At 43.4% G+C, this 144,179-nt stretch overlaps 8 protein-coding genes and 1 long non-coding RNA gene across 12 annotated transcripts in view; 4 read left to right on the forward strand and 5 right to left on the reverse strand.

Annotated features, from left to right (window-relative positions):
• The window catches only part of LOC121699844 (PDZ domain-containing protein 7-like), a 15,582-nt gene extending 14,391 nt beyond the window's left edge, over window positions 1-1,191 (forward strand). The window contains exon 17 of the mRNA XM_042082314.1: window positions 273-1,191. Coding sequence (XP_041938248.1) covers window positions 273-416 — 144 coding nt within the window. The 3' untranslated portion in view covers window positions 417-1,191. The remainder of the gene's footprint in view (window positions 1-272) is intronic.
• A 1,249-nt stretch (window positions 1,192-2,440) lies between these two features.
• Window positions 2,441-39,844, reverse strand: lzts2b (leucine zipper, putative tumor suppressor 2b). 2 transcript variants are annotated; one of them, XM_042082359.1, is made up of 7 exons: window positions 39,507-39,844; window positions 20,537-20,651; window positions 8,171-8,683; window positions 7,219-7,890; window positions 6,421-6,690; window positions 3,702-4,035; window positions 2,441-3,141 (listed from the first exon to the last, which is right to left on the reverse strand). In XM_042082359.1, the coding sequence occupies exons 3-7, from the start codon at window positions 8,651-8,653 to the stop codon at window positions 2,798-2,800; spliced, it is 2,103 nt and encodes a 700-aa protein (XP_041938293.1). In that variant the 5' UTR covers window positions 8,654-8,683; window positions 20,537-20,651; window positions 39,507-39,844; the 3' UTR covers window positions 2,441-2,797. The 2 variants fall into 2 exon arrangements, with proteins under 2 accessions (XP_041938293.1, XP_041938295.1); XM_042082361.1 differs by lacking the exons at window positions 20,537-20,651; window positions 39,507-39,844 and adding an exon at window positions 15,872-16,197.
• Window positions 13,569-33,274, forward strand: LOC121699912. The gene is made up of 3 exons (XR_006027071.1): window positions 13,569-13,581; window positions 32,113-32,115; window positions 33,174-33,274. It is a non-coding gene; the product is annotated as an uncharacterized LOC121699912 (long non-coding RNA).
• Window positions 39,845-48,467: 8,623 nt separating the features above from the next.
• Window positions 48,468-56,983, reverse strand: twnk (twinkle mtDNA helicase). The gene is made up of 6 exons (XM_042082332.1): window positions 56,759-56,983; window positions 51,785-53,170; window positions 50,850-51,090; window positions 50,404-50,511; window positions 49,940-50,081; window positions 48,468-49,543 (listed from the first exon to the last, which is right to left on the reverse strand). The coding sequence occupies exons 2-6, from the start codon at window positions 53,148-53,150 to the stop codon at window positions 49,169-49,171; spliced, it is 2,232 nt and encodes a 743-aa protein (XP_041938266.1). The 5' UTR covers window positions 53,151-53,170; window positions 56,759-56,983; the 3' UTR covers window positions 48,468-49,168.
• A 44-nt stretch (window positions 56,984-57,027) lies between these two features.
• On the forward strand, window positions 57,028-59,647 carry mrpl43 (mitochondrial ribosomal protein L43). The gene is made up of 3 exons (XM_042082457.1): window positions 57,028-57,289; window positions 57,584-57,690; window positions 59,000-59,647. Exons 1-3 carry the CDS (start codon window positions 57,159-57,161, stop codon window positions 59,218-59,220), a joined length of 459 nt encoding a protein of 152 aa, XP_041938391.1. The 5' UTR covers window positions 57,028-57,158; the 3' UTR covers window positions 59,221-59,647.
• Window positions 59,648-59,650: 3 nt separating this feature from the next.
• dydc2 (DPY30 domain containing 2) lies at window positions 59,651-66,256 on the reverse strand. 2 transcript variants are annotated; one of them, XM_042082408.1, is made up of 9 exons: window positions 65,701-66,256; window positions 65,113-65,241; window positions 64,824-64,916; window positions 64,391-64,546; window positions 63,499-63,648; window positions 63,133-63,246; window positions 61,077-61,283; window positions 60,131-60,340; window positions 59,651-59,759 (listed from the first exon to the last, which is right to left on the reverse strand). In XM_042082408.1, exons 1-9 carry the CDS (start codon window positions 65,845-65,847, stop codon window positions 59,742-59,744), a joined length of 1,224 nt encoding a protein of 407 aa, XP_041938342.1. In that variant the 5' UTR covers window positions 65,848-66,256; the 3' UTR covers window positions 59,651-59,741. The 2 variants fall into 2 exon arrangements, with proteins under 2 accessions (XP_041938342.1, XP_041938343.1); XM_042082409.1 differs by lacking the exons at window positions 63,133-63,246; window positions 63,499-63,648 and having other exon boundaries at window positions 65,701-66,242.
• A 5,062-nt stretch (window positions 66,257-71,318) lies between these two features.
• On the forward strand, window positions 71,319-79,616 carry LOC121699876 (S-adenosylmethionine synthase-like). 2 transcript variants are annotated; one of them, XM_042082410.1, is made up of 9 exons: window positions 71,319-71,581; window positions 73,228-73,318; window positions 74,457-74,579; window positions 74,793-74,905; window positions 75,126-75,269; window positions 77,240-77,458; window positions 78,115-78,297; window positions 78,958-79,091; window positions 79,432-79,616. In XM_042082410.1, exons 1-9 carry the CDS (start codon window positions 71,504-71,506, stop codon window positions 79,532-79,534), a joined length of 1,188 nt encoding a protein of 395 aa, XP_041938344.1. In that variant the 5' UTR covers window positions 71,319-71,503; the 3' UTR covers window positions 79,535-79,616. The 2 variants fall into 2 exon arrangements, with proteins under 2 accessions (XP_041938344.1, XP_041938345.1); XM_042082411.1 differs by having other exon boundaries at window positions 71,320-71,581; window positions 73,241-73,318.
• Window positions 79,617-85,792: 6,176 nt separating this feature from the next.
• On the reverse strand, window positions 85,793-103,022 carry LOC121699893 (transmembrane protein 150A-like). The gene is made up of 8 exons (XM_042082440.1): window positions 102,494-103,022; window positions 101,905-102,114; window positions 99,435-99,482; window positions 97,057-97,143; window positions 95,433-95,500; window positions 92,347-92,474; window positions 87,832-88,009; window positions 85,793-86,423 (listed from the first exon to the last, which is right to left on the reverse strand). The coding sequence occupies exons 2-8, from the start codon at window positions 101,967-101,969 to the stop codon at window positions 86,158-86,160; spliced, it is 840 nt and encodes a 279-aa protein (XP_041938374.1). The 5' UTR covers window positions 101,970-102,114; window positions 102,494-103,022; the 3' UTR covers window positions 85,793-86,157.
• Window positions 103,023-108,954: 5,932 nt separating this feature from the next.
• LOC121699894 (elongation of very long chain fatty acids protein 6-like) lies at window positions 108,955-131,195 on the reverse strand. The gene is made up of 4 exons (XM_042082441.1): window positions 130,840-131,195; window positions 123,016-123,147; window positions 114,184-114,335; window positions 108,955-113,587 (listed from the first exon to the last, which is right to left on the reverse strand). The coding sequence occupies exons 1-4, from the start codon at window positions 130,929-130,931 to the stop codon at window positions 113,154-113,156; spliced, it is 810 nt and encodes a 269-aa protein (XP_041938375.1). The 5' UTR covers window positions 130,932-131,195; the 3' UTR covers window positions 108,955-113,153.
• Between the last annotated feature and the right edge of the window lie 12,984 nt (window positions 131,196-144,179).

Below are 144,179 nucleotides of genomic sequence, written 5' to 3' on the forward strand. Positions count from 1 at the left end.
ACCTCTCTGTGTTTGTGTGTACTGCTCTCACACCCCTCCCTGCCTTCCCTCCAGGCTGGCTATTAGCTAGTGTCAGTGTGTGTATGGTTGTGCGCTCGTCTACATGTATGTGTGTGTGTGGGTGCGCGCTCGTATATGTGTGTGTGTGCTTGTGTACGCGCTCCTGTATGTGTATATGTGTGTGTGTGTGCGCGCTTGTGTATGCGCTCCTGTATGTATGTGTGTGCGTGTTCGTAGTACTGCTCTCACACCCCTCCCTGCCTCCCCTCCAGGCTGGCTATGAGCTGGTGTCGGTGGACGGCGTGTCCCTGGCCGGGGTGACCCATCAGCAGGCAGTGGACATCATCCGCCAGGCCTTCAGCCACAAGGCCAAGGACCCCATGGAGCTCATGGTCAAAGTCCCCAAGGGTCCCTGAGCCGCAGCCTGGGACAGGCACACACACACCACCCACCCGCTGGGCTCTCCACCCACCTGGACCAGCAGGCTGACGGGCCAGACCAGAACAGACCGCAGACCGTAGTAGGGGACTCTGGCCGTAGGAGCTAAATGGAGGAAGGCCCCACAGGGAAACAGTACCATTGGCTGGCTAGCAAATGGCAGGTTGGCCCTCTAGAAACAGAGAGAGGGAGAGAGAGATTTGGAGAAACTGAGATAAGCATTTTCCAATATCTCAAAGGCAGTGAATATGGATCTGAAGACGTTGTAGCTCCTTTGTTGACTATGTTGTGTATGGTGAAGATGGTGCAGCTGTGTGGGACTGCAGTGCACACTGAGCTTTAGGGGTTCGGAGACCAGAGGCTACTGAAAGCTACTGACGAGGGGGGGGGGGGGGGTGGATACTACTTTTTTGTATCGGTCAGTATATCATGTGAACTTGCCAGGATAATGGATTCAGTGTGAAAAATAACTAAGTAATATTAAGGAAAAAGGTTCAAAGTTGGAGAATCGCTCGTAGGACTGTGCTTAAGCATTCCTACAATGGCAAACACAGTGCTCTTTTTTTACACGCAGAAGCCATTTTAAATGCAGTATGCACATATTAGCCTAATGCCATTCTTTCTCTTCACACAGGTCAAAAGGTGAGAGAGGGAGGAGGGGAGAGAAAGTTACAAAACATTATATTCCTGCACGTATTATCCATGCGTCTGCATGTTTTGATTAAAATGAACTTTGCAGTCGTAGTTGTATTTATGCCATGTTTTTTCTTTTTTTATTAAACAAAAATTTGGTTGGTAGAAGAAATTTACAACATGAAAAATATACATTATAATGACTTCGTACAAATACTGTGAATAAAAAATTATAATATAAAGCCATGAATCACATTCACGCGCAAAAGAATTAAACAAAAACAACGGGGGGGGAAAAAACAACAAACAAAAAACAGATCCTTAGAACAGTAGCTGTGACAATGCCTTGGTCTATTCACAGTGACTACCCTATCTCTATGTACAATATTCATTAAAGAAATCTAGTATATTTTCATAAACATTTATTTATATATTTACTTTTTCATAAGGTGTAAATATACACATTCTCATTGTCATTAGCAACAGAAGAGATAGCCATTAGACGTTCCCATGCTAACAGTCATTAGGGAACAGAAACAAGTCTTGGTTGCTTTGGGGTCAAAACGGACCAACTTAAAGATGACTAAAACAGGTATATCTAATTCCTGAAATCATTTAAAAAGAACAGTTCAACAAATTATACCTTTTCCAAAATGAGAAAATAACGATTAACACATGCAATACACATGTTTGAGAGGACGCCATTTCTCGTCTAAGTCGACAAAAAAAAATTCCCGAAATCAAGTCTTATTTCTGTTTAACAACTTGCTGCTTTGGTGACAGAGGAACACTACTGAAAGCTTAGCTAGTAGACTGTCATCCATAAACGGAACATTATTTGCCTATCATCATACAGTATATCAAACCAAAGGATACAGAGCAGTGTTATTCATGCCCATGTCATCCTACCCAAGGCAGAGAATACGTTTTCATTGTTAGCAAGGCATCACACTCTTCATTGGTAAGTTAATGGTCTTCACAACCGGACTGTATGCAGGAAGACTTTGCTGAATCCTTGGTAATGCACTGTGACATAGGCATCTCTTTATCATCAGGAGGACCTTCATTTAAATAAAAAAAAGAAAATCCTTGGCGATCAAAAAAAGCTTTAACCACTCATACATTGCATGTTTGTTTTTCTTCACTATGTGCGTGTTTCTGTGTGGGGAAAAACTTTGTGCAGTTGTATGTGAGACACTAACAGCTAATGTTTATGAGCATACAGCTGTTAAACCTCGGAAACACCACTAGGCCTAGTCCTAGACTAACTGCCGCCGTCTCTGTAAAGTACTGTTACTATTAGTGTGTAGTCCTAAACCTGGTTGGTCTATGACTGTGAAACTAGTTCAAAAAGTAGTAAAGTGCAGAGGATTGTGTAGCTATTTATGGCAAACCAAAACTGAGCTCTCTTGCAGCATTTGTTTCAGGCAAATAACAGTTCCAAAATGGCTGCCATGCCATTGGTCCTTTTCTGCATTCCTGATGCTACACCTCATAGTAGTTAGACCCTGTTGGTCAACAGGACAGAACCAGACGACTACGAGAGGGGGGTGGTGAGTGAGTGTGTGAAAGAAAGTGAGACAGAACCTGTGTATGTTTATGTTTGTGTGTGTGTGTGTGTGTATGTGTGTGCGCGTAGGGAACAGAGTAAAGTGATGCAACCTCTAGAGAAAGTAGTGTTAAGGAGGTCGCAGGAAGACAAAGTCAGATAAGACCGCTGCGGCGTTCAAATCTCAGTCGCCGTGACGTCATCAAAGTTGATCTCGTTGCCGCTGCCCCCGTCATCCTCGTCGTCCAGCTCGCGCGACTCCAGCTCCATGTGGAGGTCGCGCAGGGCGCCCTCTAGCTGTCGGTTGCGGCGGTACATCTGCACGTAGTTCTGCTGCAGCTGCTTCTGGTAGCGGATGACCTTCTCCTTCTCCTCCTCCCAGCTGCGCCGCTCCTCCTCGAAGGCCGACACCTGCTTCGCCTGCCGCTGGCGCTCGGACACGAGCTCTTCGCGCAGGCACTCGCTCTCCTGCTGCTGATGCCACGCCTCCCCAGAGGCCCCAGCTACTGCCCCTGCTGCCACTGTTGTTTATGAAATATCACAAACAACAACAAAACAGCAATCAGTTAGTGCTGCAACTTTCCAACACAAATCAACAACATGCAATATTATTGATGTCATAATTCTTTGACAATGTATGTGACGTAATGATGTGATACATATTCTTGTGTTTCTTTCATTTAGAGTGTGAGCCACATTACTATGTTACACATTTACCACATTATCACACTTATGTGACTACGGGATTCCCCAATTTGTGGGGTCTGTTTGAGTCTAATTCAACATGGGAAAGAAACAACATTTCCATCTCCATAATTTCTATAGCCTTGCAAAATTATCGACCAATGTCTGCTTCCCTTAGAACCAGAGAAATATAGCCATCATGAAACATCCAGTGAGTTATCATCTATAAAGGTATGGGGCAATTTTTGGAGCAATGTTGCTTCCCTGTTTATTGCAGTTTGGGCACATTCCTACAGATATTAGACATTTTCTTTCAAACTATAATTATCAGTTGGCAAACTGTCACGATCATGTAATCAACACGTAGAACCGGTTATCCGCCTGAAGTCCTTCTCACCTCCTGCCGCTCGTCGCGCCTCCTCCTCGGCCTCCTGCTGCGCCTCCTTGAGGGAGGCCAGCTCCTCATCGAGCCGCGCCACTTTCTGCCGGAGCAGCTCGGCCTCACTCTTGCGCCGCTGCAGCTCGTTCTCGCACACCTCCAGCTCCAGCTGCCGCGTGCGGGCCGACGCCAGCGCCTCCTGGAGCTGCACCTGGCCGGCCTCGCGGTCCGCCCGTGTCTCCCGCAGCTGCCCGCGCAGGGTCATCACCTCGCCCACGCGCTGGGCCAGCTCCGCCTGCAGGTCCTTCAGCTGCTGCTTCAGCAGAGAGATCTCCCCCGACTTCTGACATACCTACAGGTGCAGAGGTGAAGAGGACAGAGGGGTTCAACATTTTCTCACACACCTACAGGTACAGAGGCAGCTGGTACCTGTAGGTGAGGTTGATAAACACCTTTCCAGAGGTTGATAAACACCTTTCTAGAGGTTGATAAAAAACCTTTCTATTGAACCAATAGTATCACAGTATCACTGCCCCTTAAAAAACATGATCGAGGGGCACTGCCCATGGGTTCGAGTCCAACCGGTAAATTCCCGATCCAGCCCCTTCTCTCCCCCACACTTCTTTCCTCTCTTCTCCTTCCTATCGAATTAAAAGCATGATCACATGAGACTTTTAGGTCCACATGTGCTACATCCTCTGATTAAAAGGAGCCAGACAGACCATATACCATGAAGTCCCTACCTCTGCTTCATATTTTAACAGCACACAATCTTCATTTTTGTTATGACCAGGAGGCACTGTTAGAGGTCATAAAGTGAGTGAGTGGAGAAACGAGCAGGATGGAGAGAATGAGTGCAGAAAAAGACGGGTACAAAGAGTTTGATAGCAGACAGAGATACCGCCACCAGAGACACAAAGACATACACACACACACACTATCCATCATCCATAAACAGCCCAGAGGCTCGGGGGTGTGTAGCTAGCTACCCAGATACTATCTGTGGCGCGAGTCTGGCCTGGCCCTGGCTCTGATGTGGCCCAGATCCGGCTATCTGGGTGAGGCCAAGATATCAAACAGGGCCCAGGAAGTAATTTGCACGGGTAATAGTGGAAATCTGGGCCAAGGATTGCATGAGGTTTGTGCCTTAAGCAGAGCAGCCTGCTTTTCAGGATTCCTTCCCACAGAGAGAATGGAAGAGAGAAAGAGAATGATCTCGTTATCTGGTTAGACAACACAGAATTCCTGGTGTGCAGTCGCTCCGCCGCACTGTAAACATTCCTAGCCTTTAATTACACCGACGCATCACAGTCAGCGCTAATCCATCATCTACAGGTAGAACTGTTTATATGAAGACGTATTAGCCCTGCCTTAAAGGAACACGACAACTTTTTGGAAAATAACCTCATTTGTTGTCTACACCAGAGTTAGATAAGAGGATACATGCCCCCCTCTTCTCTGTTTGACACTGTTGGCCTAGCTTAGCATAATTCACTATAAGTGGGCTGTTCCAGTTAGCCTATAGCTAGCCTAACGGGAGAGTACATGGCTAAGAGACAAGCCTGGGTAAGTTAACTCATAGTAAGTGGTAAAACTTTTGGCTTTGTTTTTCTAAGTGTATGAAACAATTAGGAAGTTTTCCTCTGGTAAAACCAAATACTTCAAATACACCTCAAGGTATCTCAGTCGACACTAGCCCATAGTCTACAGGTAGAAGTGTTTATATAAAGACACACTTTGTAGTTATCAGTGTCCTAGTTTCCTGCAGAGGGCACAGCCGCCGCAGGGGTGTGACGCACGCATATGTGTGTGTGAGTGTCGCGTCAACTGTGGGTAAAAAACAGCCTCTTTCACCTGTCAACATCTGTACTGGGCGAACAGAGAGCAAACAACCTGTCTGCCATGGAATGTGGACTAATAAACTCAAAAGTGTTGTGAATGCACCTTGTACCAAAGAATGCACCTTGATAAACTCCTCTCTCTGTACAGCTTCTACATCTGCTAAAACATCTAAAAGCACCAGAAGCAGCTATAACTTCTTTAAGATTGAGCCTGAAAGAAACAAAACACACTACAGAACTAAAACAGAAGAAATACCAATGCCTTTCTAAGGTTAGATTTCATTCAAGTAAGAGTGACATTAGGCAAATTTTTTTCCAAGTTAACTTTGCCTTTCTGCTTGCATACGGTATGTATGTGGGTTTTACAAAAAGACACTGTGCGTACACTGTAGTGGTGAAGGAACACAAGCTCTATTCTGTGTGCAGGTACATCTGTGTCAAACATTTGGAGAGCGTACTACAGTCCTGAGTTGCGTAAACTGTATGAATACTAAAGATGGCGCCATTCACATTCCAGATGGTGCCATAAATTCACATTCAAAATACTGACAAACTACATGGTAAGGCAGCATTAAACATAAGCATTCCCATGTCTCCTCAAGCATTCCCATCACCTGGCCTTGGCATGGCTACAACAGACTTTAATTTGACCTTTAACCTTTGGTCCCTCGTGTACTCCCCTCCCGGAGCTTAAAGCAAGAAAATATCTGACACAGCCTGGCTCACACCAACATTCCAGCACAGCGCCTGAGAACTTCAAGCCCCGTCCTCCTCCTGCTCACCTCAGGGAGGAGGTCCAGCATGAAAAACAAGTGCTCCAAGACACGCTCCTTTCACAATAAACTGCTTTGTTTTTCATTTGACCTTTGACCTCCCCCTCTCATGCTCCTCCTCACCTCCCACTTGGTCTCTTCGAGACGCGGCCCCAGCTGGGTCTTCTCCCGCTCGTATTTGGCGCAGCGCTCCTCCAGTTGCTCCCGCTCCTGCAGGAGGTGCCCGAAGTCCTCCTGCAGCTTCTTCTTCTCCGTCTGCAGCTGGAAGACCTGCAGCTGCAGCAGCTGCTGGGAGCGCTGGGCCTTCTGCGAGGCCTGCTGCATGCGCGACGCGCAGCTCTGGCGCAGCTCCTCCATCTCCAGCTCACAACGCTTCTGCTTCTCCTCATACACCTGCAGGGGGGCAGCAAAATCGGCGAGACACATCAGTCAGGATTTTGGAGGGTGCTCACTTCTGCCCACGTTGTCACAAAACAAGCCAATTAGGTGCAACATCACTGGTGGACACAAATATTATCTATGTGGGTTGTTGGATGAGCTGACAATTTTCTGTTAGGAGGATCAGCCATTCCACATGGATGGTATAATTTGTCATCAGTAATGTGGCAGATAATTGGCTTGTTTGTTAAAATGACATGGGTGCTTGGTGGGACAGACATTATATAGATGGTCAACAACAATCTACAGATTTTCAGATTATAAACAAACTACGTGTTGAAATGCTGTAAACTACAATTTATGGTTAAGGTTAAATTCATACAATGGCAATTTTTGATATATAGCACAAATACGTCTGTGCTAGAGAAATAACTAAATGGTAAAACATTTAATTATATTTCTACGTTTTCCTTGATCATATAAGAAATTTATTTTGATCATAAATTGGCATGTGTTGGGGTAGATGTTGTGGTGGTGTCCGACCTGGCATATGGCCACCTCGTTCTCGTCCAGGTTTTCCCGGAGCTCCTGCAGCTCCAGGTCTCTCTCCCTCAGCTTGTCCTCCAGGTCCCTGACCAGCTGCTCGTATGCCTCGGCCTGGGAAGGCGACCGGCCACAGGAGCCACAATCCGTTAGGGGCACCCCCCCACCTCCTCCGCCACCACCACCACCACTACGCACCCCCATGCCCGTCAGGGAGCCCGTGCTCTTGCTGGACGAGGAGCGGCCGCTGTCCGAGCTCGTGTGGCCGTGGCTTATGGGGGGTGGGGGTGGCGGCGGTGGCATCGATGTCAGCTTGACTGGGTCGGACATGGGTGCCCCGGAGACGTCGCTTTGACCAGGGCTGTAGGCGCCACCACCACCGGCGCTGTTGTAGGTGGGGAGGCTTGAAAGCGAGTTCCGCCCGGAGTCGGACAGCGAGAGGGAGCACGACTGGCTCATGAGGCCGTTCCGGCTGCCGCTGTAGGAGCTGCGCCGCTCCGAACAAACTGCAGAGGGCGCCAGCTCGCTCGGGCCTGGTGCCAGAAGGTTCAGGTTGCCCTGGCTGTTCGAGAGAGCGCCCCCTAGCCTTGGGGAGAGGTACTGCATGTTGCTGCGGCTCTTGGGCACAACGGGTTTAAAGGCAGTGGGTCTGATGATGGCCTTCTCAATGTTCTGGGACCAAAAGAAAAAGAAAAAAAAATCAGATGAAAACAAACTTACAGCAACAAATTAAAAGTGTCTAGAAAAATCTGGAATTTGGCTTTATAATACAAAGAAAGAATAATAAAAATGTACAAACAAATCATGAATGAAGGCATTTTTTAATTAATGAACAAGGTATGCAATTAATTAAAAGTAACACCTTGAGTTAAAGTACTATTCCTAATCGATTCCTACAAAGGTCCCTCAACTTCACCCACACAGACACAACTAAATGCCCTTCTCCTCTCACCCTTTCTAGTTTCCCAGACACGGGTACGAGTCGAGGAGGAGCTCCGTCACTCCCGCTCCTGGCCGGCCTCCCCATCACTTCCTCCATGTCACTTCCTGGGCTGGGCGGTGCGGGCGCAACGTGCCTCTCCTCCCAGTCCTCGCCGGGGAAGTCGTCGCTCAGGTAAGTCCGGTGCCGATGCGTCTGTCCCGCCGCCACCAGCGGCTGCCTCTTCCCGGCCGCGCCACTGCTCACACCCAGTAGAGGCTCATGGGTAATGTCCTGAGGGTGGTAGCGTCCTGTGGCGGTGTGCGTGGGTCGACGGTGCCGGACGCTGACCCCAGTGACCTCGGGCCCGGGGCGGGAGGGGAAGGCGGTGCGGCTAGCGATGAGGCTGCTGACGGAGCCCATAGTAGTGCCGTTGGTGTCAGGTGGAGGGGGCGAGGGGGCAGTCACGGGGCGGCGGTCACTGGGTGCAGCAGGCGGGGGCTGCACCAGCGCCATGACGATGGCTCAATGGGGCCTCCACAAGCTCTACGGGAAGGACAGGAGATAAGTCAGAATAAAAACAAACAAATAAATACCCCCCCCCCCCCCCCAAATAAACAATCAGTGGACTGCAGAACAGGCATGGGTGGTACAGTCATGGTGCCTTAGGAGACTTCCCCTCACACTGCCACACCCAACACGCACACAAAGTTAACACTAATTGCTTAATTGTTGTGGTTCAATGTTTGGCACTGGCAGCTTTTCTTGATTGGTATTCATCATGTGCATAAAAATTTCCCCCTCAAATCCATTTGCATATGCAACAAAGTTACCAGTTAGGGTGCCTTACCCTTGACCTGCGTGTTCACCCCCTATGGGGTCCATCTCAATGAGGACATGGCCACAGCTAGGCCCCACTCTACAACACCTCATTAGCCAACTCAGGCCAACAGATGTTTTTCAAGAACTTTTTATGGTACGCATGAACATTCTTCCTCTCCTTCTCTCACATTCTCAGTCACACACACACACACACACACGGACTGATAAATGGGGGCTTGTTAAGGCTAAACTAAACTAAACTTGCTCCTTTTTTGGGACAGAACAGTGGCCTGAAAAAGAACAGAGCTGACCCAGATGTATAAAATGATGGTGGTGTTTTACGGTGAGTGAGTAATCATAACTGCAGTTTGTTGAAAGCCCTCGGTATATCTGTCTACCCAAGAAGCATTTTTAGCATTCAGCCAGTGTTATACCCAGTAAGATGGCCATTGTGTGGCAATAAGTCTGTAGAGACCATGTAAACACTGTTCTGTTGTGTTTGCTTTAGGAGGGGTTTTTTTTTTCACTTATAGAAGTTTCTTCTATAAACTCCATTGATCATCAGAAATGACAAACACAACTGTCAGCTAATTGATGGCGTCTGGTTTTGGCAAAACTATGGAGAACTTATGCTCTCAACACTGCTCTCAAAGTGATGACATCACTTAGCGTGGGCCACTAAATCCTGCCTGCTACAAGGGCTGAAAGGTGTTATAACAGTAAATAATGGCAGCCTGCATACTGCTCCGGTGACAAGTTTCTGTTTCTGTTGTGGTACTCAGACTTTAAGGGATGACATCATCAGCAAGCAGCTGTTCCTTCTGCTGAGTCACTTTCATGATGTCACAATGGCAGGTGTTCTAAATCCACCAGACACTGTTCCAACATGTTTGTGATGTAACAAAGTTCCAAATTGCAGGTGTGCAGGTGTGCACCAGAGCCATGTAGGTAGAGAGATGGCTCTCTACATGGCTCTGGTACGCACAAAATGAACACCTTGGTGACCATGTCACAGCTTCTGTTTTTATTTGTTTGTTGTGATTTGTTCACTAGACAACAACTGACTGATGTTACCGGCCATTATGATGCAGATGTTCTAGAATCAGTGGCTCTAGTCAGAGGAGGTATCTAAGTTACATCTCAGCTATCTCCATCATGAACATTAGCATAGGGTGGGAAAACAGATGGTAACAGATCAGATAACTGATAAATCAAATCAGGCCATTAAAATGCACATACAGGTTAAAAAGGAGGGTTCAGAAGCTTTCTCTCCCTCACACACATACACACTCACACACACACACACACACACACACACACACAATGTTGGCCTGCATAGAGCAAAAGCTTAAGCATCTCAATCAGCCACCTAATTTATACCAGGCAGACTGGCACCAACAGAGCTTGGCGCACGCACACACGCACACACACACACACACACACACACACACACACCGAGAGACACACACATATGCTGTATTTGTTGGTGCCAAGCCTCACCATGCCAAGAGAGGTGCTGTCCTCAAAATTATGTCATTAATCCCACTTTAATTATCACAGAGTAATGAGCCAATGACCCAATCTCAGATGCTGCCAAAATAAAGAGAAGCTATAAAAATACAGTCTACTATGGACTAGGTCCACTCACACACACACACACACACACACACACACAAAAACAAAGCTCTAACATGAACACATTTCAGAGAGAGCTTAAATAAGACTGGCAGAGGAGATTATCCACACCTTGATGAAATGTTACAGTATGAGTGTGTGTGTGTGTGTGTGTGTGTGTGTGATGTGTATGTACTTGTGTACATACATGTGAGAGTGTGTAGTGTGCAGGTTTACCTATAAACAACAAAGGTGTGTATGTGTGTCCATTAGGGGTGCATAATTATCACAATTGCAATCGCAATATGAACCAAAACAAGGAACATTACCTAATCGTAAAAGCTACAAATAATGATGCACAGTTAATTTGGTCACATTTATGACTTTTGTATTCATGTCATCCTCCTTGACTGTGCCACTTCTGATTGGTGAGCTTCACAGTCGGTCGGGGGGTGCTGTGCTTCTTACGCACTGGGCGTGCTCACCAATCAGGGGTGGCACAAATTAAAGAGACATTTGGAATATTTAACCGAATCAATTCTTTCACTTTCAAAAATCATATCGCAAATCCCAATCAGCCATATCTGTCAGAGTAAATCGCAATTACATGTAGATATTTTCCCCAAATCGTGCAGCCCTAGTGTCCATACAGTAGTACATGAGTGGGTGTGTGTATTTAGATGGGATCAGCCATACTGCATTTCCCATCAACACAAATGGATCTGGGAACGTGTTTAATCCACTTAAACATGTTTTAAGAATAACATGAGCATGACATGTCATTAAAACGACTGGCCCAATTTGCCCTTGCTTCACATTACAGGCATTAGTGCACGCTCACACACAGAGTTCCTGTATTTCCTTTGTCTGAGTCAGGCTTTCAGCCTCCTCACTGGCATCCATTAGGAATCACTGGCCAGCAGTCTCTGGGCATGCTGTGGCCACCAGCCAACTGTAAGTACCACAAGTAGACAATGGAAGCTTCAGACTCAATGGAAATTTCTGGAAACAAACACTCCTGAAAAAACCCGTTCCATGAGGAGCCTTTAGCATTTTTTTAAAGTGCACAATGACTCTAGTATACTCCAATTGACTGGGCAGTGAGATGCTCAGATGTCATTAGAATGTCCAACAACATGCTCTAAGAGCTGATGCAACAACCAAACTCAAACTCCCAAGTGCAGAAGTGCGTATAAATTTGCAAATATAGGCAAATGTTTGCATACGTTTGCAAACGGATTTCTGTTTGCCTTGAGCTCTCGGTGAACGTTTGCAAACACTCGCAAACAGTTTGAGAAGGTCGCACTCCGCGAACATACAATGGAGCTGGCCGTCAGCTGAATGAAGTGTTACCGTTGCAATGGAATGTTTACACCAAATCGATCAAATTTAACTGTTCAGAGAAAACATTCAAATTACGAGTTTCGTCGCACATTTCGTGATATGTGAATCACAACAGTAAAGTAAAGTGACTGGGGTTGGTTTTTAGCAAACACTTTTATACAATGCAACACTGACTCACAACCACGTTACATTTTTACAAAACTTATTCCCAAAAGATTTAAAGGATTTTTAGATGTTCTAATGCTTACAATCCCAACACAGAACCCTTTAAAGGCCAAACAGGAACACCCAAAAAGGTTCTGAAAGGTCTCTAATAAAACATTTCATAAGATAGTTTTCAGTCAAGTGTCCGGGAGATTATCTAAACACAAGACCACAAGTCTTTCTCTGAGAGAGCCTGGCAAGCTCACTTCTCCCTGTCTGGCATTCAGTCCAGTTTGTGGAGGGGAGAATCCAGACAGGAATTCCAGTTTGTGGAGCGGAGAATCCAGACAGGAATTCCAGAGGACCTTCCAGATTGTCTGTCAAGCGTGAGCTGATGGGATGGCAGGCAGAGGGGTATGTGCTCTCTGTGTGTGGGAAAGTTATGCGTGCATGTTATGTGTGTGTGTGTGTGTGTGTGTGTGTGTGTGTGTGTGTGTGTGTGTGTGTGTGTGTAGCAGAGGTAATCAGTGATGGGTGGGGTTCACATACTCTTCCAGCGCCCTCCACATACACTCCTCTTACCCCTCACATGCACGCAAAAACAAAGGCTAAGTGTAAGGCTACACACACACACACACACACACACACCTTGACAACCTCACTCTAGCTCCCCCATCACACACTCTCTCTCTCACGTGCACACACACACACCACAACGACATTACCTCACCTCTGCTCATAATTCACTCTGTGCTCTGATCCCATTCCAAGCCTGAATACCACCCCCTCGCTCTCCCTATTGGCATTTTGAATTTGAATACATTTTTGGTGCAATTATAAATGTCAGAGAGTAGTCCATAAAAGAATGGTAAGGTAAGGTAACTTTAATGTCCCCGAGGGGCAATTGCTTTTAACAGCCAGCAGTACCAACAAATATGCCATACAACATCCTACAAGACATACACATCAAAACATTTAAGACACATACAGTATCGAGACAAATAACATTTAAGACATATACAGAGACAAATAAATAAACAAGGTAATCTTAAAAGTATAAATAGTAATTTAAAACTAATATGGTGAATCTCTCTCTCTCTCTCTCTCTCTCTCTCTTTCGTGTTCTTCCTGTTTATACTGCTGAAGAGAGACTCACTCAGGATGTCTGCTTAGCCACTAATAAGCCTGAGAACCATTTCATGGGTCAAGGCCGTCTGGGACCAGCAGAACCATCTCCTGGGTAAAGGACGTCTGGGTCCAGCAAAACAATCTCCTGAGTCAAGGCCTTCTGGACCCAACAGAACCATCTCCTGGGTCAAGGTCAGATCCAGTTTGTCAGATCCATTATCCAGAGAGTTCCCAGCCACACACCAACAGAACACAGCAGGGAATACTCTAAAGCTTACAGCCAAAGTGATCCTGAATATACACTCACTCACACACATACACATACACACACGCAGGCACCACTCAAGGGATCCTGAGCACATACACATGCACACAGACACTCACAATGAAATGTCAAACCTAGGATCTCTCACACACACACACACACTCACACAAGCACAATGTTTAACTCTAAAACTAAAGAGAACAGGTCCGTACCCAGCCATTCGGAGGCTGCACTGTTGCATCAGTGAGGTATTTCACAGGACAGCAGCAGCTAGCAGGAGCGCTAACCTTTCACAAGCGTGTCACACAATGTCAAGTGGTAGCTCATACCATAACACTGCCTCAAACAACAATGCTGTCTTTATCATGTGCCTAGTGCACACAGAGACTAGCAACCACATAGCTATTTATGAGTCTCTAACTAAATACAGTAACAGTATATAAGCACTTTCTCTACACAGTTGGCCATTTCAGCTCACTGACACAACATTGTGCACGCACACACACACGCGCACACACACACACACACACACACACACACACACACACACACACACAAAACCAGGTACAGGGAGGAGAAACGGCTAATTACCTGAAGCTGAACAGTATTTTTGTATCTACATGGGGGGAACAAAACAAACACTCTCAAGTGCTGTGTACACAGACAGACACAAACATGTTCACACAGTAAGCCCCTCTCATGTAAACTAACAGTAGTCAGTCACTGCTGTGCAGCAGGCATGTCGTCGTCACACAGCCCCCCTTTGAGAAGAGAGGAACTTTAACAGCAATGCAAAATCCCACACACACACACATAAACGAACACACACACTACGCCAGCTGAAATACAACAGCAGACCATATCTAGTAGTCTGTGTCTATGTTTGTCATTAAGTAATGCCTTTTAGTAAATCTCTCACATGTAAGCTAACAGTAGTCGCCACACATCCCCACTTTGAAAGGAGAGTAATTTCTCTTGATGCAAAGTCATACACACACATACATTCACACTCCCTCTCACACACACACACACACACAAACACACACAGTGAGAGTCAGAGAAGCAAACACGTTCACACACAGTAAATCCCGCATGTGTAAAGTAACAGTAGTCGTCACACAGTCCTGCTTTGAGAGGAGAAGAACATTTGCATCGATGCTACACTAAATCCCCTCTTTGTGCAGGCGGTGGCTTCAGGGCCGCTAACGGCTAACAGTGACCATCACAGCACAGGGAGGCAGTGCTGGGGCTAAAAATACACCCTCCGGCAGCAGCACCAAGACAGCCTGGAGCACACCCAGCACAGACTGGCTCTGTGTCCCAGTCAGGTGGCCCCGAGCCTGGGCCCGACCACAGCAACACCTCCCTCCCTCATCCAGAGGAGAACTGGGGAGAAGGGGGAGAGACAACCAGAGGCAGCCAGGGAGAAAGCGTGGCTGGAAATCCCCCTCTTACACACACACACACACACACACACTCCCCCACTCACTCTCTCTGACACTTAACCCCCACATTTCTCTCCCGCATTCTCCTTTTTGTTCTGTCATTCTCTCTGTCTAGGTCTCATTCTTTCCTGTGGCGCGTTCGCTCATTCTCTTTCTGTTACTCTCTCTCTCTCTCTCTCTCTCTTTCTCTATCTTTCTATCTCTCTCTCCTATGTTCTATGCAACCCATCCATCATTCCCTTTTTCTGACTCTTATTCTTTTACTTTCCCAGCACACTTTCTACATGTCACTCTTTCTTCACCTCACTCCATTCAAAAGCTTGATTTGCATGCCTGCCATATTGCCAAAGCATGAAATGCAGTTTTTAATAACCCCGCGCCTCTCTCTCTCTCACACACACACACACACACACACACTCTCTACTTTAAGAGTATCTAAATATAGTGGAGCTGGTCAAGCAGTTCTGGTCCTCTGAGAGTGAAACTGGCACTTTTTTAATTGTCATTAGAACAGATTGGATCATTGAGCTTTTCCTCAAGGCCTCTTGGTCCCTCTCCATCACACACACGGGCACGCATGCACGCACACACACACAGGCACACAACACACACACACACAACACATACACACACACAGACGCACAAGACACGCACAACACACACAAACACACACACTTCTTCATATCTAAACCACTGTTGAGCATTCAAAGAAAGGGGGGGAAAGGCATGCAAGTAAAAATAAAAAGGGTGGGTGCACTTTTCAAACCTTTCAAACTTGGAATCAAACATGTACTTCTGAAAAGCAAACTTATCTAAGTGGTTTGGCAACAAACTGCAGTGCAGAACATGTAAGACTCTTACAACTCTAGCAAACTTTACAGTTTCTAGTTTCTCTATAAACTTTTACATCCCCCCCCCCACACACACACACACAGAAACAAGACAGTCCCCCACATGGCGAAGCTCACATACCCCTGCGTGACCCCGGCATAGTTGCTCCGCTGCGTTGGCCTCTCTTGTCCGTTTGTGTGTGTGCGTGCGTGTGTGTGTGTGTGTGTGCAGGCCGTGATCCCCTCTGCCTGATCGCACAACACCCCTTTCCTCTTCTCCTTTCTCTTCTCCTCTTCTTTGTGATCCCTTTGTCTGTCTGGGATCCCCTTATCCTGTATCCTGCACTCCTCCAACCAAAAACAGAGTGTTTGCTCCCTCGCTCGCTGGCACGTCTCTCTCTCTCTCTCTCTATCTCTCTCTGTGTGTGTGTGTATCCACTTCCCTTCCACAGCTTACCACTGGACTCACACACACACAGCGTGAATGAAAGACAAACTCCTCCCATCCCTCTCTTGTTACCGCCCTCTCCTCCTCTCCTCTCTCTCTCTATCTCCCTCTCTCTCTCTCTCTGCTTACCGCCCTCTCCTCCTCTCTCTCTCTCTATCTCCCTCTCTCTCTCTCTGCTTACCTCCCTCTCCTCCTCTCCTCTCTCTCTATCTCCCTCTCTCTGCTTACCTCCCTCTCCTCCTCTCCTCTCTCTATCTCCCTCTCTCTCTCTCTGCTTACCTCCCTCTCCTCCTCTCTCTCTCTCTCTCCCTCTCTCTCTCTCTCTGCTTACCTCCCTCTCCTCTCTCTCTCGATCTCCCTCTCTCTCCCTCTCTCTGCTTACCTCCTTCTCCTCTCTCTCTCTCTCTCCCTCTCTCTCTCTCTCTCTGCATCTCCCTCTCTCTCTCTGCTTACCTCCCTCTCCTCTCTCTCTCTATCTCCCTCTCTCTCTCTCTCTGCTTACCTCCCTCTCCTCCTCTCCTCTCTCTCTCTATCTCCCTCTCTCTCTCTCTCTCTCTGCTTACCTCCCTCTCCAACCTTCCCTCTCTCTGTTCCACCCTCCTTGTTTCCCTAACCACCCCCCCCCCCCCCACCCCATTCCTCTCTTCTCTTCTTCTCACTGCACTCACCAGCCAAGCCCCCTAACTCTTTCCTAGTCAGTCCTCAAACACACACACACACACACACACACACACACACACACACACACACACACACACATCAACTTCTTGGTGTTCATATGACACACAGTCTGGGCCTCCACATCATGGTGGACTGAGCTGACACACACACACACCGGCTGAAATAGGATACACCTTCAGCAGCCAGGTTACACAACACCAAAGGAATGTACCACAGGCCGTTAGTCATTGTTACACACACACACACACACCTCTAGTCAACTGATCTAGCCAAAGCCACCACAGAGTCATCAAGTAACTGCCATATAACTTCACAAAACTAATAGCCATGCCTGGTAGTCTAGAATGTCTGTGGTAGTCATTAGTTAATGGCTCTGGCTGTGTGCAGCCAGACGACACATTAACTGAGAGAGCAACCTGGGTCACATCCATATAATCATATTAACAAACAAACACTGTTTGCAGCTACAGTGTGTGTGTGTATGTGTATGTGTATGTGTGTGTAGGCCTACCCATACTTCCTTTTTCCGAACATTCACACATAACACACACACACAGACACTTCCTGTTAATAACCCACACACATCCAAACACACAGTATATGCTTCCTTTTTGCACACAATGAGACAAACACACACACGCCTGCACACACACAACAAAGTCCTCCCTTCCTTCCAGCAGCACATCCAGAACACTCTCCAATCATCAGTGTCCATCTGGCCGAGAGAAAAACAAGTTTTCATAGCCACCAGTACGTGAAGTGAGAGAGAAAGAGAGAGTGAAAAGAGAGAGAGAGAGAGAGAGAGAGAGAGAGAGAGAGAGAGAGAGAGAGAGAGAGAGAGAGAGAGAAAGAGAGAGAGGGGCCAGGGCAGCCATCGCCACGGCAGCAGAAGGCATCAAGCGGCACTGGGCACTGCTGGAAAGTAGGCTAGCCTAAAGTAGGCTGCAGCACACTTTCACAACCTCAGCCTCAAACACACACACGCACACACACACACACACACAACTGGGTCACACTGGCCGGGGTTAATTCTGTCCTTCAGGTGATGCTGTGTGGGGTGGGTGGGTAGAGTGATCGGGGGGCGGCGCACGCACACACACACACACCCACTAAATACAGGCATTTGATCCTTTAAGACACATTCCAAATACATTCAATAAGTACACATGAAAACACATACAAAGACACACAAATGTATCCAACAAACACACACAGAACAGCCCGACCATTAACATTTCATCAACAAGTAGCCACACACACACACACGGGGGTGCACTCAACTTCTCACATACACTGGAACCTCACAAACAAGAGCGAGCATGAGAGAGAGAGTGTGGAAGAGTGAGAAGCCCATCATGAATACTTTAGGGCAGAGGGCAGACACAGGTACATCAGACATGGTCACATCCTGTCAGCCTCCATATGCGACAGAACAGGACAGTACTTGACGGTGTTTTAGAAAAGTTGTCTACTGTCCTTACTACTGGCCCTCTCTTCCTCAACTCAGGTAAGACTTGACAGAGACAGCTGGGAGGCTGCATAGCCTGAAGTCCCTTTTTTCGGAGTGTTCCTTTGATGCAGACATTCAATCCTGACGTAAAACGCAAGAATGACAACAGAATGTTCAAAAGTTTCAAATCCCTGACACATCCGATGAGGTCACAATGCTGTGACGCATAACTAACCAATCATTTATGTCCGACAAAAGCCCTTCGACCCCTTGCGCAGGCCATCACTAGGCCAGCTACTCCTTTCTTGGCCTTGTAGCATAAAGACCTCCAAAGCAAACTCACATAATTGAGTTTCAGACTACTTTCTTCAGAAGTACAGGCAGAGCAATAAGGCTGGCTTGGGCAAAGCTACTTAAAGGATACCAGACGCCCAGTAGATCTTGAGTAACATTTTAGCTCATATTGCATTGATACAAAGACGCTAATAGAAGTTAATGTGATTTTGGCACATCAGGGAAAGAGCTCAATGACAGCTGAGAATGGACTGCCACTGATGGCAGACCAAAAGCACTACGATGAGGGCACCAACATTTCAAAGGCATTGATTTCTACTGAGGCATACCTGATAGCATTTGACTGATTAGGCAACACAGTGATGGATTTGCAGCAGATCAGAGCCAGATCAAAGCCAGATCAGAGCCAGATCAGAGCCAGATCAGTCATGGGCATATTATCAGTGAGAGCAAACGGGAGACAGATCACTCAGATCAAGACCAGATTAAGGCCAAGGGCTGACCAAGGGCAGATCACGACCTGCCTGTGGTAGAGTGAGCTACACACACACATACACATACACACACACACACACACACACACACACACACACACAGCAGAACAGTGGTAGAGTGATTCACACACATATGCACACGCACACACTGCTCACCATGCTTCATGCCCCACATGTTCTCCAGCACTGGACGCTGCCCAGCAGCACTCATCAATCACGGGGAGAGGCTGGGCCCTGGGCCACTGGTGGGACCCACTCTCCTGATCCCGCTCCATTTCTCTCTCCCTCTCTCACACACACACACACACACACACACACACACGCCCAGAGCTAAGGCAGAGCCCAGTCATCCATCAGTGTTCAGCAGACCTAGAGAGGAGATACAAGACACCACACACACACACGCATGCGCGCACGCACACACACACACACTCTAAATATCCTACACACACACATAACTCTTTTCTGCACAGACGCACTCTACTTCACACACAAACACACTCCAAGCACCTCACAACTACCTCAACGATCCTCAACCAGTGCTCACGTGAGAGCAGAGGAGACAAGCAGATGTGAGCAGACTCGGGATCCTGTTCTCAGAGACAACATCAAAGCACAGACTAACTCTTCAGACTTTGTAGATGACAACCGAGACTGCAAGACCGCTGCTTTTTTCAGTTGATGATAATATCTTTATGATAAACTGAGAGTGAATAGATAGATACTGGTACTTTATTTATCCTGAAAGAAATTTAGGACAGGAGAGTAGCGCCTTAAACTTCTTTACGACACATGGGACACTGGTGATAAATGCTTTAGGGAGTTGCCATAATACCCCCTTCATGGAGAGAAACCAGTCAAGCGCATCACAAATCACCACAGCACAAAGCAACGATCACCCCGCTTCGCTGGTTTTGCTTTCAGGGGAAGGGAAGTAACGTTGACCTCCTATCTGCTTAGCAGCCAGCGGAGCCGCACTGAGCCGAGCCGTGTCCAATTTCAGAACGTAAACACAGAACTCGGAGCAGCTGGGAGCGCCATGGCAACCAGGCCCCCATCACGGAACCTTCCGGTAATCTGAGCGCACCGTCGCCAGCACAGGCAGGCAACAAAAACGAGAGAGCAGGAAAGCCTCGCTAGCTCTATATGTTCCCAAGCTGAGTATGGTGCTTCAATACACATCCATCCTCCCTCATCTCCAACTTAAGTCATATAGGGCAGAGGGGAGATGAGCGCTAGCGGACCTCTCAGTGTCACAAGAAAAGAAGAAACTACAGATATCCTTAAATCACTTCATAAGTTTTATAAGTAACTTAAATGTTTTGCCACTATTCTGGTCTGACAAAGCCAAGGCAGACCGACCATTAGCTAATACATTGATCCTTCCAGTCAGTTCTAATCTGTGCTTGGGAAAGGGGACTTTACTGAGAGCCGACTGACCTCTCACTGGCAGTGGTTGTCTCCTGGAGGCCTGAGCGAAGCAGGGGGAGCGGGTAGGCGGTGCATGCCAGGAGCCCACTACCTGGGCTAGGGAATGGGGACAGGTCCTCTCGGGCTGTGGAGAGAGGAAAACAGAGACGGATGGATAAAGACATGGGTCCACATGTATAATGTATGCGCACGCACGCACGCACGCACGCACGCACGCACGCACGCACGCACGCAAGTAGACACCAATTAGCAACAAACCATTCTGAAATAAGCCTGAGAAATGTACTAACTCATTGAAAATAAAAGAATGTTCCTCAACATACCCAGGGGGCAAAGGGGGTTTAGGAGACATGGGCTACTGTAAAAGGTTGTCATATAAAAATGAAATCTATGATGTCTGAGGATCACAACCTGGGTGGACAACCCGGTCAACAAGCTGCTGGAAACTTGCAATTAGGGTCAAAACAATGCTACCTCAAATTCTGCTTTAACTCCCCGGAATCACCCAATCATGCTAAAAAGGTTTAATTATATCCATGAATCCTGGGCCATATCTCCCTGATACTTTATGCTAGAAACAAACTGAGCACACCTTTCAAAAGAGTGGCTAATAATAATGCCTCTTAATTCATAGGTATACAAAGATACAGTATATAGGCTATATATAAATATTTAAAGAACATTCCATTGTATTCGGTAGCATTCTTTTCCCTTTGTTGCTGTTAAAATAAACAAAATACCATGTGAAGTTAACTTTTACAGATGAAATAATATTTTGATCATTTCACTAACCAGACTTCAGACCCATTAACACATTTAGAGGGAATTCAATTTCAAGCCTATGATTGCCTATCAAGTCAAACAAGATCTAAGAAAGGTTTACTGTTAATCTGTTAACTGATGTGAATTGTAGTACAGCTCTGTTTCTATATATGTACAGTAGGCCTACATAGTTTGCGTATTTATGCAAGATCTGTTATTTGTATTATAATGTCTAGTATTTCTAATATTCTTTCACAAGTGGGATAGCTTTATTTATTCTATCACGGGTCTATTAGGCGGGTTATTCTGGAGTTCAATCCAGGTGTTTGGAGTGTAAGATAGACAACTAAATGTTGAAAGACTAAAACACACAGGAGTCATGTGTGGAGTAGTTTTTAAAAAAAAAAAAAAATACTGATTAAAACAGTTACATTAAGCAGCAATTTGTAAAACAACAAAAAAAAAAAAAAACAATTAATGAAACAGGCAAACAGGTTACAATTCAGGGTGATAACTAATTTCTGTAATAATGTTTATACAATTTGTTTAGCTGTTTTCAGAGTCACTGCTGCTGTCGCTGCTCTCTAGTGTTTCAGCAGATAGATAGATAGATAGATAGATAGATAGATAGATAGATAGATAGTTCATTGATCCCCAGGGGAAATTCAAGGTCTCAGTAGCTAGCATACAGACATCACACACACATTCACTAACAGCAGAAAAAAGTAATTAATGGTATATAATATTAAAAAAAACAACTAAGCAATAAGGACAGTAGAAGATAAAGAATATACTAAATATACTAAAATACAAATTATACTAACAGTTAATCTAAATCAATTCTAAAAACAGTATCCACATAGTGGGTGATTAATCAACAGGCGCTTGCAATGACTGAGGCAGGGACTGAGCCTGTGATTCTCTGTGCATAGTAAGGTATGGTAAGGTTCTCTGTGTGAGTGAGTGTCATGGTGATGGTGCAAATGAGTAAATCCAACAGTGCAACAGTGCAAGAATAAAGTCTAGAGACCAGCATAAAATAAGTATGGACATATCAGCGAGTAGGCTAGGTAATATAAAAAACTATAGAAAAAAACTATAGCATCTAGATAGATAGATAGATAGATTTAGATATTAAGATAGATTTAGATATTCTATATTAAGAAAAGGTACAAGTGTGGCCACAATTTGGTTGTGGCATGGAGGGAGGGGTTATGCATATGTGCTAATATAGCACGCAAACAGTGAGGCAGTAAGACAGTGGTAAAAAGTGGCTAGTGGACAGACAGTATCCAAACATGGAGGGGGTGGAGAGGCAGACTATGCGGAGAAGTCTCTCTCCTCTTCCTTTAGGTGAAGCATTGAACAGTTCAATGGCACTGGGGACAAATGACTTCCTTGTCTGTTTGTTGTGCAAGGCAGTGAGCGAAGTCTCCAGCTGATCAGGCTCTTCTGCTTCTGCAAGTGCTGTGGAGTGGATGACAACTCATTGTCCAAGATGTTGATCAGTTTGTTCAGGGTCCTTTTGTCAGATATTGGAGTGATGCACTCCAGTTCAGCTCCCACTACAGAGCCAGCTTTCCTTACCAGCCTGTCAAGCCGCCCCGCATCCTTCTTCTTTGTGCTTCCTCCCTAGCATACCACTGCATAGAAGAGGACGCTGGCAACAACAGACTGGTAGAACATCCTGAGGAGCTTGCTGCACACATTGAAGGACCGCAGCCTCCTCAGGAAGTACAGCCTGCTCTGCCCTTTCTTGTAGAGTGTGTCCGTGTTGGCTGACCAGTCCAGTTTATTGTCCAGGTGGAGACCCAGATACTTGTAGGTGCTTACCACCTCCACATTGACCCCATCAATGGAGACTGGTAGCAGAGTGGGCTTAGACCTGCGTCAGAAAACTTCTGTATGTGGCATGACTGTGTTGGAGCAGAAGTCAGATGTGTACAGGGTGAACAGGACTGGTCAGGTAATCTTTAATCCAGGTTACCAGGTGAGCATCCACACCCATCTGAAATAGCTTGTTGAGGGGTTGGATGGTGTTAAAAGCACTTGAGAAATCAAGTGATGTCTTGATGTTTTTCACAGTGTTGGAACTTGTCCGAGGCGTAGACTCAAGTTAAAGATGTGCTTCAGTGGCTTCCCCAGTTCAGCAGCACAGGCCTTGAGTAGCCTTGGACACAGTCAGTCAGGCCTTCTTGGGGCAAAGTTTCTTTAGTTGAACTCTTACTTGATCTGCTGTGATGATGGGGGGTGTGGGGAGGGGGAGGGGTGCATCTGGGATCTGTGTGTCTGATTGCTGTTGACTGAAGTCATTGTCACCTCATTGTTCGTGATCGCTATGTGGGGGAGGGGTGCAATATCCACTGATGGTGGGGGTACGATAGCCTGTGATGGTGGAGGTGAGTGTTGCACTGGTATTGAGGGGGTGTGGGGGTGCATGGGGGCTGGGGAATGACCACCTCCTTGATGTCCCTGTCAAGGCTGCCAGAGTCGTGGACACCTCAACAGGCACAGGCAAGGAGGCGTGAGGTGATAGTGGCTTAGGTCGTTGGGTGTCACCGGGATGCAGAGCTTGGGAGGCTGGGAGGTGGGGGTAGGGCAGGCACGCAAACAAGAGCAGTGCCTGATTCTGCAGGGGGTGGTGGACAGACCACTGCCATTGGAGCTGGAGCAGGGCAGTCAAACCTGTTGTAGAAGTGGTTCAGCTGGTTCGCCCTGTCCAGGTCCCCCTCAACAGAGCTGCTGCTCTTCTTCAGGCCAGTGATAGTCTACCGTCCCATACCTCCTTCATGTTGTTTTCCTGCAACTTCGGTTCCACCTTCCTTCAGTATCCTACAGCATTTGCTTGCCAACCCCTGGCAAAGGCATCCTATGTAGCATGGAAATGCCCTCTTTGCACAGGAGCAGCTCTTCTGACAACCCTTAACACAACCACATGATATTGCCATGGCCATTGACACAGGCCAGGCAGGCTGTGTAGATGGAATTGAAAATGCTTGGCCCTCATCCAGAGACCATCCAAAATTTCTGATTTTTTACTGCCCAAGCGATTCATCATTATTATAGTGTTAATATTAATAGCAACTTGAAATACAACCCCAAAACAGAAAAAGTTGGGACGTTGTGCAAAACGCAAATAAAAACTAAATGTGATATGCTTTCCATTCCATTATGCACCTAATTTGACAAATCTGAACTGCAGACAGGCCATTTTAGCACCTGGACTCTTCCTCTATGGAGAAATACTATTTAAATATGTGCAGAATTCATTTGGGCATTGTTTTCCTGAAATATCTTCAGGTCTTCTCTAGAATAGATATTGCCTGGATGGCAGTATATGTTGCTCAAAACCTGTATACATCTTTCAGAATTGATTGTGCTTTGTCAAATGTGCAAGATGCCCATGCTGTAGGCACTAATGCTCCTCCACACCGTCATAGATGTTGGGTTTCGAACTGAGCACTAAAACAAGTTGGATAGGTTGGATACATGGATAGGCCCTCTCCTCTTTAGCCCAGATGAGTTCATGATTTCCAAAAACAATGGCAAATGTTAATTGGTCTAACCACAGGACCTTTTTCCATGTTACCTCAGTTCATTTTAAACAAGCTCAGGCCCAGATAAGACGGTGGTATTTTCTGTATTGTGTCTCAATACAATTTTGGTTGTTAGAATTTTGGCTGCAGTTTTTGAATTGAGTATCAAACTGTGCACATAGACAATGGTTATCAGAGGTTGTCCTGAGCCCATACAATGACAGGTGTGGAAACAGGTCTGGTGTTGATGCAGTGCCATCTGAGGTCCAGAAGACCACGACCATCCAATGTGTTTTTCAGCTCCTTCCCTTGTCCTGTAGATGATGGACCCCCCAAATACAAGAGGATACACAATTTCATCTTAAGAAGCATTAAAATGGCATTGTTTCATCATTTGTGTACACGTTTACACAGAATGATGAATACCCTTACATCTTTACTTCTAAGAGACCCTGCTGGGATGCTCTTTTTCATACCCAATCATGTTGCCAGTTACCCTAATTAGTTTTGAAACATTCCTCCTTTTGTTTTCTTTATCATTACACACTTTTTCCAGCATTTTGTTATCCCTGTCCCAACTTTCTTTGAAACATGTTGCTGGTATCAAATTCAAAATTAACATATATTTTCCATGAAATAGTCAAATTTGTCATTTTCAACATTTGATATGCTGTGTGTCCTTTTTTCAAGTAAATATGAGTTTAAGAGATTTGCAGATTATTACATTCTGTTTTTATTCACATTTTACACAACGTCCCAACGTTCACATTTTACACAACGTCCCAACGTCTGTTTTGGGGTTGTAATTGTTTTATAATTCAATTGTTTTATAATTCAAACTGACAAGTAACTGTTAAAAACAGCACTCACTGATGCACTTATTCTTACTGTACTCTAATGTTTTTAAATTCTCCTAAAATTGTTGAGAACTGCTCTAAAACTTAAACTGTTTACTATGTTGTTAGTCGCTTTGGCTAAAAAGCGTCAGCCAAATGTAATGTAATGTAATGTAATGTAAAATGAAAACTGAAAAAACATGAAATTTCTCAACCTTGATTTCGCCAGCTTCTCGATATTTTATCGCTGCCAATGTCTTTGCAGTCCACAGCAGCAATAAGTGGTTATTTATTGCCTTTTAGTGGTGAAATGAAAATCCAAGTAGCCTAGCCTATTTTACATGGGATTTCCAACAATACAGGAAGTAGCGTTAACATAATCGTGCACCACTGCAGAAGAAGACGTTGTGTTTTTGATGTGTTTGTGGACTAAGTTTGTGCACAGTAAAAGTGCAAGGATACAAAGACAGAACCGACTGATATCTTATTCATGGACTGTTTTACAAGATCACCTTTTCGGTAAGTAGCCTAGTATACGTAAAACTATTTGATCAATCAAAACTATTTTCTTTGCAGCAGGCTAAGCTAGAACTAGTGCTAGTGGAGAAACATGGATAATTAGCAACAGAAGTTCAAAGTATTTCAATGTAACGTTACATGATCACAACTTTATTTCATACTGCTTGTACAATCAAGATATCGTTTGAAAGCTGTATTCCCGTTGTGTTGGTAGGGCTGTAGATTTCACAACTAAAATGATATATAGCAGAGATATGAAAGCAGTTATGGATGATTGCATTTGATCGCGGCTGCTAGCTGCCTGATAGGGAACCGCAAAGAGCTTCAAAAGCGCATTTTTTTGCGGGGGGACATGCATACTTTGAACACATCCTACAAGTTTCCAGCAGCTTGTTGACCGGGTTGTCCACCCAGGTTGTGATCCTCAGACATCATAGATTTCATTTTTATATGAAAACCTTTTACAGCAGCCCATGTCTGCTTTCGTAAAAAACGGGTGTTTTGCCCCCTGGGTAACAATGCAATATTCTAAAATTACAGATTAAGTTAGATGAGGTCAGATATTCTTTAGAATGCTTATTTTACAACATTCTAATTAGTTTTGTCAGTATTTGCTGAAGGATAATGCATAAAAACAACCCTCATTTAACATATTTCCACCAACTGGATTTTAATGGACTTTTACTATGGTGTTTAGATCATCAATTGAAATATAAAAATGTGAAAATAAATTCTGTTGCAATTAGTTTTGGGTCAGACCTTACTTTGCCTGGACTAAGAGTTGCTGAGCTCCCTGGGGCCAAATAGTTTAAAGTAGTGGCGCCACAATAACAAAATTTTGACTTTGATATAATACCATGCCTACAGTAAGTATCTCGATACCAATACGGAAACGACCCTTACCAAAATTAAATGTTTGAGGCAGATTTGCAGCAAACTTGTGGGTGATTTGTGGGAAACAAATGAGTTCACTAGAAAATATTGCCAGAAGTCTGCCAATGTTGGCCGCTAAAGGCAAACTTCCAGCAAAGTTCTGGCAACAATGAGAAGTTTGCTACTAGTGGCAAATGTGTTCGCCAGTGATATGCCACCACACTTAGCCAAACTTCAAGTGAACTTTTGGTGAAAACCTAATTTGCATATGACCTTGCTGCAAATTTGCTGTAACCTTGCCAAAAAGTTAACTGCAACGGTTTGCCAGAAACCTAATTTGCATTTGAAAATATAACCTTGCCGCAAATTTGTGACAACTGTTCACCAGAAACATGAAATTTCTGTAAGAGGATACCACAACAAAACCAACATCCGTAATATAAGTAATAGATTAGACCTCAACAAAAGAACATGGAACTGCATGGAAATGTCTGAGTATCGCAATACCTCCCTAGAGAGATCGGGGTCTCTCTGCATTCCCAGTGCTTCTTCCACAGACGGAAAACCTGATACTTCATATTACAGTACCAGAGAAGTGAGGTAGTGAGACTACAGTCAAAGGAGTTGAGTAGTTTCCTGCACAAGAATGTAAGTGGCTGCTTTGGTACTGTGGATCACAGAGATAGACCTCAGGATTGATGCTGGCTCTGGCACTGGAATGTCTGAGGAGTCTGGTGGTCTGTGACATTCCATTCCAGAACCAACAGCAAGGAATAATACTGCCCTCTGCTGGACACAAAGTCATGATGCAGCCTCCCTATGCGTGGACAGTGACGTCGGATCCATCCTTCAGTCACATCGCTTTCACGGTAGAGTCAAGAGAAATTATTCTTGACCTACAATACTGAAAAAGCAAAGTTGGGCAATGTCCATATCATCATTTCTGTCTAAATCATCATTCACTTTTTTGTGTTTTCTGAAAAACCTGAAAAAAATGACTTATTCCATTATTTTAGGAAGGTGACGATATGCAACTTTTTACCTCTTGTGTCTCTGACATAGGTGCTTTCTGGGATTTCGTCCTATTTATTCATGGAATTTCATGTAAACAATATGTTGTTTACTGTTTACAAAACATTCAAATTAATGTATATTGCACTCTCCTATACATCAATGTAAAACACTAACTCAAGATCACACAAAGAGTAAATTAGAATTTTAATATGCACAATATGTAACCCTTTTTTTAAATCATTATTTCACTGAGCAACTCTGCGTCTACAACTTTACGCTACTCAGAACCGGGTCACCCTCTCGGCGGCTGCACGTGATCCCACATCCACCCCCACGTGACGGGGCCCGTGTTTGTGTGGAGTGGAGTGGTGATCTATGGCCCATATACTCCCACAACTACTATTCCTCCTGCTTAACCCCATCTATTGTCTTCAGTGCCCCACATGGGAGTCCGATCCCCACATCCCCACCCCTCTCCTCTCCTCTCCTCTCCTCCCCTCCCCTCCCCTCTCCTCTCCTCTCCTCTCCTCTCCTCTCCTCTGGTAGTCTGCTCCCGACATGCATTTCTTTTGTTCTCACCCTAACTGAATTAGGTTCACATTTTGCAGCAGAAAGACACGCTGTACTTTACTGTACTGCTGATGGCTCACTCGCTCGCTGGTGCCTTTTCTGCTTTTAGAAGTGGGTCACAATGTCTCTTCTCTCTCACTCTCTCTCCCGCTCTCTCTCTCTCTTGCTCGTACTCACACTCACACACACACACACACACACACACACACACACACACACACACACACACACATGTGCAAACACGCAATGCATGATCTCGGCCCCACACAAACACAGAAGTACACACACACACACACACACACACAAACCACAAAGACACCTACATAGGACAGGCAAACACACACACACACACACACACGCATACACACCATCCCCTTGAAGAAGAGATGGCTGTTGGGGTGCCTCTCCCTAGCTCATCCTAACTGCCACACACCCATCCCAGAAGACAGACCTGCAGATAACCCCCTACCCCACCCATCCCATAATACACCACCACCCACTAGCCCAGTCTTCCACCTGTCTAAGTAAACAAACAGTCTGGGATATACCTTTAACCCCACGGAAATGACACTGTCATCAAACGCCTGCAGTCAGTCAAACATTCTTTACATTTACTGACAAAAAAATCTCTGACTAATACAATCCCTCTCGTCTATCTGCAAATATGAATTAGGTATTTGCTGTATATTCAGTCATGTAGATGCTTTTGCTTTTATCCAAAGTGTATCAGAGTACCTCCATTTGATCAGTATTGAGTGTTTTTCCTGGGCAGGGGGGCTGTAAGGGGGAGGGGTGGAACAATTCCAAGGGCCCTGCACTGACAAGGGGCTCTAGAACATAACAACCACCATTGTTATTACTGAAGGGGCCCTATACTACATGTTTTTAATAAGAGCCCAACACTTCTAGAATACAGAATGCAGAATGCCCCCCCCCCCCCCCGCCCCCTTCTGCTTAGAAAAGCAGGTAAACAAGCTATCTGATCTGCCTATCGAACTTTCTGTCTGGATCATCATTCAATAGCCATAAATGCTGCAGATATGAGTTAGCGAGAGCTGAAAGTCCACATGCAGCATGGGAGACATCAGACAACATAAATGGATTCAGTGCCTGTCATGTTTACTTACAGCCTTGTGTTATCTCAACTGAGGTTCATAGGACAGCCACTCAGCTCATCCCCATCATCGCAGAACACAGATAGGATAGTGCGTTCATGTGGCTGGGAAGTGGGAAGGTCCCCACTTTGGAACTCCATACTTCCGAACTGAAAGCGTTCACTTGACAACAGCAAACGGGCCACGTTGCTAATGTTCATAGGCTAGTTAGCCAGAAGAGTAACATCACGTAGTTACTCAAAGGTACTCTGGGAAGTACTGTTCAATATCACAATCCCTGCGCTTATGAGTATAACATAAACAAACAAGGAAGTGACTTATTTGGGCATGGAACAAGTCCATTTTTTGTCTTTCACTATGTTGAGTGACGTCAAAACATTCTCCTGGGGGCTTTCTCGAAGCTCCCGCTTCAAAGCCCAGTTCCCAGTTCAGGTGTGACGTACCCCCCCTAAACGATAGAATTCTCCCACTTCCCTGGTGCTCATGAATGCACCAGGAGCCCTCACCTGGCCCAAAACCAGCAGAATCTTGAGGCACGAACACTGTTTAGCAGTATAGCACAAATGACACACAGACCATAATAATGTAAGTGCAGCCATCACAGTAAATCTGCTTGGGCTCGATCATGTTAATGTTCATGTGTGTGTAGGACTCTGTGCTGTGGTGTTAAAGGGGTGATCATGTAGATAGTGTGTGTAGGACTCTGTGCTGTGGTGTTAAAGGGGTGATCATGTAGATAGTGTGTGTAGGACTCTGTGCTGTGGTGCTATAGGAGTAATCGTGTTTCAGTGGTGTCACAGGAGTGAGAAGAGCATTAGAGGAGATAAGGCTGCTTGCATGTGCCTGCTATTTATAGCCTAGCGTCGGGAGTAAAGGGTCAAAAATGAAGCTCTCTTTCAATGTCCTCACTCTCTCTTTCTATTCTCTCATTTTATTCCTGTTTCTACCACTCTCTCATTCTATTTCTGTTTCCATCCTATTTTTCTTTCATTCCTGTTTTTTCTGGCCTCAACTCCTCAACTCTCCATCTCTGTCCCAAACTGTTTCTCTCTTCCTTTCTCGTCTCTCACTCTCTTCCTGTCTCGACAACTTTCTGTTTATTTTCAGCCCCCCCCCCCCCCCCTCTTCTCCCTCCTGTCTCATATTCTCTCCATCCCACTGTCTCAGACTCTCACTCTTCCCCTCTGTCCCAAGCACACTCTCACTCTCTGCTTTCACTCTTTCTCGTTTCCTTTTGACTGATTATGATGGAAACTTACAAGAGGTCATCTCTCTCTCTCTCTCTCTCTCTCTCTCTCTCTCTCTCTCTCTCTCTCTCTCACATTCTGCGCCCCTGTGGTTTGTGTTCAGCAGCTCTGACTGCTGTTATTGTGCGGCATGGGCACACATACATTAACCATGAGGGTCCGACAGGGCACCGCTGAATGAAGGGATTCTCTCAGACAGACAAAAGCACTTCAGAGACACCAGGACCCCTGAGGGAGTCGCTCTGTGCCACCACTACGCTCTGCAGGACACTACACAACACAGACAGGATCACATGCATGCTATCTGACTTGCCACAGGTGGAGATGTGTGTGTGTGTGTACTGGTAAGAACATAAGAGACGGTAATAGATTTACAATACTATTGTAGTACTATACTATACAAACTTGTGTGTATGTGTACTGGTAAGAACATAAAAGAGACGGTAATAGATTTACAATACTATTGTAGTACTATACTATACAAACTTGTGTGTGTGTGTACTGGTAAGAACATAAAAGAGACGGTAATAGATTTACAACACTGCTATACTATACTATACAAACTTACAGAATGTTTCTGTGGTTTTGTGCCTTTGTCTGTGTACGTGTGTGTGTGTGTGAGAGAGAGAGAGTAAATGTGTGTGTGTGTCACTTCCCAAGGGTCTTTATTTGCTTATGTACACACATTCATTTATCACTGGCTTTGACAGCGACCACATAGAGTAGAGGAGAGAGAAAGAGAGAGAGAGAGAGAGAGAGAGAGCGAGAGAGAGAGAGAGTTCCTTATGCATCCTAATTTTAGGCAGGTGGCACAGGCCAGTCCAAGGACAAGCCCCAGCAGACCTGCCTGGAGCAGGGCTGAGCACAGCTGAGCGCCTCCCTGCCGCGAGCAGCCAAACTGGGCCTTCTTCAGTCCAAATGCAACCTCCTGCTCCTTTGAACTACCACTTTAGGGACAGCATCAGGCACCAGGCACTGCCATGCCAGTGGGTGGGGGAGGCATTGGATGCAGAGGGGGTGAGGGCACCCCAGGGTTAAGGGCAAGAAAAGGGCAGGATGTGCTGCAGAGATAAAAGGGGAGCTGCAAAGCATGCTGGGATGTGAGTGACAGAGATGGTGATGGGGGGGGGTATTAAAGAGGAGAGGATGGGGAGAGAAGAGGCCAAGCAGAGCACTTATTATAAGATGAGGGCTTACAGTATAGTGTGACAGTTACATCACTCTGGGTCAGGAAGTGCTCTTGTGTCCTCTTCAAACAGTAATAGAGCTACAGCAGTTAGAGAGAGTTAAAGACAAAGTCACTGAGGTATGGATGGATGGATGGATTTCCAACTGATCCGCTTCAGTTCAATTTCAAAAGAGTCCTAAAAGTGTGTATGTGTGGGAGTGTGTGTGGGTGCGTGCATGAGTGCGGTCGTCCGTCCGTCTGTGTGTGTGTGTACACACAGACCACTGTCAAAACACAGACACAGGAAGAGCCGTCTAAAACCAAGGAATTATGGGTAATCATTTACAAAACTGCATATTACCCAAAAATCCCATCTCCCTATTCATGGCCCCCACCCCTCACCACCTCTATGTGACCTTAACTTGGTGCGTTTTGAACAGCGGTGTACATGATTGCTATGGGTCTGAGACACTGGATCAGAGATAAGCTCGTATAGACCACTTCCCCAAGCAAAGGAGAAGTCTCCCTCCCAGTACTAAGCCATGGGGATAATGGCTCTAAATTGGTTGGCTCACAGGGTGTGAGACAGAGAGAAAAAAACAACTGGTGCGGTGGTAAAACAAGTGAGGGGTTTGACAGTGTGTTTATATGTGTGAGAAATAGGACACAGGATGTGCTACAACAGAGCCTTCATTTGCCATCTTTTTCTATTCTCCACTTGTCTAGACTCTCTCTGTCTCTCACACACTTTCTGTCCTTCCTTTATTTTCCTATATCTGTCTGTGTAAAGGACTACAGCATATTTTTCATCCTGCTGATATTCTCATATAAATACTTTAAGTGTATTTGCCATCAGCTATTTCTCTCTCCAATTCTTTCTCTGTCTGTCTGTCTCTCTCTCTCTCTCCTTTGTCCCCCTCTCTGTATGACCAGAGATGGCTGCCGTACCATTTCTTTTCATTCGTTTTTATATAGCCTATCTGATATATCCATAAAGTGACTTAAGGGTCATTCCAAGTGAAAACAGCCAAAATCGGGGTATCATGTACATGGTACCTCTCAGATTTTGCTGAAAAGTGGTGAAAATATGCCTTATGTTACCAAACGAGGGAATCTGAGGTGTCATGTACATGGGTGGCTGAGTTGGCGTGGAATGACCCTTAATAGTGTGCTGTCTACTAAGACCCCCTGGGCCAGGTTACTGTATACATGACAAGACCAGGAGTGTCTCTTAAGAAAGTGTCTCTAGAAAATCACAACTGCTCAGTTTTGCACATGTTTAGTATTGTCTAATACTATCAGTGGCAGCCATATCTTCACAGTTTTGAGGTGAAAGATGCTTTATGCAAGCTCCCCACTACTTGATCATTGGTCAGCCTGGAAAGTGGATGGTGGATTCCTTACGAATCGTAGCAAAATGCTGAGCTGGAGAGATGTTTACTATCTTAAGTCAAACCAGCAGAAACCAGGAAGATGGTAAGCCAAGGTGAACAATGTGAGATCTATGGCATAATTTAAATACTTAATCTTTTTCCACTTGTGTTGTGAAAGTACAAATATTCTATAATAATGATAATAATGTCCTTTGTGTCAGTGGTCTGTCGTGGTTAGTCGGCAGCTGTGCTCGAACAGTGTGTAATGAGAGAGCATAATTTTGCCATTGTGAATTCTCTATCCAAGACCATCCAACCAGTCCCTCCAGTCTTCTACACTGCCACGTGACCCACACACACAGTACAAAAATTCCCTGTACAGACACACCCCTACCCACTCAAGAGACCCTTTTGAACTCACACGTGCTGGCACACAAACACACACACAGTTGGCAGGAAATTAGGTAATCAAACAGCAGTCGGAGCGTGAAGGTAAACACACTCCCAACACACTCCTCCTCACACAAACACACACACACACACACACACACACACACACCACTTCCTGATTCCAGCCAAGGAGGTCTGACTGCAGTGATTATTTATGGGAAAATGGGCAAAGGAAAGGACTCATGGGCACTGAATGGCATGTGTGCCCAGTGGATTAAGCACCCCACACAATCAGTGCCCTTCACCCAGGCCAGGCAGACAGAGTGAGTGGGCAACGCGAGACAGACCACAACAGGCCGTCTGCATGCCTGGAAACACGTCTCCACTAGGATTGAGAGTGTGTGTGGAGAATCAGCCAAAGGCAAATGTCAACCACCTCCACAAGTTCACAAGACAGATGGACAGGACAGACAGGACAGACATTACAAACTAGACACACAGAGATATGGACAGACCAGACACAGAGACATGCAGAAAGACAAACTGAAACTAGACACACATACATATAGACCACAGAGACACACAGACAGACAGAGCCCTCACCATTTATCACAAAACCCATTCAGCAGAGACAAAGAAGGTTCTGGAGACCCTGGAGATTTTTCCAGCACGCACTGAACAGACGGCAGGCAGAGCGTGAAGCGAAGCCTGCTGCTGTGGAGACGAGGAAAAGCAGGCTGCCAACTCCAGCTGCCTCGCGAGGGCTGAACACTCTCCAGGTTAACAAACACTCGTGCTCATCCACACACCAATCAGCAGGAAATGAATTGTACATTTTGATTGGCTTAAAGATGAGCGGTGAAACTGTTATTGTTTAAAGGAAAGGTCCAAAATGTTTCAGAGAAACTGACAGAAGCATTACTGAAATGCCAACAAGTGGTCGTGTTACATAGGCTAACTGCCCCTCGATGTTTAACACACACCTTTATGGATCAAGTCTTGCTTAGTTATTTAACGCACTGGGCTGTCCTTCGTCCAAAGCCACGTACAAGTCAAGGGCAGGTGTTCATTTCATCAGTTTATGTTCTCTTCCATAGGAACTCTGCCCAAAACCTTGTCCTTGCTAGTGCCTTGCTTTCCCGTTTGAGCTATAGAGTACATTCCATCTCAGATGGGCATATTCACCACCTCTCAGGGACAAGCTCCATCTCAATCCAGTCCAAATCTGACCCACACATGCTCCAACATCAGCTGCTTTCTTTTGACAAACACAACAGACTAGTCTTGGCCTACACAAGTGTGCATGTTGCTTAAGAGTATTTTCTGGGGAACATACAGTGTAGATTACAGGTTACAGGGAAAAAGTACTTATATTTTATATTATTCTTTACTTATACTGCCGACGTCTACTGATTGCAGTGCTGGTAAAGTCTGCTTTGTGTAATGTTGAAGCAGCATTCTGCACCGCACTGTACAAAAACAAGCATCTGCGGTAACTATTAGCAATGTGTGATAACTGGAGTTGATACCATTGACCTGGGTGTCGTTAGCACTTTGCTCAACCCACACACAACTACAAGAACACACTGTTTTGGGCTGGGTGGATGATGAGATCTTCAGAGTACCGTTTTAAGTTTTATCAACGCTATATTTACACCATTTTATCAACGCTATATTTACACCATTTACACATTGCAAGTGATTTAGACTTTAAACTGGCTGAATGTAAACATTACGCAGCTGCATAGCACGTCACCTCTCAGATCAGAATATTATTCCCGCCATGGACATGTTGAACAGATGGACTAATCAGGATTTGGCAAACCTCGGTAGGGGCGGGGTGGGGTGGGGTTGGTCATTAATACAGCCACTGTTTGGGGATGAATTATAATATCTCTGTAATCTGCAGGCTCAGCTAACCCTCTCCTTGGCGGTTTGCACCCATATGTTTCCCATCCAGCTTTGGTAATTCACTTTGGTAAGAACTATACGCCCACACACAAAATCCAGGTGGCATTCAAGAGTCATTTTAGGAACGACAACACAGTAGAGGCCAGCCAGGAAACTATTCCACTCTCTGAGCAAAAAGCCTTGGGTCGCTCATGAAGATGTCCACCTCAGCCTTATGTTGACAGAAATAAACGTCTACTTGAAACACACAGAAGAGATCAAAATCAGAATCAGAGAGATGGAGGATGTGGGGAGTGAGACTGTCACCACAACCAAGTAAAATGTCTCCCACCATTCAAGGGGACAATGTCAATATTAGCATTCTGTTGAAATAAATAAACGTTTAGCAGTCGCGCACTCTCTTCCTCAGCGCTGGTCAGTGCTATTCCTGCAGTCCAACCTCTCTGATAAACGACGATTCCCCCCGTTCTGACACCGCCTGACATAATGCTGTCATAAGAACATGAAATAAGAGACTAGAAGGCCATAACTCTACACAAGCAACGACCCTCTATCTCAACTCAGGCCGCAAACTGGTATGATATGATATGAAGAGGGGAAAGTGGTTCAGTGTGATTGTCAGGTTCTGTTTGGTTCTAGACTAAACAGAGTGAGGGGAACTGTACGGTTGGGACACGGAACCGGACAGACATGATAAACGGAGATGTACTGTAACTTCCTGCAGAACTGAATTAAAAGGTCTATGCGCAAACAAGACAAAAAGAAAGTGCTTTGTCTTTATTTTTTTACCTAGACCTTATCTTTGATTTATCCTATAAACAGACGGAGAGAGTGTTCCAGTATGTGCTGACTGCTGAGTCTCCATTTCCTTTGTTTGACGAACGTCTCCCACCTAACTGCTTGCTGTTCCAAACAACAGAACAGAGTCCTCTATTTGTGGGTGTGTGTGAGAGAGAGAGAGAGAGAGAGAGAGAGAGAGAGAGAGAGAGAGAAAGAAAGAAAGAAAGAAAGAAAGAAAGAAAGAAAGAAAGAGAGGGAGAGAGAGAAAGAAAGAAAGAGAGTGGGGGTAGCTTAGCCTAGCCGCCAATTACTGAAGAACAACAAACACAGAGGTTGGCTCCATGACTCAGGCACAGACAGCCAAAGCTTCCAGGAAGGAAAAAAAAATATGCGATATAAATAGAGAGACATTTCCCTCAGAGGAGCTGACAAAAATATTAGCAGGTAACAGAAATTAAAACAGGCAGAGTTCAGTGTCCTTCTGTTTCAAATGCGTCCCACCTAGTCTCCACAGAAATGCTCCTTTGACTTTTTTTTCTGCTTTTTCTAAAGTCTGTCCTGACAGGGAGGCTGGCCTTCTGACCTCTTCAAAACAGGAAGGACTTCTCTTATGGTTACAGTTTCTCTCAAGGGACGTACAACCCCACCCCACACTCCTCCTCCTCCTCCTAGCCTCCTCCAGTAGCACAAAGTGTACAATATACACAAAGAAAAGTATGCGTGGAACAGGGCTGAGAAATAATCTGCCGAGTCAGCAATCTGGACAGTCTACAGATGGGTCCCAACGCAGGTGAGGTAGTTCTCACTCACTCTCTCTCACACACACACACACACACACACACACAAGGCTTGTGCAAAATTCCAGAATTGAATTGAAACTGGCTCTTAAATTCCAATTAAATTCTTGAATTTCACTTGCATTTCAATTGAGGTAGCAAACATGAAACAGAATGTGAATTGTGCACAACCCTGACACACACACACACACACACATAGTAACCAAACATCACAAGCTAACTAAAGAGAAACATGAAGACATGCAAAATACACACATACTGTACAATTTAAAGCACACATAGACAGAGTGACACACCCACATATTTACACACTAAGAAACACACACACACACACACACACACACACACACACACACAGAGTCTAAACGCCATAAAGCTTCAGTATGATTGATAATGCGCTTGCTGAAATGGAGCACTACATCAAAAAGCCACAGCGCAGATTTGGCAGGCCTGATGGTGGGAGTGTTTTTTCCTTGAGGTCTTGGAGCAGAAGAATGCTTTCTTCACAGTGTTGGAGAGGAGACATTCAAAGCATGCAGGACGAGTGCAGCCTGTGAACTTATGCAGATCATCTCCCGGGGGCCAGGGGCCCTTTCTGCTGCGTTCAGGCTAATTGAGGAGGTGCTGTCTGATACTCACGCTTCAAACTCACGCTACACAATGATGGGCATCTAGAAGAGCCACGACAGCAAGAAAGTTTTATTCTGATGAATGAAGGACGAGTCAACAAGATGGGTGTGTGTCTGCGTGTCACTATGTGTGTGTGTGTGTGTGTGTGTGTGTGTGTGTGTGCGCGCGCGCGTGTGCGGGTGTGTGTGTGTGTGCGTGTGTATGCGTGAGTGAGCAAGTGAGTAAGTGAGAGAGGTAAGGGGAGGAAGAGAGCTTGTGTGTGTGTGTGTGTGTGTATATATATATATATATGAGACAGTTCTTTACAAATACATTCCTTGGAACAACTCCTTTCTGTTCTCGAGGGGAATGTGGTTTTGGTCTCTCCAACTCCAGACTAGACAGAACATCAGCATCAGTGTTGAAGCCCCATTATTAAAGCGGAACACAGTTCTGTCCTGTCCTGTTCTGTTCCGTTCGCTCTGTTCTAAGTGGCTGGTTCTGTCCCTCCCCAGTGCAGCTGGCTGTGCTCGCCTTGCAGGCATCGCTGGCCCCAGATCTCACGCAGGGGAAGTAGGGAATGAGGGCGGGTGGAGGCAACGAACAAACGCAGAGAATTATTTTCCCTCCAGTCCGTGCCCCACTGTACACCCCCGAAATATCTCCTCCAGGGCTCAAGGGGCACCTAGATCATGTGATTAATGACACACACACACGCGCGCACACACACACACACACACACACACACACACACACACAAGCAAAAAGCACAGACAAGACAAGCACCACACACACACACACACACAATCACACGTGCACATACACATCCACACCATCACAGTTTACTCAGAACCTACTGGATTTGTGGTTATAAGAACCACAGTCATGAAGGTAACAGCTGGCAGTCAAATCAAAAGGACAGTGCTTATCACAAGGATTTGAGAGTTGGACCATATTCAAGTCTTCCCACACAAGGATTTTGAAGTGTTTCATACTTTCAGAACTAACACTATAATGGTGTACATGATAGACCCCATTTCATTTGATTGAGTAGGCCTACTGAGTCTTCCTAGGATAGAGGTTAACTGTCTGGAAAACCGCAAGCTGCACAATAAAATGCAAAATCAAATCAAAGCATGATTATATCATTGCTCTGATCTGATGTCTTTAAATTAGTATGAGCAGTTCTTTCCAGTGATTCACAAACAGAATAAGTTTTGCATTGGAGGAAGTCCCGGGTTAATGGCAAACTCTCACACAAAGAAGACTCTTGTTTTGGGTTCGCTCTCCTGTGCGGTGTACATGGCTTTGAGTTAATATTCCGTTAGGAGCTAGAGTGACATGTTTGAAACGCGACTGACATGCCCAAATCACGAGACAAGTGTTGTTGTCTCACAATGTCGCCCCTGTTCAAACGAACGACGTTAATTACCAACGATATTCACAAAACCGTGTCGTTCGTAGCCGTCATCAACTTACCGTAGTAGTAGGACTGGATCTTGTTTCGCAGGATGTAGAGAATTTCCGACTTTGAGATCGCTCAGTCTCGCCGCTGTCTTTCGAGATAGTCCATAAGTTAGGCTACATGTTTTTCTGTACTTTCCCAAAACAAAACCAGTCGATTTCAAATAATTGCGCACGAACTCCTGAGAAGCTTGCTATAGCCTACAGATGCTTGAAAGACTGCTTCCCCTGTTTTACACACACATAAACACAGGCACAGGCGCACATGCACATGCACTCACATACTACTCCTCGCCGTGATTTGGACGAGCGGAACTGTCTGGAGGGTGCGCTCGCGCTCTCCAACTCACATGACGCAGTCCCTATCCCCACGTCGGTCGACCGTGGTTTCGGCGTGGACAACACGACCCGCCCACATGGCGCGACAGCTTACTAGCCCCTTCCCGGGAGAACCTCCATCCCCACCCCCGCCTCCGCCTCATTTATGAATTCTACATAAATATCCAACCACCAATCTGTTGAGAGATTAAATGGCGAGCCGGAGAACGCGTTTGAATTACTTTAGTACACTCTTATAATGAATGTATTAGAAACAACACAAACTGTGTTGTCCCTATCTGGACATAGAGCTGGACAAGTTGTGTTATTTTCAACACATTTGTTTCAAGAGTAGAGTGTAAGTGGAAGGGTTCTTTTGTCAGTGGAAGTCTAAGTTACTTTGGAGTTGTTCTTTTTTCCTGTCTGCTAGTCCAGTGCCTTCTAGTTCAGATATATATATATATATAGGAAGGAAAGAAAACAGAAACTTTAGAAGAAAAAAGAATCATGCTCTTGGTTGTGTAATAATAAAATGCTTGTGCAGAGCAAACAGAGTGCTGTGATGTGCAATAATTGTCCTCTTTTGCAGTTAGGGGGTTAATTTGGCACGTTGCTCTTTAGCATTAATTTGCATGTTAAGAGGACACATCATTCCTGAAATACTCTAAACTTTTGTTGTTGCTGCTTTTGCTGCCGCTAAGGCATTTGTTTCAGAAGCAAAGTGTTGGCTCACAGGAAGCCTTGTATCAATCTTCACACTTCTTCTAAGGAATGCATTTGAAATTGTGGAAGGTGACACAAAGACTGGTGCCACCATTTAAAAACTCAACAAAACATTGTAGAGTGTGGTCTGTAACACACAGTCACAATACAGTAAATAAATATCAGCATTGTTTTGCGTTACTTCCATAGAGGATGTTATTGCATAGATATTAAATAGTCCAAGTGTATCAATAACCAAACCATCAATGATTCAAGTGCCATCCTCTATCTTGGCTTTTACAATAAGTGATTGTTACTGTGTCTTATCAGGCAGCTCTGAGTCTATTACAGCTTTCCTTGTCTGTGGTAAATGTTGAGGAATTTGCCATTAGAGATCTTGCCGTCAGTCCCCGACCCAGTAAATGCCTCCATTAACATGCCTGAGAAATAGAGCTGATGATCTGATGAGGACCCATGTGAGCTTGGCTGGAGTTTTGCTCAGGGTAGGGCAGAATTACTTAGATGTCAAGCAACAACTATGACTAAAATAGGAGACATTTCAATGTGGAACGATCATTTTTACATATGTCTGTCTGGTTATCAGTAAAATGCAGGCACACTACTGTTTTGTCCAGACCACAGTCAAATATGTGAATAAAAATGCCACAGTCGAATATGAGAAGAGTACTTTTTGGGTAAAGACTAGTGGAGAGTGATTGTGGAGTTGTTTTGGTCCTCTCTTGGATTTGCAGTGCTATATATGAGTCATAAGACAAACTTCCAGACAGGGTTTCCCTCTCCAATCTACTTAATGAAGGGCTAAGTCCATGCCAGTCTGAATAGGGCTAAAATGCATGGCTGAGCATAGCTTCCTTTTCTCTCTCTCTCTCTCTCTCTCTCTCACACACACACACACACACACACACACACACACACACACACTGACACACACACACACACACACACACACACACCCAAACAACCCACATAAACAAACACATTATCTTATCTTGGAAAACCCCACTGTAAGAACACACACTCATGCAAGTAAAATTACAGAGAGAGAGAGAGAGAGAGAGAGAGAGAGAGACATGAACAAATGGGTGGTAGGGTTAGGCTAACCCTGTAAACTGTTGATTTTAATGTTAATGTTCATGCAATGTGTATTGATGTCATTATCACTTTGGACAAAAGTGTCAAGAACCACACACGCACACACACACACACACACACACACACACACACACACACACACACACACACACACATATATTTAATCACAAGGCAGTCCACAGCCCTACACACATACGATGCTAATTGCAGTGCTGCCAGCCCCCCCCCCCCCCCCACACACACACACACAACCGATACAAACACCTCAGAGCCTCTCTGTGACAGACCAGGCCGGCCTGAGAGTTTAAAATGGCCATTTGAGACACACACACACACACACACACACACACCGCAAAGCCTCTCTCTGATGAACCATCCAAGGCTGAACTTCTGTCTGGTTTGACAGGGCACTCGGTCCATTTCTTTTCTTTCTGCTCTTCAAAGCACATTCTACATCCACCACTTCATCCCCCGCTTCCCGGAGCCCTCCCCAATCAGCTCACAAGTCGTCTACCGGGAACCAAAAACATCTAAGCTCTGTCTTTGTCTGTCTGTCTCTCTGCCTCTCTTTCTCCAACTCATTCTCTCTTTTTCTGTCTCTCTGGCTCATTCTCTCTCTCCCACCCTCTTTCTATTTATCTCTCTGATTCTTTCTTTCTTTCTCTCTCTTTCCCTCTCTCTCTCTCTCTTTCTATCTTTTTGCTGACTCATCCACTCACACACAAGGCCGCTCTCCTGGACTTGTCAAATCATTTGTGCTCTATTGTGTCTGAGCTTTCGGAGGAATCCAAACTCCACGAGACTCGCTGCTTTTTTGTGTCTCCAGTGCACAATGTGCCTTTTCACACTCCGCAAACCTGTAACACAAGCTCTTCCTCTCACCGCTGCGTGTGGTGGAGGTGTCAAACTCCGGTGTGTGTCAGAGAGTACGAAAGTCCTGCCACGTTTTTCTTTACCTGTCCACTTCACACAGGCTGTTGACTTCACTAATTACCTCATCTGTCGGGCAGAAGAATTGAGCAAATTATAATCAGCTTTAGTGAACGGTTGGAGGAAATCTGTGGTAGGACTTTGACTTTCTGAAGCCAGAGCCTTCCACCTGTGGCCGACACCACCGTATGTTTGGTGCTAATGGCCCGCGTTGGCAGCGGAACAGAAATTCAGTGTGCTGCGAGAGCCATGTTAAGTGGTCAGAGATGTTCAAATCTCTGCAATCTTAGCCGTTTGCCAATTGTCCAAAAAAATAACAGCTAACAGAACCTTATGGGGAGACGTGCTAAAACCAGTTAACCGTTACATTTTCTTTTCACCCAAAGATTGGAATCTACCCTTTTCAGAAGTTCAGTTCAGTTTCAGAAGTAATAGCTGTGACATGGAACAGCAGAACTGAGCCAGTGTTGCTAATAAGGCAACAAGCGGCAGAACAACCTGCTGTTCAGTCACACATAACTGCACCTCAAAGCCCTCTCTTTCTCACACGCACACACACACACACACACACACACACACACACACACAAACACACACACACACACACACACACAAACACACTTTCTTTCTCTATCTCTCACACACAATTCTCTCTCTTTCCCTCACACACACACACACACAAACACACATAAGCATTCTCTATCTCTCTCTTTCTACCTCTCTTTCTCATAATGTCTCTGTCTTCACTGACAATACAAACAAACACACACACACACACACACACACACACACACTTCTCAGTCCCCCGCTTTGTCTTTCCAACACACACACACAAGTTCTCTCTCTCTCTCTCTCTTTCTCTCCACTGATACTGTACTCACGGCAGCAGGTGTTTTCACAGAGGGCTGCGGTGACACAGAACCAGTTTTTAGACCAAGATAAACAGTATTAAAGTAACACTATATGTGGAGGACAGAGCGTTGTACAAACACTACAGAACAAGGCCCTCACCCAGAGAGTAGGCTCAGGACTCTAGGAATCAATAGACCTTTTACACATTTACACACTGAACTTATAGTGATAATATCACAATGCCAGATAAGGCCTACAGACATGATTATGTGACAATTTGAGACGAATTGAGAGGGAAGTCAGAGATACCCGGTGTGTAAATGTGAATTTGCTCAGCGAGTGACTCTGGCGATGAGTAATGATGCTAATTACCTATGCCCATGAAGCCGAGCTGCACCAATCACATCGGTGTATCTGATATAGGTGGGCCAGAGGCGAGCTAAACAGATGACGATAGCGTTGCAACGTCGATGTCCGGAAACATTGGTCGTAGTGTTATCCAATTGCGTCGACGTCTGGAATCAGTCAGGAAACATTGGTCATAGTGTTAACCAATTGCGTGCAGAGATATTTTCAAATGCATGCTTGGTGCCGCCCCTCGAGTTGGGCCATTTTCATTACTCGTAGCCAGTTTTGGATTGGGTCTGGTCCTCCAGGCTAAGTCAGAGATACACTACTCATAAAAAGTTAGGGATATCTGGCTTTCGAGTGAAATTTAATGTTTCAGTACAGAAACTACTGAAACGTTGAACAGTTGGACATGTGCATTCAAAAGTTTAAAGGGCACATTAAGTTATAGTGGATATAGTTTTTTATAGTGGTGTTTACTGTAAAGTTATAGTTTCAAGCCGAATATTCCTGACTTTTTGTGAGTAGTGTATGTCTAATCTCAAACATCTGACTGTCACTGATGCTTTTGATGCAGTCTGCTCTGCCTGAATGGAGAGTCTGTTCACATGGCATGAGACCAGACGCCTGCACCATTGGGCAAGATTTGCAGAGCAGCTAGTTAAACATGCTACAGCCTGGGGAAGGGGGAGATTTGTTTGTGTGTGTGTGTGTGTGTGTGTGTGTGTGTGTGTGTGTGTGTGTGTGTGTGTGTGTGTGTGTGTGTGTGTGTGAGGGGGGTAATGTATGGTACTATAATCATATCCAGAGTGTGCGATAAAACATGATTATAGCGCCATAGTAAAGAGGGTCTAATGGAGCAGCAGTGGTGCTAACCCAGTCAGCAGATGAGTGCAGAGAGTGTATGTGGGTGTTTGTGAGTGTATGTGTGTGAGCGCCCAGAGAGAGGAACAGAGGAATATTTTTATATGAATAGAATGTCATTGAATTTGACAGAAAAGATACACTACTACTACTACACACACACACACACACACACACACACACATACACGGACACTGAACAGAATGGACTCGAAAAGGCCCACTGGGCAGTGATTTACAAACCATAAGTACTAGTAAAGGACTCGGAGGAGACACAGACATCGCTGGCGCCGTGCAGGCTAGACCTAGCTGACAACAGTTGGCAGGTCAAGTGTGCCTGTGCCCGATCATATCTGGGTATTCTGTAACAGTTAAAGAGAAGGAACGGCCGCACAGATTTTAATGCTCTCAAAGAGTTTTATGTTTATTCTTTATTTTAGAGCCCCATCGATATGGGATTTTAAAGACCGACACCGATTTCAATATTTGAGGATTTCAGAGACCGATAACTTAAATATATTGGCTAATATTCATTTTTAACAAACACAGTGTTAACCCCCCTCCACCCAATATTTAGCATATTGAAAACTATGATATGATCAAGGTGAGACATACTGTGTTTAAATAAGCCAAACTACTAGCCTAATGAAAGGCTTTTATACAATAAATAAATATAATCAGATAAAGATAAAGATAATCAGATCTATGTTCTTTGATAACCTCACACCACTACCACAATAGCTTATAGGTTTTTTCAGTAGGTTTTTGGTGCTCATCTTACATATCAATAATAAGCTGTACATTTACAATGTGTGCTAGTTTGTGTGTGAGTGTTTGTCTGTGTGTATATAGTGTGTGTGCCTGTGTGTATCTGTGTGTGTCAGAGTTGTTATCTTTGACGTTTTTTATTAGTTATTATTCTTATTTAGCCTCTCTGTTTGGTTTTAGTTAGTTTTACAAGTACAAATGAGGGGAGGTGTGCCAGCACTGTTTTGCAGTAGCAGCATAATTCTACATATTGTTCAGGCTACCTTTTAAGAAAGTAGCCAAATGATCAAATTAATGAATATTGATTACCTGTAGATATATATTTAGAAAATACCCGTATTTCTATGTGTTTTGCGGTTGTAATTGTGGTCCCTCAGTTAACACTCTCAAAAAGCCTTCAGTGTCTTGAGCTCTTACTGGAGCTTTATGTAGCTCGGTGCTGAGGCAGTGTCGAGCCACATAGCTTAGGGAGGAGTGTCGGGCAACAATAGGAAGTGCATTGAGAAAAAAGTTTCTGTGTTGCCTCATCAAAGGTGAGAAAAGAGCAGGATACGGGCTACTCTCCAGTGCCCTCGAGTGCCTCTTGCTTAGTGCATTCAGCAGCTTGTTAGGAGTATCACAGTGTGTGTGTGTGTGTGTGTGTGTGTGTGTGTGTGTGTGTGTGTGTGTGTGTGTGTTTGTTTGTGTGTGTGAGGTGCATTGAACACGGTTGAATGCAGACATTCTCAGTTCACCTCAAACATCTGTTTAGTGTACTGGCCACTCACACTAATTAGCACTAATTAATTTTTCCAGTTTATTTAAACATTATTTGTGTTCTTATGCAGAATGTATCAATTAATATGTAAATGATTTTTCTTTTTAGAATCATGCACTGAAAAAAAGTTTTAGTTTCCTCACTATCATGCTTAAATTACAAAAATGTTTTGGCAACTGCAAGGTAAAGGAACATTTACTTCCAGAGCTGACATCAGATGATTTCACAGGAAGTATGGATTGCAGAGCAACATTCCGCTTTGGAATGTTGTGGAAGAAATAAGGTAAGAAGAATCTGCAGTAGCTCACACCACTCTGTCTGGTTGCTCCTCCATAGATGATTACATTAGATTAGATTCAACTGTATATTATGTCAACTAGGTGTATTTTGTTATCTAAAATACCATGGAAAACAGGACGAGGAAGCACTTACCTATCTTGATCTTCAAAAAACTGCAAAACCTCTAAAGCAAACAATGGCTGTTGTCTTGGTTACACAGTACACTGGAATAACCTGACAGATCAAACATTGGAGTCAAAGATTCTATAGTTAATCAACCGTCTCTGGTGGAGTGGTGTTTGATTAGGGTACTTTCCTTGATAACAGCTGCAACAGTGAGTCTAGAACAGATATGATGAGGATCATTAGTGGAGTACAGCATCCACTGCCACATGGGAATATTTCTAAATATGTTCTTGTTGAGTGCTCTTTAAACACCAGTCGACCCTGCTGTGATATAAGGAATCTGCAGTTTCCTGTTATCCTTGTTCACATTTCAAAAGGGAGGTTAGTCAACACAGTCATAAAGATTAGGAAAATATGAACGGTTCTCTTCTCTTCGTTCTTTTAAACGTTTATTCAACAACAACAACAACAAAAACAGAAACTCAATCAGTCAACCCAGAGCCAGTCTGTTCTTTTCAGTCAGTTCATCCCCTGAGTTCAAATATAAGCAGACTAAGTGAGCTGTATCCCTTGCCCTCATGTCAACCCTTGTTTGTGCTGTGCCCTGTGTTGTATTATAAACACGTCTGACGCAGGCACTGTTGCCTGATATAGCTGAGCAGATGTAAACGGCGTAAACAGAAGGTTGTGTGCACAGGTGATGAGCACACCTGGGGTCAAGAGCTGTGGAAGCCATAGCCAGAGGCACAGAACCCAGAGGAAATACTTGTGTCAGCGTACATGTTCCACTATAAAATTGTGCTTTGTTACATTGTCTGTCTCATTTACATCATATAACTTGTACTGTAAATAATATCTACATTGTCTTTACATTTCCTTTATTGTATCATCTATTTTGTACATTGTCTATTGTGTGTCTAAAACTTGGTTAGATAAGCTGTTTTTTGTTTTTCTGTGTTTTTGTGCATTGGACATTAATCCCCTTTTTGAAGGAAAAGAAATAAATGTTTCTGTCTCACCTGTTAGTTTAGGTTTCACACCTCTATTATTTTAGTCAGTTACTGAGTCAGTGTTTACACTTCTGGCTTTGTTGTTGGTTTATGATGGCCACATGATCATCATGATCAAGAGCCACACCTGTGTGTGTTCATGGTGGTACGGAACCAAACTGTAGTGTAGTAGTGTAGAATATAGCGAGCAGTGGGAATCTTATTGAGATGATCCTCATTTCTTCCACAAATGTAGAGAGCAGCACATATGTCCCAAACACAGGTGCTGGCTGGCTGGCTGGCCAGATTTTGTTTCTTATCAATAAACATATAAACAATAAATATGTATTAAATACTGTATCTTTTCACAGCATGCTTGATATGTTTAGAACATTTTTAATGTGCATGAAACGGTCCTATTTTTCAATGGCCACAGAGGGCCCTCTAGTGGTCATAATATTGTAATGCTCTTGTAGAAGCCACAAGTTATACCCCTTTCCATTAATTGTTTATTTAACGTTTGTGTGTGGGTATGAGACGGTAAACGTTTATTAAGCCTCTGGCGACCTACAATCCAAAAAAAAAAAAAAAAACGGAAATGCTTCCGTCTCATCTGTCAACCTCCATTGTTTTGGATAGATAAAAGTTTTTTTTTATTCCACCATGTATGGGCGTGGTCAGCTTATCAAGCTCCACACCTCTCTGTCTATAGTGGACCAATGTTACTGGACCAGACTGTAAATGATGCATTGGTGTAGAAAGCAGAGGAGGAATCTGCCAAGTTGCTCTATCTCGCTCTGTCTGTACTGGGCCATAATTCTCACACAGCACATCCACACCCTAAACAGGTGCTGCAGCAAGTTAAGGCCACTTGAGACAACTTTCAATATGAATTATATTCATACAGTATAAAGTAAACAATAACCACATATTCAGAGAATAATAAGTATTTATTAACAGCGTAAAAAAATACAGTAACGGACATGGTTGCAAGTACCTTAACTCCCCTAACTTCTCCAGTATGGTTGTGCCCTCAGGTACTTTACATATGGTACAGTCATATGGCTGACAGTGAACAGTGTATCAGGAGACCTTTGACAGTAGAGGCAGCAGAACTTTCCAGAACTCCTTCACCGGGCACTGGTTGTTAAACTCTGTCTGCAAGTCCTTTAAGGTGGGTCCTCTTTATTATAACTTCATTATGCTCCTGTGAACACTGTTAGTAGAAAGACACACGCTGGCCTTGGTAATATTCAGCACCGAAAGGCAACATGATTATGGTTACAGTCTTTGGGTTCCATAGCTTATAAGCGCTTCTTCTCCATCAACCCTTCTAGGGTCAAACATTAACACTGTACTTCATCAAGAATCCATCCTAGAAAGACCTATTTTAGCTATGACATGTAAAAAAACACAGCAGCTTCTTAGGTCCGGTCATACTTAGCTCCAAGTATGCTCTGTCAGTCTGTCAGTGAATGAAACCGTAAAGATTTGAGAAATTCGTTCCTATCCGGTATTGCTTGGGGTTCCATCTCTTCCATCAGCAACACTTTACCCTTTCTTTATCACCATCCATTGTTCTCTCTTTCTTTTCTTTCCTTTTTTCATCCCTTCCTCAAGTTCCTGCTGTGTCTACAGGTCCTTCCCCTCCCCCTTTGGGCTGGTCTTGCCTGACGCCTGCGCCCCCTTCACAGTTTTGGCTGTTCTAGGGGCTTTGGCGGGTTTCTCTATTTTCTCCCCTTTCTCCTTCTTCCCCACCTCCTTCGACATCTCCACTTCTCCTCCCTCTACACCTCCCTCCTCCGTCTTCTCCAGTTTGACCTTGCGGAGCTTGTGCTTGCCCTTGAGCGGGGTGGCGAAGGTCAGCGAGCCCTTGTTGAACTCCAGGGGGAAGATGCCCACATCTCCGTCGAAGCGGTTCTTGGCCACCTGCAGGGAGCGTCGGCCGGGGCAGGTCACCAGCTTCTTCTCCTGCAGGATCAGCACATTATCTGCCTCCTGGCTGGCCTGGGGATGGATGGACAGCAGCACACAAGGGACAAACTTAGTCAGACATTCACCCTTACACAGAAACTGTCCTGTTATGCAAACATCAACATCACAGTCACTTTTATACAAAAATGTACTGCTATGAAAAAATCCCCTTAATAGTGATACGGACTAACAATGTTATACAAATACTAAATTGGCTGTGATGTATTTTCAAGGAACTCACCACAGATGTAAAATAGAATAAACAAAATAGATGAATGACCTTAGAACCTGTTTATTAGTCTTATTAGTGTTAATGTTATGTATGATATTCTTAAAAACAACAAGAAATGAATACTGGTGATTGAATCTTGCGCTCTCATGACCCGTGTCTACTGTACACAACGCATGACCCTGGTGACCTTGTCTGACCTTGGCAGTGCCGAAGATGGAGGCCGTCTGCAGCTCCTTGTCATCCTCCTCCTTCCTCGGGTGGATGATGAGGGTCACATGACAGCTGCTGTGGGTGGCAAACTTTCGGAAGGCTCCGATGATGTGGTCCTGCACTGCAAACCTGTTAAAAGGCACCACATCAATTGCTTCAATTCAATTCAATTGCGTTTTGGTTTATTTGACAGGCCATCGATGCCTTGGTTTCCTGTATCCTGTGTTATTAATGTAGAAGTAGGTGCAAACGTCCACAGTTTATGTGTGATTCCCTGTATCCTGTGTAGTGAACGTGGAAGTGCTTCTTCTGATGCTAGTATGCTTCCTGTATCCTGTGCTTCAATAGCAGAAGTGCTTTTCCTAATAGATGTTGTAGTGAATGTGGAAGTGTTTGTCCTAGTGTTAGTGTGTGTCCCTGTATCTTGTGCTGTAAGGGTGAATCTGCATACTTGTCCACGCTGAGGTTCTCCTGGCCCATCATGAACTGCAGGTTGTCGATGACCACGTGACTGATGTCGTACAGGTACACAGCATGCTGCATGGTGTCCAGCACCACTCTGAGGACACACAACAGCAGACAGCCATTTCGTTACACGCAGTCTTATCCAAAACGATTTACAATATACAGCTTTATCACTGTGTCGGTTATGGACAGCAAAAGGCCAAAACCCTTAGGTGCCTTACACCTGTCACTAGTATGTCTCTTTTACAATTTTGCAAATTTTTGCTTTTATTTGACAGGACAATGGAGGTTTGACAGGAAGTACGACTCGGTGGGTGCATTTTGTCTATCATCAGTGTCTATCATGCTGGATATCCCTGGAAATAGTTCACACAATGTAGCTCAGTGGTCTCCGTCTTCGTCTGATTGGCTGCTCTGGTTGTTAGGACTTACTTCAAGCTCTGCTGTCCATGGAAGGTCATGAAGTAGAGCGGCAGCTCCTCGAAGCGGTCAGCCCAGGCGTCGTACTGCTCCAGGTTGTCCTCCAGTCGCTGCATGGAAAACTGGGTCAGCATGATCTTGGCCAGCCGCACGTTGTTGATCTCGAAGCTGCCCCACAGCGTGTTCACACCATTCATGCACAGGTCCAGGGCATACTCGCTGATGAAGGTGGTCTTACCACTGCCGGTTGGCCCTGAAAACAAACACACACACACACACACACACACACACACAATCTCAAAACCTTCCTTCTTATAACACATATCTGTTGTTTTTCATTAGTTCTTGCTTTTGTGAGTCTGTACAGTTTCTTAAATTAGATAATGGCACTTGACAAATGAATAAAGTGTCAACGTGGCACTTTTTGAGGTATATACACTTATCATGAAAGTAGCTTTAGTATGCTTTTCAGATTCATTTTGATGATCATGTGAAAGACAGAGATAAACACATGTACTGTATCATTCCAACAGCCACCCAGGATATGCACTATTTATTTCTCTGTTCTGGAAAGAAAGAAAAAGTTTCACCCACAACCTTGCTGACCATATCGCCTATAGACATCAGCATGTTAGTAAGTTTCTATCAGTGGCAATAAGACTATGGATGGTGTTTGTATGTATTTCATGCCTTTTAGGTAGTTAGTTCACTAGGTTCACACTAAAATTGGCATAGTGCTGCTTTAAGAGAAAGTGTAGAAGAGTCAAACGGAACACAGAGGTAACAAAGCATGTGAGCAGCGCACTGTATGAAAAAAAAATTCAAACTTCAAACACCAACAGTCTGGGTTCCAATATGGAGAATGTACAAACAGCCAGCACCCCACATGTTACATACCATGATACAGAATCCATGTTTGAAAGGTACACCTGTGCTGCTGGACTTACCTGTGAAGACTGTGAGCTCGCCCTTGCGATGGCCCTTCAAGATCTTTGTGAGGTCGGGGAAGCGCGTCCACTTGACCCCGGCGACCTGTTCGGTGTTGGACAGCTCGCCGTACACGTCGTCCCTCAGCTGTTTGAAGGAGACAATGGACTTGTGTGCGGCGGGGATGGACGACTTGACGATGCGGCCCAGGTTGCGTCCCTGCGCCAGCGCCTCGGCTGCGCTGGGCTGCTGGTTGCCGGGCCGCACCAGCGAGCAGCGCTTGAGGCCCAGCTTGCGCGAGAAGACCTTGGAGGCCTCCCAGGAGCGCATGTCGCCGCCCAGCCACAGCGTGACACGCCGGAACTGCTCCAGGTAGGGAAGCAGCGCCGGGGGCAGGCAGGACACGCCGCGGGGCAGTGCCAGCGACGGCAGGCCCGTTGCCTGGCTCACCGCCATACTGTCCGCCTCGCGGCCGGTCAGCACCACCTCGGAGTCCTTGCGGCCGACAAGGGGGAGTCCAAACAGGTTGTGGTAGCTCGAGGGCCGCGGCACGGTGGCTTCGGTGTAGACCACCTGCCCGGCAGCGTCGGTTCCTGCCGAGAGGAGCTTGACGCCCCGAAGCCCCGAGTCGCGTCCACCAAACCAGGGGAACACCAGGCTCTTGGTGGGCTTGAAGAAGCGGACGTTGAAGCGCTTCAAGGTGGCGTTAGTCAGCTTCCCCATGCCAAACATTGTCTTGGCCAGCTGCGCGTCCTCTTCATGGAGGTCCGAGAATGGCACGGCGCTCGACCAGATCCTCTGCACCTCCCTCAGCTCCATCTCCCTCTCCTCCTGCTCCTCTAGACTGGCGGGGTACCCCAGAAGCACGTTGGGGTTCATCGACGTCTGACCCTCCTTCTGCATCACCTCCAAACAGTCCTGGAGGTCCTCCCAGCTCCCCTCCACCCCAGTCTCCATACACAGGAACTGGCCTGTGGTCTTGTCAATGAAGATGGAGAAGCTGTCTTTGCTTAGTGTGCCAGAGCCCCCTGGTGGCTGCTCGCAGAAAATACTAGGGGCATGCAGACAGCTATAGCCGTCATGAAACGGGACGTCTTTGGAACGGAGGTAATGTTTGATGTCCGTCACCGTGACAGGACCGAGTGGGATGTCCAAGGTGGACTTGGTGTCTTTCTTGAAGGTGCGGCACAGATTTAGTGAAACTGACCAGCGCTTGGTGGCGTAGCACAGCCGTGGAACAGCGAAGGCCTGCGTCTGAGAGTGCCATGGAGGCTGCCGGCTTAACGGAAACGTGGTCAGGCATCGTTGAGGGGCGTGTCTGGACGAGCAGCCACCTGCCACCCGCAGGAGACAGGCTGCCCTCCGTAGACACAAGGTCGTCCACATGAGCTGCTATTTCAAGACATCTGAGTGAAGAAAAATAAAGGAAAACATGACAGGAGCACTGTACAAATATTCAATTAACTTACAGTTAAGCCCAGAACTATTCTCCCAACCCATGGGAAATTTTGATTTAATGCTTTCTTATTGGAGTTAACAGACATTGATTTTTTGTTAGTTAGTTTGTGTTTCATCTCGTACTTAAGTAATTTCTAGGCAAAGCAAACCTTCTTGTCAAATAAAAATGCAGTAGAAAATGTGCCATAGGTATGTATGAATAATGTTGGGCTCATCTGCAAATCAATGTTCCTGTGAAACCTGTAGTCAAGAGATCTATTTCAACGGCTAGGAAAGATAATGTTTAGCTATTCCTATTCTTGATTTGTAACATGACTTTGAAAAGTGCACATACAGGAGCCATTGCCTACCTACCTGAACTCTTACAAAAAATAACTATTAGAATCGTATAGTATTTGGGGACAAAATATTCTAGTAGTCTTATAGGGTCATTCCACGTCAATTCAACCAGGGCCCACGCACTTAGGTCTCAAAAAATTCTGAAAAAATGACCAGGTGTACCTATGTTACCTAGGAGACACACTGTAAAATTACTCTTATTTAAGATCAATACTTTCCAAGATACAGCTGGTTTTACAGGGGGAGGGGGTGTCGATTTTGTTCGGCCTCTTTTTTTGTCAAAGTTCACAAGCCCACAGTGCAAGAACTAAACCATGTAGGAGGCTCAAATTTTGCATGCTGGTACATAAATAGGAATAGTATGTAGCAAAATTGTCACGTTTGGTCTGGATAATCCTGCATGGTCATAGCTGTCCCTCAAAGTTGATACAAATTTTATTGGAGTTTTTGGCTGGGCTCTGTTTAAGCCTTCAGAAGACATATTTGTACTCAACATAGGCTCTTGATTTATTTTCCTTACTGAGATAAGTAGAAAAACTCTCACAAAAAACAATGAACAGATAATAAATCATTTCAGGGTCTGAACAGCAGACCTTACAAGTCTAAAAAATCATTTTGGTTCTCATTTTCAGAGCACCTAAACACCTTGTGGGAATATACAAAGATTTTTTAAATATTTTTTTCTTTATTCTCCATGATCTTTTCTTTTTAACACCAATTTGACTTGTCTTATGCAAATCTTTCCTTTTCACTATCTACCCTGAACATGGGCAAAATGCACCATTGACATCAATATGTTTTGTATAGAGCTACTACAGGTTACTCTATACAACCACAGGTGGCAGTGTGGTGACTGTATATAAAACATATTGATGTCAATGGGGCATTTTGCCCATGTTCAGGGTGGAAAATAAAAAAGAAAGATTTGCATAAGACAAATTGGTGTTTTCAAAAAGAAGGGATCATGGAGAATAAAGAAAAACCTATTTAAAAAATCTTTGTATATTCCCACAAGGTGTTTGGGTGCTCTGAAAATGATAACCAAAATTATTTTTCAGACTTGTGAGGTCTGCTGTTCAGACCCTGAAGGGATTTATTTTCTGTTCATTGTGTGAGAGTGTTTCTACTTATCTCAGTAAGAAAAATAAATCAAGAGCCTATGTTGAGTAAAAATATGTCTTCTGAAGGCTTAAACAGAGCCCAGCCAAAAACTCCAATAAAATTTCTATCAACTTTGAGGGATGGCTATGACCATGCAGGATTATACAGACCAAACGTGACGATTTTGCTACATACTATCCCTATTTATGTACCAGCATGCACAATTTGAGCCTCCTACATGGTTTAGTTCTTGCGCTGTGGGCTTGTGAACAAAAAAAAAGAGGCCGAGCAAAATCGACACCCCCTCCCCCTATAAAACTGGCTGTATCTTGGAAAGTATTGATCTTACATAAGAGTAATTTTACAGTGTGTCTCCTGGGTAACATAAGTACACCTGGTAATTTTTTCAGAATTTTTTGAGACCTAAGTGCGTGGGCCCTGGTTGAACTGACGTGGAATGACCCTATAGGAATTAATGCTATAGATATTACAGGAATCTTATAGTACTTTGGGACATACTATAAGACTACAGGAACACTATTGAGAGTAACAATATTGTATTACAGATCATATCATACACAACTATAGAAATATTATAATAGTATCCTGTAGTTCTTTTTCATAAGGGTCATTCCATGTGAAAACAGCCAATATCGGGGTATCATGTACATGACACCTCTCAGATTTTGCTAAAAAGCGGTGAATATATGCCTTATGTTACCAAACAAAGGAATCTTAAGTTTCAGGTCAATATCTCAAACCGTTTGCCTGTGGCGTCCATTTGAATTTCTGGTGCCACGGCCCTAATTGACACATTGGAATTTCACATTTCATCTTTTGCCATTTTTGGAAGCCCATAACGTCTGTTCTAATAGTGGTAGAGGGCTGGAAACTGGTATGGTAGTTCATTGTAGCCTGTATGGTAGTTCATTGTAGCCATCACTGAGCATAATACTAAGTTATTTCCACTATTTTCATGCTTTATCATCACTAGATTCTCCCTGATCTACATTCCAGACTTCTGGAAACAATGTCCAAAATAGTGCATTATGAAGAATAAAAATCATATTATGGAGCTTCATAGTCAAAATGTTTATTTCATTAAAAGAAAGAACAAATATGTAAATGTATCTGGTATAAATCCCATTAGGATCATCAAGTGCCCACATGGTCATTTGGGGGTCCAAATATGGGGTTCCAAAAGAGTCACCTCTGCCGGAGAGGGTTTTTGGACCCCCATAAAAACCCCACCAGTGGTACCATACCCTTCAAATTCATTTTGGCAAGAGCAAGGTTCCCACATATAACACATAATCCTGTTTAGAATAAATATGATCATTAATTGTAGTGCTAGGGCCACCCAAAAAGTGAAAAATCACACATGCCGTCAACATTTTTTAGGACTTTGGTGACCCACCTCTCACCCAAACAGTAAGGAATGTTGATTCTGCCTCCAGAATTGTGTAGTACAGGCTACAATTAACTACCACACCAGAGGGTTTCCAGCCCTCTACCACTATTAGAACAGACGTTATGGGCTTCCAAAAATGGCAAAAGATGAAAAACTCCAATGTGTCAATTAGGGCCGTGGCACCCAAAATTCAAATGGACGCCACAGGCAAACAGTTTGAGATATTGACCTGAAACTTCAGATTCCTTTGTTTGGTAACATAAGGCATTTATTCACCGCTTTTCAGCCAAATCTGAGAGGTGTCATGTACATGGGTGTCTGAGTTGGCAACAGAATGTTGGTCACATGAATCCCAAAAGGCCTACGTGCAGTTATTAGGGGGACGTCAGACACACTAACCCCTCTCCAAATTACGTTTGAAAACATAAAACAGGCAAACAATTTTGGATACAATATACAAATAGACTTGGGTTAAATTAAATTAAATGAGCTGAATGTGATGAAATAGTGACCTCAGTTTGAACCCGTTGTACGCTAATACGACACAGAGAAGATTCAGTCTGAAGCTGTTGACGTTACCAAACATGCCGCCTCGATCATAAGAATGGGTAAATGCAACGAACAAAATAGTGTGCACATTCTAGTTCCGTTCTGTTCTAAAGACACAAGCAAATACTGTACAAACCTGCATAGTGTGTAGCACTTTTTTCAGGGGGTCGCAAGCCCGCTCGCATGCTTGACATTGAGTGCTTCCCAAATGTGTCCGTGTCAAACACAATTCTGTTTTACAAACACAATTCTGCTTTTAGCCACACGATGAATATGTTAGATTAATGCTATGATAAAATGTTACATGTACTAATTAAGTGAAATACTGACTTTAAATATATGTCTGCTCGTTCACTAATCGAAAAGCAGGATTTAAAATTAATATAGCGAGTGCCTGTGTTTCTGACCGGTGAAAATTACCGACGCACACACGTCTGCATGTTCAGGTCGTGAATGTGAAGATGCCCTTGTAGCATTGTTAAGGGTTTCGTTTTAGCCTTCAATAACCGTATAATTTAGTAGCTGTTTACAGTACAATGACTGCAAGAGGTACATCAAGTCGCTTTCTGCAGAGTGTGCTTCAGAATGGTGTTGGTCGATATGTTTGTCAGCTGAAGCGCATATCTCTCATCTTCTCCAAAAATGCACAAAGTTCACTGGGAGCAAGGTAGTCTTGTTTTTTTGCTGGCTATACTATCACTGAAAGTCTTCAGTGTTGCAGATAATGTTGCTGCTTCATAATATTATCCTTAGCGTAATTATTTGTGACAATTTCATGTTATCAATTTCGAAGAGTGGGCCTTAAGTGTTACGAGTCAGGCAGTGCAGTCGACATTAGGCATAACATCAACAACTTATACTAACTGAATTGGTGGAAATGTTACCGAAAGCGCAACATAGGCCTAACGTTACTGTTTAAGGCAAGCGGTAAGCGTTTAACATTCTCTCGACTTTTCCGCAGAAATTTCATCGAGGAGGGTGTGGTGGATTACGCCAAGAAGAACCCTGGAACTGTTGTGTACATTTCCCCGGAGCCCTGTAGAATACCCAGACTAGTTGCGGAGTACCGTGAGTATGGCGGGATCTGATCTAGTAGGCCTACACAATTAAAAAGTGAAGGGAATTATAACACAAACTTTTCATCAAACCTTCAAAAGCATAAGTCTGTTATTCAGTGAATTGTGTTTCTTAAGCCTTCTATACGACGGAGTATTAGGGCCACACATGAAGGAAGAAATATTTTTGCCATGACGACATTAAACTCGACATTTCGAGAATAAAGTTGAAATATCATGTCGACATTAAACTCAACATTTTGAGAATAAAGTTAGTTTGGAGAGAGAAGGACCGTTCGGGACGATTGAAAGGGAGGACGAATTATTCCAGTTTTCTTCGACTGCAACAATGATCAGACATAGGCCTATATCATGTGAACAAAACATTAACCTCCGTTGCTCAGCCAAATACTTTCCTGTAGGTCCTTATCACGGAGTTACAGGCGATAAATGCGATGGTCAAAAGTAGCCTAAACGTCATTAGCGTTTTTTTTATTTATTGTAGGCCTATTATTAAAGAGTGTTTTTTTTTATCTAAAGGTTCAACTTCATGCTTATGCACTAGACTAGGCATAGGCTACTAGGCGCTCTCCCCAATCCTAGAATTTCACATTGCTTGTTTGTAATGGATGCAAAACAGCCTATTGCTGAATGTCTAGGGACGAATGAAGCTGTCCTCCTCCCGACCACCCCATGTACTAGTAGCCTACATGCGCACATATGCACACACAGTGCATAAATAAAGTGTACATGCACACATATTCCCTCACGGGATCAAAATAGTATATATGCTTAGGCTATACCTGTGTTTATAGCCTCCTATGTTTATTGCAGGTGAGACATGGAAAAGCAGTTTTAGAGAAATTAGTTATGGAGAGTGACAGCCTGGTTCATGAAGGGCAGTTAATTGAATGTGCGGTGGCCTTACCCACGTAAAACAGAGTGAAATAGCATTTTGTATAGAAACATATCATTGGATACATGTATTATTCTAGCTATATACTAAACGGCATAGTGCATGGTACTTCCAACCGCGAGATACAGCACTTTACGATGACGGCAATGAGTAGTTAACAGAAAGACGCAATCTATCTGAAAGTCGACACGTCGAGATTAAAGTCGACATTACATTTCAACTTTATTCTCGAAATGTCGAGTTTAATGTCGACATGGTGACTTTAAAGTCAACATGTCGAGTTTAATCTCGCCATGGCAAAAATATTTTTTTTCTTCATGTGTGGCCCTAATACTCCGTCGTACTTCTACGATGGTGTCAAATCATTATGTCTGAGCATATTGTTTCTTTCATGTTGTCTGCATAGTCAATGGTAACGTGAGGGAGGAGAAAATCACTGGAAAAACATCTCAGGAGATTTCCGACCTGGTGACCAAGCTGACCAACCAGTCAGGACTGGACATCATCCGCATCCGGAAGCCATACCACACCGACTCCCCCAGCATCCAAGGCCAGTGGCATCCCTTCACCAACCGACCCCCATCTGTTGGGCCTATCAGACCCCCAGGCAAGGAGGCCAGTACATGATCAGAGGACAGTTGATGGATGATGTGAATGCGGTGATCAAGTGCACTACTGACACCAGCCTCATGTGGAAGCTGTTGTCAGTGTCGTCCACTGCACTGAGTGAACTTTGTGCTTTCTGCAAACCTATCAGTTTGTGTGCATTATGTACACTGTGCACACAAGGTGTGCATGGACTCCAGGGGAATGTGTGAACATTTCTGAGCCAACAGAGGAGATGTGATCATCTTGTTTTCTTGCAAAGAAAGAGCTGTGTATGTTTGTTTCAACATGCAGTAAAAAGTACTAATATATATTTTTTTTTCTCTAATTGATTACCGTGTTTGTAAAAGCAGCTATGCAGATTCAAAACTAGATGACAGATGATGTACCACATTTTTCAAACAATAAACGTATGTGTTCATATAGCAGAAATAACACATTAAGTCAATACTCAAACCAATAATATGTTTAATGGGGTTTGATAGTTGGGCGCATGATGAACCAAAATGTCTTTTTAAAAGGGTAATCCCGACATGCTCACTTTAGCTGTTGTCTTCTTCCTGAAAAAGAAAGGGGAAAAAGTCAGCAAATTCAACATTATACACATAAATCATTATACACAATTTTTACACAAAAAATACACTATTTTTACAGTTGCCTAATTACATCTACCAAGTAGGTTAGGTTTTCAGTTCAGATTGTATGTTTGCAGGATTATGCAAAAATGAACAGGCCAATAATCCTGAAACTTAGTGGGGAGCAAAGCGGCACGAATTGGTTCAAATATCTAATTGTGATTTTTCTGGCCGATTGCTTTAAGTTGGGTCACCTGAACTGAACTAGAACACCTTTGCCCTCATCTCCAATATGAAGTGCACAGCATTAAACATGAACCCTGAACTTCTTCACTTCAGTTCTCGTAGAACATCACCTTCTGCTCGTCCTCTTTGACCTCTGTGTGCTGATCGCTGTGTGGGTCTCTCTTGGGCTCTTCTCGAGCACGACTCGCTGGTCTTTCAGGTGGTTCTGATTTCCCTGGCTCTTCAGACGGTTCTTTCTCTGGTTCCTCAGACGCCTCAGGTCCTGCTTTTGCTAGTTCCTCTGCTGGGTTCAGGTCGCTGTAATCAGGTTGAGGCAACTCCTGCCGAGAAAGTTTAGCTGAGATGAAACTCTTGTGTGCACATCAATGGCAGATCATGTCCTGTCTGACTCTCCGGCTGCCTATTTCAGCGTGTTCTCTCCCTCACTGACAGAACTGGAGAGTCTCTCTCTACCCTGATTGTAGCGTGATGATCGGTGAGATCTGATCGGAGCGTGTTCTTTCTCTCACTGGCAGAACTGATGAATCTCCCTCCGCCCTGGCTGTATAGTATAAGACTATAAGGTCTGACTGTTTGGAATTCATGATCGTCTTTCAAGATGTCTCGTGTCCATTGTTTCCCCTCTTTTATATTCTCTTCTTTACACTCTCTCTTTTTAAGATGTATGTCATTATTACCTGTTTATTTTTACCTCTCTTTTTCTATTTTTAATGTATTCTGTCTGCCATCATTTTCAGTTAACTCTTTCTGCCCTTTGTCTTCAAAATAACTGCCTCTGAGATTCTGCATCGGTTTTTTGCTTTTTTTTCTGTCAGTTCTCATCTTTTGAATTTCATGTAGTCTTTTTTTTTCTTCTGTTGTCTTCTTTCTCATGCCTTTTCATCCCTCCCTCTGTAGAAACATTAGTCTTCCCCTCACACTCTCCTGTTACCTCTGCCCTTCTACAGTCTGCATTTAGTTGAATCTTTTCACCACAATAGAGGAGACTGTATTTGGCAGAGTGGAGCCATGAGACCGAGAACACGACAACAGAAGACATTAATACGGCGGCATCACCTCCTCAGACTGCTGTTGTGACCGCTCCAGTGACTCGGTCTGTTTCTGTGGCTCTCCGGTCTCTGTCTTCTCCGACTGAGATAGCCGCCCGTCTCCAGGGAGACACTGGTCAGCCTCATGGGCGTCCGGGCCAGCCTCTGTGTCTCCCCTCTGTTCCCCCTTATTGCTATCTAGAGCTCCACCCGGAACAGCGTCACCCAATTTCAGCTGAAAAGCGAAAAGTTAAGTCAGAAGTCAGTCACTGTTTTGACTGTTGTTCCCTGGCTGTAGCTCTTAGGTTCACCTCTGTGCTCCTTCTCAATACTGTCTGAAACACTGAAGTACACAATATTGGGAACACAGTCATCTTTCCTCATCATGATCATGTATGTCTGATCCTGCTGTGGTTGTTTTAGGGAAAGCTATCTCCTCATGGTTATGGCTAATCACGTTCATCCTCTCTGAACTGCACTGGTCCTTGGTTTCCTTATTACACAGGAGCTGTTTCCATGTTTTGCTGCAGGACTGTTTCTGGTCTGACTCCTTTGACTGACTGTTTTTATCAGCTGTTTATTTGTCTAAGCATCTAATACCCATCTTGCTAAATATTTCAGCCTTAACATTTCTACAACCTGGATTCTCTTTAGCCTCTGCTGAACCCTCATCTTGAAGTCGTGCTGAGGGGCCTGTGCATCCTGTGCAAAAGCCCCCCCTTGTGGAGGTTTAGTTAATGACAGCGAGGGTTTTGAGTTTTTTCAGTTGTCACACTGTTGGGGAGTTTTAGAGGAAATCTGTTTCTTGGGGTGAGTTTTTGTCTCGGCTTGCTCCTGCCGAGCAGGACCCTCTGCAGGTCTCTGACCATCAGCATCAGTGCCAGCACTCTGCTTTGTACTGAGGTCAGTACCACTATGATTATGATTATCAGGTTATGATTTGCCTCAAGCAAGCAATCTCAATGCCTCAAGCAGTCATCCAGTTGAAGCAGGCTATCTTACACACAAAATAACGCATGCTATTTTACCCACACACAACACACAGGCTATTTTACACAAACAATATCAGACACAGAAGGCCTTTCAGACTGATATTTCTTCTGCCTGCCAGATTTACAAAAGGCAGCACTGCAAAGATCTAAAACATAATTTCATCTGACCCTAATCAACCCCCAGGGCCCAGAAATATGTCAAAACACCAGTGATTTAAAAATGACAGCAATCATGTCATATCAAGCACCACACACAGTCAAACCCACAGCATGCTTTTCAATCAGCGTGCACACTGCCCTAACAAACACCAACAAACACCCAACAGTTAGGTTAGTGTGCATGTCAATAGGTGTTTGTTGGATGGAGTTACTTGTTCGATTCGTTTGATATGTCCAAAAGTTAATCCTTTCAGTTACTGTCTGGGCAGTGTGGAGTTGGCAGTTGGTTTTCTGAACATTCTGAGTAGACTGTAACCAACAACTGGCAACTTTAAAATGTTGGATTTTGTTGGGCATTTGTTGGCGGCTCAACTTTCACCTTGTCCTCGGAACCCTCAACGGCACCCTCGTCTACAGTATCTGTGGTGGCAGTTGTGCTGTCTAGCTCTGAGCTGGGTATAGGCTGTGCTCTGCTCTACTCGAGTCAGGTATGGCTCATTTTTTTCCCTCATCTTCTCAGTGACTCAGTCACATATGTCTTCTTCTGAATCAGATAAGCTGTATTTCTTCTGTACCTAACTCGGGTAAGGTTAATTTCTTCTCTGTGTCAGGCATGGCTAACTACTGAGTCAGGTAAGTCATATTTCTACTATACTTCTGAATGGGATAAACTGTATTCTTCCTCTCTCTAAATCAGGTACACTTCATTTCTTCTGAGTCTGGCATGCCTGGCTTCTTCTTGACCTCTGAATTAAGTAAGTCTTGTTTCTTCTCTACTTCTGAATCGTATAAGTTGTTTTCTTTCTTGTTGAGATTAGTCTACCTTTATGTTTATTCCTGTCAAAATGCTCAAACTAATGTCTGAACTGATGTTCTTATGTGCCTTCACATCTGACTGTAGCTTTGAATGACCTTGCTACTTCAAAGCATCACCTTCTCTGCCTGTTGTTCTGGTGGCTGAGACTCAGTTGGCTGAGGAGAGATGTTCTGTGTCTCATTCTTGGCCTCTGACTGTGAAGTGTTCGGTGCATCAGGTGTTTCTGTTATCTAGTGGAGATTCATAGAAAAAGGGGCCCATTTGAAGGAAAACAGCAAAGAAACCAGTAAAATTCATGCACATCTGCACAGCAATCTTATTTATCTGTTCTTTCAAGCAGTCCTAACAAGGTCCCTTTCATCAGATACAGTTAAAACATTTTATACTTCATTATCTCCATTATCATTTCCCCTGGAAAACTCAATAACATCATGATCACACTTATGGACCTCCCTGCCAGATAAGTTATCTGTGTCTCTGACCGTGATTGCCGCTGAATGGTTTTCTTCCTGGACCAAGTCAGTGGCCTCCCGGGCCATCTCACTAGGAGTCTGACCAGCAGTGTGTGTTTTTGTTTCTGACGCCTCTGGTTCCGGTTCTGTGAGGTTTTGGGTGGGTTCCCCTGAAGCCACCTGGTACAGATTTCACAGGAAATGTAAACAAATGACTCCATGTCTTCCCCATGTCAGGGCAGAAGGAATGGGAGGGGAAGCGAGAGTCTAATGAACTGTCACTAGAGTCACCACTACCACAACAACACAAAAACAGCAACCACCACAACAGTGCACTCGGCTTCATGCTGAGAAACCCAAATCCATAAAGCTGATTTTGGTCTCAGGCCAGATTCCGTTGAACTGGAATTATTGAATTCAAACTATTTTCTTGTGCAGTTTGTTCAGCTTCATGACGAGTAAAAGACCTAGCAATCAACGTTCCAGGTCCAGACAACTGGATTTCTTGCATGTTAGAAATGTTTCTTGTCTGTGTTGCAGGGTGAGCAGTCGAAGATTTAGTGTGAGCACAGAAGTGTTTGATGTATTTGAATCCCAACACAGAATACAAGGCGGCATGACAAAATCACCATGGCTACACCACAAACACTACCACCAAGGAAATGGGAAGACTAAACTACACAGCATCACTATCACAGCCACAAACAGGCAGACAGATGCTTCAGCATAGCACCACAGCACACTGAACACCTTGTCTCCTGTGCCGACATCCAAAACAAAGGAACAAAAGACAAGGACGTTAGCCATGACAACCACACCGCACACACACACAAACCACCGCCACCATGACCACCATCACCACCACAACGGAGATGCTTTGACGGAGGCCTCCTCAACCGATCAAAGCATCTTCAAACAGGACCTTGTCTCCAGTTGCGGCATCCAAAGCACTGCTTCCACTTTCCTCGGATGGCTCTGTTGCGATTTGAGAGGTGAGGTTGGCTGTTGCTCCGGGCATCTGTGCCGCATCACTTCCTGTGTCAGTGTCTGTGCTTGTTTCAGGGGGTGGGGGAGTTTCCTGTGGAATATGTCACTTTGAAAGGGAAGGCTCAATCCAAAAGCCCTGATAGATGGTATGACTAAAGACATGGAAATCATTACATCAATCAGTGTGCGGTTTATATGATCATTGGCTAGGCTGGAATAGAGTACTCTTTGTCTGAACAAACATTCACACATTATTTTCTTTTATGCACACACACACTGTAACTGTGGTCTTCTGACTGACACCATACACAAACACACACTGTAATTGTGATTTGCTTAATGACCTCACACACACACACAATGCATACTTGATCCTCCTTCACTGCCTCCAGTTTGGGTGGGTTGGACTTCTTTGGTCGCTCCTGCAGAGTTGATAGAGGTGTAGAGTCTGCTTCCTCCTCCTTCTCAAGACAATAACAACACATTGTAAACTGATTCAGTCATACACACACTCATATGCAGCAGTGGTCATAGGGCAATTCCAGTTGGCTTGGAGTAGGTAACACTCACAGGTGAGGGAATGAGTACCAAGTATAGTCAATCAATCCTTAGTGCAAAACCTAGTAATCAATAGCATTCACACACACAGACACACACCACTTCTGCTTTGGGCCCCTCCTGCGCCTCTCGGAGTTTGTCCTCCTCCTCCTTAAGTAGTTTCTGATGCATGGCCTCGTCCCTAGCTCTGGCCTGCTCCTTCTCCAGCTCTGCCAGGTAGGCACTCATCTAATGGAAACACAAAGGCAACAGTAGTCAATATCATGCCTAAACAGTTCTGGTGTGTGTGTGTGTTTGTGTGAGAGAGATAGAGACTTTAGCAAAAGGTGTTTCATGAGTAAAATAGTAGCTAGACTATTATTCACTGGTAAATCTATAATACAAGTTCAAAGAAAAGGATGATGTCACAGCACTTAGTTTAAAATGTATATCTAGGCTTAGCTGCCTGTAGTACTGGCCTACAACAAATCTGAAAACATAGAAGCTGAGACCTACATGTAGGCATACATTTAACTTATATCGGACATGGTCTACATTTGCATAAATATCTAAAATACTGAAACGTTAGGCTGTCTCAAGTATCGATACTGTAGCTATCAATACGACGGTAAAGTTAGCCTACACAGACAAGTGCAACATGTAAAATACAAAGCCATTACACTTGCAATGCATTATCGACACACTCACCTTCTCCTCGTAATCGAGATTTTCTTTGTATTTGTAAATCCATTGCGCCAGATACTCAATGGGGTCCAAGGGTCTTTGCACAGCAACTTCAGCCAAGCCCTCGGTCAGACATTTCCCCAGACGCGTTTTCAAATACTCCGAATCCATTGTTAAACTTGCGGGCTTAAACTAAAATAAAATATGATAGTTCTAGTTCTAAAAAGGTCACTATATATTTTGTGCAGAAGTTATTACAGGCCTATGCCTTAACACCTGATTTGTGTGGATGAAATACATGCGTCTGTGAGTAACAAATATTACCACGGTAACGGTGTCGCACAGTTCACCGTCCCGTCCTCAGCGTCCGTGATAGACAGTTCCTCAGGGCAAAACTGCACGCTCCACTCTTTAATTTCCACTAAGGTGGCGCTAAATAAAGCGAAACTATATTTGGTATCGTTGGAATCGTAATTTTGTGTAGATTATGAATTTAATGTGCCTACAGTATCAATCCTTCCCGGGGAAAAGATAAAGACGTATGAATAGAACATGATCATGAGCGGGGGCAGGCCTGGTTAGTGCTTCGGACTTGACCCAGTTCGAACCCTGACCAGTAGGAACGGCTGAAGTACCCTTGAGCAAGGCACCTAACCCCTCACTGCTTCCCGAGCGCCACTGTAGCAGGCAGCTCACTGCGTCGGGATTAGTGTGTCTTCACCTCACTGTGTGTTCACTGCATGCTCAGTGTGTTTCACTAATTCACGGATTTGGGATAAATGCAGAGACCAAATTTCCACATTATATACTTTTACATTCGGCCAAAATCATGTGTTACCACATTTTTATATATTTATCTTGCAAACCGGTTAACCATTGGTCATTCACTTACTATAAGGTCCCTGGCTGAGGATTGGCTAAGTATTCAAAGCAATGGGGTCAAAGGTCAAGGTCACATGGGGTTGAAGAGTGAAAATACAGTATTTGGACAATACCTCTAAAACTGATTGATGGATCTCCATTATATATGACAACTGCCCACCATAAATGATATAGCCTAGTATGAACTGATGAGATGCTCAGGGTCATGGGGTCAAAGGAAGTCAAAATAAATCCATTGCGTATAATGGTTGCATATAAAGGTTGATTGGGATCAATGTGTTCAATATCTTCTGTGAATATTGAAGTGTAATTCTAGCGCAACTGTTAAGGCATCGGGGAGTAAGGTTTACTGCTAACGTTCTAGCACCCAGCTATGCTAGCTGGCATCTATTACATCAGCACCATAGTGCCTAAGCCAGTCAAACTCTGTACTAGTTTGATCAACGAGTTATAGCTCTCGAAGGGCTTCTCAATTGGTTTTCATGCCGAAAAAGACCCTTGTGGTAATTAATATCAGTCAGCAGACTAGCTGTCAGAGCAAAGGGTAGATAAACACCAGCTAGAGTATTGCTGCATTCATTGTGAGTCAGCAGATCATTGTAAATTAGAAGACTAGCTGTCAGTGCAAAGGGTAGATGATCACCAGCTAGACCATATGTATAAGGAAGGGGAAATAATAATATATGGCCGAGGAAGGGTAACGAAGATACCAGACAGACCAGGTAGGCCTATGGCCTATAAGGAGACCATTTCCTCAAGAAATGGTCAGAATGAAATTGGGAGTAAAACACATTGGGAAGTACTGGAAAACTTACACTGTAGTAAGATACAACAACACATGTTTAATGTATTGACAGGAAATAGTTTCCACCATTATAATGGGCTCAGCTCAATTCTGATTGGCTGAGCGGCATTTTAGGGGTCTCAAGGAGGGGGCGCTTCTCGAGCACCAAGAAGCATAAAAGGCAGATTCAGATCAGATCTCATCGGGATAGCTGCTGGTACTCATCATCCTACTACCTGCAGTTCATTCTAGACATTGGGCTGTATTCTCACTGCAATACGGCGAATAAAAGATGAACAGTCTTTAGGCATCCTCTGTCTTCGTGGTGTCCTTTTGGGTTTTTTAAAAAGTGCAGTAGAAAAGGGGTTTAGTAGATTAAGTGGCAAGGGCTGCATAAGAAAGGTGGGGGAGGATTGGGATTGGGCGGGGGGCACCAACAAGGAGCACCCAAGAGCAACAGGGGCAAGGAAAAACTCCCTTACTAAGGAAGAAACCAGATCCACGGCTCAAGGGGCTAACCCAACTGCCAGGGGTCTTGGTGTGTGTGTTGGGGGGATGACAGGGGAGATGGGATAGTGTGCTGTGTATGTGGGGAGAGGGCAGTGTGCAATATGTGTGTTGGAGAAGCTTCCTCATGAGACAATGTGCTGTGTATTGGGGGGGGGGTATGTGAGTGATGACAGTGAAGATGTGTCTGTGGGCGGGAGGGGAGTGGAGCAGTGACTGTGTGTGTGTGTGTGTGTGTGTGTGTCTGTGTGTAGTGTGTGTGTGGGTAGGTGGGGGGCAGTGTGCTGTAAGTATGTAGAGGATGTGTGTTGGAGAAGATCCTGAAGACAATGTGTAGAGGAGGCTTGCTGTAGCAAGTAGTGTGCTGTATGTATGTGAGGTGATGACAGTGATGATCTATAATCTTATTCAGTTTTATCATTATCACTAGTATTATTTTTTGTCATTTATATTTTGTTTTATTACTGTTTTTATTTTATTTTATTTCTGTGAGCACCTTGGGTCAATTGCATTGCTATATAAATAAATGTGATTTGACTTGACTTTGGCAGCAATCATTTTTAATAGATTTTGTTTTTTAAATCAGTTCAGTGGATAGTGGAAAAGCTTATTCAGTTTTAGTTTCTTCTGGGATTTTTTTTCCCAGGTAAAAACGTTGCAGCTAAAGTAGTTAGAGCTGAAGAAATAGCAAAAGTGGAAAAGATGTAGACTAGGAGGTTCAATTATTTGTAAATGTGCATCATGTGAATACCCTATGTAATATCCATTCACTGCTCTTAACTCTCACTGCTGCTTAAATTAAAGTATTGAGTTTCCTCTGATGAGGACCATCATTTGGGAGATTTGGATGAATGAAAGTAGCAACCTGGCAACGGTGGGACTACATTTTTTTTTTTTTAAATCCAGTACACCCAATACACAAACTCCTGACCTGAACATTTTGTTGTGGTTGTAAGACATGCCTATTTTAAGGTGTGAGTTTTGAAGCCAATGAAACTGGATATTGGAAGAGAACCGCCGCTGGCCGGCTCAGTTTGGAATGCTCTGCGAATCGATAGACACCTTCCACGCCCCACAGCTGTTGGAACTGCTACGGAACTGCTGGAGGAGAGATAGTAGCTTGCTGTACCCAGGGTTGGGTCAGATTACTTTGAAATGTAATCCATTACTGACTACAAATTACATGGCAATTTTTGTAATCAGTAACGTAATCAGTTGGATTACCAAAAACATGTAACGTAATCTGATTACTTTAGGATTACTTTTAGAATTACTTCAATAAAGTAAAAGTAAAAGTAAAAAGTAAAAGACACCACTACACTGAATTGATGAAAGAATTCTCATTCTATTTTTCTCTTTATTATTTTATTGCATCTAAGACATTCTTTGCTCTGAGTAAAGCATTCCTGTGTGAATGAACTGATCTTTTCCTCCAAAAGTATTACCATTTACTTTGAGGTCACCAGGTCCCATTGTCTGAAAAACACCCAAAACTAATACATTTCTATAGCTATTCTCCACTTTGGGGGTGGTGTTTTGGTGGTTCAAATTTTCACCCCATCCAAAAATTGATCACTTAGTCATCATGGATGTGATCATGGATCACAATTCTCCAAACATGCACAACTCAGCTTAACCTTTATAAGGGCACACCTGGACAATGAATTTAGCTTTCACTGGATTTTTTTGACCCAGGGACATGGCCTGAGATCGGAATAAAAAAGGAAGCATTAAACCCAAATGACACCATGTCCATTTCAATTGTGGGGGTGAGAAAATGATTCCTTTGGGATGTTTTTCAACCAGGGGACCTGGTGACTTTCTCAAAGTAAACGGTAACACTAAAACAAGAGGCTACATTGAGATTAGGAGGAAAAGATCAGGCAGTGTGCCGAGAGACCTGCCCCAATAGTAAATAAGTTAGTAAGTATAGATACTCTTTTGATCCCGTGAGGGAAATTTGGTCTTCCAATCCGTGATTTAGTGAAGCACACAGAGCACACAGTGAACACACAGTGAGATGAAGCACACAATGAGCACACAGTGAGGTGAAGCACACACCAACCCGGAGCAGTGAGCTGTCTGCTACAGTGGCGCTCGGGGATCAGTGAGGGGTTAGGTGCCTTACTCAAGGGCACTTCAGCCGTGGATGTGGGCATGGGAGAGCAGTGCTCAACCACTTCCCCCGCCCACATTTTTTCTACTGCTTGGGGATCAAACCGGCAAGCCCAAAGCTTGTCAAATTAAAAGATAGCTAGGCTATCATAAAAAAGTTGCATTGTTTGCATGATAAAATGTAATCAGGTAATCCCCAACAATGTAACTGTAATCTGATTACACATTTTTTTTATTGTAATCTGGGCTGATTATAGTTACTTGATTTTTGTAATCCAGATTACATGTAATCAGTTACTACCCAACCCTCGCTGTACCATCCGCCACTAGCAGTAGGTTAGGCACTTACCTATATGGCAGTGTAGCTGGGACTGACACACTTTCTCTGCTCAAAGGACTTAAATTCATGAACAGCATTGCACTGTGCAAACCATGATCCTCATGAGATAGTGCATAGCAAAAAAGGCTTTACTGCTGCTATTAGTATAACTAATTAGCTAATAGTAACAGGTGAATTATGTTATGTAATAGTTTAAGTTGTAAGTTTTTTATTGAAGTGAATTCGTTACACATTAATACACATTAATAGGCCTATAACCACACACACATGCACGCACACACACAAACAAATAAAAAAGACAGCAGAGACTAAATAAGCCTAAACTAAGGATATGGTCACCTCATGGAGAATAGTGTCTACTAAGCACTATTTGAGGCTTTGAGGTGTAAAAGCACTGAACCCACTCTGTCCAGGCTTAAGAATCACATTGGTCTGACCTGCCAAAGCCCCCCTGGCTTTAAAGTACCTCTTGGCCTTGGTTGTGAACTTTGACCTTGTTCAGTCTGGTGCCTAACTGGAATGTCAGCAGCCTTGAAAAGCATCTGGCTGAAAGCTTTGGCCCCTTTAAGCAGTTTTAAAGGGCTCAAAGGGGACCAGTGGACTCCTTTGTTTTGGTGCACAAGTTGTCAGTGTGAGTATTTGGGGTGTGAACAAGTGCATGTCCACGAATAGCAATGTGGCAATTGAAATGATAGAAATGTTGCTGGTGCAAATGATCTTACATCTCTGAGATACATGGACGGGACATGGAAGGCACCCCCTCTGAAAACTGTGATCCTCCCTCTCTTCCCAGCTTGTGAGTGGTGTGCTGAATGCCTGGCCCCTTCCCCCCTGGTGTGTGTGTGTGTGTGTGTGTGTGTGTGTGTGTGTGTGTGTGTGTGCGTGTGTGTGTGTGTGTGTGTGTGTGTGTGTGTGTTTTCTTTTGCCTTATATAACAGTGTGTTGTGGACTGAGATGATTAGACTGCATTTCAAGTGGTGAGTCTCTCTCTCTCTCTCTCTCTCTCGTCCACTCTCTCATTTAACTTCTCCCATTCATACTCATGTTCTCTCTTTCTGCTTGAAACGCCAAGGGAAGCACACATTAGATTATAGGCACAGCAACATCAGCAGTTTCAGAGTTTTATCTTTTAGCTGTTGTTTATCTTTGATTTTAGAAGGATTTCCCCCCACATATATTGCATTAAAAATACAAGATGAATGGTCAAGCGGATGATCTCAACAACTCTCATGGAGATTTCATGTTCACGTCGGAGTCAGTCGGAGAGGGCCATCCAGGTAAGAGTGCTCACACCTGCGCACCTGGTACATTTAAATACTGCCTGCTTTGCACATTAAATTTCTTCTGCAGATTCTGCCTCTAAGAACTCAGTCATGTAAATGTTTTACTTTATCAAAACCTTTCTGTCTTTCGTTTTGTTTTTCCATTCAACAATTGCAATTTTGTTTTTTTGTTTATTGTCATGTTAATATAGTTGAAGTTAAGATGTTTTCATTTAGGTGTAAAGATATGCGACATGTGCTCCAGTTCCCGTCTGTATGTGATTGCAGGACTTTAATCTTATCTTTGATCTGTTTAGCTCACCTCCATGTGTGAGCTATTTATTGATAGCAAAATACCATGTGTAGTTGAAGTTAAGATGTTTTCATTTAGGTGTAAAGATATGCGACATGTGCACCAGTTCCCGTCTGTATGTGATTGCAGGACTTTAATCTTATCTTTGATCTGTTTAGCTCACCTCCACCTAAATAGCTCACGTGTGAGCTATTTATTGATAGCAAAATACCATGTGTACAGTCGCCGTGTCTCCTAGTATAGTTTCCCAGCCCCTGACCTGCTGTGCATGTGCCAGTGTGCTACCCCACTGTTTGGCTCAGTTACAGACAGATTCACTACAGCAACACAGTTTGTAAATAACCGTTCACCGCACACCCTAACCACTGCTTATGAAGACACATCCTCTCTCTCTCTCTCTCTCTCTCTCTCTCTCTCTCTCTCTCTCTCTCTCTCTCTCTCTCTCTCTTTCTCTCTCTCTTTCTCTCACTCTTACTACTACTACTAGGTCAGTTGAAAATATCTTTTCTGAGGACACCACTCTCTGGTCTGACCATAAGAGGCTCTGGAAAATATTGCATGAGAACCTGGTGACATCACACTAACTTGAAATGTTTACAGAGCTTACCATCTCAAATGACATCTTAAAGAATGCTTAATGTAAAGAGGGCTAAACAATTTTAGGCTTATAACGCATGGACTTTTTTAACGTTTATGTTAATGTTTGTCTGTTTAACATCCATTGAAGGAGCATTATTCCTGAAATGCACCAAATTGATACATTCTCTGTGTTTACGTCCTGAGGTGCTGCTTATCTTACAGACGTTTTCACTTCACTATGGATCATAATCTTATATAACAAAATATTCAATAGCATTTAGGGTGCGTTTGCGTCCTGTGTTTTTTGGATTCCAGAGGGATCCTGATTTGAATCTGGCCCTGGGGCTAAAACTGTGGTGCACTAGTGAACTTCCTCTAGGAAATGAAAGCACTCTCCTACAAAGGCATAGACTCTCAAAGTCCTTCACGTGTTGTAGGGGACTCATATCATCACTACTGCCACCCACTGTAATATGCTAAAAAGATGCATTAGGCCTATAGAAAGTAGATGTAGTGTGCTGATATCATGGTGTAAAAGCTTTATACATTTTTGTGGGATTTCAGACCCGGAGCTCAAAATTCCACAGAAAACACCTCTGGTGGATAGTGGGATATTATATTTTCATTTTTCAAATCATCATCAAAATGACTTTGAGTTTGAAAATGTTTTAACAGCTGGTATAACAGCTACATATATTGCAAAATTATGCTGCTTCATGTTGCTTTATCACGGATAAGTGTTGAATAAACTCCTGTTGCTAACATGGAGATTGTGTATCCAGATAAGATCTGTGACCAAATCAGTGATGCTGTGTTGGATGCTCACTTGAAGCAGGACCCTGATGCCAAGGTGGCCTGTGGTAAGATTTTTAGGTTTATGTTATAAGTATAAGTATATATACTTTTTTGATCCCCGATGGAAATTTGGTCTCTGCATTTAACCCAATCGGTGAATTAGTGAAACACAAACAGCACACAGTGAACACACAGTGAGGTGAAGCACACACTAATCCCGGCGCAGTGAGCTGCCTGATACAACGGCGGCGCTCGGGGAGCAGTGAGGGGTTAGGTGCCTTGCTCAAGGGCACTTCAGCCGCAGCCCACTGGTCGGGGCTCAAACCGGCAACCCTCTGGTTATAAGTCCAGAGTGCTAACCAGTTGGCCACGGCTGCCCCAGTAATGCAGACACTTCTCTCCAATATAATATATTTTTATGGTATTTATCAAAGGCATTACACATATTTAATAGTTTTTATAATATCTTACTCAAAAGTAAGCACAAAACACTGAGCACTTATACTATTTCATATAGCATACGGTCTTACTTATATAACACATGTTATACAGTCTTACTTCATATACATTATTTTATATTACTAATGTCTCACTCATTCCATATTACATGCATTAAGCAATCTTACTGAGGCCTACATCACATTGCATGTGTTACACAGACAGCCTTACTTCATATCACATGTGTTGTACACAGGGCTGTAGTGGAGGCTAAACGTAAGTAAACACAGTTTATCCACCTCTGGAATTTCAGAAATAGAGTTTAACCTCCTCTTATTAGAGTTTGTCCACCATTCAAAAGTGTTTATTCACTAATTGAAATTTTTAACATTCAAAAATCACACTTTGTTATCCACATTCACAATATGTACACTTTTCAACACTCTAGGAACATTTAATACCACTGGTACTGTTATAAACATTGGACAATCCTCCACCATCATTAAACATGTTCTGAATGCCGTTTTAAAAAATCTGATACCGCATGGTGCAGTCCACTTTACCGTGATCACAGAATTCATAGTTTACCCACCTCTTATTTTACCACTACACCCCTGGTTACACAGTCTCAGTCATTTTTATGTAAAATGCATCATACAGTAGTACTTAGGCCTACTTCATATTAAATGCATTATATAGTCAGAGCTACTTCCATATTACTGTTGTACTGACAGTCCTAGTGAGGCTTGGGTTTGCTTCCTGCAGAAACGGTGTGTAAGACAGGCATGGTGCTTCTCTGTGGCGAGATCACCTCACGGGCCAACGTAGACTATCAGCAGGTGGTGAGAAACACCATCAAGCACATCGGCTACGACAACTCAGACAAAGGTGTGTGTGTGTGTGTGTGTGTGTGTGTGTGTGTGTGTGTGTGTGTGTTTTTGTTTTTACAAATTTTTAGAAATAGGTAATGAAAATTAGTATAATTAAAAATTATGATAATTTATCGATCTATGTGATATCCCTTATCTGAAGCAGTGTAAGTAGGCCTACAGCAGTCATTATGCAAAAAATGACCTTGACAGCGATAATGTTTGGTCGTAGGGTTTGACTACAAGACATGTAACATCCTTGTGGCCCTGGAGCAACAGTCTCCGGACATTGCCCAGGGAGTCCACATTGACCGCATCGAGGAGGACATTGGTGCAGGAGACCAGGTAAACAACTCGTCATAACAACTGGAGTCCACATATAGTGCAAAAGGATTGAGACACATTTGACCCATCATGAGTATCCCAAACTAAATACCATGAAATCATTTTTGTGTTTTTTATTGTACAGAATCAATTCAACGAGTTTTAATTTTAAAATTCAAGTGTGTGTGTGTGTGTGTGTGTGTGTGTGTGTGTGTGTGTGTGTGTGTGTGTGTGTGTGCAGGGCCTGATGTTTGGGTACGCCACAGATGAGACAGAGGAGTGCATGCCCCTCACCATCGTCCTTGCCCACAAACTCAACGCCAAGATGGCTGAACTCCGACGTAACGGCACCGTGCCCTGGCTCCGTCCTGACTCCAAGACGCAGGTGGGACGTCACCAGAGGTTTGGGTGTCTGTGTGGGGTGTCATGGTGGAAACAGGGCTGGGAGCGAGGGGAACTGGACAAAGAGAGAAATGCTATAAATGGGTGTGTATACATGACAAGCACACACCCCCCCCCCATCTTGAGGACTGGAATCAAAATAAAAACATAGCCTAGATATGACACATACACACACACACACACACACACAATCACATGCACACGCACACACACACACACACGGAACGGAAACTCGTTTGTGAACATTCACCTATGTATGCATATGTTCGCCTAATGCATATGTTTGAACATCGTTGTCGCTAGTTGAAGAAATTTGGTAACATTGAATAGCGTCAGTGCCTTGTTGTCAAACATTGGACTACTTGTGATAAATAGCCTACTTTATGAATTAGCACTGATAAAGTATTATCAAATTCTAAAGTTCATGATTTGTTCAATGTTTATTCATGATTTATGTGCTTTATCTACAGTCTCTTTATTGGTGTTAGCTTCAGGATCAATATTATGTAATATTATATTATGTAACATTAAGGCCTTTAGACTTTACCTCAGTATAATCATTAATTGCATTGTGGGAATGCTGATTGTGTTGAGGGAAACTTAGCGCAAAGAGTTATGGGAGGGTCTGTACAGTAGCCCAGGCTTAAATTTCAAATATTGACCTAGAGATGAGCACATGGCCTGGAGGCTTTCCACCAGCTCTTATTACTCCAGAGGGGGCGCAGATACATTTTTTTTTACGAGATAGGATACACACCCATCTCACACCCATGACACTTCCCACTCAAATACCCTAGTCTCTATTTAGATCCTCCAGGGGTTATGGAGAACTCTGAGGGAGTCCTAGTCAGACTTTAGAGTCTTTATAGAGTCAGCTAAGTTACACACAATCATGCAGGAGTTTAGTCTAGGGTTATGGTAATTAATGACTGTGGTCATCTATATTTGTGACTTAAGTGAGCACCATAAAGAACGACGTCAGCGGCCATTTTCACACTTCCTTGTATTAGCGAAAGTAGCTACCATAGCATTGGACATTGAAATGAATGGAGGTGAGTTGAGCTCAAATACCAACAGCCTTTCAGTTTAATTGTGGACTCCATGTTGAACCAGTGATATGTCACTCTCTCCACATCTATAACTCCAGTCCATGGTCTTGGGGGGTGGGGGTGACCCCAATGTCCACCTGTTCCCCCTTCACCACTCCCTGCCCTTTGGGTTGGCTTGTGTGCCCCAGTTTGGCCTTGTTTGGAAACCCAAACCTCTGGAAGTCTATTTTGGAGATGCGTAGTGATCAGAAACGCGAACTTAAGACTGGTCTCGTGGCATGCTGGCATGGATCCTTGTCAAAGAGTGAGTGATTCATGACAGAATGTTCAGCGTAACACTGGGAACACTGGATGCATGCACTGCAGTATTGATACACTGATGCTATCTAAGAATAGGCCCCCAGTGTCCACACTGCTGTCCATACGGGAGCGCACCTATGTTCCCCGGGTCCTATGTTCCCCGCTTTGTATGGGACCGGGGAACATAGAACCCTTTTGTAAAACGTTAACCATAACCCTGAGCGGGGAACATAGGACCCGGGGAACATAGGGATGACCCTGTCCATACTAACTAGCAGTAGCTAGTTGAGGGTTTCAGAAAGATCTATATATCTCTATCTCTGTCTCCCTCTATCTATCTATCTATCTATCTATCTATCTATATATCTATCTATCTATCTATCTATCTATCTATCTATCTATCTATCTATCTATCTAGCTTATTTTTATTTTATTTTATTTATTTTATTTATATAACAGGGAAAGTGCACAGTGTATAACTGAGCCAGATTATATCACATATGCTAATTTTCTATCTATCTATCTATCTATCTATCTATCTATCTATCTATCTATCTATCTATATTCTCCTTTCACATTTGCCAATTTCCTGTCTGTTGTCTAGGTGACTGTCCACTACACCCAGCAGAAAGGTGCTCTGATCCCACGCCGCGTCCACACTGTGGTCATCTCTGTGCAGCACGACGACTTTGTGTCTCTGGAGGAGCAGAAGGAGATCCTCATGGAGAAGGTCATCAAGGAAGTGGTGCCGGACAAGTACCTGGACGAGCACACAATCTACCACCTGCAGCCTAGTGGCAGGTTTGTCATCGGAGGGCCACAGGTAAGGCTACACAGGTATGGATGAGCACACCTAAGTAAAGAAAAAGCCAAGAAGGTCTCGCACACAGAGGGCCATTTATATTTTTATGTCTAGGTAAAGGCATAGTAACGTGCTGTTAGTCACCTGTCTACAGGTATACAGGCTTACCTTTTCTTGGGTCACAGTAGACCAGTCTCTCAAACTCAGGACTGAGCCATACACAATTCTAGGCAATCAACAACTGGTTTTAAGATCACGGAAGGGAGGTATGAAATTTAATTGGCTGTTGAGCTCAAATGCCAACAGCTTTTCAGTGAGTTGAAGACTCCATCTTTAACCAGAGATGTAGGCACTCTGTTGCTCCACAGCACGCATTAACCTTAAGCCTAAGCTCAAGGCCTTTCAGCTACGAGAAGAATGAACCAGTAATAGCCAAATAAAGTATAAGTATATATACTCTTTTGATCCCGTGAGGGAAATTAAAGTACATTAAAGACTAAAATGGCTAAAAGAATAAAAAGAACAGAAAACACACAAATAAAAGCATTGTGGAAGTAGCTCTGGTTGTGTGTGTATGTCTATATAAAGACCTTATGGTCAAGTGTTTTTGTTTCAATGGATGTAGATATTTATTCTATTTTCTAACTCACTCATTTCTCTACTTATGTTCCCAACAGGGTGATGCTGGAGTGACTGGCCGTAAGATCATAGTGGACACATATGGGGGCTGGGGGGCACACGGTGGCGGCGCCTTCTCTGGGAAGGACTACACCAAGGTGGACCGCTCCGCTGCATACGCAGCCCGATGGGTGGCCAAGTCCCTGGTCAAGGCCCAGCTCTGCAAGCGGGTTCTAGTCCAGGTGAGAGAACCACAGACATTATGGAACAGAACTCACACCTCATACCTCCTTTTTATAGTGTAACTACATTCAGTTATGCAGTTACACCCTGACTGCTGCCTGTTGAGCATTTATATGTGAACAATTGAAATTGTTATCATAAAACGTGGTACATTATCAGTATTGTCAGTGGGGTATCAATCTTTTATGGCAACTGCAACTGGTAGGGCAAAGTGTTAACAACACCAAGATCACAGATTTGATTGGGGCAGCCGTAGCCTACTGGTTAGCACTTTGGACTTGCAACCGGAGGATTGCCGGTTTGAATCCCGACCAGTAGGCAAGGCACCTAACCTTTGTTGTTGCAGGCAGCTCACTGCGCCGAGATTAGTGTGTGCTTCACCTCACTGTGTGTTCACTGTGTGCTGAGTGTGTTTCACTAATTCACGGATTGGGATAACAGGATACTTACACTTACTTCTACTTCTACTTGATACCTTGAGAGCATACTGATGATAATGTGTAGCCTATCTATACTGTATCGTACCCTGTATCTTATCTGTGTATACTGTGCTGCAGTGTAAGTCACGTTGAGTATAAGGCTATGCTTGATCAATACATGCAATGTAATGTGTTTTGTTTTGTTTTGTTTGTTTGTTTGTTTGTTTGTTTCTCGTGTAGGTGGCGTACGCCATCGGTGTGGCACACCCGCTCTCCATATCCCTCTTCACCTATGGCTCCTCGCAGATGTCTGAGAAGGAGCTGCTGCAGATCGTCAAGAAGAACTTTGACCTACGACCTGGGGTCATTGTCAGGTGAGATGCGGTCACAACTTATGGGGGGCCTGACTTGTTCAGTCTTATGGGGTTTCAGATATGATATCTGTAACTTGTCTGATAAAATGTAATTGTCTGATACAATTTCATTTCATTGTAATTGTTGTTGTGTCAGTATACAGCCCTGACAATCATACAAATTTCTTATCTTGAATATAAAGCATCTTCTGAATTAATAAATGTAAATATATATTATATAATAATTTCTACCATACAGCTGAGCTTGAGAATGAATGCAGTGATATTTTCTCCTTCAACATCATATCATTTTGCAAGTCTGTGCAAGTTTGTGTGAGTTTCTGTACTTTGTGATTGACAGGGACCTGGATCTGAAGAGGCCCATTTACCAGCCGACGGCAGCCTACGGACACTTTGGCCGCAAAGACTTCCCGTGGGAGGTCCCCAAAAACCTGAACTTCTAAACAGAACTCTGGTGTCTGTTTGCAGACAAGCCTGCTGTGGATCAGAGTGTGTGTGTGTGTGTGTGTGTGTGTGTGCGTGTGTGTGGGGGGTGGGGTGTGGGTGGCAGGGGTGGGTTGGGTTTGGGTGGGTGTATCCTTCCCTGAAAACTAATCCCTCAAATATTTCAGTCACAAGACTTGAGTGGCTGTGGAGATAGCTGTAATTTATAGGCTTCGGCAACGCCTTACCCAAATATATATATCACACACACGCGCGCGCGCTCGTGTGCACACACACACACACACACACACACACATACACACACGTGTGCACACGCACGCACACACACACACACACACGTGCACGCTCGCACGTGCGCACATACACACACACACACACACACACGCACACACATGCACACACACATACATACCTGTGTACGAATCTACACATATACTGTACACATACACACACACAAGTACATGCAATGCCTCACCCACCTAATATACACATATCACACTATTCACACACCTAAACATTCGTACACACAAACACACACACACACACACACACACACATACACAAGCTTACTGACACACATACAAATGCCTTATTTACTTATACACATCTTAATCACACTGATCGCTCATCCACATGCTCATACACACTCACACACACATACTCAAAACAAAACACACACCATCACATTTCCTTTTTTTGTGCTCTGTTATTTTGTGGTGCCTGCCTCATGGGTCCTTCTCTGAAGCAGCTCTCTAATATCCGAAAAGACCAAACACTGTAGCTCGATTCCACTCTCATCCACTGGTGATCACCGACGTCCACCCGATCACCCTGGACTGCGTTTCACTAAAACGTCTCTGGACAACCACCATAGTAGCTGAGAGAAAGAAAGAAAGAAAGCGTTGAAAACAATGCTCTCTCTGCTTCTACCGATGGTAGCTGTTCAACAACTCTTTTGGGAAACACACCCCTGACTGTGTTTTTATTCATTCAGTCTTGTTGAGTTACACCAAAATCTAACTACTTATTATTTTTACAGCAGTAAACCTTTTTCACATTTCTCTGGTTGTTTTAAGAAAAGGGGAAAAGTCCACCAAAAAGATGTTAACTACAGACAATGCAACTTATGACCATCCTCTTTTGACAAGTCCTAAGAGTTTAACTGATTTGTCTGTTTTCTCTGAGCTTCTCCAAACATTGTCATTAATCACATGCAAACAGTGCTTGGATAATACGGAACTAATGTAAATAGTGATTTTTTTGCCAAACATTTTAGTAAATAAATCTTACTTTCATGTGATTGTGATTTTTATTCTGCTTGCACACACCCAGCATCCATCTCACTGCAACATTGTGCTAGTCGACCTTCAGTGGCTCCCCTATACTACAGACAGGAAAACAGAATAATGTTCCCATCTCCCTAAGCGCTTCCAAAGGAACACATACCAGCGGGCTAAAGCTTTAGTCCACAGATGGGAGCCTGGATTCTTTCTTAAACCCTGCGACTGTACTTGAAAGAGCAGGAACATTCCCTCTGCCCAGTCCTGCAGAGTAAATGAGTTTGGGCCCTCTCTCACCAACTGCTCTATGTCTCCCTCTAGGGGCTGCAGTAACCACTACCCCAAAAACCTCTCGGTCATGGACAAGTCACTGTAGATGGTGACCCAGGGAACACACAGGGCTGTGGAACATACTGGACTTGGGCTTGCACACATGTTTATGTAATCTACCATTTTAAAGCTTTGATGTATTGTATAGGAATATTATTCCATAAACACAATACAACCCATAATCAGTCCATTGTGAGATCTACACAATGGGTGTCTGATATTTCTTAAGAATTAGGAAGTCTGAATCAAGGCAAAATTTCACCCAAACAGGACTACTGCAACATAAATTACTGTTGTTTTATTCAGCTCATGAATGTAGATTAATCTAGCCACAGAATCACAATCTCATAAAAATTTAATTTTAGCACATTAAAGGCAAATTGCATGTGATACGTGCACACACACACACACACACACATGCATCTCTGTACTACGTATATACACACCCACATGTCAAACAATCACCTTAAAGGAGAACTCCGGTGTGATATTGACCTAAAGTGTATTGAAACATGATACCGAGTGTGAACGTATGTCTCATAGCCCATCTCAGCTTGTCCCCTGCACTCCAAAATCTGGCGCTAGTTAGCCGATGCTACCAACAGCTTTTTCAATAGTGGTGCTTCGGCATCGGGCTAGCCATGCAAATAAATCACTGTTTTACACCCATTTACGAGGCTTAATGTATTTTTTAGTTGCTGCTACTGGAAGAAACTGGAATCCATGCATTTCCACTGAATTATTTTTGGAATCTGATCCCTTATCATACCTGTTCATTCTTACTCGTTGCTCGACTTATCGTGACTAAATTCAAGAAGGCTGCAAACGCTAAACTTTGTGAAGATACTGTCTGTATAAATCGTCTTGTAAGTAAACTACCAGTGCTTTTTCAAAATTCTCAATGTCTCGTTTTAAATGTCAGGGCCCTCGGAAGTCTACCAATGAAGTGTGGAGATACATTGAGCCTCGTAAATGGGTGTAAAACAGTGACTGTGTCTCAAATCGCGTACTTCTGCACTTACAATACCTAATTTGAGTGCATGAGGGTGTTCACACTGAAAATTCCAACGACACGAAGGGCGCTGCAAGTTAGGTCAATATCACACCGGAATTCTCCTTTAAATCACATTACATAAACTACAAACTAAGTGGTAAATAACTGCTGACTGAATATTCGTGAAAAAACAACAGAGAATGTCAGCTCTTGTGTTGACAGTAAGTGTGTATGGCTGAGACATGTGGAGCTGCAGTAGGGATTCATCTCAAACATTTGAGCGCTCCTGAGTCTATTGCTTCTTTTTCATGTGGGTGTTACAGACATTTTCAACACCTCTCTGGAGCAAGCAGTCATCCCATCACTTTTCAAAGCTGCCACCATCATACCCGTGGCAAAGAAATCCTCATCATCATGCTTCAATGACTACCGTCCTGTAGCACTCACGCCCATAATCATGAAGTACTTCGAACGGCTAGTCATGTCACACATCAAAGCCACCCTACCCCCCACCCTGAACCCCTTCCAGTTTGCATACCGAGCCAAACGATCCACGGAGGATGCAATCTGCTCTGCCCTCCATCCAGCCCTCACCCACTTGGACAATAAAGACTCATATGTGAGAATGCTGTTCATAGACTTCAGTTCAGCATTCAATACCATAATACCACAACAACTCATCAGCAAACTGGACAAGCTAGGATTCAGCACCTCCCTCTGCAACTGGCTGCTGGACTTCCTGTTGCAGAGACCATAAGCAGTACGTGTCGGGAACAACACCTCAAGCACTCTGACCCTGAGCACGGGGGCCCCTCAAGGGTGTGTGCTCAGCCCCCTGCTCTTCACACTGCTAACACATGACTGTACAACCACTCACAGCTCCAACCATCTGGTGAAGTTTGCGGACGACACAGCACTGGTGGGCCTCATCACTAAGGGCGATGAGGCTCACTACAGAGAAGAAGTAGACCTGCTGGCTAAATGGTGCAAAGACAACAACCTCCTGCTGAATGTCAGCAAGACCAAGGAGATTGTTGTCAACTTTCAGAGAGGCCACAAACAACTGCCACCACTGTCCATCGACGGAGATGCTGTGGAGAGAGTGAGCAGCACAAAATTCCTGAGGGTGCACATCAGCGACGACCTCTCCTGGACCACCAACACAGCATCACTGGCGAAGAAAGCCCAGCAGCGCCTCTACTCCTTGCGCAAATTGAAGAAGGCAAGTGCCACGCCTCCCGTCATGACCACATTCTACAGAGGGACCATCGAGAGCATCATGTCCAGCTGCATCACAGTGTGGGGCGGAAGCTGCACAGATCAGAACAGGAAGACCCTACAGCGCATTGTTAACACAGCTAAGAGGATCACTGGAGCACCACTCCCCTCCCTGCAGGACATTTACACCACCCGCCTCACCCGCAAAGCACTAATGATTGTCAAGGACACAACCCACCCTGCACACGAACTGTTCAGCCTCCTGCCCTCTGGAAAGAGGTACAGGAGCCTCCACTCCCGCACCACCAGACTTGCAAGTAGCTTCATCCACCAAGCAATCAGGATGCTGAACACTCTACCCACTCTCCCATCACTGACAGCCCCCCCACCCACCAGCCAGCCAGGAACCTAGGACCCTAGGATCCTGTCTACCCTAACCCCCCAACACCCCCCCCCCCCCCCCCCCCCAGGACCGCCCTGTGGAACTGCACTGTGACTGCGCAGCCTAACGTCTTGCTGCTTCATATCAAGCCTGATATACTTGAAATGACTGCATATCAATGTAAATATACAGTACACACACAAGCACAAGTTTAAACTTCATGTAAATGTTATCAATGTTATTTATCACTCTGCCACAATGCTGCTGCTACTACTACTCTGTCAGAAGGTTACGCTAGGACTATGTAAATATACAACACAACTACCTCTATGTTTTTATATATATGTTCTATATTTCTATATTTTGATATATGTTCTATATTTCAGTCTCGCACTTTAATGTCTGTATGTGGTATGTCTGTATATTTTTATTTTTTATTGTCTATGGCTATGTCTATGTCTAAAGTATGTCTATGTCTGTATTTAAAGTATGTCTATGTCTGCATGGGAAAGTAAGAAACGAAATTTCAATTCTTTGTATGACCAGTGCATGTAAAGAAATTGACAATAAAGCCGACTTGACTTGACTTCTTTTCTTGTAGCCTACACATAGTACTCATTGTAAGTAAGACCTGAGACTGTGCAGGCTGCACGTTCTGAACAGACACGCCCACTTCAGCCCTGCACAGCTTCCCCGGAGTTTTAGCTACACCTGGGACTAATCAATTAACCTCACCCTTTATATTCACTTGAAGCACCTCACACCAACGTGAGGTATTGTTGTTTGTGACTCTATTAATAAGCCTGTATAGCCTAAGATTTGATTCTGAACTCTCGTTTTTGACCTGTTTGCCTGAACTTGGATTACTCTTTGGATTCTCCCTTGGATTGTTTATTGGATTTGTGACCAGCTATGTGAACTTTATTAAATTAATTTGCTTGCTGCATTTGAGTCTGAGGTTCATTCGTTACACTCATCCACATACATGGAAGGCATTGCCTGTTGTGACGCGTGGTGATGATAGCCAGGAAAGTGTTCCACAGCAGCAAGAAGAGTACAAACTCTTGGCACTGAAGAAGCCCAACGCTGCCAGAGCCTCTCCCTGTGGTTACCCGGGAAACGACTGAGTTCAGACGTGACAGTGAAGGAGAGTTCATGGGTGACAGTGAAGGAGAGAGCAACACATTTCTGAATAAACAGTTTTTATTTTAGTGGGATTGAGCAACCACTCTTCTGCAAAGGAACATAGGAACAACTTGCATTGTTTTTAACACTTATCTGTGTTATTTCTTACACAATATGTGTGGAAAATAACTCAACTTGCGTTAAAAAAAAAACAAAAAAAAACACAACTTGAATTGTTTTTTAACACATCTGTGTAGGAACAAGATAGGAACAACACATTTGTTTTAAGAGTGTAGTAAATCTGACTCAGATTGGACACGACCATGTCTGGTCCAGTTCTGGTATGAGAAAACACTAAAACGTGATGCTCAAAAACATCTCAAATACCTGAAGGTCTGAATATATCATAGGATAGGTCTACATTTTTGTATTGACTTTCATGATATCTAGACCTGCTGTGCAGCAATTGGCAGATATGTCAGAACTCTTTTGGATAAAATAATCTGTATAAAATTTAAAAAAAAAACAAAGAAACAAAAACAACTCAACCAGTTCTTTATAGCATTCTTGGGGCATATTATGGTTGAGTCCTTCATCCCCTCGCATTTAATATGCATAATCCAGTAATTTAATAAATTATATAATCAAAATCTGTTATGAACAGACAATAATGCATTAACAGATGCATACAGTATATTCAGGAAATCCCAGGATAACATAATGATAAAGAATGAAGAGGTATAATAAACTGTGTTTGAGAATATTTTGGTTGTTAAAGCAATAGGCAATTGTAGTATGGCACTTTGGTCTTTTCCCTTTCAAGCTTGATCTCCCAAGGCACTTTGGCACATCTGTGTTTGCATTTTCTTCGTACAAGGTCATGTAAAGGTCATATACATTTTGTGTGTTTAAGGCTCTCACACGCACATCTGTTCCACTGAGGTTATTAGCTCAGCACTCCTATGGAGACTTTACTGGGGAGAACAAAATGCAACAGTACGGCATCTCACATACTGTGCTGTGGGTCCAATGCCCTTGTGGGTGAGCCTTTGTCTGGCATGCAAGAGACAACTCCTAAGAAAGAAATATGTCTTGACCATGTGTCCAGCGGAAAAGCCATGGCGTCCAGGAACGTTATCACCAATATCTCCCTATATCGCCCTGATGGGTCAGACAATCTCTGGACAACCTGAATGTCAGTTACCACTTGATTGGCTCTTATTCTTCTATCCTTCTTTCTTTGCTGTCATGTGACTGGTCAAGGCCCTTGTGACCTCACAATGGTTGGGTGTTCTACAGCATGGCGACGCCCTCAGGAGACAGTTGAAGGTGCATAGATCCTCCATTCATCATGGATGCTTTGTTCTCTATCACCGACAGGCTAGAATCTCCTCTGCTAGAACCACCCTGCACCAGAACCATGATGGTGTCGCTAGACACGCTGTCAAACTCGAAGGCGAAGGAGCCGTAGAAGATCATGATGATGATGGCGAAGATCCACTCAAAGATGGCGGAAGCGTGCTGGAGCACGTAGCTCTCCTGGACAAAGAATACACCACCTGGGGAGGCGCTGGTTAAGGCTCACAGTGAGGATGATCTTTGTAGTGAATACAGATACATCAGACATCATGCATACATATAGTACATATGTACACACACACACACACAATCATACACACATCAATGCATACACAGACATCTACACATGAGCGTGGTGAAGTAACAGTAGTGTCGCCGCTTGATAATTGCCGGTCCGGGTTTGATCCCCTAACTCGAGTCGGTGTCACTTTAGATAAAAGCGCCTGTTAAAAAACAGTCAATTTAGGCCCCAGCTGTGGTGCAACTGGCTGGGGCACCTGCACCGTACGCCGGCGTTCGATTCCCGCCCCGTGGTCCTTTCTGGATCCCACCCTGACTCTCTCTCCCACTCACTTCCTGTCGTTCTCCACTGTCCTATCTGATTAAAGGCATAAAAAGGCCAAAAATATACTTTGAAAAAAAAAAAAACAGTCAACTGTCTCTCTCTCTCTCACACACACACACACACACACATACACTCACATACATTCAGAAACGGTAATACCATATTGCTTATTGGCAAAAAGAATCCCCATTGTATAAGCCTACACTCTCTAAAAACTGAAATATACAATTAAGCACCCTATGATCATTTTATTCCTCAATGTTACTTTTTACCAATAGGAGGCGACAAAAGACATGGCACAGCTTAACATCAGTTGATTAGAAGCCAACATACTTTTGGAAACACTTGGACGGCTGGGAACTGTTTGTCCTGACTGTGATGGCATAGAACCACAGCGGAGTACACTCACGTTATGAATGACTTCAACACTCCTCCATTCCTCCTCCATTGCGCAAGCTGTAATGCTAAAAGCATGACAGGGAGTTTTTTCTTAGAACTGTGGAATGTTTTTCTCCTGCTGAATCACTCTATTTTTTGCTCTGTACTTTTTTCTAGAAGGAGATTCTATGTTTTTTTTTGTTGTTTTGTCCCATTACACATAGACACACACACAATCTCACACACACACACACACACACACACACACACCACCCGATCTACATCTACACACAAACATATTAGACTCACACAGAAGCAATGCAATCTCATACACAAAAACAATCTCATCTTACATATAAACACTGAAGTCACATGGACACCATTGCACCACACAAATACAAACACAAACACATACATACAAACAAACGCACACACAAAGACACACACCAACACACACACACACACACACATTCTCTCTCTCTCTCTCTCTCTCTCTCTCTCTCTCTTACACACACACACATTCTCTCTCTCACACACACATACACATACATACTCAAATGCAGACACACACACACACACACACACACACACACACACACACACACACACACACACACACACACACACACACACACACACACACACACTCCTGCTGTAAAGGATACTGAGCACTAGAGAGACGAAGGCCAGCAGTGCTAGAGTGAGTCTCATGTGGGCGATGTGATAGTCTGCCTGGGCCTTGGCCAGCCGGTAGGTCAGTGCCGTCTGGACTCCCACAAACAGCATGCTGGTGGGGAACGCCACACCTGCACCCACATAGTGCAGGATTTTAGCATAGTCCACCTGAGGAATAGAACACACACACACACGTCATATATCAGGTAGCCTACTTAGTGAATGATTTCCGTATCGTCCACCTAAGAAAATACGCACACACACACACATTATATATAAGTCCCGAAGTGCAGGATTTATCACACACACACACACACAAGGATACAAGGATACAAGGATACAAGGAAGTTTATTGTCACATGCATATAGTTACTGGAAGTAAAAAATGCAGTGAAATTATGTCTGGTGTCAGCCTATTTGTGCATTTATGGGGGGGGGGGGGTGCAGTAGAAGAGGGGTTTAGTAGATTATGTGGCATTGCTGCATAAGAAAGGTGGGGGAGGATTGGGATTGGGGGGGGGGGGCACCAACAAGGAGCACCAAAGAGCAACAGGGGCAAGGAAAAACTCCCTTACCAAGGAAGAAACCTTGGGCAGATCCACGGCTCAAGGGGCTAACCCAACTTCCAGGGGTCTTGGTGTGTGTGTTGGGGGGATGACAAGCTATGAAAGGGGTCAACAGACCACTAGAGGTGGGGGTTACCTGGCCCAGAATTTCTACCCAGACTAGCCAGGGTTAACATGTAAGAGTCTGACTCATGACTGTAGCGGTGTTACTTTATTGGTTTTCAATGCTAACTGGGCTGTGGCCTATGGGTGAAGCATGTGTGTGTGTGTGTGTGTGTGTGTGTGTGTGTGTGTGTGTGTGTGTGTGTGTGTGTGTGTTTGGGGGTTATAACTACCTGTACAATTACCTCTGACCCTGCACAGACCTGCACACACGTAGAATGTGGTGGTGTTTGAGGGAAGCAGGTGGCTGGAGATAGCAGTTCAATACAAAATAAATAGGATTTATTGCCCATAAACAGGCAGATCCAGGAAGTACAATCAAGGGTACAAGGATACAATCAGAGTCCAGGCATGAAATACAGGGTTCTGCAGTAGACTCTAGGCAACACTTCTCATAGCCAACAAACTAAGCAATTTCTTCTAAGCACCCGGTCCAAACTAGTCTGGCTTTCAACAGACCAAGCTCAATCTTTTAAGATTGAACATTGGTCTGGGGAGTCCGCTATGTATTTTCTACTGCACAAGAGACGTGATCAACGGGCATAGTTCAAATGACTCTGTACGCAATTGGATAGTCATTCACCAATCTGACCAACGAACCGGGTGACGTTTGCAGAACGACACGAAAACTCCAATCCAGCTATCGTCATCGTTTTAAACCTGCCAATAGCGCGCCAGGTGGATAAGCCAGCTTGTGATCGATCCCGGCAAAATTGTAACGGAAGCAGCAGAAAAAGATGCACAGGAGGATAGTGGAGTGAAAAGAGAGGTGTACTATTCCACAGGGTGCTTTTTCAGTCAGTTAAGTTGTTGATTATTTCCTCGATCAACCGATAAGTTGTTTAATCAAGAAAATGTCAGAATATGGTGGAAAAAATGAGGGAATCTAAAACCAAATGTTATCAGTCAGAGGTGGTGGCTCCCTCAGTCCACTTCAGACGAGGCTGCTGGTGTTTGTGTAACCTGAAGGTTGCCGCTCACATGCCTGGGACACACGGGGGGCCTTAGTTCACCTCTGAACACCCAAGTTTGCTGTACAGGTCAATAACCTGCGGCCCTCCTCAAGGACAGAGAGACATACTGTATGAATGGCTTTTACTGTAACACCTGGTCACTAACATGTTCTCATAGACAACCCCAAAAGAATTATGGAGGACCAGTGGTTGGACTTTGGGTGAGTTTTTACTCTAGACTGGGTTAGTCTAGACTGACTCTTTTGCCCTGTAACATGGCAGACCTGGCCTCTACTGAACAGTGAGGGGAAAGGAGGCCTAAACCTCCTCAACAAAAAGGAGCGGACCTTCCCTATGACACACTGAGCACAGGGAAAATTGCACTCCGGCAAATGTTCAACATTGCTTGGTTTAACATCATAAATACATAATAAGTCTTCATAAAATGAAGTACCGGGTTTTCAATTCAGCAATCATCAAAACTGACATGCTTGAACTGAACTGCAATTGTCAAATTTCAGACAACACCTGGTTCTTAGGTGGATATGACCCTGGTCTGACACAAGTTTTGGTTAGCCAAACTTCACTAGGGATGCTAACAGCTAATTCTCCACTGAGATGAAAACCTTCACATTTCTCGAAAATCACCCTTTAAAAACACAGAGTCCATGTCCTTATAAGACCTGGAATGCACAGCACGCCTCAAAGCCTTTGCAAGATTCCGACACAGGGTTCCTGAACACTGTGTTTAGGGAAAATGTTCCATGAAAGAGATCTCCTGTCGCCGACATTCCTGCCTCCATCGTATGTGATGTCCTTGGAAGGTCTACAGAGGCCGTGGACTCAGTGGGGGTATGAGGATCAAACGCGCCACTTCCCATTTTTCTCTTGGTCTGTTTTTTATATTTTTGGGGGAGATCTTGTTAACACTCTTTTTTGTTAGGTCAGCATCAGTTTATAACTCCATAACCTTATTCTCTCTCTCTCCATTCTTTATCATTGTCCACTTTCCATTTTCCATTCTGTGACCCAGCCTTTAGTGTTTTGAGATGAAAGGAGATGTCCTAACTAAGAACATGGCCAGAGACCAGAGGCCACACTCCTGTAAGGCCCAGGGGGGAAGGATTTAAGAGTCACGCACTGTGAGTAAGGTCCACTGGGGGAATAATTTAAGGGTTGCACACCTTGCCTGCCTCACAGTGTGACTGTTCAGACAGCCACAGCAGGTGGCACATGGAGGGATGTTTGCACTGACAACCCCCCCCACATACACACACACACACCGTCCCATCCACCCTGCCACCCTGAAGCACAAACTGCTGTCTGGTTTAGATTACAGAACGTATTTAGTTATAAAGCACCACTGCAGAACAGGCCAGAATAAGTGGTGTCAAGGCCCATAGACGTCGGCTCTGTTTTTGGAGACTGCATCTGGGTCTAATCAAAACACAAACAAAGCCAACAAACAACAGACAACAGTTGTTTACTGACTACTAACCATGATACCCGTAGGACAGCAGAATATCTGTTTGTTCCAGTATGCAATGAAGACACATTTCCTACTGGACAGAAAAAGATCGCTACACTGCAAATCTCTGTGCTCTGCCTCTATTCATTTATCTTTAAAGGAGCTTGACTGAATCTGAAACTGCTGTAACAGCCTTCTAATGGCACAGTGACACCTTTACAGATGATCCTGAATGCAGCGGTGCGTCTTGTCAAACCAAAAGGGCGGATGAAGACTCTATTGCTCGTCAAGCTCCACTGGCTACCTGTCCACTGACCGCCCGCATTAAATTCAGATCAGTAATGCTGGCCTGCGAAAGGATCTCTTGTTGTAGGCCTGTAGCAGATACAAATGGAGTGAAATGCTAACAGGAAAAGCTAAAGAGCACCGCAGAAGACCCAGCAGGTACACAAGAACAAACCATCAACCCAGAGTGCGCCATGGTTTCCAAACAAAACACAATTGTCGGACATGGAGGGGGGAATTTCTCCACGTAGGATAACCGTAAAGGGGTTGTGTGTGTTTGTGTGTGTGTGTGTGTGTGTGTGTCTATTGCTTTGATGTCGACAAAAAAATTATATTATGCAATAGCTTGGCCTAAAGTGCTCTGAAGTGGTCTTCGCACATCCATATGGGACTAATCAATGTTGCTGTCTGCTCTGAACTCAGCCGGTCAGCCTACAGCTGAATACACACTCTCAGGGTGATCAGGGTAGACACTCAGTTACAGTCCAGTAACATGTGGAGTGGACCTCTGATTTTCACTCTGTTATCTTTTATAATTTCACAAAGCATACTGCATTACTGTAAACATACTATACTGTACAAGGTACTAAAGCACGTTCAGGTGTACTTGTGTGCATCTCATTTAGGTGTGCTTGTGTACTTGTGTGTAGCTTGTTCAGGTGTACTTGTGTGCATCTCATTCAGGTGTGCTTGTGTACTTGTGTGTAGCTTGTTTAGGTGTACTTGTGTGCATCTCATTCAGGTGTGCTTGTGTACTTGTGTGTAGCTTGTTCAGGTGTACTTGTGTGCATCTCATTCAGGTGTGCTTGTGTACTTGTGTGTAGCTTGTTTAGGTGTACTTGTGTGCATCTCATTCAGGTGTACTTGTGTGCATCTTGTTCAGGTGTACTTGTGTCACAAGTTCAGGTACATTCAAGTTTATTATGATGTGTGATCAAGAGTATTAGCCTATAGCATGTTCAGGTGTATTACAGCAAAGCATGCTCAGGTACAGTATGTCTATGTGTAGTGCATTCAGGAGTGCATTCAGGTGTGCATGTGTGTGTGTGTGTGTGTGTGTGTGTTTCTCACCTGGAAGTGGCCCACCATGATGAGGCCTGTGGCACACATCCAGCCAGTGGAGAGACCGGCTGTGTTGAGTATGCAGTTCTGGTGCTTGTCGATCACATGGGCGTACCGCAGCAGACTTATCAGCATCACTGAAAGAGAGGGGGGGGGGGGGCAACAATTAGTAATGCAACAGTGGCAAACACAAAACTAAATCGCTACAGTTGGGTGTGTGTGTGTGTGTGTGTGTGTGTGTGTGTGTGTGTGTGTGTGTGTGTGTGTGTGCATGTGCATGCGTATTGCATTACCGTCTCTTCTTATGTATGCATGTGTGTGTGTGTGTGTGTGTGTGTGTGTGTGTGTGTGTGTGTGTGTGTGTTACTGTCTTTCTGTATGTATGCAGTTGTGTATGTCTGTGTGTGTGTGTGTGTGTGTGTGTGTGTGTGAGAGAGAGAGAGTAAGAGAGAGAGAGAGAGAGAGAGAGAGAGAGAGAGAGTGAGTTTATGTCAGATGGGGACAGGGAAAAGGGGTTAAAGGTGAACATCTACATGCACTTCTTATCGGTTTGTATCTTATGTATCTTAGCTCAGCAGCTGTCTCATAATACCGTTCAGTGCTCCATTTAAGTGCTACGTTTCAGTGTTGCGACATGTTAATCACAGAAGTCAGCCACAGTTGGAAACTAATTTTAACTCCGAGATCTGGACTGTGTGTTGCATTGCACACATGCAGTCGGTTGTGTGGTGGAAAGAGCTGGCTCTTATGGGATTCATGTAGTGAGTCTACTGAGAGAGCAGATCACCCATGAGGGTTGTTTTGGAAAAGACTAAGGAAAAGGCTTCTGTTTCTGCGCCTCGTAAAGGTGAATCAGCTCTCAGCAGGTGAAAATTGCAAAGGTCTGACAGGATATTATGGTAATCACACACACACACACACACACACACACACACACACACACACACACACACACACGCATACACAGATGCTCACACTGCTAAAATAACACATACACACACACACACACACACACACACACACACACACACACACACACACACACACACACACATATATTTGAACAAATTACGAGTATAAATAAATAGAAAATAATAGAACAAAAGAATCTAATATCTGTGCTCCCAAATCAGCCTCGCATCTTAGATTAGGTAACACCGGAACACTACATGCAATGTTTTTTCCCCAAGAAGACAAATAGCAGCAGAAGCTTTGTATTCCTGCAAGACCTCCATTGTGAGTTAGCCTGTAGGGTGTGATGTGAGGAGGGTGGTGACTACGTGACCAGTGACCAGGACGTCTTTGTCTATTGTCAGCCACCAGCAGACTTACTTCCACTACTGTTCCGCAAAAGTGGGAGTACCGTCTTCCTCAAACGTTCCTCACGGTGGGGGGGGGGCATTGCTTATTTAAACTGTTTAATTGCACCATTATTTCACTGTGTTCACCTAAGGGGTGGGTTGCTGTGTCTTGGACATTTTTTAAAAGTCTGCCTGTTGCTATCTGATCTGGGACCTGTGCCAATGCTTGGGATTATGCAAGAAGCTTTTTGAATGTGTTCTTGCACAGAAAAAAAAAACAATAAACAGCTAAGACGAGTTGATGCTCAAGCAGTCGGTCCAAAGAAGGAGAAAAAAAAAACATTAAAAATGGCACCAGAAGAATGACAATCGCAGAGGAATTGCATTGACATTTTCTTCATAACTGGCTTATGTTACGAAATGCGAAATCTGCAAGTCTGACTCTTGATGAAACTTTCAGGAGGGTTCTGGAATGTTCTGACTCATCATAGAAGAGGTTATGGAGTGGAACCTGGCAGAGGCCATCGGCTATCGGCCTGAGAGGCGGGAAACTGAACTCTCCTGGACTTAAATTGAGGAAACTGGACTTTTTGGGGGCTTTGCTACATAAACACTGACTTTGGACAAGATGTTCAAGTATGCATAGATTTGTGGGAAACACGTCATTGAGTTGACACACAATCCCTTTCCTTTTATTTGTGACAAAAAAAAAATCACCATCTGCAAGACATGTTTTAATATTTTTTTCTGAATTCAATTTAGAAGGGTCAAAGTCACTTGTTCTGCATGGCTTACTTTAAACAGCCAGGGAACAGACATGGCGTTCTAACAGCATATCTGACCACACTCTCTCTCTCTCTCGCAAATGTTTGGACCTACTGGGGGCTATGATCCAGCTGTGTTGCAGTGTTCACAACCAGATTTGCCACATGCTGCACTAACATGTCCTAGTTACACTATACCTTGATTGTTCCACTGTAGATAAAAGTGTCAGCTGAATGACTAAATGTAAATGCCACCCTGAAGAGGACAGCTGAGTGTAAACGAAATGGGTGATTGAGATGAGAGAGTTGTGGTTGAATGTTAGCAATAACTACCTTAACTACTGTAGATCGTACTTGAGCAGAGTACAGAAGTATTCTTTGGTTACCAAACCAAAGGTTAGAGTCCGGTCGTGCGCCAAGATGACAAAGCAAACTCATAGACGGCAGTATTCCTGTATTAACAACTAAGTTCAGGGTTTGTGTCCTTATATTTTGTAAAACTTAGCGAGAAATAATCACTATTAAAACTAAAAACTTTGGTTTGGTAACCAAAGAATACTTTTAAGCTCTAGTTCGACCAGACCTAATTGTAGTAAACAATGTCTAAACATCTCTCTTTAGCACCACCGCTGGCCATTTTGCACCTCAGAGATGTACCTGGTGGTACGTTTAGCTGGGTCTGCGAAAACGTTCCCAGGGAAACGTTTCGCTAATGAGACTAGGTTGCCCAGACAGATGGGCTACTAGTTTTAACTAGCTCACACTGGCCACCTTATCTTTCCAATGGGGTCTGACCCAGAAGCCTGCATCCTCTGAACTTTGGAATGAAAATTCTTAATGCAGGGGTCAGTAGCATCAATAGTAATACAGAGAGTATTGATGTGTGTGTGTGTGTGTGTGTGTGTGTATGTGTGAGTGTGACTCGAGTGTGTGTGTGTGTGTGTGTCTGTGTGTGTGTGTGTGTGTGTGTGTGTGTGTGTGTGTGTGTGTGTGTGTGTGTATTTGTGTGTGTGTGTGAGGGCTTTCTTACCCATGAAGGAGCCAGTGCTGCAGATCAGACTGAACAAACAGCTCTCAGGTGGAAGAGCTCCACACTTACTGCAGGGAGATAGATGGAGAGAGAGAGAAGAGAGAGAGAGAGAGAGAGAGAGAGAGAGAGAGAGAGAGAGAGAGAGAGATGTTAAAATGGTTTATCCTTTTCCCGTTAATACAAAATCTATGAAGCTGCTGGGTCATTGTCATCTATCCAGGAACAGTACCGACATGTCCACCATCTCCAGTCAGAGACTGACACCAAGACCATGAACCTGCCAGCAGTATGTACATAGAGGAAGCATCACAGTCGCTCCATATAACATTACAATAAAACGTGTTTGCAGATCTGTTTGAGGTTCGATTTGTATATAGAGACCTTAAGGTTTCCCTTAAGCGCCCTCTATGGTCTCTTAATGGTTCCTCCGAGGGTTAATTTGTGAAGAGAACTCTTAAGAACCTGTGAGGAGCCGTTTCTGTAATACAGCACAGAGGGAGGATGAGAGGTTGGAGGGTGAGTGGGAAGGTGGGCTGGCACCTGTGCCCATGCCAGGATTTAATATGTGCCCTGGAGCCATGCCCCTCACAACAGGAGCTGTACCAATGCCACACCACTTCCTGCTCCCATGGAATGCTGGGAAGGAAAACAGTTCTTCTGGACTAGACCACACAGCGAGACGGCACAACACTCTGAAGCATGGATTGCAGACACACACACACACACACACACACACACACACACACACACACACACACACACACACACACACACACAGACACTCACACATGCACATGCACATGCACATGCACATTGCTCACACACACAAAACTGCCTCAGCTACATTACAATCCTGCTGTAAACACAGTATAGAACAGGACCAACACTCTCAAAAGGTTCTCTAACCACAAGATCAGATAACACAAAGCTTAAAGTAGGCCACTAAACAGACAGTTTCCCTATATGTGGCCTTACTCAGACAGTGCTTTCAAAGGCTTGGTTCTCAGATAGCTTTCCAGCCCAGCACTGTAAAGTGATAAGTGCGGTAAAATATAGGCCAAAGGTATCTCAGGTCCTCGGGTCATAGGCTGAGGATGAAGCCCAAATGGCTCTTTAAAGAACAATAACACTGATTGTTTACATTCTCAGTTTCTGCTGACAAGATTATCCTTAAAAGGCCTGTTAAAACACACACACACACACACACACACACACACACACACACACACACACACACGTGTGCTCTCTCTCTCTCTCTCTCTCTCTCTCTCTCTCTCTCTCTCTGTCTGTCTCACACACACACAGAGACATGCACATTTAGATGCAAACATCCTGCCATAGTGCAGAGGTCTCATCCTGAGAATTCCTGAGACCCAGAAACATGTGAAAGCCTGTCAAATAGATAACAAGAGTGAAAAAGACAGAGAGAGATGAGAAACGAGAGAGAGTGAGAGAAAAAAGAGAGAGAGGCTTGAGTAAAAGGAGATAGAGAGAGGGAAAGGATAGTGAAAGGATCTCTTAAGCTTTTTGATCCCAGTTTTTATGTATATATATATATATACATATATATATATTCCCAGACCAGCACTTTTACATTTAGATTTAAAATGGGCCTAGCTCTTACCTGATGAGTGGTACATTATCCAGCGTACAGCAGAGTACTGGATCAGTCTGTAAGTGCAGGGGCTGCTCACAGGACTGGTTATAATACCTGCCAACACACAAACACACACACACACACACAAACATACACACACAAGTTTTTATCTTTATTTACATCAACATGTGAAAAATGCACAAGAAGATACACATCCCATAACCACTGCCCATTGTTCACTAAGCCTGAGCAGTACGGTCTCTTAAACAGCTGCAGTCTCACACCCCCACATACTGTCATATAAACATCACTGAGCAAATAGTCACAGTAACACAATAACACAGACCTGATCATATCAACAGATATCTGTGATCACTGAGTGACTAATCATTCTCAGTATTGAGACTAAACCCCCGGGGCACTGAGACACACACAGAGATAGACACAGAGCGACAGAGAAACTACAAATTGTCAATGCCTGTAGATGCGATTCTCCATAAGTTAGTGTATTATCTAAAATAGTTTTGCAGAATGAGTTTAAGAGCTACACAGTGTTGCTTTAATCGGCACTATGCTCTTTTAGAGAGAGAAAGAGAAAGAAAAAGAGAGAGAGAGAGAGCAGTGTTCGCCAAACTGGAATCTACTTACTAGAACTGAGCGTCACCACTAAAGGACACACTACACTCTGTTAAAGGTGATTTAAGTCACGTTACGCGTTTTTTTAAGCTAAAACATTTTTTGCCACATACAGCAAACATGTCCTCACGATCCGCTAGCTGTCTGTCCCCTAAATACATTGCAAAAAAATCCAAAGCTCCAGGCTCCAAAAACGGCAACAAAAACAGCTTGGTCCAGCCTGGACCATGAAACCTAACAAACTGTTCCAGCCAATCACCGACGAGATGCGCGTTCATGTCAGTTTCAATTACATGAGAAGGAGCGGGAGGGAGGGACGAGCTAGCTCTCTGTTTTGTTTGAAACGTTAACAGAAGTGAGTGCTTAGCATTGCTGAGAGTGGTTCCGGTCAAGACTCAACATGCTTCAAGCCTGGGAACACCTTGCTTGGTCAGCTGGACTACTGGGCGTTCATTCAGATGTGCAGTACTTCCTCAGTTGTGTTTCTGACAGTGAATAAATGGTACTGCATAATCAGAACTAAAGCAGAGACTCCCTCACAGAGTAGATTCAGAATGCTCCCAAAGCTACACGATTATGTAAGAAACATTGACTTGCAGTTGCCTACAGGCTATGTTTGGGTGGGGGAGCACACACACGCACACACATACATACACACACGCATGCACACGCGCACGCACGCACGCGCACACACTCTCTCTCTCACACACACACACACACACATCCTCTTGGATTCTATTCTTGTGTCCCTCTTTGTGTTGTTGTTGCGGTGTGTTGTGCTCTTTGACACTGGGTGGAAGTCAAGCTCAGGAAATGTGTCCTGTCATCAAGACATATTGCTGTTGTGACGTTTACAAGGGGGAGAGTTTGTGGTTGTCCAGGGGCCTCTGTCTTTTTCACAACACAGAGTCGACCCAGGCGTTGTTCCATCCTCTGATGTAGGGGGCGCTGTTCTCACCGCTGATGTATGATTTACATTGTCACACAGTCACAGTAACATGTACAATAACAGTACCATGAAATTGCCCCAAAAGTGTTAATGCCAAGTGTTAGAGCAAAGTCTTCTGTTACTATTACATTATTATAACAAATTACTTTAATATTCTTCACAAATTCAGCTATGTTAGCCTAGTAAGTTGGCCAATCACAGGTCCTTTCGTATGCATGACCACTCACTCACTCTTGGCTCTTCTTGGCCCTTTCAGAATGTGCGTCAAGATGTGCGTCGGTCAAGACGTGCGTCACCTGTACAGAAAGACCTCGTAACCTGGGGTTACTCATAAGCCACTGTACGCTGGCCTTTGCAAATACACGCCTCTTTCTCCACACACCTTGACCCCTGACTGTCACACTCACATCACCCCCGACCCTGTCTCCTTTGTAGAGTCGCACACTAAAGCGTCATCTGTATACTAAGTAGGAGTGGAGAGGCCATGAGATCAGATAAGGACAGATCATCACAAACTCTTCTTTTTCACATAAGACGGACACTATCTTAAAAGTGTTATCATTTATCAGCCTGAGCAAAGAGATTCAAAGACTGGGAGTTGGGAGCTCTACTTTGCCTTAAATCAATCTCACCAAACTGGCTCAAACATGAATAGGCAGTCTGTGGATCTGTTGCATCAAGACTACTAGGATCAATATCTCCGCAAACATCCAAGGGGGGGATCTGAATCTCTTTGTTTAAACGAGCAAGGCAAAGATCACAGACGAGACAGGGGTCAGTATTAATGTGTCGGGAGAAATGTGATGAACTGTCAACTCACCAGTTGCTTACTGGACAGACATGCTGGTTGTACAGAGCCATGGCGTATCTGCCGAAGGAAAAAAATACATTCGATTCAGTCTTATCATCACATAAATCATCACATGTGTGCAGATGAGACCATGTCTGTGTGTGTGTGCATATTTATATGTATCACGAATGTATGGTGTGTGCATGTGCATGTGTTTGTGTGTGTGTGTGTGTGTGAGAGAGAGAAAGAGACAGGGGGAGAGAGAGAGAGAGAGAGGAGGAGAGAGGGAGAGATCTTGGAGATTTCTTATTAACCTGTCTGCATGGATTTGTGGCTCAACCTGGCCTCAACTTTGTCCTAGTGCCAAGCCCAGCTGGGGTCCTGGAGAAACTCGCGACCTGTCTGTGCTGCAGGTTACTCTCCCATGACATCAGACCCTGTCAAACACTAACGCCTGTTCATACGTCTGATATGACTAACTAACTGATTTCAGTAACTATTAAGCTGTACTATATTCAAATCAACTTTTCAAAGTAATACTTTGTAGAAGTAAAATATTTAACACAAACTGATGAGTCTGTATGTGTGTGTGTGTGTGTGTGTGTGTGTGTGTGTGTGTGTGTGTGTGTGTACATACAGGATGAATGTGCTAGGCACATTGGTACAGTTCAATTGGTAAGATGTCACTATGTAACTCTCACAAGATAAGAATTTAAATGCCAACCCAGCACATGCCCCATAACAGAGACTGACTGAATATCTGTGCTGGAAATCGGTTGTGGTTGTAGTCCTGTTTCCTGTCTTCAAATTCCAGTTAGCATGCTCACTTGTGAACTTCTGAGTGTGCATATCTTAGCAGACTGCCTTCTCCTTAGCCAGTTAGTAAGAGTTGGACAGTTAACTCCCTGCCGAGTTGAGTGACTCTATAACGATGTTCTTGCTTTTCTAACAGTGTGTAACGTGTTTCATTCCTTAGATGTCCTCTCCTCCAGAATATTCTATGGCCTGATAAAGGCACAGGTATTATATAAAGTCTTTGGGTCATATACTGCAGGTGTTCACAGACACAGCCAGACATACACAATAAAATCAGCCGCCAACTGTACTCACAATAATGTTACTCACAAACAAGTGCAAATGTGAGCTGTATTTTCAGCTTGTGTTTAAATAATTCCATTAATTATTTTTGAAAAGTACAATAGCTATATGCAGAGAACCCCATAATTGAAGGCTTGTTCCAAAGAAGAGCAACACTTTACATCTCTGCTTAATATTTATGTTAGCAAGGTTTTTTTGTCCAAAGGTAAGCAGCATACTCTGCTGAAGGCTGAGATGAAGTATGGCTTTAGTGCCAGCCTGAGCTCTCCCTCAGACACACTCACTCTCTCTCTCTCTCTCTCTCTCTCTCTCTCTCTCTCTCTCACACACACACACACACACACACATACACTCTCAACAGCAACTAACCAAGGAGCAGAGGAAGAGCCGATGCTCAATCTGTGAAGACTCAGCATGTTGAAATGACCCCTATATTAGATAACTCAACTGCAGTCATTTACTGTAACTTTATCCATTTAATATATACTGTATGTTATTGCACACAGGTTACTATTCCTCTGAGCTAAACTTAGATAGATAGATAGATAGATAGATAGATACTTTATTCATCCTGAGGGAAATTCAAGCCATCCCGAGGGAAATTTTATAATAAATAAATAAATAAAATAAACATTGCCAAATGTTTGAGAATTGTGTTGAGGAATTTGCTAGTTTGCTGAGGAGAATTCCATGAATGTGTTAATTGCACACTGTTTTAGGAGTAACATTTGTATTTCTAAAAGTCTAAGCCAAAAATCAAAGTTAAGCTCTGAAGAATGACGATGAATTTTCAGCGATAGGAATTAAACCCACAACCTTTGAAATCACTGCATACAGTCATTGCTATATGCATAGTAGAGCAACGTTTTTTCCGTCCACACAGCCAACACAAAGTGACCCAGCAGGACTCAACAGACAGCCAGTAAACGCACCATGTGCTTTGAAGTCGGCCAGGTGTGCATTCGCCTTTAGATATACACAGATGCATGGCAGCATACCAGTGTTATTAGCTAACAACAGCTTATGCCACAAGTCTTGCAAAAGTTTGCAATGATACACAACAAGCAATGCTATCAAGCCAGCTGGCTGTCATCTGCCCTGTGCTTTAAATAATAAGGAACAGGTGCCAGTCATAAACCCATCCACTCTAGAGTCTTTTGGTCACACTTTACTTCACTTCGGATCACTTTACTGCTCTCTCATATCTACAGATGCTTATTGTAAATAAACATCATTGACACACTGTTAACAACAACTTGGTTAACATTATAGGGTTAGGGGCTGGGTGATGACATGACAATGACCCGTGAAGTCTGTATACTGACTATCTAAGTATGGTGTTTCCAGTCTTTCTACTACACAAACACGGTACATGATAATGAAAGCAAAGATGTGAACTTACACCACCCAAATTCCTGTGATGGTGAAGACAGGTAAACTGATGGGTAAGATCACCCAGAAAGACATGGCCAGTCAATCTTCAGCTTCTCTCAAGGAACGTCGTCAGGGTCCCCACAGGGCCACGGTGCGTCTTTTAACGTTTGGTCCGAATTGGATTGAAGATTATAAAACCTGAAGTGGCCAACCCATGATATGCTTTCACTGAATTAACCTTCAGTGCAAAAGAAAAGGGGAAAAAATGAGCGACTGATTATTACATTCTGCATATTTATGTGGGTAGGTTAGGCTCAAAATCAGGGTAAGTGCTTGACATTATCCACATGCATGTCTGTGTACCTCAAATCATGTGATTTTGTAATACTGTTTGTTGTAAATTATATGTTATTATTAATGACTACAGTAGCCAACACGAAAGTGCAAAAATACCATTTGTTGGCACAAAGCACATTTAACAGTCATTTTCATCCTCAAATTGTCGTTCCATTTTAAAACTACACCACTTCAACACATCATAAACAAAACTGGACCACACTAGGACATTACAGCCTGCATGTAATATGTAATTATGATGATAGTCAAAGTCAACTTACCTTACTTGTCTCAAGATGCAGATATGTTCTTAAGTGTTTGACTTAGCCTGAGGTAAAAAAACAACAACAAAACAAAAATCCAAAAACAAAACATAAAAATGTTCCTCTACGACTTCTGCAAGAGTATGCTGTGTGTCTGTCCAGAAATGTTGCTAGTTTGTTCCGTGAGTGATAATCCAGGTGTAGGTGTGCTATCTCTTCTTCACACTCTCTCACACACACAAACGCGGGATCTGGGTTGCTTGAAAACGTGGCTTGTCTCAGCAACAGCCTCCAAATCCAAACTCCTCCCCTCTGCATTGCATTAGGTTCTTTGAAAGAAGAGTGATTTCCCAAACGTTTAGCTCTCTGATCGGAAGTGAGACGGATCCTAGACAGACTAGTGTTTATGATTCAGGGTCTTTGAGTTAATGTGTGAGTTAAATTTGTGAGATGTTTAAAATATCCTGGTACCCATAACCAGTCTAGGCCTACACTTTTAGTCTTTGTTCATTCATTTTACCAAGTTCAGCCGTAGAAAAATAATGGTTTAAGCTACTTGTTGTAGTCTACAGTTCAAATACAGTAGGGGAAAGTTGGTGGAGCAATCGGAGACATAACCACTGTTTAATTAAGTAGGTCTACTGCGGTTTAGTGGGTGGTGACACTAACATACTGTTTTTTGAGTTAAAATGACCACGGGAGGCGGGTGCTACAGAGAGTTGGTACAATTACTCACGAGGCTGCTCACGTGCGCTTTGGTCAGGTCCATGTTCACAGTTCCTTCTGATACAGTAAGCATCATTCCCAAGAGTAACCTTTAACATAAGTATGACCTGTCTGTTTTATTAAGCCCGATTACAATTTTAAATTGCTGCGCGGCTGTCAAAGCAAAACGCATGGCGTGAATATGGATGACGAGACTAGAATACGTTCCTAATTAATCAACTGAGGATGATGTTTAAAATAGCTCCCCTGCGCATCCTGAAACCTATTCAATGACCATCTATGCAATAATAATGTAATAATACTGTAGTAGGCCACAACATGATTTACATAATGATTTGTATACTCGTCTATTGTGTGATTATGTTTGTCATGGTGTTGAGTTAATTATAATCAATTCTATATATTCAAATCCAATCTAAAGAAGTGGCTAATCAGCAACCAGACCTGTCAACATTAATCAAAACAAACACAATACACCGCTAACGACTCTGCTTGTCAGGTTTATCAGGTGACTGCACACTTAACTATTCTTGCCCATGCTCTCTTTTCTTTTCTTTCCTTCATTTTCATTTGTTTGTAATATTTTCATAGGTCTTGTGTGCAGTGTTGGGGAGTAACGGAATAGTTGGTATTTAGAATACAGTTACATTGTTGAAATCAGTGGATTACATGACGATAGTTCTCTGTTTCATAAGTTTATTCACTCTCTAAATAAATTAAGGCAACTCCATTTCCCAGAAGCTCCTGATTTCAATCTATGATGAAATTGTTTACATGTTTAAATCCAAGCCCCGCCGTCTTGCACTAGCCTCAAAACGCAGCCAGCGCGCATTATGGACGCGTCATCGGAGACCCTGAAATGACCATTTGTGTCAGGATCTGGCCCGGACTGTTGGAGTTTGTGCCACCCTGGTGGCCATTTTGTGTATTGTCCTGTGTTTGTTTTTGCCTGTTCCCCATGTGCTTTGTGTTACCTGCCTGTCATCTGTCTTTGTCTCCTTATTTGGTCTGTGCTTCCTGTCTTGTTTGTTTTCCCTCCATTTCTGCCTCCTCACCTGTTCCCTGTTATTGTCTCGTTGGTTTCATCCAGTCCTCTGTCTCTCTGTTAATTGCTTTGTGTATTTCTACCCTCCTGTTTCTCTGCTCCTGTTCGGATCGTCTCTCTGTTTGTCTAATTTTTTTTTTTTTTTTTTTTTTTATGTAGAAAAGTAGATCACAATTGTGCGTATACTCAATTAAAGGTTGCTCAAATTGCTTTTTTGTTAAAATAAAGGTATTCTTACAGGACTTTTCAAACTGATATGAACACTGAGACCAATGGCAATAACAAATATGAAAAATAGAACCCTGAATGTGTATGTGCGTGTGTGTCTGCATGTAGTTGTGAGTTAGTGTATATGGTCTGTCTGTGTATCTGCATGGGGTGAGTTAGTGTGCATGTTGTATGTATGTGTATATACACACACACACACACACACACACACTATGCACACTAACACTCACACCCCATGCAGATACGTGTGTGTGTATATATATATCACAACTACATGCAGGCACACACGCACGCACAGACATACACATTCAGGGTTCTATTTTAACGAGCCGAAGCTCCTGGTAAATAAACACAGACATACACACACACACAGATACTCACACACACACACAGATACACTCACACACACACACACACAGACATACACTCACACATACATATATGTATGTGTGTGTGTATCTGCAGGTGGGTGTGTGAGAGCAGCAGGCAAAGTGCATGTCGCGTGCAATGTGAAGTCACCTTGAGTGTGTATGTCTGTGTTTGTATGTGAGTGTGTATGTCTGTGAGTGTGTATCTGAGTGTGTATGTCTGTGTGTGTGTTTTTGTCTGTGTGTGAGTGTATGTCTGAGTGTGTATATCTGTGTTTGTTAATGTATATCTGTGTGTATGTGTGTATTTGTGTGTGTCTGTGTATGAATATGTGAATATGTCTATGTGTATGTGTGTGAGTGTATGTCTGTGTGTGTGTATATCTGTGTGTATGTGTGTGTGAGTGTATGTGTGAGTGTGTGTATGTGTGTGTGTATGTCTCTGTATGTGTGTATGTATGAGTATGTATATGTGTGTGTGTGTTTGTAGGTGTAGAAGTATGTGTGCATCTAGATACAACATTGTATCCCACCGGTCACTATTGTGACCGTTAACATGTTTACTCATTCAGCAAACACACCAACGACATTTGAATAATTATAGATGTATATATCATAACTCGACACCTTAAAGACCATGTGTACAAAAAATATTTGTCCTATGTTTATTTTAACATACTTTAAAAACCTTTTATTTGGGAGCTGTGAGGCCATCATCCTCTTCTCAAGGTGCAACCAGGAAGTAAACAGCTCTGGTCATGTGACCATTTACTCAAAACATTTGACACGGCACACATTTCATTGAAACACTCTATTGTTTCAATATTTACTGAAAGAGTATTGGGATATTCCCCAGTTACAGTTTTAGAGGCTCACAATTGTGACCGATGGGGTGAAATGGGTTAATAGCTCAGGCTACTTCGGCCAATCGGTTACACAGTTTGCTAAGCAATAAACAAAGCCAAGTTACGTGTTGATTTAGACCTACAATAAAACCAATCTCTAAAATAGGCACTGCATTCTAAGTTTTTTATTCTAACTTAAAATAGCTTTATGGATTATTATTTTTTCTAATTTGATCTACATTTACATTTTAAAATGAATTATATGGTGCAGCCTCTGAAGAATTATTCTTGCCAGTAGCATATTTTAACGTGCGGTTTTGATTGTCATTACGCGATCACGTTCATTTTGAGAGCACTGATATACAGTAGCCCATAGTGTTTACATTTACAGGTCATTTGCGTTCCACCTGTCATATGTGCCCCTCACTTGTACTGGGTTGATGCCACCGAACTCCCAGGAACACCTTAATTATAATTTCTGGCTACTCCCTTAAAGTGCCTATTTATTTTGTTTGTTTTAATTAGCCGTCGCCTGCTGTAGTTTTAGTGGTCACCTTGCTATCTTAAAGTTGTATCACGTAGCTTAGTTGACTTTTTACATTCTCCTATGTGGGCCTAACACGTCAGCCATTTGGAACAGAAGAACACACCAGAATAGGCCTGTTTAGTTAGCCTAGAAATCTAGACGCACCCTCAGGGCTAGTCTAGCAACTCTCCGTTGGCTTCGTTTTAAGTTGGCAAAAGTTTGAACTGGCCAACTAGCTCAGCTGGTGGGAAAACGCATGGGATAGCGCTGTCCTTTTGCGTGCAGAGGGAATTTGAAAGACAACCGATTATCGCGCCCCTCGGACTGAGCACTGCCAACGGTGAGTGCCCAGACCCTACATTTTAATGTGGGTCTGGCTCGTCAGGCTACTGTTTAGTAGGCCTAAGCAGGATTTGATGGCCGCATTCATACACTTATAAAATGCAATTCAATGCGGAAGTAATCTAAGTATTCAGAATACGTTACTACATTTTTGGGCATGTATTCTGTAACTGAATACGTATTGAAAGTAACCCTCCCAACACTGCTTATGTGTAAAGTGTAATTTTATCTTTTAGGTCTGCAATGATGTGTGTAGAGTTTATTTTAGTTAACATCGGCCCATGGACAAGAGATGCAAAATATCCATTAGCTAATTCTGGCTCATTTATATTTTTACGTTCATTAATGTGCACTGTACATGTCTAAAAAAATAAACCTTACAGTAATAAAGTGAACATTTTATCAAGTACACTTTTGGTCCACCAGAGGGCGGAATCGGCTCTGACATTCCAGAGGCTCTGAGAAATGCCAGAGGCCGGCCTTGACACATTTGAAGCACTTTCTGAAACTATGAACACTTTTAAACATTTCAATTCAATTAAATATTCAAGTTGGAATTTAAGATAAATATATAACCGTAAAAGTGTAAAAAATACATATTTAAAATAAAGTGATCAGTGTATAGAGCATTATTGCACATTAGATGTTTGATCAATCTGGTATGATTTAATCAGTCTGTGTTATAATGGAGTTGAGGAGGCTATGACTTCATGGCCAAGTCTAGTGCAGATATTCTCTTAAATTGTCTTCCGAGTGGTAGCAAGGAGAACAGTGCGGTTCTGATCCTTGATGATGCTGCGTGCCTTCCCCTTCCCTTCCTTACTTCCTGTGTTCGGCCATCTGCCAGCGCATTCCCCTCATCACCGCGGCAGCGAGCTGAGCAACTCCCAGACCAGGGAGTGATGTGATGCAGCCTGTCAGCAAACTCTCAATGGTGTTCTGGTCTGGACTTTTCAAAATGTCCTTAGTTTCCTCAGGAAATAAGGCTGCTGACGAGCCTCCTTCACCACCAAGGTGTGTGTGTGTGAGCTGACCAGGAGAGGTCATGGGTTATGTGCACACTGAGAAACTGACCCTTTCAACATCTGTCTCTCCAATGTGGGAGCAATGTTTTGCTCGCATTGAGAGAGAAGCTATTGCCATGGCGCCAGCTGAGTAATGACCTCACCTCCTCCTCTATGTAGGTAGGCCATCTCATCGTTGTCTGTGATGATGCCCAGGATGGTAAAATCTGAAAACTTGATGAGGACATTAGAACTGTCATTGGCTGCACAATCATTTACTTGAGACAACCAGTGACTGTTCATCCAAAGATTGCCTTCACAGTGATTACACATGCATTTATATTAGGTCTTTACAGCTTTTGCTGATTGCTTACACGCTAAAAACGAATGCTTAGACCTTAGACCAAAGCTTCAAAATGTAAACGTCTTGTGACCATACTTTAAACACATTTTCTGCTTTGCACTTTGTGAATCTGCTACACACTTACTGCAAAACACAACAGTTTTTTACTGTACATTAGACACTTAGTTAAAAATGAGATTTACAGTAAAATACAAAACATACTGGCCCCGGCCGTGGCTGGGGCACCTGCACCGTACGCTGGCGACCCGGGTTCGATTCCCGCCCTGTGGTCCTTTCCGGATCCCACCCCAACTCTCTCTCCCACTCGCTTCCTGTCATTCTTCACTGTCCTGTCATTAAAAGCATAAAAAGGGCAAAAAATATACTTTAAAAAATAAAATACAAAACATACTGGTACATTGACATTTGCAAAACTGGAAATACCCACCCACATACCTGAAAACTGAACATCAATCAGTCTGAGCCTTAGCACTACAAATAGACCTCAGGTTAGCCAATGGGCACCTGCACATTAATTTCACAGTTTTGTATTTGCCCCTTAACTCCCCATTTTGAAAACCTGTCAAAGAATTATTTTCAGCGTGACAGTGTAAGGTATATAACCAAATGCCTGCATGTCTCTTCTGCACGCAATGGAAGAGGCATGCAGAGACATTGAGGTCAGGTCAGTTCAAGGGCGGATGGATACATGATAAGGTGACATTTCCCCCATTTCCTAGCATGGGAGGACATGTTAGATGTTGATGAGGTGACTGTATGTGGACAGATCCGGGATCTGTAAATCTGCCATCCCATTCCTTGCAATTATGTATATATTGTTTACCATATTGTAGTTTTTTTTATTTGATTACAGTACAGTCACATGCACTACTGTATTCATTACTGTTTTTGTTGTAAAACTTGCAGCCATAAAAAGTTAAATAACCTTCACTTATTTGCCTAACCTACAGTACTTACTAACTTACCACCTAATGCCATTGAAAATGTACACATTTCACATATGTTCCAAGACACCACAGGACAGATCCCTAGTCATTCAAAACATGGCTTTATTGTTACATTTACAGTACATGATCATCACATATAAATTAAAATAAAAAATGACATGGAAGCCCTTTAGATGTTCTTCCCTTGTACATCTGTAACATGGCACACGTTGGGCATGTGGACAGATATATAGACTTCAAGAAAGCAGCTCTGTATCCAATCCCTATCAGGTACATTCTAGGTTGTGTGTGTGCATATGTGTATGTGATTGTGTATGTTTGTGTGTTTGTCACATTCTGTAACCTAATGCATCCACATCAGCACACAAGTGAGTCAACAGTTACAAAAAAACCCCACAACTGTTCTGTGTATACCTGTCAGTAGAAAAAACAAATCACAGATTGGCAGTCACCTGTGCATGGCCTTATGCATGAAATTCCCTGTGTGTTTCATGTATTATATGGAGCATCTGTTTGTAGCATATGTAGTGTATGGAATGCCAAAACACAGTCTTGTTGAGGGAGTAGGGTAAACCACATGGTATGTACACCAAGTAGTATGACTATAATCAATCATCATTGTCTCTTAATACAAGTGAGGAATGAGTAAAAACAGTAACTCAGGGGGTAAATGGACCTGAATACACATACACACACACAACAGGAAAAGTTTGTGGGCTTTACTGTGAGTCAAAACCATAGACCACACAGAAAAGTGGAGGCCTTACTTTATTTTAGTCTACTTATTCAATGCACGTCTCAGTAATTTCCTGCCTAAGACCCGAGGTTTATACACTGGTTTTGATCTATCTCTTCAGCTATGAGGTTATAATACACAAGGGCTGGCTATACAAGGCAATAAGCTAGGCTGTCTTTTTTTCTTCATTCTTCTTTCTGATTAAAGCACTGATCAGATTGTGATTCATTGGGCCTCTGGGCACTGCAGTTAATACATGGATGTGGTCATTTGCATAAAACACTGTCCTGCGGCCTATATGCGTTGCAGTTGGTACATGGGAAATTACTTCAAACTATTAACAAAGTAACAAGAACACAAAGCCTCCTTGAAAAATAAAGTGAAACTATATCAAATCTGAGTTAACCAAAAGAATGACCAAATGATTTGATTTCATTATGTCTTATGAATTAAAGACTACCAGAAATAGGACGGGTCTGTAATCATGGTTAAAGGAATGGGTCTATCATATGCCTATACAGCTCGTTGCCTAGCATCCCATTCTCCATGCTCTTCACTAAGAGGTGAGATGTGTCTCCCTGGGTACATTAAACCAACCCTCCACTGTCCTGGGACTGAGATCTCAGATGCATGCAATGGCACTGTGGCCACTAAAGCCATTACTATTTTACTATTCTTTTAGGTTTTTCTCCAATCTCTCAACTATAAATGGCAAATGGTAGCACTGACGTCAAGTCCCAGCCTCGTTGACATTGAACTGTTTGAGGACACAGTGGTGATGGGTGATATCTATACCGAGGAGGACAATGGTCCTCCCAATGACCCAAGTACATTGTTTGTGTTGAGGAGCCTGAGCGGCAGGATGGGGAGAGTAAGACACATGTGCGGAGAGAACCTTAATACCATTTCCCAGCTCTGGTGCTTTTAAGAAAGGACAGAGATAGCACTCAACCCAATTTGTCTATGGTGTTTTCTATATATTTTGTTAAAATATATATATACATTCCACATGATATCACTCTAGTAATGTACAATGAGCATTGTGTTCTGATGCACTGCTGATTCCCACTGTGGTAATCTGCCCTCCTCTCATTCCCCCACCCTCTCTCTCTTTCCCTCTATTTCCCTCCCTCTGTTTCTCTCTCACTAACCAGGACAATTCCTCCGTCTGTGAGGTCTTGGCTAAGATTGGTGTGGGGGAGCTGCAATGCGCTGGAGAGTCCGAGAGAGTCCAGATCAGGTCAGGGCCAGCTATGCTTGTGGCTCGAGGGATCTAAGTTAACTTACTCTGAGGCAGTCGTGTAGTCTAGTTAGCTGTAGTGGGTATACTGTGATCAACCCCAAATGTTAATACTGTACGTATCCTTGCTCATTTTAAGTATACTGAGTTTGTGATGCTTTTTAAGAGGGTATACTGCGTAGTCACGTTAACTACACCACTGCTGTGAGGGTAAGTCACTAAACCACGTACTTGGAATGACCCCCCCTCTTTAGGGCTGTTAGTGTGATCCAGAAACAGGGGTTGGAGCCCATTTTACAAAAACAAAACAGATTATAAATCAAAAGTCAAACAAATAAAACAAAGAAAGTCAAGCTTTCCTAAGGTGCTAGGCGGAACAACGACAGGTTGACACGTGTGAAGCTGCGGTCTTCATTTCGTTTCTCAGAACGCTCTGGAGAGGTGAGCCAGGTTTGTGTGAGTGACGTGGGAATGTGTTTCCAATTATTCTTATTGCAACATCACCAATCGCAGTGGAAATCTCAGATTATTATCTCCTTTAACAGAGACGGACCTGTTCAAAACCCACAACACACCCTGTAAACCGCGCCAAACTACTACGTGCGAAACTAAGATGGATATCTGACTTTGGGTAACACTCTCTAAGCTGAGCTCTAAGAGGAAGCCAACCTGAGGAAGCAAACGGCGAAACGAGTCACTCGCTCCTAATAAACAATTAATATTTGACCAGTGTACGCTGATATTCTTTACTTTTTAAACACTCTATAAGCTGTTGAGATATCTTGACACTTATCTAAGCCATCACATGAGCAGCTTTAATGAGAAATGCACATATTGTGAAAAATTCCTTGCAGAATTTTCTTTTGTAACAGAAAGGTGTGCTCTGTCACAACATATTGTACATGTCTGCATTCAACCGCAAGCAATTCACACACACACACACGTACACTAACAGACATAGAAGCTACTTCATTCTTCAGCACGCTCAGGTGTTGGCGGACGGACAGGTGGGGTTTGATAAGATCATCAGTGCATTCATTCTCTGTTGTCCTGACAACTGGGAGTTTCAGTGCATTCATCCCCTTGCTGTTGTTATCAGATATAAGTGTGATAAGAGTTCACACACACAATATACAAATTCTCTGCAATCAACACCAACAAATAACATCCAAAGATTTTCTATATTCCACCATCACAGACACACTTTTTTCAAACACCTTCATCATGTTAGACAATTAAACAATCACAGTCTGGTGAAGGAAAAAAAGTCCTTTCTCCAGTGGTCACATAGACTTTTAAACACAGACATGTTCCAAAACAACAAAATCTCTGGACGGAGACAGTTGTCTGCACTGTGGTGGTTTGTAAACATTTCTTAAGAAAAGAAGTGGCTTTAACTGGCTTTTGTACACCTATGGCTATGAGATTCACTGTGTGTGTCCCTTTAAGATAGTAGTCAAATACAGCGCTAATTACTTTTTCTATTGTTTACTTTTTCTACATTCTACTGCTCTCTCTCTCTCTCTTTCACTCACACACAAACACATACACACACACACACACACTCATACACACATAGAGACATAGGTGTGCGTACATTCAAACACACACATACCATATCTTCAAACACACTTTCATCATGACCTCCTGCCAACACACACACACACACACACATATGTGGAGAAGGCTTTGTTTACATGTTTACATTTTTACCCAATGGCGTCCACTTAAATGGCATTGTCTTTTCTAACAGCCAGGAAACACCAGACACGTAACTGAAGCGTTCTGTCCATGGGGCGTCTGCTGCACCAATCAGCTTCCACTATAATCAATAGACCTGGCTACATCAGATGTGATAGCAGTGCGTACATTCCAAAATTATTAGACCAGTCCTCTAAAACTATTTTTACGCTCCACGAACGGAGCGCTTCAGTCGCGGACCCGATGTGGCCCAGCTGTGAGTCCAAATCATCTCCTCTTAGATGAAAATGTCTCTATGGGGTTGTGGACAGGCTTCTTCATGGTCCTCTCATAGGGTCCTCTCCTTAAAAGTGATCATACTGCTGAGTGGATAGGTGAGGTTTTGGTTAAAATTGTGTCATTTCTAAGGGGGTTGGGTGGTGGTGGTGGTGGTGGTGGCGGTGGTGGTGGGGGTTATGGAAACATGACTAATATGCTACAGCCATCACTGGCCTCTTGTTGGTCAGTGGTTTGAGATAGAGTAAGTCTTGGGTGGAAAACCTATCGGTGGGGGAGGGGGGCTATTACTGGTAATAATGTTCCTGATTGGGGGGTGGGTGGAGTGGTTTACTCAGCCTTGACCCCTTTCGTCGTCGTTTTCTCGCTCTTGACGTAGTTCTTGTAGAAGAACCAGACAAAGAGCACCAGATAGCTGAGGTACATGACGGTGCCCGAGACAATGTTGCGCATGTTGCTCGGGCAGACGCGTTCGTCGAGCCAGAGGTGCACGGACAACAGCACCACCAGGCCCATGGCCATCTGCATGATCTGCGAGGCCGTGATGACCATGGCGAGCGGTCGGGGCACGCGCAGGCCGGCGGCGCGGGCTGCGTAGTAGCTGTACATGATGGAGTGGACGCCGTAGTTCATGGTCATGAACCAGCCGCCGCCGGCCACGCGGTCCTTGTAGGAGTACCAGGAGTAGATGAGTACGGTGATGTGGTGGTACCAGTGCAGGAAGATCAGGCGCTGCTTACGCAGTACGATGAACACCGTGTCACCTGCAGACCAGAGAGAGATAGAGAAAGAGAGATAGAGAAAGAGAGAGAGGGAAAGAGAGAGAGAATAGGAGGAAAGAAAAATGATGGAGGAGAGGAAAACCCCAAATAACTCAATGTATGGTCTAAAACTGTTATAGAACGTAGATAGGCGACTTGCCACTTCAGATAGCCTTAAAGAGTCATTCCAGTAGTAAACAGGATGTCTACAGGATCAGAAGTACACACACATACACACACACACACACACTATTCCATTAAGTGCCACCTCAGCATCTTTTTTCCATTTCCACAACAGCCATTAAAAGATGAGACTGAGGGACACTGGAACGACCATAATATGAGGGGAGATGACATTGAGATGACACAGAGATGCTATGGCAACAGCCGCCATGACAAACACTCCAGGATGAGTGGAGGAAGGTGGAAGAGATGTGGGCCAGTGAATCAACTGCACTGCAAACTCATAACTCGCAACACACACTACAACCACAATTACAACACGCCACAAACACACACGCCCTAAAAATCATCCTCAGATGTGTGTGTGTGTGTGTGTGTGTGTGTGTGTGTGTGTGTGTGTGTGTGTCTAGTCTTACCCAGCTCAGGCAGTTTGCTGAGGACGAACATGTATGCCCAGAACTTGCTGACGGGGGCGCTATAGAAACTGGTGTCACACACAGACTGCCTGTAGCCCTGCTTCCATAGCATATGCAGCATGTAGCCTCCTGTCCTCAGTGTGGCAATTATACTGTAGAGAGAGAGAGGAAGAGTGGGGGAGAGATATAGAGAGATTAGTTCTCATTATGTTGCTATGATATCACACACTGAGTACATTCTTCTATGTTCTAGAATAAGTATAAGTATAAGTTTTCATCCCGTGAGGGAAATTTGGTCTCTTCATTTAACCCAATCAGTGAATTAGTGAAACACACACAGTGAACACACAGTGAGGTGAAGCACACACTAATCCCGGCACAGTGAGCTGCCTGCTTCAACGGCGGCGCTCGGGGAGCAGTGAGGGGTTAGGTGCCTTGCTCAAGGGCACTTCAGCCGCGGCCCACTGGTCGGGGCTCGAACCGGCAACCCTCCGGCTACAAGTCCAGCTAACCAGTGGGCCACGGCTGCCCACAATGGCTACTCTGCATCTAGAGTCACGCTAATTACGTAAGCAACCAGAATTTGGACTTGAATTTGAGAGAGGGAGTGAGAGACCCGAGGAGAAAAGGGGGAGTGATGGAGAGAAAGAGAGAGAGTGGAGTTTAGCGAGGGAAAAGGAAGGAGTGAGAGAAAGATAGAGAAAGAGAAGGGAAGGAGCAAGAGAGGAGGGGGTTGAAGAGGGGAAAGGAGAAAGTGAGAAAGACAGAGAGAGAGTAAAAGAGAGAAAGACAGAGATGAGTTTGGAGAGAGGAAAGGAGGAAGATAGAAAAAGAGAGTGAAAGAGAGATTGGTTTGGAGAGGGGAAAGGAGGAAGTGAGAGAGAGAAAAAGAGGAGGAGCAAGAGATGGATAGAGAGAGAGAAATGAGAGAGAGAGAGAGAGAGACCAAGATTTAGAGAGAAAGTGACACATGAAATACGAGTGTTGACACCTTATGCCACACCATTTTAGCACAGAGTCAGTCAGGTCAGAGAAAGTTTGAATAGCAACAATCTACATTCCATCTCTGAGCCGATCTGGATTTCTGGCATTTCAGACATGTTGCTTGGCTCGATTACAGTGTGAGCAGTTGAACGTACAGTGTGGACGCAGCAATCACGTCTGACTGAAACGTGTTGTGAGAGTTACTATGTAGTATGTGATCAAATAAATACTCAGTGTCTGTCTGTCTTCACACAAACTGTTCAGTGAAAGAACTGGACCTACTCTCACACACCTTATTAAGACAGACAACATCCATTAGCTCTGAATCACTTTGAAATAGTCAAAATACCCCTAGAGTCAGCGAGAGCAGGGGCGGAAGATGACTCACTTGTGATAGACATGGTTACTGACCCTGGAACGAATTTGATTACAAGTAAGGAAAACATGTTTGTGGAAGCCACTAGTTCAGAGAAAACTGAGAAAAAGCTGCAGATGTGTGTGTGTGGTTGGCAGAAGGTTACAAGTCTAAAGGGCCTGAAAATTCATCAAGGGAAAAAGAAGTGCTTGGTAGAGGGAACACAGGGTCCCCGCATTGATAGCTATTTCTTAAGAAGTGCATCAAGTCAGTCGGTTGAAGTTCAGCGACAGGAAGAAACCCACAGTTCGCAGGACATCAGTACCCCTGTTGTTGAGGAAAGTTCTAGCACTGAGGCAGAAAGAGAGGCCAGTCAGCCAAGGAGGGAGAAGATTAATGGTCATAGGCCGGGGATTAGATGGCCGGGTGCAGCAGAATGTAGAATGTGGGAAGTTGTTAATAGTGATTTGGTCAGTATCCTGGGTCAGCTCAAGGGGACGGCTGAAAGCAAATTAGAGAAAATGGGAGACATTATTTATAGCTATGGTAAGGAAAGATTTGGAACTATTGAGATAAGGACAAAACGGCAACATGAGGTAGTCAAATCTAGGCGCCAGCAGGAGATAGATAAACTTATCAAGGAGAGGAGGCAGCTTAAGAAGCAGTGGAGAAAAGCTACAGATGATGAGAAGGAAGGTATTGACTGTCTACAGGCAGATGTGAGGGAGCGGTTGGCAGTGCTAAGAAGAGCTGAAAATATTAGGAAAAATAGGAAGAAGAAATCACGAGCTCGACTAGCATTCTATAAAGACCCATTTAAGTTTGTTAAGTCTTTATTCGTAATGCAGAAGAGTGGTAGTCTTTTGGAACCTAAGCAGAAGCTTGAGGAGTATTTAGAGGGAGTGCACAAAGATAGGGAGAGGTTCAGAGAGATGGTACTTCCTGCGGATATCCCACCTATTTGTGAATTAAGTAGCCAATGCAACGATAGTCCACCAAGGTGGAAAGAGGTGCAAGAAGTAATAAAACGTGCAAGGGCCTCTTCAGCCCCGGGACCTAATGGAGTGCCCTACCGGTTGTATAAGAGTGCACCAGATGTTTTAAGATTTCTATGGCATTTAATACAGATAGTTTGGAAAAAGCAGAGTATTCCCAAGGCTTGGCGGAGGGCTGGGGGAATATTTATTCCCAAAGAAAAGGACGCAGTGGAGATTAATCAATTTAGGCCAATTAGTCTACTGAATGTTGAAGGGAAGATTTTCTTCAGTGTGGTGGCACGGAGACTGACAAATTACCTTGAAAGGAATAAACTAATTGATACCACGGTGCAAAAAGCTGGAATTCCTGGCTTCTCCGGGTGCTTAGAGCATACCAGCATGATTTGGCACCAAATTCAATTAGCAAAGCTTGAGAAGAGAGACCTGCACGTTGTGTTCTTGGATTTGGCTAATGCTTTTGGGTCTGTGCCGCATAGTCTGTTGTGGGAGGCCTTTGATTTTTTCAGAATCCCAGGTAGCATTAAAAGCCTAGTAAAAGCATACTTTCTGGATATTCAATTATGTTTTACTACAGCTGATTACACCACAGGGTGGCAACAACTTGAGATAGAAATCATGGCCGGATGTACCATCTCCCCACTTGCTTTTACAATGGCAATGGAGGTCATCATTAGGGCCTCAAAATGGGTAGTGGGTGGGGAGAAGTTGCAGGGAGGGCCACGCCTCCCCCCGATTAGGGCTTTCATGGACAACATGACAACCTTGACGTCAACAGTTCCATGCACCAACAGGTTGCTGGATAAGTTAAATAGTAATCTGCAATGCGCCAGAATGAAGGTGAAGCCAAGTCTAGGAGTCTCTCAATTGTTAAAGGGAAGGTAATAGATAAGAAGTTTGCTATAAATAAGGAGGTGATTCCCACAGTTCTGGAGAAACCAGTGAAGAGTCTGGGAAGGTGGTATGATGCAAGCCTTAGTGATAAATCACAGGTTGAAGACTTGAGACAGGTCACTAGGCAAGGTATTGCAAAATTTGACAGTCAGGGCTGCCAGGTAAGCAAGCTGTGGTGTTTGCGGTTTGGTTTGTTGCCTCGGCTAATGTGGCCATTGACAGTTTATGAAGTTCCTCTGTCAAAGGTAGAGAGTCAGAAAATGGCTCGGAGTCCCACGCTGCTTAAGCAGTGTAGCCTTGTATGGGGAGGGTATTGTAGAGTTGCCAATATCTAGTCTGACAGAGGAATTTAAGTGTGCTAAGGCTAGATTGGAAATGACTCTTACTCAGTACAAGGACCCAGTGGTGAGGAAAGTTGCACCCACAGTTAATGCAGGAAGGAAGTGGAACCCAGAGCAGGCAGTTAAGCAAGCTCAATCAGCATTGAAGCATAGGGATATAATGGGCCATGTGCAGCACGGGCGGGGGGGTCTAGGGGTGGGTGTAAGTAAACCCTTGTGGAGTAAGGCTTCTGCAGGAGAAAAGAGGAAAATGGTAGTGGAGGAAATGCATAGACAGGAGGAGGCTGTAAGATGTACTAAGGCAGTGTCGCAGGCAGAACAAGGGCAGTGGGTGAACTGGGAAGGGGTGGAAAAAAGACGGATTAAATGGAAAGATCTATGGGGCATGGAAGCTGGTAAGATCAGATTTATGTTAGGTGCTACATATGATATGCTCCCATCTCCCAAGAATTTAAGTCAATGGTTTGGTGAGGATGATAAATGCATACTTTGCTCGTGTGTGGGCCGTCTCCACCATATCCTATCAGGGTGCAAGGTAAGTCTCACCCAGGGGCGGTATACGTGGCGTCATAACCAGGTATTGAAATGTGTGGCAGCGGCAATAGAGGATAAAAGGAGAGAAGTCAATTCATTAGCAGCTAGTAAAGGGGTAAGGCAAATTAACTTTGTACGTCAGGGGGATAAACCTTGTTCCGCGAAGGCCAGGTGTAAAACCGGCCTGTTGAAAAATGGGGTGGGCTGGGAAATGAAGGTTGATCTTGGCCAGCAGATGGCGGTACCTCCACATATAGTGAGTACTAAGCTACGACCCGACATAATTCTATGGTCGGATTCAGAGAAGATAGTTTATTCATTGAACTCACTGTTCCTTGGGAAGACAGAGTGGAAGTGGCCAATGAGCTGAATAGAGCTAAATACACTGAAATAGCAGAGGAGGCAGCTAAGTGAGGTTGGAGTGCACGATTAAGGCCTATTGAAATCGGTGCACGTGGGTTTGTGGCCAGATCTGCTATTGGCTTGCTCTCTGAATTGGGCATTTGTAGTCGAAGTCTAAGGCAGGTGGTTAGTAACATGTCTTAAGCAGCAGAACGGGCAAGCGAATGGTTGTGGGTAAGGAGAAGTTACCCTTCCTGGGGCGCAAGCTAAGGTAAGCTAACCGGCTCATTTGTTTTGTGTTTGTGATGGACTGTGCCTAGGTTGATGGTACTTGGCTAAGGTTTTTTATGGGTTATGGTTCAGTCCGCATCAACGGGACGGACCAACCTAGCCAACTTAGACCATGCCTAGGTTGGTTAAGGGTTTTCGGATGTTTGTTGTGGTAGTATGGTGGCAGCATGGGGCGTAAGCTAACTGGCTAATTTGTTTTGTGTTTGTGATGGGGGCCTAAGCTAACTGGCTAATTTGTTTTGTCTTTGTGATGGGCTGTGCCTAGGTTGATGGTTGGTTGGCCAGGGTTTTTATCGCTATGGTTCAGTCCACATCAACGGGACGGACCAACCTAGCCAACCTTGACCATGCCTGGGCTGGTTAAGAGTATTTTGGGTATTGGATATTTTAATGTGGTAATATGGTGGCAGCATGGAGGGGAGTGTCTCCAGGACGCTGGTTTCACTGTTAAGCCTTCATGAGGTGTCGTGGGCCTAACTTAACGAAACATCGGTGAATGAGGGTGCCCACTTGATAACCCCAATGACATGCCGCATACTATATACTGCTGTTGGATGGGCCATTTGTATTGTTTCTGTGACCATTTGTTGGCGGATTTGTGGGTAGTGTGCATTTTAAAATTAAACTTGAGCAGGGGCTTCTGAATGTGTTTTTACCTTGGATTTTGGCACAAGGGATTTTAACATCTAATCCTGTGTATTAATGTAATGCATAGCCATATTTATTCTGCTGTAATTGCTAATACACTGCACATGTTCATATTTAATTTATACTACTCTAAACCACCTTCTGTAAACCAACTGTTTACTACTGTCTACACGGCACTATATTTCTTATCTTGTCTATGCACCACCTGTTTATACTTTGTATATCACATTGCACTTTTCTGCTTTTTTGCACTTCTAGTTAGACACAAACTGCATTTCGTTGTCTTTGTACTTGCACTCTGCACAATGACAATAAAGTTGAATCTAATCGAATACAACGGCAGCAGGAATCTGGAACACATAAGGGCTCCCCAGCTCCAAATGAGAATTATTATTCAACAAAAATTGGGGGTAGAGGAGCGCTTCCTGGACTCTAAAGTTTGGTTAAGTCAGAGGTGCTCTTTGGATGGGAACTAAATGCCAAGAATCAAAAAACTCCAAGGCACTCTCTATTGAAAAAGTTAAAAAGCCTTTATTATCATGGCTTGGTCAAGTTAACCTTCTAAAAAACTCCAATGCGTTTCGGCTACATGTCTTCTTCCGGGAGTTAAGCCGAAGAGAATTGAGAATTATTATTATCAAAACTTTGGATAACAAGACCTCTTCATTGAGGCTGTCTTCTCTAGTGTATTCAGAGCCATTCTTAGAAATGCAGGAACACTACATGCCCTTTCCGCTGACAAAGGGCTCTTTATGTGAACAGCAGGAGAACAAGAGGAGTCTTATTGGTTTGAGTGTCCTTTAAGAGATTCTGGACCCAGCACATCAGGGACACTACTCTTCCGTGTTGGTGTTGAACTTGTAGGTGGAGAAATGTGGTATGCTGCATTAGAATGTGTTTTTGGGTGGGTGTATGTCTTTAATCAGACAGGACAGTGAAGAGGCTAAGAGGAAGTGAGTGGGCAAGATAGATGGGGTGTGTTCAGGAAATGACCCGGGTCGAACTCGAACCAAAAGCAAAGGGGTACAATGTTTTTATACCTCAGCAAATATCAGGATTGCGGAAAAATAACAGTTGCATCTCATTGCATTATGGCTTTCATAATCATTGGAAGTCATATTTGAAATTCGATTGGATGCAGAGCCCTAATGTATGATGGAGCGACATCATTACAAGTGAGCATGTGCTCAGACTACCATACTAACAAGCCTGGCTCTTTAGTGCAGTATGCAGACCTCTCTCTCTCTCTCTCTCTCTCTCTCTCTCTCTCTCTCTCTCTCTCTCTCTCTCTCTATCTCACTTTGTTTTTTTTGCATACTTTACCAATGATAACAATCTTCTGGTGAATACAAGGTCTGCCAGTGACTGCATTTCCTTATTTAAGGGTGTGGTTTGTTTCAGCACGACAGTTATAGATCAGAGGGGCACTTAAATTCGCAAACATAGGTTAGAGCAAGTTCGCTGCAAATGTTCGCCTCTGTTCAAGGAATTTGAACACACCTCAGGAGCCAGGATGGCAGAGTATTGAAATCAGAATTAATGTCTTATGATTTTTATAGTTATAAGCAGTTTATGTCCTTATGCTACTTAATACTTCATCCATATGTTTACAGTCAGAATTATGATTGGATAGAATTCCACATATGACATGACTTACAGTATCATTTGATTCTGTTCCTGTACCGTTCCTGAATATATTTTTGTGTGGCTAAATCTTCAGAGATAAGGAGAATGTCATGTTTTTGTTGGGTGTCACAGTTCTGCATGCATGTATCCCTGCATCAGCAGCTATCTGCTCTGGATTGCCAGGGTGGCACTAATCAGGGTCTGATTCAGTGTGGTCCACGTAAACTGGGATGACCAATGTCATCTCTCGGCAACCTGGAATTATACTTATACGCTGACTTCTTACTTCTTCAGTGAGATCAGATGGTGGATCTTTATGTGAAGGCATGCTGTCTCTCCCTTGATGTGCGTCATTGTGAATAAATCTCCATACCTGATTTTTTCCCTACCATTGCCTGACTGGTTCTTCTGCATGCATCTGTGGTATCAAAATTACCATCAGTGTGCATGCATGATGTGTGTGTGTGTGTGTGTGTGTAAAAGTGCTCATTGATCTCTCATCTGCCCTATCAATCTTGAACAAAAAAAAGCAAAAGATGAGAAGATCAGTGCTGACTACGAGTGGCCATTTCCCAGATCTCGTAACATGACACTCTCAAACATGTACATGCGCATGCGGGCGCGCACACACTCACACAAACAAATCAGATACATTCTGTATAAACAAGGAAATGCATAGTCACTACCAGAGCAGTGAGGGGGCAGGGCGTAGTGTTGTCACAATACCAAAATGATGACTTTAATATTCTTCAGATTTCAATATTGAAACAATACAGCAGAAAAAATCTTAAACACCACCTATATCAGTAACAGCCCTAGACATCAAAACATGGAATTTTAGATTCTTTCATAATAAGTATGGCTTTTAGTAAAACCTGATTAAACCACCCCACCGATCAGAGTCTCCACTTCTGTGTGTGTGTGTGTGTGTGTGTGTGTGTGTGTGTGTGTGTGCGCGCGTGTGTGCGCGTGTGTGTGCGCGCGTGTGTGTGCGCCACGCGCGCGTGTGTGAGGGGCTGGTGGGGGAGTGAGCCATGTTTTGGAGATTAGGATTACACAGGCACTCAGCAAGAGGGCATAACAGCCTCGGCTCACAAAATGTGTGTGCGAGTGTGTGTGTGTGAGTGCATGTGTGTGCGTGTTCTAGAAATATCTGTGAGGATACATCCATTTTTTCTATGTGTGTACATGCGTATAAAAGTGATTGTGTGCACTCAGACCACACTCCCCCTGTCTGAGTAAATGGGTTAAAGCAGCCATTAGACACATGGGCCTGGTCCAAATGCAGCACTTTACAGCCCCAAAAGCTTGAGCACAGCACAGAGTAGCTACTGCTGCTGACCAGGCCATAGAGGAATAGAGTGAGGAAGAGAGAGAGAGAGCGAGAGAGAAAGAGAGAGAGAGAGGGAGCTGACTCTGAAACTCCAGTTTGACCTAATTTAGCTTGAGAATGGCAAGACCACATCATAGCACGTGTGTTTAAAGCCTTTCCCTTTGAATATGCACCTGCCAAAAATAGAGGACTAGAGTAAGCGGCCTACTCTACAACATGCTTTGTCTGAAAGTAGTTGGAAGACTGACGTTTATTTGGAAACTTTGATAAGCCCAGTCTCTCAGACATAATAGTATCTGGTTTGCTATCAGCAGAGAGGGCTAATGAAGACCTTTGGAGCGGATCAACTGACCTTGGGGTAAACTAACTCAAAAGGACATTGTGAATGTGTGTTTGACGTGTGTATGCGATATATGTGTCGAGTGTGTGTGCGTGTTTTCGTGGCGGTGAGTGCCTTGTGTGGCTGTGTGTCTGTGTGTGTATTCTTACCTGAACACAGCCAGACTGAGCGACCACAGAACCAGAGGTGTGCGTAGGTTCAACTTGGGCCTCTCTCGCATGTAAAGCCTGCCAGCAAAGATCACAGCTGCATACATCGCACATACCACAAACGACTGTGTCCTGTTAGATCATAGCACACACACACACACAAACACACACACACAGGGAGAGAGAGAAAGATAGGAAGAGGTTAACAACACTCATTTACATGCTTTTTACACTGTATTGCACACAATGCATTAACAATATCCAATACATCAAATCCTCACATATCCCTAAAAATTAACAACATCCCATACATCAAATCCTCACATTTCACTAGAAATTAACAACATCCCATACATCAAATCCTCATTTTTCCCTAAAAATTAACAACATCCCATACATCAAATCCTCATTTTTCCCTAAAAAGAAAACAGCGATGCAAGCATGAAGGAGAGAGAGTGAGAGACGGGGAATCAGCAAACCTAACCCAGAAGTTCATCCATTGTGTACTTCCTCTCTTCCTCTCATCAGCTTCTCTTTGTGTGTCCCATTACAAATGACAGATTTCCCACAGAATTGGATTCAATTTGTGGCGGTAGCTGACTTGGACAACGGGGGGGGGGTTAGAGTTAGCAGAGTTAACTTGAATGCAGCAGTTTTGAACAAATTTGCGCAGCAATTAAAAACATAGAATATTTATGTGTGGCGGCCGATTTTTTATTTCATGGCGCCCCGCCACAGATTAGTCAATGTATGGGAAACACTGAATGATTTATCTCTAAAGGCCCTATAAGCCTACATAAGCCCTAATACACCAAGTGCAAATCTAACGTGAAAAACTCTCTCAAAGTGCCAACAGAGCCACTGCCCAGGCTGCAAGGCCTTCCTAAATGCTTGATGCATGGGACACACCCTGACATCCAGGCTACATCAGGTATGTAACTGAAAGCGCTGCGTTTCAATTAACAGTGTGTGTGTGCGCATGCGTGTGTGTGTTTATGTGTGTGTGTGTGTGTGCGTATTTGTGTGTTTGTGTGTATGATGCATGCATGTAAGCCCCCGCTGTCGACTTCAAGGCAGCGTTGCGACCGTCGACTTCAAGGCACCTAACCCTAACCCTTGCCTAGCCATAGTATCGGAACTCCCCCTATTACCGTCGGTCCCGTATTTCCGCTGTCTTGCGTGTATGTGTCACTTAATATCCATTTCTATACAAACCAAGACGGCGGATTCCTAAAGAAACGCAAGCACCCACACCATAGGTGTATCTAAGTTAGCTATGTACCAAAAATGACATTTTACCGTGACTCGAAGAGCTGTAAACAGTGTTGTAAGGCTGTGTGTACACATACACTTGAAGCTCCAGTGGAATTTTAATTTCATGACGAGAATTCTCGGTCTAACCGTTCATGTGCCGTTGAAACGGCATAAATAGGCGATCCATCAGGCCAGCACTATAACTCTGAGCATGGTAAACAAAATCGGATATTTCAGGCAGTGTTAAGAACCAAACCAGATTTTGTTCAAATCTACACACCTATGGCTACTGAAAAATGTAAGGTTCATTTAGCAAATGTTATTTTGAAGTGTTAAAAAACCATTGTTGTTTTAGAATTTCCGAACAAAAATGGTGATAATTGGGGGTGTTACGATACCTTCCATGCAGCGCTGCCTGGAAGATGACATTGGGGGCTTAAAACACCAAAGGCCTATAATGCCTGGTGCATTATAGTGGAAGTTAATTGCTGCAGCATATACGCTCTGTGAACAGAACGCTTCAGTTACGTGCCTGGTATAGACCTTTCACACAAAATCCGTATTTGGACCCTGAACAAACTGATCAACATCTTGGGCAATGAGTGTCATCCACTCCACAGCACGACTCGGGAAGTCATTCATCCCCAGGGCCATTGAACTGTTCAATGCATCACTTAAGGGAAGAGGAGAAATAGACTTCTCCGCATAGTCTGTCTGCCTCTTCACCACCTCCATGTCTTGAACCGTCTGTCCACTAACCACTTTACTATTGTCTTCTGCCTCACATGCTTTATTAGCACATACGCACAACCCCTCCCTCCATGCCACAGCCTCACTGTTTGCGTGCTTTATTAGCACATACGCACAACCCCTCCCTCCATGCCACAGCCTCACTGTTTGCGTGCTTTATTAGCACATACGCACAACCCCTCCCTCCATGCCACAGGCGAACTGTGACCACACTTATACCTTTCTTAATATAGTTATTTATACATAGATATATAGACTTTATTCTTGCACTGTTGCACTGTTTGACTTGCTCATTTGCACCATCACCATGACACTCATTCACAAAGAGCACCTTACCTTACCTTATGCACAGAGGACCACATGCTCAATCCCTGCTTCAGTCATTGCAAGCGCACCTGATTGATTAATCACCCACTATGTGGATACTGTTTTTTAGAATTGATTTAGATTAAGTTTTATTTTAGTATATTTAGTATATTATTTATCTTCTACAGTCCTTATTGCTTAGTTGTGTTTTTTTATTTTATATACTTTTAATTACTTTTTCTGCTGTTAGTGAATGTGTGTGTGTGTATGTCTGTATGCTACTGTGACCTTGAATTTCCCCTAGGGATCAATAAAGTATCTCTATCTGTCTATCTATCTATCTATCTATCTATCTATCTATCTATCTATCTATCTATCTATCTATATCTGTCTATCTATCTATCTCTCTATCTATCTATCTAAATTCCTGATTGGATATCTGAAGTTCATTGACATCTCTTTGACTGTATTCTGATTGGGACATTTTGAAAGCTTGCCAATCAGATAATTCCTTCACTTGAAGTATGTGTTTGTATAGTGGGTGTGTAACACTTCTACGTAGGATTGTAAAAAAGAGATTGACTACAACCACCTACATCTGTTACGTCAAGGCTTATCTTTCCCAGGATAACTTCAAAGTGATTGTTCACAATGCGTGTTGCATACTACATCCAAACTCCCACCCCCTTTTTACTAACTTTCCATAAACCAAAAATTTCCATAGACCAATATGTCATAATCATATGATCAAATTCCATGACTTCCATAACTTTTAATTCACTTAATACATTTCCCAAGCAAGCAAAGTGGTATTTTAAAGTAAATCACTTTTCCAGGATTCCCTTGACCACTACAAATGTACTTTTGACCAGCAAGCACAATTAAGAGAGGGCCAGCCCAGTCTATGGCATAAAGCCAAACACACATCAATGGACAACTCAACTACATCTTTAGGCTACACATTTCTTTAAAAAACAACAACAGATGTTTGGGTCAGTCGACTTTTGTGTCATTTGTGTCCATCAATCTGTCCCGCCACAATAATGAACAGAAAACTGAAAAGTTGTGTGCTGTGTGACCATAAGCTGCATTTCAGACTGTGTGAGCTTCTTGGCACATGCCACTCTACCCTCTGGTCCAGCTGGCACCTTGCCAGCACTCAGTGAAGCAAGCGAGGCAGAGAGAGGAAGAGAGAGAGGCACATTTGTAAAAGGAGGACCTCTAACTATATGATTGGACTGGGTGACTGCAATTAGTCACATTACTGCAATCACAAATGGTAAAAAATATGCCTTCCATTTTTTTTTACAGATTTGTGACATTCTGTCATTTAGCAAACACTATCATACAAAACAACTATGTTATGTTACTTCTGTGGAAAAAAATGTCTTTGTCTGCTCCCCTTTGAGCATTTGTTTTGTGCCACACAATCAAGACAAATTCCATGTGACAGCCCACTTGGCACTAACACCTACCTCAGATTCAGATTCTCCATTATCCTACTGTAACAAACATGTAGCTTCTACACTGAAGCTGCACACTGTGTGTGTGTGTGTGTGTGTGTGTGTGTGTGTGTGTGTGCGTGCGTGCGTTTGCTCAGTGTGTGACTATCCAACCTGGAGGTGGTAAATACATTAACATTTGATCCAAAACGACTAACAAAATGAGGATCAAGGTTCAAACTATATTAAAAATGGTGCCATACACCTTTACAAACACATACAAGGCATATCTGTTCAACATGCACTTCGTTTATGGTTTGTATATTATAGTATTTGTTTATTTTTTATTAGGCTATTGATTTAATTGGCATTTTTGCTTATTATTGCTATTCTCCTTAATGTAGTCTTACCAACCTTTAAATTGTTTACTGTTAAATGTAACTATTGTATTGTTGTTATTTGTATGTCGCTTTGGACAGAAGTGTCTGCCAAATCCCGTAACCATAACCATAACAAACACTACTGGTGTCATACACCATAACAAACAGTACTGGTGCCATACACCTTTACAAACACTGATGATGCCATACACCTTTACAAACAGTACTGGTGCCATACACCTTTACAAACACTGATGATGCCATACATCTTTACAAACAGTACTGGTGCCATACACCTTTACAAACACTGATGATGCCATACACCTTTACAAACACTGATGATGCCATACACCTTTACAAACAGTACTGGTGCCATACACCTTTACAAACAGTACTGGTGCCATACACCTTTACAAACACTAATGATGCCACACACCTTCAGCAGTGTCACTAGAACACCATTCACGTGATGTTGAGCCTGGACTGGTGCCAGATGCCATAAAGGACTGGAGGTCGAGGTGTGTGGCCTTACACACAGTTGGAGAGAGCAGGAGTGAAACAGTCAAGGAACACTTCTGTTTTTTGTGTGTCAGTGTGTGCGTGTGTATGAATGGATTTGTGAACAGATGTCAAATATACTTGTGTGTACTTGTGTGTGTGTGTGCATGTAAATGAAGGATGAATGTGCAAGGCCTCTGCATAGCATGCCTTCATAGAAGCCTACAGGGTCCTTAAAGAGACCTGAGAAACCTTCCCCATTGTCCAGACTGGTACACTAGCCTCAGCTCAGCTCTAGTGGGTAAGCTGTAGACTGCAGTGGTGGGAGATCACTGGCAGGGTCGAATGAATCACATTCCCATTCAGTCATTTCAACATGTAATCTGCATTGTGCTGACTGCGGTTCGGCACCTCAAAATGGGGAGGCCCTGGGTGTGCTATCTTCTATCTGTACTCTCTAGCACGTCTTTTTAAGGTGTTTAAGTTGTTTACACACTGCACTGCTGTATTGCCATTACAAACAGATGTTTGTGTCCTATGTACACCTATTCACTAAGGCCTTTGGCCTCTAACCCCGCTCCCCTTCCCCTCCTTTGTTAAGCGACCTTGAGTATCTTGAAAGACACTATATAAAAGCAAGCTATTATTATTATTACAGTATTATTATCCAAAAGTGATGTACAGAACTGAAGCACATTTTTATAATTTCATATCTAATCAGTGTGTGCATTCCCTGGGTATCTAAACCCCTGGCCTGCTGGGTGCTGTTTACCAGTCAGGCTACAGGAACAGTGGTACTGGTAATGACCCAAGACTGAGTATCACCATTTGACCCAGATGAATAACAAGGATGAATTCGAGGTCTGTCCCAGAGTCCATTGGTAGACTTATCCGTGTATGCATCCACAAAGATTGCCCATGTCCTTGAACAAGACTGTGATGCAATGCTATGACACTGTGAAACTGCATGCAGAAAGACAAAAAATGATATGTTTACGTATCTACTGGACACAAAAGCTCGGGTGATGTCCTTGATAATAACCAAATGTAACAGTATCATGTGCCGGCTAAAATATTTTGCCTGCTTTAACTGAACATGGACCCTGACACGGATATAAACAGACCTGTTCTATGAGTGCAGACTCCTTTCCTGCCCTCAGCTGCCAAGGAGTTACGCCCAATAAGGTCAGGTGACGCAGGTTACACCTGGCCAAATATGGTTCCTTATCCGTCCTTACATCAACACTGGTCACTTAACGAGTTGACATTTCAGTCAGTTCATCAATAAATCGGTTGTCGTTTGTTAAATGTGCAGTGTTGTGCTATTTGATCTTTTTCTTAATCTTATTCATAATATTAACTTGTACTAATTGCTGATTGTACAGTAGAGTGTGTCTTCTCTTCGCTATCCTTTTTCTAACTGAGATCTCTCCAGGGTTCCCACAAATCAAATTTAATTTACTTTTTACTTTTTATTACTTTTCAAGTGCTTTCCTGACCCAATTACATCTCATTCATGGACCCAACATGGCATAGTTTGAGACACGGCTCAAGGTAACCTTTCTGATACAAAAAAACACACACAAAAATAGGAAAACCAGCTGGCTTTACAGAAAGAGAGTCTTAAATGTGTGACCATGTCTACATTATGCTGTGTTACAAGTGATGTAGGCTATGTGACACAAAGTATACAAATTCAAGTACTTCCTGTAATCTATCAAAGCCGTGATTTTTGTCTGAAATTCACAAGCTTTCAAGAATTTCAAGGACCCTTGGAAACCATCCCTCTCTCGTTCTCTCTCTCTCTCTATTGCAATCTCTCTCTCGCTCCTTCTTCCTCCCTCTTTTTTCTCTCCCTATTGCAATCGCTCTCTCCCTGTACTGTTCTCTCACCCCTCTCTACTCTCTCTAAATGGGAAGAGAGACAGAGAGAGAGAGAGAGAGAAGCAGAGGGAGGAAAGGAGGAGGTGAAGTCTAACATAAAGTAAGGGGGAAGTAAAAAGGCATTCAGAATTTTGTAACAAAAGACAGAGGAATGAAAAGAGGAATAGAGTGGCAGGGGAAAGACAACAGGAAGAAAATTAAAATGACAGAAAGAGTTATAGACAGAAAAAAGAGAATATGCCTAGGTGAAAATGAAATACAGTTTGACTTCATTTTTGGATTTAGCCTAATAATTGTATGCTAACAATATTTACACATTCCTGCAATTCCTACACTGCAGTTTTGGAGGAATTGTTTTTATTGCTACAGTTCATATGCAGGAAATGCAATATTTTGGACAAAGAAATGCATTGAAATACATAGTACTGCATTTAACTGCAGAACTCCAATGTTTCGGACAATAAAAATATATGGTACTGCATTGTAGTCTACTTCAGAAGAACGACAGTATAACTAATTCCTCTGCTGAACAAATCAAACCGTAACTGGGGCAGACTGAAGGAAATACATTTTTAAAAAAATATTTCGCCACGTTTCTGTTTTCCTGTGCCCTCAGGCTGTGGTAAGGCCCTTTTAAAGAAAATTAATTCGCACTGCCAATAGCACCCAGGCGTGGCATTGAAACGTTGTCTGATTGCTTATTTATGCAAGCAGCCGCAAACTCTACTCTACCCTTGGCTGGGACAGAGTTGAAGAAGACAGAGCAATTAGCACTGGGTTAAAGAACCTTGGGTGGTTCGGACTGCGGAGCAATCAGGTACCTGACGTCACGAGCACGTCGTCCGGTGGACTTATGTAACCCCCAGATATAATTAAATAAATGAACTATAACCGGTTGAGAGAAACTATAATCTCTAGCGAAGTAGCCTGTCAGGCAAAAAGTCAAGAACAGAAATAAGTTTTATTTTTAAAAAGCGCACATAAGTTAGATAGATGGGTTATGACAAACAGTCAGACATCCTGGCCTGTAGAATACAACCAAATTCGAACTGATTCATTCAGCACCAGTTGAGCGAAGTTAATCGCGACTCACAACACTGGAATGCTCTGAAAAATGATTACAGAAGAATGGTCTCACTAAAAATGCCGTTTACCTGGCTAGACTAGCCTACTATGAGCGAAGCCAAGGGCACAGTTGAACTCATGCTGCGCAGCAGAATGAATATGAAGGAAGCGGTAAACCGTTTCTCCCTGAACAGATATGATGTCCCTGTCGTTAGATCAGTTACCAGCTTTAGATCATTACTCACCAATTTTCCTGCATCCATTCGAATGCCGCCTTTTCGTCGAAAAACCTCTCAAATTCATACTCATCTAGGGGGACACTATCCGTCTCGTTCATCTTTACGTTGCTATCGGACAAGTCAGTTTCTATTAGCAGAATTTCCCTCGTGTGTCTGAGCCGGCGAATGCTACCCTGCAAACAGTAAAACAAGCCCCTAACAAAGATTTCTTCTTCCCTACTGAATATAGAACGTGATTGTATTCTCAAAGATGTAGTATCGGATTCTGCTCCCTCCAGCACTCCCTCGACAACTCAATGACAACCAGCACAGCTTGGCAGGCACGCTGGACCAGCGGATGTCCTCTGTCTCCCGCTCTGCGAAACAGCAAGAGGGCGAAAGTGATGTTAACGTAGGGGGAGGAGTTAAACTCACTGTACCCTGGTCCACTCACCTCATTGGCTAGCTAGTGGTCTCCGCAGCAACTTTCTGTCTGTTCTCATGCAATGCTCCATTTGCCCACAACCCCCTGACTTTTAATGTCCCACGTGAAGTATGCGTGTTTGTATGTGTGAGTTTGCTCCTGAACCATGAGCGCGTGCGTGTCCTGTATAAAAGTGGCATTCCTCTTCCTCGACACGAAACTGCCAACTAGTCCATTTACCTTTCCATCGATATTGATTTATTACCTCTGATGGCATTCTCTCATTGTGGCCTGATGCATTAACCCTATTGTGGGAAAATGAATTGCAACCAATGCAAAAAAAAAAAGAAAAACTAGATGTACCGCAGAGCGGTACAAAATATGACCGCCGCCCAGTCCAGCACATTTTTTCCACAAAAATAAATCACGCTGAAAGGCCTATATGATTCTAACTGTCTCACTAAATTGCATTATCCACACTCAATTCTCACTGGTATCTGCTAGACAACAAGTACCAAAACATGATTAGTTCATAGATTTCACATGTAAAATTCATTTTATACAACCCCACCTCCATCTTGCCTGTTCATAATTCTGAGAAATTCTTGATTGTTTGTGTTATGTTTATGTTATGTGTGTGTGTGTGTGTGTGTGTGTGTGTGTGTGTGTGTGTGTGTGTGTGCATGCTTGTGTGTGTGCCTGCGTATGTGCCTGTGCATGCAAGCGTACATATGTCTACTGTGTGAGTATGTGTCATATGTATGATTACTGTGAATGTATGTGTGTGTGTATCTGTTTGTGCACATGTGTGCACATGAAATGGGTTAACATGACCCCTGGAGGCAATCATACAGAAAAAAATGGTCATCCTAGGCCCTACAGTTCTCAAGATATTCACAGAGAACTCGTGCAGTTTTGACTATGTTAGATCACAGATACCTTCAATTACAACACCTCATTTTTACTTTTTTGTGTTTAACTAGGTGGCACTATACATGAATCTGACTAAACCTATATGACCGCCGCTTCGCTGCGCGGCGGTCACAATAACATATCCACATGCAGCTTGAACATATTCCAGTATAAGCACATCTATGTTATATAAATATATTTCCATGCATTTTTATTTCAAAATATGAGTAAATATTCAATATTGGCCACCTTATATTTTCTGCATTAAATATATTCAGCATGGACTTTCATGCAAGATATCCATTTTGGGTCCCACATATACTTGCATGCATTTTTGTACTATATATTTATTATATTTTTTCCCCTTGAACTTTCCGACTTTCCACTTTCTCGAACCTCCAATCTCAATAAGCACTCTGATGTCAAAGGACCCGAAGGAGAAGACCAAGACGAGAGATGCTGAATACTGTTGATTCTTTATTTGCCGTCTTGCAGTGAAGATACAATTCTAACAGCGTCAGGACTGGACCGTCAGGCAAGAGAGCGATGGGTAACAGCTGCTTCCCCGATGAGATCTGATCTGAATGTGCCTGCGCTCTGCCTTTTATGCTTCTAGGAGCCTGGGAGATGTCTCTTTCTCCTAAGAACCCAGGCCCCTTTTAGCCAATCAGAACGTTTCTCGAACTTGGGATATTGGTGGAAACTCCCCCTCATTTAGACATTAAAAATATGTATTGGCCAGGTTCTTTGTGTAATTACTTTTGCTAGGTAGGGCATGTATTCGTTTTGGCTCTGTGTGTCGCTGTCACCTAATTTTACTTCCTCTTTTTGGACCCATTTACCTGCCTTGACATTTCAATCTTATGACTTCCAGACAGTCCAGTCTTATGACTTAGTCTCATAATTTTCAGCAAATGTTGCATGACATTGCACAAACAGCAATCAATCAGCATACACACACATGTATATGATCTAAATATATAAAATCACCACATTAGCCTCGTCTACCTGCGCTGCTGCCGGTATGTGACGTCATAGGCTATCAACGTGACCTTTCAATTTTGCCTGCCTGCAAGATGCGCATTGTATTGTTGTTGTTTTAAAGCTGCAGTTGGCAAGTCTGACAGATTGAGGGGATTTAGCCAAAATTTTAAATGTTAACTCTCATGCCCCTCCCCCACTACCACCGAGCACCCTCTCATCAAGTTTGTGCTCATCAGTGCGCACCAGACTGTGACTGACATTCAGATCTCACACAGCCCTGCTCTGATTGGACCAGAAGAACTGGGAGCTGTGAATTTTTGCAAAACAAATAACAGGCTCTAGGTGGAGATAGAAGTGCATTTTCTTTCTAAAACCGGCTGATTTATGTTGTTCTGTCGGAGCATAGTGTCGGTTTCAGTGAATATAATCAAAAAAATCTTGACAACTGCAGCTTTAAGAGACGTGAAAAGCAGGGTAAGATCACTACAGACAGTCTGTTTCCAAAACCATTTAGCTTATGTTGAAAAATAAACTGTTACATTTATCTCGTTTTGTAGTGTCATTTTGAAGTATATGTTTGCCAGCAAAAGCTTTTCAACAAGCATCATTTTAAACTGAATTGACCGGTGAAAGTGGCTACCACTCGGTTTCTTTTCTATACCAGGTAGCTAGCAGCTATGCAGCTAACCTGGGAAACTTTTTGAAATTGCAAAGGAAAAGCATGCATCATTATGTGTAACCTACTAGGCCACATGGGTAAATCCGTTTCATGTTATGCTATTGAGATTAATCTGCTGTATCCTCTGTATTGAGATACATTCTAAGGCGACCAGGGTATCAAATTAAACTAGAAATTATCATACATGTTAGTGTCATCCTGATATCCTAGAACAGTGTTTCTCAAACTTTTTCAGACTAAGGACCACTTAACCAATAAAAAAAAGAATCACTGTACCACCAGGTAAAAAAAAAAACAGTAGACCTACGTCAACAGTATATTACACAATAGGCCTACTCACTGAACCACCTTGCTTACTGTTTTTGCACCTTGCTTATTGTGTCAGAGGATTCATATGATTTAAACTGGCGTAGCTATAGGCAGTGTTGCAGGATTTACATACAAGTTGGTTCAATATTGCAACTATTGCAATTACCACGTTTGCTTGCGGACCGCTTGAGATACAGTAGCTTGCGGACCACCAGTGGTCCCTGGACAAACACTTTGAGAAACACTGTCCTAGAATGAAGGCGAAACAAATTGTACTTCTCCAAAGCTCAACTCTTCTCAACATTTTGTTTGAACAAGTGTAATTCAGTATTTAAAATAAAGATGACATATATTGTTAACAAATATGGTTCCATGTGCCCTTTTTTGAATGTGAGCCCCTGCCCCTCAAAAGGTCTCTGCATGGGCCTGGATTGACGTGTCATTACTTTACTTTAGCTTATCTCTACTTTAACTTGAATTTATTTGGGAGTGAGAGCCCTCATGTGTTAGTTTATGATAGGCTAGTTGAGAGAATGCCGCTGTGAATGTCCCCGGTGGTATAGTCTAGTAGGCCTAGCCTACCCAAGAGCCAAAACCTTCTTTATAAATCAAGTGGGTCACATTAATAATGCTTCATACTGACTGCAGATGTCATACCCAAATAGAAAAATATGTCAGTCTATTAAATGGACTCTGTCAAAAGAGACACCCTGTTTTGAGTGATTTAGGAAAAGCATTTGATTTGTGGTTGTTGTGGTATGGCCCAGGATTTTACAGTCAAATATTAAATAATTAGATAAGAGACACCTGCTCCCCACCCTTTGAGTCACGATTGAGAGGTCAAATCAGTTCTCGGACTCTTGTCCGTCCCAACAAACACTTTTATCCTTCATTCCCGTAGGCTCCTCCAACTGAGTTTTGTGTTTTTGTTCTTTTTTAAATGTTATTTCCTTTTATTAAAACACACCCACACACCTGTGTAAAGAGACAAAACAGATGCAGTGGTGGATCAACTTCAGTGGACAATTGTTTTTTGAAATAAGCTACTGTAGATGTTTTAGACAAAGGACCCTCAGATTCCAGAAAAAGTGTCTCAGCATTCAGAATAATTAGATTTTATCACCTGAATAATCAGGTTACAGGTCATACTCTCCCCTCCCTATCTCTCAGTGTCTTGTGGATGAACCAGCCAGGGTTTCGCTGTTTTATAGCTCTGCCATGGGATGGTTACAAAAGAGGCAGAGGAGAGGGCAGCATACTTATGGAGTTATGGTGTCCCCAGTATGGATACAAACTCTGGCCTCAGCTTTTTACCTAGTACCCTAGAGGCGTGGGAAAATACAAAAATATGCACACTGAAATTGCGGTGAAGAACTTGTTAACTTGAATTGTAATCAAGCAATTCACAAAATAACATTGAACCATTTGGTCATTATTTTTTGGATGGTTCCATATATTATCTACTGATTCTGAGATTATGCTATCTGTTGAAATCTGCTATCTGTTATAACTCCGGTGTAAAACTAACCTATGGTCTATTTTTGGACGATAATGAGTGAGCATTTTCGTTCGGGACCAAAATGATGTTATTTGGAGTAGTAAAGTGAAAGTAAATCACTACTTTAATCCACTGACTGACTGAACTTTCTGCTTTCTAGCGTCAGGAAAGTAGGATATTTGTTGAAATAGTCAAATAAGACCTGATAATATTGGATGTCACATTTGTGTTGGCTGTGAAAACACACCTGCGTATCCAAATGAAGGCTAAATCCATACACTGCCACACTGACAGCTTGGCAACAACAGTCCACTAGAAGACCTCCAGTGAGTGACACTCCAGAACAAAGAAGTTTCAGATAAAACTTTCAGGTGTCAAGTAAGTCAGACTCATGATATACTTGCTCATTAATAATTGCATGTACACACATTAAGTTAGCCTCATTCTTGCATTTTTATTTAATTGAACTTAATTGGTTGATTTCAGAAATGGGTTCCAGGTCTCATCACGGGGATAAATGGCTATTCAATAATTCAACCAATGTCATGAACAACACTAATAACTTTGACTCCTTCTGCACTGATCTGTTCGTGGGTCCATTGATATGGGCCGTCTTTAGTGTTCCCTGTGCATGTGTGAGTCTGCCTACCAGTGTGTGGCTTCTGTGGGTGCTCATTCAGAGGCAGCGCAGTGGCTCATCCAACAACGTCTACATGCTCAACCTCACCATCATGGACCTAGTTTGGAACCTGTTACTCATTCCAAATGTACTAAATTACTTTGTCTGGCGTAACTACATGTTTCTGTTGGCAGCTATCTTCTGTAACAGTTTCAATATATGTGGACGGCCTCTGTTTATGTCCTGTATCTGTGTGGACTGCTACATGGCTGTGATTCACCCCATCACATTTATGCAGATGAAGAACGGGAGATACAGGATGGTCCTCTGTGCATTAGTCTGGGTTTACACACTGGTTTTTGGATATGTAAGTACAGGTATGACATCTGTTACGATTGTCCTCATATTAATCACAGTAGGCTTTACAGCTTCATTCATTGTCTTCTGTGATTTCTCCATCCTCCACACTCTGAGAAAGCCGGATCCTTCTAGAAGGAGTGGCGTCCACCCACAGAAACAGAGAGCTCTGCAGACCATCACCAACAGCCTGGTGATTACCTCTGTGTCTTACCTTCCACGATTGATTGTGGTTGTACTCGACTTCCTGGTTATCTTGAGCTTACAGGAGATGATTTGTTATGTGGCTATTCCAAGTAATATTGCTGGAACAATTGGAAGCACCATCATGCCGCTGCTCAACCTGAGAGATCTGGGGCTGTGGGGGTGTACCAGAAAAGAGTGAAGTGTCCTCTCCATCGCCGGCCTCTTATTTCAGTTAACAAGGCAAAGGCTGGTCTCAAAGTGTAGCAAATACATGTATGTGGCACCGTAGACCTCTTTTATCAGCCAGAGATGCCAGTTTAAATGATTTCCCAGGCTTTTTCCCAAGTTATAGATTTATGTTATTTTATTCGGTCTCTTTCACTTTGAGGCAATGTAGTAGAATTGGCAGAGATAGGATCAGAACTGTGTATGTGTCTAGCCACGTTTACATGGACACTTTTAATCTGATTAGAAACGGAATAACAGCTCAACTGGAATAAAAATGATCATATAAACATCTCGATCGGACAAAACAAATGCCTCATCAGGTTAGAATTCGAAATGAAAGAGGTGGTCTATTCCATTCCTATTCTGATTGAACAGCCATGTACTGTACAGTATACAGTCAATCGGATTGCCTGCTGTATCTTCTCAAGGAAAAGTAGGCAACAATGGCTATTCCAATCAAAGATTCTAAAGCGCTTGAGAGCACCTAATCCGAATAGTTTAATCAGAATGACAAAAAAAAAAAAAAACCTGTCCATGTAAACGTGACTAATTTTCAATCAAGAATTAGAAAGAATATGAAATTGGTGAATACAGGCGTAATGAATGATTAATGATGCTAATACAAACTTTATTGATGCTAATTTATATATCAATTCTATGATAATGGACAATGCATGTTCCCAGAATAAATAAAGTGTTGCCATCTGAATCATGAAGCTACTGCATGCTTGCCACAACTACATTCTCTTCCTGCTGTTCCCTTAGCCTTGTAATACGTTATCTGCGCTACTTTTTTGTGCCATACACATTTAGGTTGCCAATCACAGCAGTGAAACAGCTCTTATTTTGGTTTAAAAAGAAGCACAATGTAAATCTTTCCTTAGAATAATGGTGTGAGACTCATTTTCATGTTACACTGACATACAAAATGTAGAATAGAGGGAAACAAAATATTTTAAAAAGCAATGACTCTATATATCATATGAATGTATGATGCTTTAAAACCTACAACCTGTCATAAATACCTGTAAGTGCCCAGATGAATACTAAACTAGGGAGGAATAATGTCCTCCATATAACCATATGAAGGGTTCAGATGCAAAAGCCTCTAAATCCCACCTATGTCAAAAATGAGATAAAGATGGTGAGGGGATGCTCTCCACACATAGTATACGCTAATCAAATAATTTAACTTCTAAACCCACTAAATACCACTCTCTTCCTGGTCTGAAATATCGATTTATAGGCAAAAACCTATAGGAGCCTGAACTTAAATGCTCATTTAAAAGAAAAGTGGTCAGACGGATTTAGAGGTTTTGCATCTGAACTCTTCATATGGACCCTTTCAACAATAAAAACAAAAACAATGCTTGAACGTTCTATTTGGGCCCCAATCTACTTCCTCTGCATTAAGATAACATATGGAATGTTAAAAAGGAAGTCTTGTGGGGCCAACTATGATGCTGATAATGGAACTCTCCTGAAAGGGTCCATATAAGCCATATAACCAACTCTTCACAGTGCTCCACTGAGCATACCTCAAACACTGTGTTGGTGAGCTTAACTCAAACACTGTGATGATAAGTTTACCTCAAACACTGTGATTTATTATAGTATATGAGTTTAATGGTCTCTCCAGACATGTAATACAATAAGACACATAGGAGAGGATGAAGATATGGAGATATATCTTGCCTGTGTCAAAGAGTCTGTCTATTTTATTTTCTCAGTTGTATCTTGGTTGTTTATTTATTTCAATTATTGAAGGCCATTCATCTTAGTGAAGTGAGAAAGGTTCACATTTGTCTATGCTGTGATAACACACCAGCATATTCAAATGAATGCTAAAGCTATACACTGCCAGCCCAGCATCAACAGTCTACCAGAAGACCTTCACATACGCTCCAGAACCAAGAAGCTTCAGAGAAAACCCTCAGGTGTCAAGTTAGTCAGACTCACAACCTGATGTCCATTAGTTATTGCATGCACATATTTAAGAAACTCATTACACACAGATATTTAATAAACTCATCATGCCTCTGCTCTATGAATCTGGGGTGCCTATGGATATCAAGCTGATTTGTGCCAGAAATTAGTAAATCAAAATGCCTCTCCATCATTTTATAGCCAATAGTTGTCTTGGAACTAAGGCAAATGTGTGGCACAGTAGTAGATCACTTCTCTCCCAGGCAAATAGTGATAAATTAGTACATACTTGTGTCACTAGTAGACACAACTACTATGACGATTTCTTTTCTGATCTTCCTGACAAAGTGATAAACTAAATGTACCGCATAGCAGTACACAATATGAGCGCAGCTCAGTCCTGCACATTCTCTCTGCAAAAAATAAATCACACTTGACAATTTATCTCCTACTTCATCCCCTACTCTTGTGTATGTAAATGAGTGTGTGCATGTGTGTGTTTGCTTTTGTGTATATGTGTGCTTTTCTGTGTGAGTGTGTCTGTGTGTGTGTGTGTTCCCTTTTGAGTGTGTGTGGGGGGTAATGAGGTGAGTGTGTGTGTGTGTGTGTGTGTGTGTGTGCGTTTGGGTGTGTGCATGCATGCTTGTGTGTGTGTGTGCATGCCTGTGTGTGGAGTGTTGGGCAAGTTACTTTTAAAAAGTAATTAAATTACTTACTCAGTTACAAATTATAAAAATAACTAGTTACTTCAGAAAGTAACTATTGCGTTACTTTCAAGTACATTTTTAAATGCTCAAATGTGACCCTATGCACCTCAAATATGACCCCATGCACCATCTGAATATTATAATGAAATGGACACTTACAATACATTATTAACAGAAACAATGTACACAAATCTAAACTATTTTAATGTTGCTGTGGGACAAAGTGAGACTAGCCTCCAATCAAATACCATGTATGTAGATATTATGTTTAGGCCCTATATAGTGGATCGATACAAATAACACAATGTTTTGGAACTTTTGATATTTATTGCCCCTCAAGTATATTGGCCGTCTATATAGTTCGAAAACATCTTTCAACATGGTAGGGCTACCCCTCCTCTGACCCTCTCCCTCTGACCGGTATTTTGGCAACTAGTGCCCTGAATAAGTCCGACTCAACCGTAGATAATGACAGCATATCTTCCACTACATATCTGGCTACCTGTTTGCTCAGTTCGGGGCCTTAAAATCAAGCTTCAGTTGCTTAGGTTTTGTGGCATGGTGTCAAGTTTGAATTACTTGACACCGACATGATAGGCACTTTTGCCCAGGGTATAATGTGCTATTCACGATTACATTCGTTCCTTTCATTTCTTGGAGGGGAAAGTAATGGCTATACTTTAATTTAGAGAAAGCGTCTTTTGGATTATTGGGGCTCGCCATAGCCTACCTGTCTCTCGTTGACTCACTGACTCGCTTGTGTTGTTCGTTGTGTGTCCGACTATGCATGCTCTCCAACATCCGCCCAACTCTACCTCTGATTAGCTTACCATGAAATTTTACTCAACCTCACCCAATCGTCAGCATTTATGGGCTTGTCTCATGCACTGCCCACTAACCAAGGAAGAACAGTTAAAAAAGTCTGCCCCTCGGCTCAGATATTTTGGTCTAATGAAAAAAAAACAGCTTTAATTATAGTAACACGCTGCATTTTTGGCAGTAACGGTAACAGCATTATTAAAATGGGAAGAGTAATCAATTAGATTACTCGTTACTGAAAAAAGTAACACCGTTGTAATGCTGTTATTTATAACGCCATTATTCCCATCACTGTGTGTGTGTGCGTGTGTATGTGTGTGTGTGTTTATATGTGTGTGTGTGTGTGCGTGTGTGTGTTTACGTATGTGTGTGCGTGTGTGTGTGCGTATGTATGTGTGAGTGAGTGCGTGCCTGTGTGTGTGCGTGTGTTTTTATGTGTGTGTGTGTGCATGTGTTTTTATGTGTGTGTGTGTGTGTGTGTGTGTGTGTGTGTGCGTATGTGTGAGTGAGTGAGTGCGTGCCTGTGTGTGCGTGTGTCTTTATGTGTGTGTGTGTGTTTATGTGTGTATGTGTGCGTGCGTTCGTGTGAGTGTGTGCATGCCTGTGCGTGCGTGTGTGTGTTTATGTGTGTGTGCATACATGTGTGTGCATGTGTGTGTATGTTTGTGTATGTGTTTATGTGTGTGCCTGCATGCGTGTGAGTGTGTGCATGCCTATGCATGTGTGTGTGTGCGCATGTGTGTTTATGTGTGTGTGTGTGTGTATGTGTGTGTGTGGTTGTGGGTGCGAACATATGTATGCATGTGTGTGTGTCTGTGCGTGCGTGTGTGCATGTGTTTGTTTATGTGTGTGTGTGTGTATGCATGTGTGTTAGTTTGTGTGTGAGTGAGAACAATGTAATTGACGCAGATTTAACAAACAAATAAAAAACTTCACAGGAGCACATCTGTAGCCGTTTTTACACTGGACGATTTGGCATTCGGCATATATCGCGCCTTTATGGTGGAACGCCTGTTGTTTTTAGACACACCGAGGTGGAATGGGGGGTCAACATGGCCGCAAATTATACCACCATGGAGGGTAGTCATAGAAGCGAAAGATTTGGTTCTGTAACTCCATGAAAATGTAAGTTAGCAATGAACATGATATGCCAACAGCAACTGAGATATAGTGATGTGCTAAATAAAACCTCAGTCGTTTAACAAATCATTAACAAGATTTGTGTGTTTGTGTTGTGTTGTGTGGTGTGTTTGTGAGCATGTGTCTCCACCAATGTTCATTACAACTTTTTGGATGACCTTAAAAAAGTGTACCTTTGCTCCTTAGGGTAATCAATGTTCAGAGTGTAGCGCAGACCAATGTGAAGAGCAAAGGTGTACGCCACATCCTTCAGGTCATGAACAATTTGTTCCTCCAAAACCATGGCCACATCAATAACCTCCTTGGGCAGAAGGCTGGCAGGACTATCTACTGTGACCATCACAATTCCAACCTTCATCCCTTTGACCATCTCACCTCCTTCATCAGTTGGCTAATCAGAGAACAAAGAAAAAACACATAAGTCATTAAACATAGCATTTGTTCCTTAATAAATTCTCCACAGTCAAGATGCATTGGTGTCTGTGAAGAGACTTAAAACAATAGCATTCCAGCTGTTTCTTAGCCTAGAAATCTAGACGCGCCCCTAGCGGCAGCAAATTACATTACAAATTACATTTGCTGCCAGGGCTAGTCTAGCAACTCTCCGTTGGCTTGTGAGCTCCAGAAATCGAAACTCAATCAGGCCAATGAAATCGTGTATAGAGTCGTTAGGTGGGCTTAACATAATGATTGAGGCAGAGTTGCAACGGTTTGGCTTGAATTCCCTGCTACTTGAAAACAAATAAGATGGATGTTGCTGTTGGCGAACAGTGTGACACGAGTTAAGCTTTCATTAAGTTGGCAAACGTTTGAACTAGCCAACTAGCTCCGCTGGTGGGAAACGCATGGGACTCACAGCGCTGCCGCTGCGTGCAGAGGGAATTTGAAAGACAACTGATTATCCCGCCCCTCGGACTGAGCACTGCGAACGGTGAGTGCCCAGAGCTACATTTTAATGTGGGTCTGGCTCGTCAGGCTAGCTGTTTCTGGTATTCAATGAACAAAAACATTTTAGTTAATACCTCTTGTTGTTCCATGTCAATATCTAAATATCCATTTGAGCTACAAATCTGAAATTTGTAATACTTGCATTTGGCCCAATTTGCATACATTGCCTAGCGATTTGCCAAATCCACAAGCAGCCATCAAAATTCAGTTGATAACACAATATTTGCCAGTGCGTGTGGCCGATTTTTATAAAGCTTGACGAGCTCATTCATAATGCCACATAGAATTGTTTCTCCTGTTGAAGTCAAAGTCAGGTATAAAAATAAAACAGAGATACCACACACATCTTGTCAAACTTGGAGGGCTCCACTCTACGGAAGATAGAGATAGATACTTTATTGATCCCTAAGGGGAAATTCAAGGTCTCATACAGACATCACACACAACATGCACTTACAGTAGAAAAAGTAAATATAAGTATATAAAAAAAACTCCACTGTACAATAGAGACAGTAGAAGATAAGAAAATAAGAAAACACAAAAAAAAAAACTAAATCAAAAATCCACATAGTGTGCTTAAGGATGATCAGCGCTTGCAGTGACAGGGCAGGGACTGGGCCTGTAATTGTAATTCTGTGTGACAAGAACAACTGCTCTACTCCACTGGTTTGACTTCAGCAATGAAGGACACAGACCGGAGAGGACCCTGAAAATAATCTTTAGTCACCTCTAATCAGCTGCATAGGTGCTGCATGAGAATGTGATTTCTTACAGCCATGAAACAGTGAAAGATTTCTTTTTTATTATTTAAGCTAGGGAAAACAACAAATACTTACTGTACATCATCATCAAGAGACTGGACAAGGTCATAACCTCTTCATTATTACTGTCTCTTGCCCTGTACAAACGCAAGAATCTTGGCACATAGTTGCAGCCCTCTAAATCGATACGGCAACAAAAAAAGTTTCTTGGTAAAATGCTAAATCCCACAAACACTTAATTCAAAATATATGCCTGCAAGCTAGTACACACCTGCAACACACAAGCCTATATGGGGCTCAGCTCACAAATATATGAGATATATAAAATACACAGCCTACAATGCATACCCGTACATAAAAATGGGAAATGCATGTCACCATATAAGCATAGCATAAGCATAGCATAAGCATAAGCCTACCCAATAGGTTCTATGTCAAAAGTGTTAGCCTACCTTTGAGATCAGACCTAGATTTGGCAATATAGTCAGTATTGATGTCAGCTGTTAGTACTGAAGGTTACTTTGAGCAATAATTTTGACCTTATCATGTTTAATCAGTCAGCGAGTTCAATGTGGATGCAATCTAAGGGACAGGACACAGACAAAGACATGGCACGGAATGCCTTACTAATGGCTGCAATTAGAGAGAATGATAACACTTCACCTTAGGCCCTGTTATGACGTTGTATTTTGTCACATGTGGCCTAGGTGGTCTGATCTGGTGATCTCAAGTGGACTGGTGATCTCAATTGAACTGGTTCAGGTGAATGTGACCTCCACATGCGCCATTGTGACTGGATCTCATGTCACTCAATACAGAATAAAACATGTAGATCATTTCTGATTCCAACAACAACCAACTGTGTTTAGC

This window comes from Alosa sapidissima, chromosome 24 (assembly GCF_018492685.1).
Source record: "Alosa sapidissima isolate fAloSap1 chromosome 24, fAloSap1.pri, whole genome shotgun sequence".
In the NCBI taxonomy this organism is placed as follows: Eukaryota; Metazoa; Chordata; class Actinopteri; order Clupeiformes; family Clupeidae; genus Alosa; species Alosa sapidissima.

Coding starts and splice junctions, on each gene's coding strand:
- lzts2b (XM_042082359.1), bottom strand. CDS start 8,653: ATGGCGCTGGTGCAGCCCCCGCCTGCTGCACCCAGTGACCGCCGCCCC. Junction 7,891..8,170: donor TGTCTGGGAAACTAGAAAGG/GTGAGAGGAGAA, acceptor TTTTGGTCCCAG/AACATTGAGAAGGCCATCAT. Junction 3,142..3,701: donor GGCGCGACGAGCGGCAGGAG/GTGAGAAGGACT, acceptor CATAAACAACAG/TGGCAGCAGGGGCAGTAGCT.
- mrpl43 (XM_042082457.1), top strand. CDS start 57,159: ATGACTGCAAGAGGTACATCAAGTCGCTTTCTGCAGAGTGTGCTTCAG. Junction 57,290..57,583: donor CAAAGTTCACTGGGAGCAAG/GTAGTCTTGTTT, acceptor ACTTTTCCGCAG/AAATTTCATCGAGGAGGGTG. Junction 57,691..58,999: donor CAGACTAGTTGCGGAGTACC/GTGAGTATGGCG, acceptor TTGTCTGCATAG/TCAATGGTAACGTGAGGGAG.
- LOC121699876 (XM_042082410.1), top strand. CDS start 71,504: ATGGTCAAGCGGATGATCTCAACAACTCTCATGGAGATTTCATGTTCA. Junction 74,906..75,125: donor ACATTGGTGCAGGAGACCAG/GTAAACAACTCG, acceptor GTGTGTGTGCAG/GGCCTGATGTTTGGGTACGC. Junction 78,298..78,957: donor GCAAGCGGGTTCTAGTCCAG/GTGAGAGAACCA, acceptor TTTCTCGTGTAG/GTGGCGTACGCCATCGGTGT.
- LOC121699894 (XM_042082441.1), bottom strand. CDS start 130,931: ATGAACGAGACGGATAGTGTCCCCCTAGATGAGTATGAATTTGAGAGG. Junction 114,336..123,015: donor CTCAGTCTGGCTGTGTTCAG/GTAAGAATACAC, acceptor CTCTCTCTACAG/TATAATTGCCACACTGAGGA. Junction 113,588..114,183: donor CAGCAAACTGCCTGAGCTGG/GTAAGACTAGAC, acceptor TCTGGTCTGCAG/GTGACACGGTGTTCATCGTA.
- LOC121699893 (XM_042082440.1), bottom strand. CDS start 101,969: ATGTCTTTCTGGGTGATCTTACCCATCAGTTTACCTGTCTTCACCATC. Junction 99,483..101,904: donor ATCACAGGAATTTGGGTGGT/GTAAGTTCACAT, acceptor TTCCTTCGGCAG/ATACGCCATGGCTCTGTACA. Junction 92,475..95,432: donor CAGCACTGGCTCCTTCATGG/GTAAGAAAGCCC, acceptor CCTCTCTTTCAG/TGATGCTGATAAGTCTGCTG.
- dydc2 (XM_042082408.1), bottom strand. CDS start 65,847: ATGGATTCGGAGTATTTGAAAACGCGTCTGGGGAAATGTCTGACCGAG. Junction 64,917..65,112: donor AGGGGCCCAAAGCAGAAGTG/GTGTGTGTCTGT, acceptor TGTCTTGAGAAG/GAGGAGGAAGCAGACTCTAC. Junction 61,284..63,132: donor CAGAACAACAGGCAGAGAAG/GTGATGCTTTGA, acceptor TTCGCTTTTCAG/CTGAAATTGGGTGACGCTGT.
- twnk (XM_042082332.1), bottom strand. CDS start 53,150: ATGTGGACGACCTTGTGTCTACGGAGGGCAGCCTGTCTCCTGCGGGTG. Junction 50,512..50,849: donor CATGGACAGCAGAGCTTGAA/GTAAGTCCTAAC, acceptor GTGTGTCCTCAG/AGTGGTGCTGGACACCATGC. Junction 50,082..50,403: donor GAGAACCTCAGCGTGGACAA/GTATGCAGATTC, acceptor GCCTTTTAACAG/GTTTGCAGTGCAGGACCACA.